Source organism: Topomyia yanbarensis, chromosome 2, assembly GCF_030247195.1.
Source record: "Topomyia yanbarensis strain Yona2022 chromosome 2, ASM3024719v1, whole genome shotgun sequence".
Lineage (NCBI taxonomy): Eukaryota > Metazoa > Arthropoda > Insecta > Diptera > Culicidae > Topomyia > Topomyia yanbarensis.
In genome coordinates this window covers 404,043,574-404,187,752 of record NC_080671.1, presented here as the reverse complement: position 1 = coordinate 404,187,752, position 144,179 = coordinate 404,043,574, and the positions used below count along the sequence as shown (strand labels likewise).

The 144,179-nt window shown below is 39.1% G+C and overlaps 4 protein-coding genes across 5 annotated transcripts; 3 read left to right on the top strand and 1 right to left on the bottom strand.

The window, feature by feature from the left end:
- Positions 1-30,826: 30,826 nt before the first annotated feature.
- LOC131684987 (myosin heavy chain, non-muscle) lies at positions 30,827-33,394 on the bottom strand. 2 transcript variants are annotated; one of them, XM_058968299.1, is made up of 3 exons: positions 32,436-33,394; positions 30,988-32,351; positions 30,827-30,925 (listed from the first exon to the last, which is right to left on the bottom strand). In XM_058968299.1, exons 1-2 carry the CDS (start codon positions 33,269-33,271, stop codon positions 31,001-31,003), a joined length of 2,187 nt encoding a protein of 728 aa, XP_058824282.1. In that variant the 5' UTR covers positions 33,272-33,394; the 3' UTR covers positions 30,827-30,925; positions 30,988-31,000. The 2 variants fall into 2 exon arrangements, with proteins under 2 accessions (XP_058824282.1, XP_058824281.1); XM_058968298.1 differs by lacking the exon at positions 30,827-30,925 and having other exon boundaries at positions 30,959-32,351.
- Positions 33,395-33,530: 136 nt separating this feature from the next.
- Positions 33,531-35,168, top strand: LOC131684986 (mitochondrial import inner membrane translocase subunit TIM50-C-like). The gene is made up of 3 exons (XM_058968297.1): positions 33,531-33,808; positions 33,885-34,071; positions 34,126-35,168. Exons 1-3 carry the CDS (start codon positions 33,613-33,615, stop codon positions 34,973-34,975), a joined length of 1,233 nt encoding a protein of 410 aa, XP_058824280.1. The 5' UTR covers positions 33,531-33,612; the 3' UTR covers positions 34,976-35,168.
- Positions 35,169-44,391: 9,223 nt separating this feature from the next.
- LOC131684984 (isopentenyl-diphosphate Delta-isomerase 1) lies at positions 44,392-58,221 on the top strand. Its single transcript, XM_058968296.1, has 5 exons — positions 44,392-44,406; positions 44,675-44,765; positions 44,840-45,169; positions 46,120-46,266; positions 57,650-58,221. The coding sequence occupies exons 3-5, from the start codon at positions 44,879-44,881 to the stop codon at positions 57,956-57,958; spliced, it is 747 nt and encodes a 248-aa protein (XP_058824279.1). The 5' UTR covers positions 44,392-44,406; positions 44,675-44,765; positions 44,840-44,878; the 3' UTR covers positions 57,959-58,221.
- Positions 58,222-77,710: 19,489 nt separating this feature from the next.
- On the top strand, positions 77,711-141,102 carry LOC131684983 (uncharacterized). The gene is made up of 4 exons (XM_058968295.1): positions 77,711-78,304; positions 139,254-139,652; positions 139,926-140,101; positions 140,168-141,102. The coding sequence occupies exons 2-4, from the start codon at positions 139,282-139,284 to the stop codon at positions 140,749-140,751; spliced, it is 1,131 nt and encodes a 376-aa protein (XP_058824278.1). The 5' UTR covers positions 77,711-78,304; positions 139,254-139,281; the 3' UTR covers positions 140,752-141,102.
- The last annotated feature ends 3,077 nt before the right edge of the window (positions 141,103-144,179 follow it).

Here is a 144,179-nt window from a genome sequence, read left to right as displayed (position 1 = left end):
AATTAAAAAATATATGAAAAAGGTTGAACTAAATTCATCTATGCACTTTGTAGGACTTAAATCAAAGTATATAATTCTTTTTACATTTATTATGCAATCACTTTAACAATCTGAAATATCCTGTATTCAACGATGCACAAAAGTCAAATCAAAAGTTGTAAAAACACACACTTTGTCGTATGAGCATCTCAATGTAGACTAATAAAATGCTGTCATACCACCATTATGATTATTTTCGATGCTCTACACGACAACATTGATATTAGTTCGCGTAGTGCTTCTGATTTTTGGTAACAGAGGGGGGTCGGGTTTACCCAACGGTCCGACAAATCATTGTTTTGTTATACAGTGTTTTGGGTCATGATTAAGAATCTCTTGAGGGGTGATAGGGAATCAAATTTGGGGGAAAATTCGTTCTACACGTATCATCAAATCTCAACCGTTACAGAGTTATTGAAATTTTTCTGTAAATAACTAATTCATCTTTAAATACCTCTAATTCAAAAGGTGTACTTCGTATTTTAAATCGTTTAGTTCCATTAGAAAAGTGTGAAAGTTTCCTATCGAATGGTGTCCTCACTGGTTTGAGTAAATGAGGTTAAGTAATACACCCAGGTTTTTTTACGCGGGGGATACGTACCGCGTAAAAAAGCGTAAAAAACTGCGTTAATTGGAAAATCCGCGTTAAAAAATCGCGTTAATTGAAAAATCCGCGTAAAAAACAGCGTTAATTGGAAAATCCGCATAAAAAACCGCGGTAAATCGAAAATCCGCGTAAAAAAACTCAGCAAAAGACCTTTTGGATTTGGAAATTTTTTGGAAGTTTTTTTTTGCACGGATTTCGCAATTAATGCGGTTTTTGCAAAAATATTCTAAGTCCTTTTGAATGCAAAAGACTGACTTTTTTTCTGAAAAAAGTTCTAAGTCCTTTAAAATGTACAGAACTTAGAAGAATTTTGACAGTTTTTATTTGGCGCGGATTTCGCAATTAACACGGTTTTTGCAAAAAATATTCCAAGTCCTTTTAAATGCAAAAGGCTTAGAAGATTTTCGGACAGATAGAAGCGACGGGTCTGCAAGACTCCTTATGGCCCACACCCCAACAATATGGGTATTTTCGGAATGGACTTCAAGAGTAGGTGCCGCCATTTTTAAATCAAAGATGGCGACTTCCGGTTTAGCAAAATTCGCGATAACCCAATCAATATAAGTATTTTGGGAATGGTCTTGACGAGTAGCTGCCAGAAATTGATTTTTGACGTCATTTTGAATTCCGGTTTAGCGAAATTCGCTATAACTCAATCAATATGGATATTTTCGAAATGGTCTTGAAGAGTAGGTGGCCGAAATTGATTGTTGACGCCATTTTGAAATCCAAGATGGCAACATCCGGTTTAGCGAAATTCGTTGTAATCCAATCAATATGGGTATTTTCGGAATGGTCTGCACCTTTCCCGCAAGGTTTTCCATGAAAAATTGATTTTTGGCTTACTATGTTGCGTTTCGGCTTCGCCTCATCAGAAACCGACACTAACACATTGTCGGAATAGATTAGCGCCGGCTTGACGCAAATCCCTTAAAACTAAAACACACTATGTGTTTCAATCAAACGACTGATCAAACGTGATGTCCCGTTTGAGCAGAAGTTCTGTTTATGCCGATGAGATACAAGTGAAGCCGAAACTTGTCTTGGCTTAGCAGGCCTATGCGAAAGCACTATGCTATATTTCACCTTAAGGAGGAAAAATTGGTAAAAACCAAAATTTCTCACTAGGGTGAAAATTTGTTGGTAAAAACCAGTCTTTGTACAGGAGGGCACAAATCCTTATTTCATACTATGTTGCGTTTCGGCTTCGCCTCATCAGAAACCGACACTAACACATTGTCGGAATAGATTAGCGCCGGCTTGACGCAAATCCTCCCCTCCTTAGGGTGAAATATAGCATAGTGCTTTCGCATAGGCCTGCTAAGCCAAGACAAGTTTCGGCTTCACTTGTATCTCATCGGCATAAACAGAACTTCTGCTCGAACGGGACATCACGTTTGATCAGTCGTTTGATTGAAACACATAGTGTGTTTTAGTTTTAAGGGATTTGCGTCAAGCCGGCGCTAATCTATTCCGACAATGTGTTAGTGTCGGTTTCTGATGAGGCGAAGCCGAAACGCAACATAGTATGAAATAAGGATTTGTGCCCTCCTGTACAAAGACTGGTTTTTACCAACAAATTTTCACCCTAGTGAGAAATTTTGGTTTTTACCAATTTTTCCTCCTTAGGGTGAAATATAGCATAGTGATTTTTGGCGCCATTTTCAAATCCCAGTTGGCGACTTCTGGCTTAGCGAGATTCTCTACAATTCAATCAACATGAGTATTTTCGGAATGGTTTTGGCGAGTAGCAGACAAACGTCGATGTTTGGCGTCATTTTAAAATTCTAGATGGAGACTTCCGGTTTACCGAAATTCCCGCATGAAAAATCTGGGCAATCATCTAAATCATCCTCAAATATAAGATCTAATCATAAACCAGCAAAATGCAAAATATTTTTATGTGTTCATCCAGAAGAGTGCGGTGAGAATGGTATAGAGAGAAGAAAGAGACGTATGTGGTGTGAGTTGGGGGTTAGAATTTATTCAAATTAGACATATTCCTTAAATTTTAGTAAATTCAACTGTTTAATTAAAACTATTTGTACTACAATTTCAACTTCCAAAAATACCCATATTGATTGTGTTATAGCGAATTTCGCTAAATCGGAAATCGCCATCTTGGATTTAAAAATGAGGTCAAAAATCAATTTTTGGAACCTACTCGTTAAGAACATTCCAACAACACTAATATTAACTCGGTTATAGTGAATGTGGCTAACCCGGAAGTCGCTATCTTGGAATTCAAAATGGTGTCAAAATCAATTTCTGGCACCTACTCTTCAAGACCATTCCGAAAATACCCAAAAATATTTGATTGGGTTATAGCGAATTTCACTAAACCGGAAGTCGCCATCTTGGATTTCAAAATGGCATCAAAAATCAATTTCTGGCACCTACTCTTCAAGACCATTCCGAAATCCATATTGATTGGGTTATAGCGAATTTCGCTATACCGGAAGTTGCATCTTTGATTTCAAAATGGCGTCAAAAATCAATTTCTGGCACCTACTCTTCAAGACCATTCCGAAATCCATATTGATTGGGTTATAGCGAATTTCGCTATACCGGAAGTTGCATCTTTGATTTCAAAATGGCGTCAAAAATCAATTTCTGGCACCTACTCTTCAAGACCATTCCCAAAATACCCATATTGTCATAAGCCATAAGGAGTCTTCCTGACCCGTCTCTTCCATCTTTCCGAAAATCTGCTATGTCTTTTGCATTCAAAAGGACTTAGAATATTTCTTGCAAAAACCGCGTTAATTGGAAAATCCGCGCAAAAAAAACCCGTAATTGTAAAATCCGCGTAAAAAAAACCGCGTTAATTGGAAAATCCGCGTAAAAAAATCTCGTAAAAAACCGCGCAACAAAAAAAACGCGTAAAAAAATCTGGGAGTAATTTATTTTCTTTAAAAGCTAAGTTTTTTTTTCGATTTTTCGTTCATTTCTCGATAATCTTAATAGTTATCATCACCATTTTAATGATTCAGATTGTTCGTCTGGAAGAGCTGCATAATTTGCTCTTTGACATGATACACTTATCTGTTCTTGTTTCCACGTGTTTGGGTTATTGAACTTGAAAACTTTTATCTTATTTTCTCTAATAAAGCTCTAATTGTGTGTAGCACTTATTACATTTTTTTTGTTTTCATTGGAAAGTGTAACCCGTCAGAGTAACACTTTAGCACTAGGTGGAAATATACCTATTTGTACGTATTCTCTCCGTAGAGTGTATTGTTTATGTATCATAAGGGTCACCACTGTTCCTTATGATCATTCACTTTTTGTTGTAAATTTTGTTTGTTTTGGCTTTTGTGAACGATTCTGTTTGTCCAGATAGGTGTAGAAAATTTTGTTTCATATTTATGTATAAATAACATAAGACTTAAATAGGCCACCGCTCTCCTACTGCTGAAATGTAAGTGTAGTGGCGATGCTTCGCATAGGTACAGCTATGCGGCGGTACGGTTTTTTTTTGGTGTTGGTGTTTTTCGGTCGAGGTGGAAGGCGGCCATCGAGTTGGTGACAAAATGACAGACCACGGACAAATACAGACGTCCTCTTTACGCCAATTCGGGACAGTTTCCAGCCACAATAGCCGTAGCGTGAAGTGCGCGAGTGTGACGGAAAGTTATCCGTCGTAAAGTGCCGGCCCGTAGTTTGGGCGCTCCTTTATTTTGTGGTGCTGGATCGCCTTCGGGGGAAGCTAATCATCAAAGAGTTTTCGCTTCCCCGGCTAACCAGAAAGCATCCAGACGCATCAATCCGCCCTCGCTGGGAAGGATAAGCCGAACGAGTCTTGCTCTCTTTCCCAGCTAATAGCCGAGGAGGGCGAAGCAGGGTGGACAACGGCTCCCCTTGGGAAGAACACTGCTGTGTCTACCGGGATTCTTTGCGGGGAGCAAAGAATCCGGTGATTCGTCACTAGGGAGGTTCCGACAAAGGAGCAAAGCTCACCTCCCTGGCTAATTGTTAAAGACCGCTGCCGGAGCAGCCAACGACCAAAGGAGAACACGACCGTTGTTTTTTTATTTCGATTATAGAGTTTTTAACCTTAAGGTCATTCGCCTCTTTGGATTAGAAAAATCGCTAATGAAAAATTTCTAACCCCATGTGCGGGGTTGGAACTCGAACCCAGGTACGCTGCGTACAAGGCAATGTCTACGCTACGCCTACCCCCGCGGCCGTTATTGTCCCGGCCGGTCGGAAGAAACCGTCCGCTTTCCCACCATAGTCAGCAGCAACGGAAATGACCAGCAGTGGAGAGGGTAAGAGAATAAATGGTAAAGGTAAAATTTATTTGTTTACTTTTTTAATATACAAAAGTCCGAAATTCTGTAGAGGCGCCTCGGCCGCCCTGAAAAGAAGGGTTCGCTGGGCAAATTTACATAAGAACCCGAGTAGTGGGAAAACCCCTACTTACAAAAGCCAAGAAAATTTTGCAGAGAAAAATGTATTAATACCCTTCAGTTAAGTGGATTTAATATTCTTTTAGAAGTAAATTAGTTTAAAGTTAGTGCTATTATTAGCGTTTTCCATAATTTTCTTAAAAAAGTAAATAATAAACATCACAACAAGTTCAACAATTCTTGCCGTGATTCCATACAATTATCTCTATGTTTCGACGCAAAATCATTTTTATCACTTCGTTTCATATGCACAAACAACGAGTTTGAACACACCGTTATGTTTACTATTAAATTACAGCAAAATAAAAAGAAATATGGATAAAGTGTAAAAAACCACTTATAGAGAATGTAATTAAATGAACAATCCCAATTATAAATTTTTGGTAATTATTACCAAATTACCAAAATCTGCGAAAAACACAAATTTTGAACTATTTTACTAGTGAAAAGTGACTTAGTACTCTTAACCCTTTCATGCCCAACTTTTTTCTAGTGCATGCAGTGTTTCAAAACTATTTTTCCTTGAAAACGGTGGGGTCAAGAAACACGGAAAAGCTTTTTTCATAAAGATAGGTGCTTCCCTCGCAGTGCTAGAAGCTGCTCAATTTTTATTTTCTAATGCTCAATACAATTCTCCTAGAATATTTACAATATTCCAATTGCGTGGAAAATGTAGCCAAAAACAATCTAAATTAATAAGTTTTATCGATTTTCAATAATATTGCAACATAACAAAGATATATGAAAAATTCATTTCCCGTCGTCAAAGTAAACTGTTCCTGGCAGCACTGCTCCATTGGAATCCAATCAGACTAATTGCAATAACTTCAGCTCTAGAGCCGGTCCTTGAAACCATCAATACTCAAATGAAAGGCAATAGTCACATTTATTAGCCTTACTTGTTTTTGCGAGCAAATTTTGTCTTAATCAAAAGTTATAGCTGTTTAAAAACGTTGTTGTCCACAAACAACATGGGCATGAATGGGTTAACTAGATGATATTTGTAGCTAATTCGGTAGGAAATTTTCTCAGCTCTGCAAAGAAACTATGGATAAGAATATAAAGCATATTTTTCAGACTAGAGTCTTTTAAGCACTTACATGCCGACTTTAGAAAAAGTTTGATAAGGGAAGATGGGGTAAAACGCACCCCCGAGGCAAAATGCACCCCTTGCTTATAACGAAAATTACTGAAAATTTATAGAAAAGGGTAATACCAGTCAGAAGTCCGCCAAAGTAAACATACTTTGTCAAAGTTTCATAGCCGTACATCAATAGCAGCTCGAGAAATAAAGAAAAGAGAAGAGATAGGAATGTGATGTTCGAGAACAAATTATGGATCGTATTGAACCGCAGCTTTTAGATAGTAGTTATTGTTCTGTTCAAATGTATTATTTTGAGAAAATCAATAAAAACCTCATCAAAAACAATAACTTTTCAATACTTTACCACTAAAACTAAATAACTCATAGGTATGAGGACATCATTCAATAGGAAATTTCCTCACCTTTCCAATGAAACTAAAAGATTTAAAATACATAGTACACTTTTTAAGTTTGAGGTATTTTAAGGCAAATAAGTTATTTACATAAAAAAATCAATAACTTTGTAACAGTTGAGATTTGATGGTATATGTAGAACGATTTTTTCTCTAAATATTATAATCTATCACTCCTCGAGAGGCTCTTAACCATGAATCAAACGCCCTGTATAATTGTGGTTGATGTTGTATTTTTACTGGAGAAACTGTTGGTTGATTCATCAGAAAAGCTCGAAAAGTCCCGCATCCTTGACCTTCCGGAAGTCGCGTATATGGTCTACCGAACGAGCAGCCGCTGGTGCCCTAAAGGCCGATTTCTTCACCCTCGCTTAACTTTTAAACCAGGTACACCAGTACTTTTAAACCTGGCTTAAGCGCTAAGCGAGGGTGAAGAAATCGGCCCTAAGACAATTTCGGTAGATTTTCAGAGCGGTGTGCACTCATTGCACTAGCGCGACTCCCGGAATGTTAAGAAAGGAGAGGAACACTTCTTCTCACACGTGGTTGTTGGCGAGGATCTATTTGATGGAGTGCGGTAGATTATAGTTTTATACCGTTTCTTGACCATTCTTTCATCTTTATGAATCAAAATCAAATGATTCGGTTGAAAATATGCAAAGTTATAGTAATTTTTGTGAAAAAAGTCCAAGCCGCGATATTTTCACGTTTTTTGTTCAAGTCAATTTATGTGTCATAAATTCAATAAATTCCGTACTTTCCCCTACACAGGAGTTTTTGCAGTTAAAAACGACGAAAAGTATACATTATGCATTTCTTTTGCTTGCATTTTTACCTGTGAAAATTGCGATCAAACGCGTGGGGTACTATATATGTTTAAGAAATTGTACTCTGTGCAAGATTACAAATAATAATAATACGTTCGTTCAAAAATAGTGCCACACTTCCTCGTATTCCTCCTCCTTATCTTCCACACAAAAATAACATTGGTATTCATTATTTTGATGTCTGGCAACAAATCGCTTTTTTATTTTAATTTTCAACTAGCTCTTCCCCCGTTACACTATCATTCCCGGCTGAGTTATAGTTTTGCACGATAATTTTTATCTGCTTTAAATATATTAAGCACTTCAAGAGCAACTTACTTTACAGTTATTTTGCTGGTTCCTAAATTTGAACTCCGGACCACAGAGAACAGACGTCCATCTCGCGCTTTTAACCTGTATAGAAAAAAAGACCTATTCAAAAGTAATTGGGATACCACCACCAGGTGCGCTACTGTCGCCATTTCGTTTAGTAAATGAGTGTTGGGATAGGCTGGTATGGCGTCGCTAGTGTTTTTAACAGATATTCCTTCAAATGTTTACAAAAGTATTATAAACTGATTTGCTCCAACATGGATGTCTGTTCTCCGCGTCCGGACCATAAAACTTGTTTCCATCTTACCGGCTTTGAAGTGGACGCTCACTCTCAGTAGGAAAACAAATATGCAGTGCAAGGTTGTCACCGGATCATTATCATAAATAGTTGGTCAATGGGAAACGCGCAAGTAATACTACTAGTTGCACAGGTACGAGATGATCTGGTACCACTTTCTAATGATCTTTTACGATAGATATAGAAATTTGCATGCAAATTGAATTTGTTTTAGATATCATCAAAAATGTTTACCACAATTTCAGTCACTTTGGGGAGCAGCAAAAAATCGTCCACAGATACAGAGTCAAGACTATTCGCCTATAAAGAAAATAAAAATCAAATGCGAACTCTACTCAGATTTTAATCATAAAAATATTAACATAAAACCCATTAACCCGATGGAAAGTGCGAAAGTCGACGCGTAAAGAAGGCGTTTATTGGGATGAAATGAAGCAATTTAATAAACCGAAAACAATATGAAACATGATTAAAGAAAATCCTCCATTTAGCTGGCATGGGAGTTGTTTTTTTGTTGTTGTTCGGGTTTACCCCGGCTGCTGCCGGTTAGGAATTGGAAAATTTCGCTTTCCTCCCGAGGTGGCTTCTTGTCGCTGATTGACGTATGGTGTGTGGGTTCGTTAGCAAATGGTTGCAGTCTCCGTCACTTGGATGATGTAAAACTTTTTGAAAGTGAAAGTGAAACTTTTTTGGCAGACAATCGTTCTCTGCGACATGGATAATAACGGCGAGATGGGATCTAAGCATCGAGCTGAATCTATAAAAAGATCTATAAATTTATGATTTAATTGATTATTGTCGGTAATCGCGTATACTACTATTCGATATAAATTCTAATGTTTCCATGTTTGCGAGTCTGTGCTACTCATTTGTACTAAAACAGGAAGGCTGCTGCAAAGTCGTTTTAAGAGTTCTGTTCAGAATGCTATGAAGCATTATTCACGTTAGCAGAACTTGATCAGAAAAGCACAGCGTATTAATATTTGTTTAGAAGTATCAGAGCCTAGTTATCGTGCCAGGTTTATCGTGCTAAAAATGATTAAGCAATGCAGGAAGCCTCGATTTATCTAAAAATAGTATTCGCATTATTCGAACCCCATAACTAACTAAATAGTTATCTCACAAGGTACAAATCTCCGATCAACATGGGGAACGTGCCGTTTGAGCCAGACCCTACTGATTCCAGAAATAGTTATCTTACAGTTGTGCTAGTAATCGAGAATACCATTCACAACGTAGTTTGTCCGGTAATGAATCGTTAAAAGTTTAATTTTCGAGGGAACGAAATTCCACTTGCGGCGGTATTCCACGAAGTATTGGTAAACATCTCTTGGGTAAACATGTCCATAGCAAATATTCGTCTACTCGCAGAAACTTTGAGAAAATGAATGACAAATACCTATGACAATCGTCACATCATCACCAAAGATGAAACCTACCAATCGAATGCACCGCACGCACTTCTTTCTTGCGTGAAAGGTGCGAAACTCGACCCCATATTCAAATCCGATGATGAGCAATAACACACGGGTCATTTGCATACAAACAGCAGTTTGGGATGCTTCTCTCCTAAGTTGGTCGCGTATTCCGCAAACTGACTGCCCTGCGCCCGATTGATCAGTCTGAATTTATCGTATTGCGCGTGTAAACTTATTTGTTGAACGAACACGTCGCGACGTAGGCGGAGGTAGATTTCATGATTCAACAAAAGTATCGTAAATTTAGAAAGCGAAAATAGGACACACAGAAACCCGAGCTTTGATCTGAAAACACGAATCTACCAGAGAAGAGATAGATCGGGTTTGGTGTTTGATGCAAATATCTTTTCGAGTGATAAAACATCGATTTGCACAACTTCGACAGTTATTACCGAGATTCTCAAATCAATATTGACAACTTCCTTCAACAATTGCACCAAATTCAGGTCAGCTACTTTCAATCTGTTTTCTCAGCTGCTATCAGACATTTCCAATAATCGTAAACAATCTTGCCAATTATGTCCGGATCGATTTCGAAAATTTATTGATTAATGTTTGGCGCTCCTTTTTTGATGCCTTCCCATTGTCCTCTACCAAGTCGTAATTTGTCCGGCTGTCATTTCTGCCTCAAAACGGTGGCACCTTGCAATTATTTTATTTGCAGACCTACCATTTAGCTGAGGGGAGCCTGGGCAAGTTTATGACAAGGTAGTTTCTTTTGTAGTCGAAAAAATGAACATACATAAGGGCGACGTGATCATCTAGAAAGATTGCATTCGAGGTTAGTTTATTTTAAATAATATTTGTTTTTTAATTAAGTTAGTTGATTGAAAAAAATTTAAGGGATGTGTAGAGCACACAAGCTCCTATATATGCCCTACGGAATTTGAACAACATAAAATACTAATGCTTGTAAACCTGGGAAAAAAACTTTATCAGATGACTTTACTTTTAGGATGACTAGCAAAGATCGCTTTAGTTTAATCTTTCTAAATCAAAAATCAATTCTAAAACCGCTGTAACATAAACCCCCGCTCTACAACACACCACCGCATTTCAGTAGATGCAAACACAATTAAGTTTGCCCGTGCATTAAACATATAAAAATATGCCAGATGCCTTAGTGCCAAAAACACAACACATCACCGAAGTATAAAACGTGTGTGCCAATAGGCTCACTACCCTACGTTCATACCAACCACCAAAAGCATTTGGCGTCTGAACAACCGAACGCGCACACAATCATAAAAATAAATTAATTTGTCCCCTTTGTCCCAGCCCAACGCAAACTCACAAGGGACATACCAATACGTTGCACCCTGCAGTGTTCAAACCAAACCCCCCCCCCCTCCCCCCACTTATCGCACCAGTTTCTTTACAGTGCGTAATTGCGCAAAGTGTATCGCGTGCTCTTCACCGTGCTGTGCGATTTAAAACTTTGCATACACAAATGAGTTCGTTCATCTTAAGTTTGCCACACCATCACTGCCGTCTGCCATGTCCCGCTTATCGCATCGTCCGGACATTATTATCCAAGTCCTGCTCGTGCGAAAATCGAGCAACGACTGACACAAACGAATACGCGGTACCTCTATAAATAGCCTCCCGAATCTGATTGAGTTGCTCGGGTGCTCCCTATTGACGACTCTTCCCGGGATAGATTGACTGATATATGGGTGTTTTCACATTATCCGAACTCTATTAATTTTTGCTTGGTTTTCAATAGTGTGCTATTGAAATACAAAAAAAAATATAGCAATAAAACATAATTTTCGTTAATTCCGAATTGTTTGGTAATAAACAGACGGAAATCCGTTCATAAATAACAAAGTTATTAGTGTTCAAAATAGTGACGCAAAAACGTGACACCGTTTGATTTTAGGTTTTGTAATGATACCCTGTCCGCTGAAAGTGTAGTAAGACATTTTCAATGTCTGTCTGGGACATAACCGAAGTGAAGTAGAAAACACTTAGACTGTTAATTCGAATGCTGCAATTTTTTCTATCTTCTGCATGGTTTCATTAAAATTTCGGTGTTTCTAGTATAAAATTTCGGTATTTCTAGTAGAAATCCAAATATAATGGTTCCCGTACATTATTACTGAAAATATATCGCATGTTTGCATTACATTCACATAAATCACTTGCGATGCCTGACAAATTCAAAATGTTGGGCTTGCTCCAAAGTTTCAAATCGTTAGGTTATTTTCGAGTGGGTAGTACTATCTATAATACCGACATCATCCATCGGCCCGGATTATTGAAATGAATGTGGAATTCTCACAATAACGCAAGCATCACGTGTAGATAATAACCAACAACGAATGTAGTATCAGGATCCGTATTCCCAAATGAACATCGTACACAATGTTCGCTCTGGTTCTGTGCTCATATTAAAGCCACATTCTGTGTACGGAATACGCTCTTTCGTACCAAAACACGTGCACATGTTCGCCTGTACAACCAAACTCCATGTACGTGCACCTCGTACGCGTACACCTCTCATACACAAAAGTTCGTGGCACCGGTTTTCTCCTTCTCACTTTCATCATCACTAGCGTCGACTTTTTTTGCCTTGTGTGCACCGTACATCAAGACGAAGCATGTTTGAGCTTGAACGCGTGCACAAAATTTTGTACACTGGCACAAACTAGACAATGTTCATAGGAAGTCTTATCAGGACATTACTTTTAAAAAAGCATTTAACTTTGAGCCGGGAAATTCACAAACAAAATAAGTAAAAGAGCATTGAGTCATTAAATCGAACATAAAATAAACCCGTCTTAATGTGGATGTACGAATCCAGTCATACATGCACCTGTTATACAATTAATCTGGTTCTACGGAACGTTAGAAAACTGTGTTTATAGCAGCATATACGATGATACGTAAGGAAAATTGGTATCATTTCATCAGCAGAAATTATAATATCAGCATCCAATACGCCAACATCATCTCCTTCGCACAACCTAACCACATAGGAAAGGGCGAAGCCGATGCGATCTTCTCGGCCCGATTGTTAACTTGAAAAAATCGATAAAATAGAATTTGCTTTCAAAATTCTGATTGAAAATGAAACTTTTATCATAAATCGATCTTTTTGTCTCGAAAAATCGATTTTTTTCATTCGATCTTTCCCGGTCCGATATTTGATAGCACAGATTTTTATTGTATAAAAAATCGATGCAGCAAAATCGATTTTATTTTTCGAAATGCCCATCACTAACCAGTGCTAATCAAATCGTCAATCGCACTCGCACTACCGCTTGCCAGCGGAAAACGAACCAAAGAGCGCACTCCAATGTATACTCCAGTATATACAACGCAGTGTACTTTGGAGCGCGGGCCGTAGTGAATTTATCTGAACACGCCACGCATAATTTAAAGAGTAAGATAGCGGGGTCTCTCACGCCCAACCACCCCATATCCAGCGCAAAGAAAAGAGCGTTCTGCTTTTTCTGTGGTATGTGATCATTGTATGCATGAAACTAGCGCGTCTGTGCATCATAGGAATGATTGCTGGCGGCAGACATGGAATACGCGTATTGGCCCGAAGAGTTTGATCTGGTATACAACTTTTGCTTACTACGAGGTCAGAAAGCAAACTGACTATTTTTTCATGTTCTGTTTTTATACGTGGGTCGCATTTCATTGGATGACAAAGGGGTAGAGTAGATAATTATTGCTTTCAAACCCATTATTTCTAGTAATTGTACATACTACGGAATTAGACACAAAATTGTTGTACATATTACCAATGATATGGCTCGAAAATCTTATTTTTTCATTCAGTACAACAGCAGATATTACCGTTCAAAAACGAAATTTTTGAAACGGGCCCCTATATTGAAACGTTAGAAGTATTCTGCTTCAAAAAAAAATTATTAATAGTGCTGATGATGAAATGTGTAGTGCTCTGATCGTCAATGGTTGGAATGACATCAATGAATCTTCAGCATGAACGTTCAGCTACTATGAATCTATCTCGCCTTGTTCCAGAAGGAAATGTTTCTATAATTTTGGGTTAAGAACTGTATTTCCGCAATAAAAATCCACCTTCGTAGTTTTCACAACTTGCGATGTATGTACTGTTACAACAAATATTACTGGCATAAACATAAAATAAAATAAAATAACATAAACATGAAATGCGTCTATTGTTCTTTATATTTATTTATATTTACCACACGATAAATCATCATCTTCTGATGATTTCAAAAGAGTTGTATTGACAGTGATGCAAATGTCCGTCGCATAATTTGGGCCAGCTCAGATATCAATTTGAGTCACTGAATTGATGGAATGTTAAAGCTGCACATATCTGCATGTACTCTATATTTGAAATTACCCAACATTTGCACTATCTGGCAGGAAAGCTGTGTTAGACGTAACATTTTGCTCATACAGTATTTGTTTTTATTTCGATTATAGAGGTTTCAACCTTAAGGTCATTTGCCTCTTCGGGTTAGAAAAATCTCTTATGAAAAATTTCTAACCCTATGTGCGGGGTCGGGACTCGAGCCCAGGTGTGCTGCGTATAAGGCAATCGATTTAACAACTACGATACGCTCACCCCTACAGTATTATTTATGAGTATGAGTAAGTAAACTCATTCGTATCCAATGAGCACAAACCATCGTTATCTAATCATTAATACATCAACTTGATAATTTAAACATCTCGCTATAAATCATCACATATCGTAATCCCAAATCTTCGAATTGGCACCTCTTTGAAGACGGTTTGCTTGTTAGTAGGGATTTGCCTACTACTAGGGTTCTGATTGGCCGGCGAACCCTTCTTTTCAGTCAGGCAAAGAATCCCGGAAGACACCGCAGAGATCTTCCCAGGGGGAGCCACTGTCCACCCAGCTTCGCCCTCCTTGGCTATTAGCTGGGAAGGAGAACAAGGCTCGTTCAGCTTATCCTTCCCAGAGAGGGCGAATTGGTGCGTCTGGATCTTTTGCGGTTAACCGGGGAAGCGAAAACTCCTTGTTGAATAGCTTCCCCCGAAGGCGATCCAGCACCAGAATCACTATGAGTGCCCAAACCACGGGCTTTCCGACGAAGATCTCTCCGTCACACACGCGCACTTCACTAAATTGTTGTAGCGGTCAACTGTCTCGAAACTGCGTATCGAGGACGTCTTTTCTTCACCGTGGTCTGTCACTATCTGTCCTTTTCACGATGGCCGTTTTCTGCACTCGACCATAACAAAACACCAACCGTCGCATAGCTGTCATTGATGAGCAGCATAACCAACGCACACTTATTTTCGCAAGAGGTGAGCTGTAGCCTACCTAAGCCCTATGTTAGTAATATACAAACATAAAACAAAATTTTCTACAACGATCTGTATGCACATAACCGTTCACAAACGCGAAAATGAACAAAGATTTAAACTAATTATGAACGGTACAGAACAGCGGTGAGCATAATTTTATGTAAACAAATACACTCTACGGAGTATAGAGTCATAATTTGGTATATTTCCACCCTGTTTTTTATTGGTACCTCAACGGGTTACATGAGCCACGAGAAAACCAACGTGATATGGGGTTACTGAATCGAGTGTTCACCCCGATACCAGGTAGCGACACCACCCAGAATGACTCTCATCTTGGGAAGTCGCACTTGACGGAGGTGAAGGACAAGCACAATGTGTACACCAAGGTGAAGCAGCTACCGACGACTATCAAATCGGCCGTAACAGCTGTTGAACGCGAGCAGGAGGCGCTCTTCATGAGAGCTGAAAAAGGATCCTTCCGTCAAGAATTCGACCTACCGCGAGCTCGTTGGGCAGCGAAGCGAACGTGACAGCCCTGTCGCAGGAAGCCGTAGTCGAGTGCAAGGGTCTAGGCGAGATAACGACCGTAGAAGAACTGAAAGGTGCACTGCAAACTAGATGTAGCGGCGACTATCTGGATTTGGAAATCATATTGATGCACTCAAAAGGCGGCGATTCAACTACAGGTGGTCGTTGCTAACGAGCTGGCGAAGACCGGCAAGGTAAACGTTGGATGGTCGGTGTACTTGTTGAGAGTCGCTCCGCGAGTTACCAACGATGCTTCGGGAGCTTGGACCTCGGACATCAAACGAGGAACTATGGGGGCATTGTGTAGAAAATGCGGAGGAAAGGCGACACGTTGCTAGAGACTTCACGAAGCAACCAAGGTGCATGATCTGCAAACCGGAGGACGGAAATGACCGTACGACGGGCCCTGCTTACAAAAAGGTGAAGGCAGGTTAGCAATGATGGAGATAACACAGACTAATCAAACAGCAACAGCAACTGTTGTGGCAGTCAACAACAGAAACGAAGTGCGACGTTGCAATTATTTCAGAGTCCTCCCTCCCGATAACGGTAACTGGGTGGTAGATAGTGCAGAAATGGCGACAATCCAAGTAATGGACAGGGTTCCCTGTCCAAGAGGTGGTGGATAACACACACGAAGGTTTCGTGATTGCCAGGATCAACAACGTATTCGTCTGTAGCTAGTCTTGTATTCTCCTACAAGATGGACACCAGAGCAATACAATCGGATGGTGGGTGCACTAACCGATTCTTAGTCGGACGAACGCTGGTTGTTATAGGAGTCGACTTTAACACGGAGTTGAAATGGGGTAGCAGGCAGACCAATGCAAGAGGTTACTGATTGGAAGCCCTGGCGAAGCTGGATATAAGACTTTGCAACGAGGATTCCGCAAGAACATTCCGTAAAGACGGTTGAGAATCCATCATCGACATAACATTCTGCAGTTCTTCGCTGTTGGATAACATGAATTGGCGAGTTAGTGAGCAGTACACACATATTGACCACCAACCGATCTACTACACCGTTGATCGGCGGAATTGTACTGTAACGCGGAGAGAAAGGACTCGCGAGCGGAAGTGGAAAATAAAGGACTTCGGTAAGGACCTTTTTTGGATGCTCTTCGTGCTGACAGCATCCCTTCAATTCGATGAGCTGTCGGAAACACTAGCGATTCGTATCAATTTCGAGGAAAATGGAGCCGAGAAACTGCCGGTGTACGGCGTATTAGTGGAACGAAAGGCTCAGCATCTGCCGGGCTGCCTACCTAAATGCCAGAAGACGGGTTCAGAAAGCAAGCTCTGAGGTAGTCAGAGAAGAGTGTGAGGTAACATTCCGGGCGGCTAGGGCTACTTTTAAACGCGAGATTGTGCTTAGTAAGTCCACCTGCTACAAAGGCCTGTGCAGAGAAGTAGACGCTAACACCTGTGGCAATGCTTACCGTGTCGTGTTGGTAAGGGTCGAGGGTCCATCGACGCCAGTCGAAATGTGCGCTGACAGAATGAAGATTATCGTAGAGGGTCTTTTCCCGAAGCAAGACAAACCGCATGCGCGCCTACACCGTACGTCGATGGAAGCGGTGGAAATGCTGGTGACAATCGAGTTTCGAACGACGAGCTTCTTATAGTGGCAAAAGGGCTGAAACGAAGAAAGCTTCCAGTCCGGACGGAATCCCCAACGTGGCACTGAAGACCGCGATCCTGGCATTTCCAGACAAGTTCAGGCTAGTTCTACAGAAATGCCTGGTCGAAGGCTACTGACGAACAGATGGAAGATCCAGAAGCTGGTGTAGCTGCCAAACCCAGGGAAGCCACCAGGAGATCCAGCATCGTGTCGGCCTGCTGGATACTCTTGGTACACTGTTGGAAAGGATCAGCTCCAGCAAGCTACGCTGAAAGTGAGAACGGACTATCGCAAAGGCAGTTCGGATTCTGGAATGGGATCTCGACGGTGGACTCCATCCGCACAGTCATCGCGAGCGCGGAGAAAGTGTTGAGACAAAAGAGAATGGGTGATCGCTATTGCGCCGTGATTAGATCTACGTGAAGAATGCGTTCAACAGCGCCAACTGGGTGGTTATCGCCATAGCGCTGCACATAATGCGGGTCCCGGACTATTGCGAAAGAGGTCGATTTGGGTCACGGATGGAATACCTCAGGGCTCCATACTAGGACCAACGCTGTTGAATATGATGTACAACGGAGTATTAGCACTGGAACTGCCCAGGGGAGTTGAGATCGTCGACTTGCAGATGATGTTGTCCTGATTATAATTGGCGAGACCCTCGAGGAGATGGAGATGTTGGCGACAGAGACAATGGGTATCGTGGAAACCTGGATGGCTGACGTCAAGTTGCAGCTGGGTCACTACAAGACCGAGGTAATACTGGTCTGGAACTGTAAAAAATCCAGCGTGTCGAGATCAGCGTCGGTGGACAATCCCCCCATCGATTCGTGCGCTGAAGTACCTAGGTGTGATAGTCGACGATCCGGTATATTACAACATCCATGTCGACTATGTAAGAATCATGCCGAATCACGGAGGAGCAAGAGGCAGCATAAGACGTGTCCTGGCGGGTGTTTCATCCTCAATACTGAAGTATGGCGTACCAGCATGGGCTGCTGCGCTGAACTCAAAGCGGAACCGGACGAAGTTGACAAGCACGTTTCGCCTAATGGCTGTTCGTGCCGCGAGTGCGTAGATTCGAGGAAGTCCGAAGGGGTATGCCTGGTGTGACAGTGAACAATATCGTCGAAGAGATGTGCCACAACTGTCAACAGATTTACGAGTATACTCTCCGAGCTTCAGAGAAAGTGGCGAAGGGACCAACAAAATAGCGCCATTGGTTAGAGCGCCGCCGGGAACTCTTCGGGTTTCAGAAGAAACGTACAACGGTATCAGGAGCAATCTACCGCCGGGGAATGTACGGTAGGGTAGATTCGCCGCCGTGGACTACCCGACAGAATCGTGACGAAAAAGGGAGCTCCTTGGCTCGCGAAACAAACACCGGTACTGAGAAAAATTTCATTGCCGGGGAACTCTCAGTCGGAGTAGGATAATATCCGAGTTTATCCCGTTAAAGCTGACTAAATGGCTCAAGGAAGCTGGTATTGGTGTCGAGAGAAATACCTGCGTCGGGGAACTATCGGTCGGAGTAGGGTAAGTTCACCGTCGGGGACTATTCGAGTTGGTCGTGATAAAGCGGGGAGCTGAATGAATCACAAAAACAGGAGCTAAATGGCTAATGGACTCAGCATCTAAACGGCTAACGGGGATAAGAGCTAAATTGTGACGTAATAAATGAAGAGAAGAAGCAAGAGAGGAGTCGAGAGTTGAATCAAAGTTCAAAGGTTCCTCGATTAAGTGAGGGTCCGAGATAGAGTAGAAGAAAGAGGTGCAATGAAAGCACAACAAACAATGTTTAGCCATTGTAAAAATATTTAATATTTCTTCAGTTAGAAGTTATTAAGAATAATCCTCATCGTTGTTGACAGCGCCGGTGGTTGAGTGGTAAGCGTGACTGCCACTCATTCCAATGTGCCTGGGTTCAATTCCATCCGAGGTCGTTGAGATTTTTCTGAGGTGAAAAAATCTGTGGTCACGTCTTCCTTCGGAAGGGAAGTAAAGCCGTTAGTCCCCGGTCTATGAGTTATGAGTTTGGTGGATCGATATCTAGTCCAGATAGTGAAGTCACCTCTCTGGGGTCGGTAAAGAAGAAGTGATCCAACTTCTATACTCTTACTAACAAAAATATCCTCCTCCTGTGATACTTGTGGAGTGCGCAGTAGTATATACGGCCTCTAGCAAAAGCAAGTATCGGACTAACCATTCCTTCCCTTTCCTTCCGCGATCTACGTTCGGGCCTGGCCAACGCCGGTATTGATCCAATACTTTAGGATTCCAGGAGTCCCACATTGAAAGATGTTTCGCTATTCCCAAGCATAATTATCTACTTATTCTCTGTGCAACTTCAGCTAGTCCCGATCGATAACGGAGTAGCAGCCAAGGGTGGTCGCACAAGCTCAAGCTCAAGCTCTCAAGAATAATCCTCATCGTTGCCTATAGGACACAAAATAGACCGATCAGGTTGTCCTTAACTTCATTGTCGTAAAACATTTTCGTCAAATTAAAAAAACGCACGAGACAAAAACAGCGGTAATTAGGGAACATCCCGTTCAAAATTGCAAAACGATTTCAACCTAGTCTATTATCCGAAAAATCAAATGAGTTTAAAAACTTGAAGTAATAACCCAATAACGACCGATGGAATACAAAACCCAAAAAAGGAAAAGTTTGCAAAGTGAAAACAAAGCAATTTAATTTTATGATCATTGATAATATGGCGGTGTGGTGCAGTGTGGGCACATGTATTTATAGATATCTTTCTCTCGAATGCGTCCGCCTGGGTTTACCTACCCGGACCGATTGGTGCGGGTTTTCCGCCGCGTGAGCGGTGCAGTGGAATGACATGGCGGCCGGAGTCACTAGATTCACACGCAGCGAGCTCGTAATTTAATTTCGATTCTTTCACTTTCGTACCGGGGTCGTTATACTTTTGGCTTTATTGATCCGCTGAGACGAGCCGAATCGGATGCAATTTTGGTGTTCGTTTATGATAATTGACCATCAGCACAATCCGACTGCGGAAAGGTGCATTTAGGTGTGCATCAGATGACAAAGAAAGCGGGCGAGATAATGCAACGACCCAATAATGCATAACTAAGTTATCCCTAATAGTGACCATCCTGTTATTAATATATGATTTAATTTTCCTCTATTAAACCATAACCATTCAGTATCGGTTCATTTATCCTATTTCCTATTTACATGTTTAAAACAAGGCAATAGATTTCGATTAAACCGAAAAAAGCTCTGTACAGATTTCTATCGAACGTTTTACACTCTTGGACCAATATTTAGGATATCTCTTCATTGCCAAGAGAAGAAAATAACGATGTGCAGTAGATCCTATTCTAATACACTCATGCAGAGTCGCTCTTGGTAGGTATACATACCTATCTCCACTCGTAAATATTTTTCATCAGCTAACTAATCTGCGGCACTCGATAACTAACGAATACCCAGCTTAGCACTAGCTGCAAACCTATCAAAATCACCTTGCTCGTTTCAGGAAAGCTCTCCTCGTTGTGAGCTGCTAGCTGGTTCTAGATAAGTAGATATTGTAAGGCATGGAGCTACAATTCTGCCGCAGATCATCGTCATCAATTCGAAGTCTTACACCGAACATTACGCTATACTATTCTTTGAAACTTGGTGTCATCGTTGTGCACTAGACTGCTTCTTTTGTTAATAACTTTTCTCAACGAATTTTCATAAACTTGCAATGTTTCCCGAATGTGTTCAGTAGAAGAATACCTTTAGAAATATATAGTGTTCTGATTAATTGAATGATAGGGTGATTTTTTAGGAATTTATTTTCAATGTTTACCGATTTTCCATACAAAATTCCATATAAACTTTGAAATTTTTGGAGGGTTCGTAGACACAACCAATCGGTACCAAAATTTGCAAAATTACTAAGGACCATAAAAGGAATCAGAAAAGCCTGGTGGAGCCAAAAGTCAAAAATTGAACCAGTCTATTGTGCACCCTTACCCAGTTAAGCTCAGCCGGAAATGAACTGGAATTCTGGCTGGTTCCAGTTCGCAATCTGGCTCCAGTGACACAATCGATTCTAGTTAGAATCGGTTGTGTCACTGGAGCCCGTGTGCGAGCTGGAACCAGCCAGAATTCCAGTTCATTTCCGGCTGAACTTTACTGGGTACCTGTGACTATATCTTGCAAACATCGCTAGTAAATGCATATCTGTGCAGTCTAAATCGCAGTAGTATTTCAAAGAGCGTCCTACACAGCTGGTCCAATATGAAGTTAAGTGCCTGTAATACAATGAAAACGGTTAGTGTGATATGCCCTTGGAAAAAGTCTTCAGGTTTAAAGAATGAAGAATTTCACAAAGCCGTGAATACAACAATGGTTGTATAACATTTCGCTGACACACACTGGACGAGTAAGTTCTTCACTCCGATAACACAAAATTCATACGTAAATTAGGAATACCAGCGAAAGATACATTACATCAAGGATAATCTGTAACAGATACCTCGAAAGTTCGCCTAAAATTGTAAAATTTGTTACTAACAACAAATCTTCCATGAAGGACTACTGCGTTTACATGCCCACTCATAAGGTTGAGACCGATGGTGTAATCACCGATTCGAGTATGTCATGCGTGGATCTACTGAAACGCGGGGTTGACTGTTTTAAGGACGCCTTGCTCCAATGGGCGTAGTTAATGAATGCCATTAGTACTGAACGGGTCAAAACTGTATCCCCTTCAAACTCATATCGGATTACCTTTGGCGAGACTGCTTTGCGTTTAATCGCGTCGTCTAAAACCAGGATTGTTAGCCTGTTCGGTATGACAGTTGCGCAGAGTATCATGAGAATAACTCTTGCATTGGGAATGCCAAATGTGCGCCTTTCGTGGTAACACTACATAATCTATTATCATGCCTCGTGTACAAACAGTGCCCGAGGAATCTGAAGTGTTGCCAATTGATAGCATTGTTTACTCATAAAAAGGCAGAAGTTTCGTGAAAATAGAAATTATCATTTAAAATGAGTAAAAAAACCCTTAATTGAAATTTTTTCTCAAAAACTAACTCAGCGAAGGGGTTAGGTATTTTTTACATAGAATGTGTATGAAAAGTTTTAAAGAAATCGGTTAAGTAGTTTTTGAATGGCAGGTCCGCACCGCAAATCATCTTTTTCCAGAGACTTGCTTTGTCACCGAGTCTCGTATTTTTGCATATTGCATCAGTATTTTTGCATGAAGAAATTACAGCATGTTATTGAAATAATACACTATAATGCACAACAGTTTTGATCAATTCGCTTCACGCAAAGTTAAAAAAAAAAATTCGCGAAAAAAGTGTATTTTTTCACGCTGAAACCTGAAAGTTACTTTACGCTTGTCCGGACATGCCGAAGACTCATGTGATTCGCATTTCAAATGCCAAAAGATCCTGACTCCTGCGGTAGCAGACGAAGAGTTAAGTCGTCGGTAAACTCCTAGCTTGCTCATATGACCCTTTTCCAAACTTTCTTCCTTCAACTCCTTGCTCTCTCTTGAGTACTATGGCTCTTAATATGCTTCATTTTCCAGTCCCTTGCTAATTGAATGGCGTTAGAAACATAAAAAAAAGGAAAATTGACTCACTCTTAGTCGTTAATAAAAAAGGACTACAAAATGTTTTACAGGTTGCATCGCTTGCTTGGAGCGATGCCTAGACCTGGACCCTTCTAAATCTCCAACTTCGCGACATCTATGGGTCATTCGGGGCGATTGCCCCGGGGCCTATTAGGAGGCCCGCATTTTTACCTCAAAGTAAATGGACGGAAGATAGGGGAAAATTTCCGGTATTCATAGAAGAGTAATAAAAATAGCAATTGCAATTTATTAAATTGTTATGTGACGAAAGCGGGAATAAATTGAAAGACATTTTAATAAAACTTGAAAATTTGAACTCTTATCACAGACTAACACTATACACCGTGTCCAATAAATTCTCATACACTTCTTCAAAGGCATTGTTGTCGTGTACGCACAACACATATATTACCTATGTATTGGTGACATGTTGTACTATGTTTGTACTATTACTGACATGATGACATACATCCTTTCATTCAGTTTACATTTTCTACCGACGATGAAGGAATTCCGTGCCGTGGCGATAAAAAAGTTTTTGGCTGGTGAGCGCCCGGGCGCTATTTTCAAAAGTTTAAAGAGTGTTGGAGTAAAGTGCGAATATGTTTACCGGACCATCCAAAGGTACCGTGACACTTGCTCATTGGATGACAGAAAAAGATCCGGCCGCCCTCGTTCGGTAAGGACTGGACAAGTGGTTAAAGTCGTGAAGGAAAGGATTAGGCGAAAATCTCAGCGCTTTGTTCGTAAAATGGCCGCTGATCTGAATATGTCGAAATCATAGATGCACAATATTTTAAAACTCGACCTGTGACTACAAGCTTTTAAGAAACGTAAAGTACACGGAGTTTCGGAAGCTTCCGAGAAAAAAAGATTGGAAAGAGCAAGTGCTATTTTATCACGGCACGCTGGGGAAGAATTTATATTTTCTGATGAAAAATTGGGCTGTCACTTCCAGGAATGTGTCGGATAGTGACAGGAACATTCCTCGATTCCAAAGCGCCGGTTCAATGATGGTTTGGGGAGCAATTTGCAAGCGTGGCAAATTTCCGCTTGTTTTCATCGACAGAGGCGTTAAAATTAACGCCGTGTATTATAAAACTGAAGTTTTAGAGAAAGTCGTAAAGCCAAGTGTGCAAACAATGTTTGGAAATGACCCTTATATGTTTTAGCAGGACGGAGCGCCTTCCCACAGAGAAAATGTCGTTCAGAGCTGGTGTCGGAACAATTTGAACGACTTTTTGCGAAGGACAAATGGCCTCCCAGCTCCCCGGATCTTAATCCCTTGGATTATTTTGTGTGGTCATACATGTTGTCGAAGATCAACGAACACAGTGTCCAATATAACCCAATTCAAAACAGCAATTCCACGGATTTGAGACGAAATGCCGATGGAAGCCATGTGTGCCGCTTATGATGGTTTTGAGAATCGTCTGAAGCAGGTGAAGAAATTAAAAGGCGGTGTCATTCCAAAACATATGCTTTAAATGATCAGTATTATATAGCATCACAGTATAAAAAAATCAATAAAATTTGACTTACCAACACAGAATAATTTGGGTTTCATTTTGTATGAGAATTTATTGGACACGGTGTAAGTAAATTCCTTCAAAAAATATCGCTCCGCCACTTTTGCTATAAAACATTCTCCACCTTTTATGCATGGTCCACTCATTTGCAAAAGGGCTATCCCTCAGGCTCTGGAACAATTTTTCACTAGCGGTCTATCCCCCGTACAATTACGCATATATCAGTGGCGCCATAACCTCAAATACGGCCACAGTCCCAACTAAAAATATAATTAAAATGACCGTTAAAGCGAGCGAAGAATTGTTTTCGAGTGTTATGTTTGTTAGTCTGTGCTCTTATTTTGCATACAATGACTTAATTTGATATTTGAAGTTTGCTGAATCAAACGTTCTTAAGGCGGTTGCCTATTTTATGTACAAGGCCAAAAAACCCGAGTTTTTATTGCTTGAATCGACGGAATACACTACAAAATATTCAGCCAATGCAAAATATTTTTGAAGAAAGAAGCCAAACGGAATTGCGAGCCTACGGATGAACGTATGCGTCCGCTTCTACGTTCGCTTCTTTGTTAGTGGTACCGTTTGTTACCTTAGAGACACTGGGTGCGAATGTTGTTGAGTGAATATTTGTTCCTGTTAGAGCCGTTTATATTGGTTTTGCAGCCGTTTGTGGTGTGCTGTTTATGGTATAGTGGGCGGATTTTTCTTAGCTGCTTCTGCACAAGATTTTCCGTTACGCAATGCTGCACCTTTTGCATGGTGCAGGTTCACTTGAATGCAGCGAATGCTGCTCATTTTTTCGGTGTTTCTTTACCGTCGATTTTTGGGACCAATGCTTCGTTCTCTTTATTGTACCGACGGCTAGTCAAGCTGTGTGCTGGTAGACATCCCAATGGCCTTTTCTGGTCCAGTATTTGCTTCGGCTCTTGCGGTTTGCGCACCTTTGCCTACAGGGGGTCTTCGTTTTTCGGTTGCGATTCAGTTCGTGAGCCGCATACGGTAGGGGGCTTTTATGTATTGCTCGTGAGACGGGCCGCCACTGATGCACTCGTTACCGTTGCTGCAGGCTATAGCAAGTCCGTTGTGAGGTGGTCCGTGTTGGGTCACCCACAGGAGCTCATGCTTGCCTAGAACTTCCACGTTCGGCGAAGACCGGGGCCTCCTTCGATTGGCGCATTCCAGCCTTTCCGAATACGTAGTTCAGCTGGTTGTGTTGGGATGTTATCAGTTTCACTGAAGCCTCATCTACCGCCAACAGGAGCTGTACCGTTTTGAAGACCGTAGTTCTCTTCACGACCCTTCAGCACTCTGTGCAGAAATTGCCGTTCTGATTTTGCACCAGACGGAGGATGCTCCCATTGGACCTTTCGATGCTGTCGGGGAAATACCCGATGTAAAGCACTTGTTTTGGAATCTGCGACGCTTAAACGGCTACCAATGAAGCGCCTTCCCAGGGCTTGATCGCAGCTGTGGCATCCTTCAGCCACTTAGTTATATCTTTGTCTACACAGGCGATTTCAAGATACTCTTGTTTGTAGGTGCACTTGCTAAACTTGGGTCCCGTATCGTTAGAGCTCTGTTCCATGACTCTATTGATCAGCGCGCATCGAGTATCATTCAGCTATTTATAGCCGAGGGTATTCGAAAGGGTACCCAACCGGGATGATGGCCATCGAGTGCGACTTGGCCATTTCGTTGAAGGTTGAGCGCTGCTCAGTTTTTAGTGTCTGTCTGGGATCCTGACCCTTGATCATTTTCGGTTGCGGTTCCTTCTTCCACCTATTATTGTTCGGCGACTTCGTGTCAGTTGAACGCTGTCTCTTGGATGGTGCCTTCCCTATTTGGATTTTTGCCAACTCTAGCGATTCAGCGGGTTTGTGGCCGTTTCTCAGCAGCTACCCATAGCGTTTCTTTGCCGCTCCACTTAAGTGACGAGTTCTTCCTGTTCCTCTTGTTTTATTCTCGGAGCCCTCCGACCTACCGGTTGCTCCGCTGGACTAGTCTGTGTCCTCCCTGGTCACTGTCCGATCCTCGCCTCTATCTGAAGAGTTGAGAATACAGGAAGTGCAGGACACATCATCCTCCACTGAGCCGCTAATCAGCAGCTCTCCAAGTTTGGTTTCCACGCAATCATTCTCCTCTTCCACCTCCATCGCCGTAATCTCTTCCAAACTCATGTTTACAGTGTCAACCCTGTCAGAGCCCCGCTTGACAAGGTAAGGGCAAAAATACTGATGCCCCCTCCCCTCCCGCCATTCATCCCTTGACACGGGTCGCGTCACACCTTGGATTGGGGCATAAATTTTACGGTTCGGGTTTTGAGGCCCGCCCGTTGGCACCCTTTCATTCCGATGCTACAGCAGAAGGCACCCATCCGACGCCGGTCTATCGACCAAATGTCATCGATAGATTCACGTGAAGGCATGAGATAGGAAACTTGTGAGTACGATGTTATCTCACCATTTGACAGCACAACTGTAGTTAGTCGCCTATTACGACATGGGAACAGAAACCCAGTGGATTAATTCGTTGCTGAAATACTACGAGAGATTTCAGCTACCACCGGATAGCACATGGCTGTGCAGTGTGGTTAGTTTTTGCCGTTTATCTATAGCAGAAAAAGTTTTAGCTTCTATTATAGGCAAGATGAAAAGGTACGCTGGTTATTTTTTATTGGTTCAATTAGTATGTCTGATTTGGTATTACGGATGTGACGTGTTTGAAGAGGTTTCTGTGTAGGGTTACCAAATAGACTGAGAGCAAATTAAGGACATCCCTGCCAAATGTTATGCCAGTGACTAATTTTCCAGCGATTGAACTGGGATGTTGAATTTCAATCGAGATCTACATAATTTAATACAGGGTGATTCGTCATGACGTTTTTTAATCTAGTAAAAAAATTAAAAAATTGAATCGCGAATTGTTTATTTGTCAATCGAAAGAACATGTTTTGCCATTTATTGTTTAAAAACAATTTCTTTTAAATGTTGACCATGTTGGCACTTCAGATAGTCCATTCGACTGGTCCAATTTTTGATGACGGATTCGAGTATTTCAAGTGGTATCTGGCTAATTACTCGAGTAATGTGTGTTTTCAATGCTTGTGGATGTCAGTTGGCCGATGATGTCGACCATACTATGGTCGGAGTTCACTAAACACATTTCCCACAGATCGCTGATTTTCGAAATATAGTTGAATAATTTGAAGATGGTGAGCCAGTGTAAGTCGTTCCATTATGAAATGGACAACAATACTATACTACAATAGCATGACAGTTTGCAGTAAGTACCCGTTAACTACTAGAAAATGCCCTGTTAAAAAACTTCATGTTGAACCACCCTGTATATGCCAAGGGTGGGACTAAAATTAAGGACATTTGAAGTAAAATAAGGACGCTTTCCAAAAACCTTGGAAATAAGGACATGTCCTTTAAAATAAGGACGGTTGGTAACCCTATTTCTGTGTAATGTTTTATCTAAATTATTGTGGAAGGGCCCGAAATGTGAAAAATGCATGCTGGAAAGAGATGTCATTTTCAGGTTTATGTCAATGTATAAAACATCCATTGACAGTTTTCTTTCAAGAACAGTAATTTTAGAGCAGATTCGTACATGTATTGCATTAAAAAACATAGGCAAGCAAATATTATTAACGTTAATTCATTTTTACTCCAAGGCAATCGAGGATTTGACTACGTCAGTGCAGTTGAGGACGGGTATGAACCAACTCCCACGTCGAGGGAAGTTAAGGATGCCATCCAACAGCTCAAGAACAACAAAGCCGCTGGCAAAGATGGTATCGCAGCAGAACTCAACAAGTTGAGCCCGGAAAAGTTGGCCACTTGTCTGCACCGGTTAGTGGTCAGGATCTGGAAAACCGAACAGCTACCGGAGGAGTGGAAAGAAGGGGTGATCTGCCTCATTCATAAGAAAGGCGACCATTTGGAGTGTGAGAACTTCCGAGCGATCACCATTTTGAATGCCGCCTACAAAATGCCATCCCTGATCATCTTCCGTCGTCTACCATCTAAAGTAAATGAGTTCGTGGGAAGTTATCAAGCAGGCTTCATTGATGGCCGGTCGACAACGGACCAAATCTTCAGCGTACGTCAAATCCTCCAGAAATACCGTGAATACCAGGTCCCAACGCATCACCTGTTCATGGACTTCAAGGCGGCATACGACAGTATTGACCGCGTAGAGCTATGGAAAATCATGGACGAAAACAACTTTCCCGGGAAGCTGACTCGACTGATCAAAGCAACGAAGGACAGTGTACAAAACAGCGTAAGGATTTCGGGTGAACTTTCCAGTCCATTCGAATCTCGACGGGGACTGAGACAAGGTGATGGACTCTCGTGTCTACTATTCAACATAGCTTTGGAAAGTGTGATGCGACGAGCCGGGCTCAACGGCCGGGGCACGATCTTCACGAAATCCGGCCAATTTGTATGCTTCGCGGACGACATGGACATTATCGCCCGAACATTTGGGACGGTGGCAGACCTGCACACCAGCCTGAAACGCGAAGCAGAGAAGGTCGGACTGGTGGTAAATGGGTCCCAAACAAAGTATATGCTGGTAGGCGGAACCGAAAACGACGGGATCCGGCTAGTAAAAAGCGTTACGATCGACGGGGATACTTTCGAGATAGTGGAGGATTTTCTCTACCTAGGATCCTTATAAACGGCTGACAACAACGTGGGCCTACTACGGGCCCCAGAAGAAACTGCGGTCAAGAAAGATTCACCCCCGCACCAAATGCATCATGTACAAAACGCTTATAAGACCGGTGGTTCTCTACGGGCACGAGACTTGGACTATGCTCGAGGAGGACCTGCCAGTGCTAGGAGTTTTCGAGCGACGGGTGCTAAGGACGATCTTCGGCGGTGTGCAGGAGAACGGTGTGTGGCGGCGAAGGATGAACCACGAGCTCGCTGCACTCTATGGTGAATCCAGTATCCAAAAGGTGGACAAAGCTGGAAGGATAAGGTGGGCAGGGCATGTTGCAAGAATGCCGGACAACAATCCTGCAAAGATGGTGTTCGCTAATGATCCGGTTGGTACAAGAAGGCGAGGAGCGCAGAGAGCACGATGGGCGGACCAGGTGGAACGTGATTCGGCGAGTGTTGGGCGTAATCGACGTTGGAGAGCTGCAGCTACAAATCGAGTATTGTGGAGGCAAATTGTTGATTCAGTGTTATCATGAAATTGATGTTGAACTAAATAAATGAAATGAATTAATTTTACTTCCTCTAGGGGTCCAAAATTGGTTGGTTACCCTAGTAAAGAGTATGGAATGTCGTGATCAACCAGGAACCAGGCTTCCGTTTTTGATAAATCGAACCAGGATATATCAATCACTAAAAGGCAAATATTTTAACCCTAGAACGTTGCACGGGGGTACAAATGTACGCCACGCCATCTTTGGAGCCGCGTGAAGACGAGAATTCGGCATTTACTGATCATACGTTATACGCATATTTGTCCCATGTTCTTTGGGATTCCCTATATACATCGGACAATTATGCGTATAACGGTAGTGACCTGGGACCCTAACAAAAATTCAATTTAGAGTTCATAGTAAGAGTAGGAAACGGTGGTAAAGCCACTTTGCTTTTGGTCTTCGTGGAAGCAGAGGTCAAAGTTGGCGCGGAGTACATTTGTACCCCAATGTACGGTTGCCGTTGGTGTTTTGTCAGGTTTCGTGCTGTCAGTGGAAATGTGACTCGTGACAATACTAGATTAAATACTGGTTGTTTTACTACGTAAGTAACAATTAGTGTTATGTAATTTTTAATCATTTATTCAATTAATTTAATTTAATTTTGAGGTAGAAAAAAGATTCGATCTCATTTCCACTGATTTTTACTTTTTTATTTTCTATTTTGCATAGTTTTTCAAAATAATGGCTTGCAAGTGAAATTTGCGCACTGTAACTGCTGTAACAGTAGCGTTGCGTGTTACCAATGGCCAGAATTTTTTTTTTCATTTTAATTTCTACCCAATTTCGTGATATTTTCCAAAGCCCGATTTTTAAACTTCCACTCTTCCAAATAAATGCACTTTTTTTAAATCTCGAAATTCCATTTTTACGTTTGTAGACCATTCTTTCAACTTTTAGAATCATTTGATATTTTTAAAATCGGTTGAAAATTTGAAAGGTTTTAGTTATAGAGGTAAAAGAGTAAGCCTAACGTTCCAGGGTTAATCAATAGTTTTTGTAGTTGTTTCGATTCTAACTCACGAGAGAGATTGCCCACATTTACTCCAATACCTCATAGAAGGCATCTGATAATGTTGATGTTTCTGCTGTTCTTCAATGATCTCCATCTATTGCTGACGATTTTACGACTGCCGTTCGCGGATGATCTCACGAATCTTTTCGTTTGAATCGATCAATTGAATATTTCTCCAACATCTGCAACCAGTTTGCGTTTATTGGTATAGAAAGAGCCGCCTGTGTGTAAATCTAAAGTAGTGCACGGTGAGCTTATTCTCACAAAGAAAGACCTGGTTTTAACTATTTGCAGAAATTAAAAGCAATTTTTTTCATTATCGAAAGCTTGGAAAAAAACTGCCAGGTATGTGCGAGCAGCAGGAAGTACCGTCAAATTGACTGTGCATCAACGGGAAAGAGGAGTCCCCTAACAACTGTCCTGTTTTTTTTTAATAAGTCTCATACAGTGACCCTAGTGTTTGTTGTATAAACATCAAAAAGTCGTATCGTATCTGATTAATACGGATAAGAGATTTTTACTATTAGACGGACTAAATCGCTACTATCTCCATATATTCACTGACTGAGCCATGTAGTCCAGCTCTAGCAGATTGAAATATATTTTGTGGGACGTGTTATCGCCTAATCCGGGACGTCTGGTCACTTTAAGAATAGAAAATATCAAATGGCAGGCACAATTTATTAAAATAAACAATACAACTTACACTATACAAAATCTCATCTCCACGGCTTCGGTGTTTTTCCAAGCGTTTTGCTCAGCTGGCTCAAATTAGTATTCAAACATGGCTCTGCTCCATGTTTAACAGCACCAGGTGGAACCGAGGACTTTTCGGCGCACTGCGCTGCGTCCTTTTTGCAGCCCGATAGTAAATTTTCTAAATCTTTCAAATCGTTCGGTGATTTCTCCAGCAACAGTTCGATGTAGTTGTGTAGTAAATCTCGTGGAAGTGTGTTCCTTCCATCGGGATTGCCTGTAAGCCTTTGCTGTCGGCTACTAACCGGAGTCTGAAAAGTTTCGTTCTCGGCAACGCTCTTGAGCGTTCGTACTCCATCCAGTTGATCCTTGTCGATGTGATCAACGCATAGTTTGCTGAAACGAGATTGCACATCTCGTGAGTTCGCTTCCGTCACTGCGACTGGAGAGGGCGATGTTAGTACTTCCAGCGCCTTTTGCCACTGGATTTCCATTATTGAGTGAAGTTGTTCTGCAATGTTCGCTCTTCGATTCTGATAGCAAGCTAGCTTATCCTCTAGGTCATGAATTGTTTTAGAAGAATTTGTTAGCTGCAAACGGTAGAGCGCCTCCTGCTCATTGTATTTCTCGTTGAGAAGTTTTATTTCTTGCTCATTGGTTTGGTTAATCAGTTCAATCTGTTTAATGGCTCGCTCTGCGAGCAAACGTTCTTTTCGCTTTGCTTCCGATCTGAGTTGTTCTTCGACAGCAGTGAGTTGTTTTTGAAATTCTCTTAACTTGTCAGCAACAACATCCTCCAATTGCGATTGATAATATTTTTTCAAAGACAATCGTTGAACGTCCAATTCTTTCAAAAGATTCTTCTTTTCTTCCAAATGAGTATCGTTTTGAGCCTTCAGGTCTTTAATTTGTTCCTTAAATGAATCGTTTTGCGTATTGGCATCTGCTAGCTTCCGATTCAAGTTATCAACTTTGACTTTGAGAGATGCTAAATCTGCTCTCAACTTGTTGGTTTCCTCGGACTTTTTTCGTTCCACTTCGAGCTCATCTTTCATCTGCTCGTTGGATTTCTTCAACCTACTGCACTGTTCCTTTAGGTTGCGTTCACTTTCTCTACTGTTAGATAGCCGAATTTCTAGATCCTTCAGTTGATTTTTGTGAACATCAGTTACATCTTGATTGGCAGTTGTGAGACTTTCCACCTTAGACTCTAGCGTTTCGTTGCGATCCTGAAGTTTACGAGCGACAACGATCGTTTCCCCCAGTTCCTTCTCTAGGTGAAGATTTTTGTTTTTTATGTCAACATTTTCTTGTAAAAGTTTTTCATGCTGTTCGTTGTGCTTGTGCTCCAGATCACGGATGTGCTGATTCAAACTAAAAAAAGATATCAAGTTTTAGTTCATAAACTAAATACCAAAAACCACATAAAAGCGCAGGTCTCAAACATATGCCACTTACTTCACTGATTCCTGTTCTAGCCGCAAAATCATGCCTTCTTTTTCCTTATCCACGTCGATGGCCACAGCAATTTTCTGCTCGTACTCGAGCAGTTTTGCCTGCAACATGTGAATGTTCCGCTCGAGGTGCTGCCTTCGCATACGTTCTTCCTGGACCTTTGAACTTTCCTGATTGATCGCATTATTGTTCCAAATTTCGTGCAAACTTAGCAGCGGTGTTCTGGTGTTCATCGATAATCTGGAACCGATTGAAGCTGGCGCGTCTTTCCGTGGTGGCTTTTGTGGTACCGTTGTTCGATTTAAAGTGTTGAAATCACTAGTCGTGAGCGAGGGAAACTCACTCAGCGAAACATTGTTAATGTCAATAAGCGAATTGACTGGACTGTGATTTGATTCCGACCGGTCTAATCGGACTTGATTTGACGGTTGCTTTTTACTTCCAACCTGAAAGAACTGATCGATTTCACTAAGTAAATAGTGATTATTTCCTCCCGAAGATTTTGATACATTCCCCAAATGTCCTTTGAGTGGCGTTGAATAGAAAACATTGGTACCGTCCGTTTGTGATTGATAGTCATAACTAGTTCCGGAAACGCCTGGATAGAGGCCTCCTTGCTGCGTACTCATTGTCACTAGAGAACTTTTATACGATCCGTTGTTATTAGACACCAATGTAGATCCAAAGCTGCTCAATAGGTCCGAAGAACGAGGGACTTCACTAATGTAACTAACACTTCCCCCGGATCGACGCGGCACTGGTCCAACGGAAGCCGTTTCAATGTTGAAGAAATCCGGCGGAATCAACAGCAGAACATCCGTATCATCGGAATCACTCATCACATAGTTGAGGTTGATTTGGCTAATGTATATATACAACTAAAGTTTATACCTAACTTTATAATAATTATAAAATAATTAGAAACTATGACATCAGCCGTGGAAAGTATAACAACAACGCCTCTGGCATGACCAAAACAAACAATATGATGCGAGAGCGAGATTTCGCGTAACGCCTGTAACGCTTCGGCATTTCCATTTACTGGGCTCTTTTTCGAATCCCGCCTGCTGTCAAATTTATCAATCTGAAAAACGGGAAAAACGTCAAAAATAAATCTGCGAAGCAGATGGCCTGCAAAAGTGAATAACATTCGCGAAATACTATTAAAAGTCAGTGAGAAATGTTTCAAAGAAACCTGCTACAACTGTCCCGTCTAGTCAAAGTTCATAACCCGCAGGTTTGTTCGCTGGCGGCAGCCTTCGTGCGTCGCTATTCCTTCAATCAAAATGGGCAACATTTGTGGCTCCGTCAACAGCGCGAACATGTCAGCAATGCCGGTAGTGGTTCCGCTCGCTTTCTGCATCTGTCCGCCTTAGGTAAGAACGGAACAGTGTTGTGTAATACTCTGCTGCAGCGCAGATATTAATCGGTTTTTTGTTTGCCTACCGAAAGTGACTGCTCAAAGCGGTAGCGATTCGAAGGGTAGTGTTCAAGCAGCTGCCCCGCAGCTATTATCCAAATTGTTCCCCCAAACCGCAGTGGAAGATGAAGCAGCCGAGCGGGTTCAGGAACAAAAACGCAAGGAAGAGGAGGAAGCTAAAAAGGAAAAGGAATCATCCTGGAAACGAATGAAGCTAGGGTACTAATGATCCTTAAAAATACAGAACATCTATTACAAGCTTTTCCGTTACAGTTTCGTCATTTTCGGTGCATCAGTGACAGCTTTCTCGATTTATACAGTGTTCATATTTGGCGCTCCGGATCGAGATCCGGAAGGTAACTACGTAGAAGACGAGTTCAGTCAACTACCAACCGTTCAGCAATACTTTAAACGTCTCTGGAAGTCAATGACATACTACCAGAAGATGATCCAGGAGCCATCCCGTGAAAAGCTGCTTCCTGACCCGCTCAAATACCCCTACATCCAGCCACCATACACACTGGTGCTGGAAATGAAGGACGTTCTTGTACATCCCGACTGGACCTATCAGACTGGTTGGCGTTTCAAAAAGCGCCCGGGAATCGATCAGTTTCTGGAGTCACTGGCAAGACATTTCGAAATTGTTATTTTTACCGCTGACCAGGGAATGACTGTTTTCCCAATCCTGGACGCTCTCGATCCGAACGGTTACATCATGTACCGGTTAGTCCGTGATGCAACACACTTCGTAGACGGACATCACGTTAAAAATCTGGACAACTTGAACCGTGACCTCAACAGGGTAGTCGTAGTCGATTGGGATCCAAACTCAACGAAACTTCATCCGGAAAATACGTTCAATATTCCTCGCTGGAGTGGAAACGATGACGACACGACACTGTTTGATTTAATGTCATTCCTGATGACGATTGCCACCAGCGAAGTTGATGATGTGCGGGAGGTGATGACCTATTACAAACAGTTTCCGAATCCGTTGATGCAGTTCCGCGAAAATCAGCGACGACTGGCCGAACAGCTGGCGGAGAAGGAACAAGAGGATAAGCAGCGAGGAAAACCGGCTGTGCAAAAGTGGAGACCGAGTTTTCTTGGCGGGGGACGTTAGATCGTGCGCCCTAGTGTAGAATTTAGGTTGTTATATACTTTCAGTATAAGATTCCAAAACTTGCGACCATTTGGACCCGATCATCAGTTGTCGGCTATTGTGGCTTTGAAAGGTAGCATTTTTTCATCATTTAGCAAGCTGGCTGATCAGTGACCACAAATGTGCCGAAGTAAATCGATGCAAATGGATTTCAGAGTATTGTTTTGATGTGAAAGAAAGAACCCCAAGGTCGGTGGATCATTATTCTTTGGTTTATTCAAATGACTTATTTAGATTAACGATTATATTACTCTAAATGGAATGAGTTCATCACTTGCAACCGTTGCTATATCGAAAATTGAATGTTTTGCTGCATAACATTAAATATATATTAACAATATAGTGCACTCCTGTAAATCTCATACTAATCTTAAAGGGCACAAACGTAACGCCATCTCTAGATAAATGTTAAATCACTTCAATTGATAGTGAGGCATGATTAGGGTAACCATACGTCCTGGTTTCCCAAAACATGTCCTGGTTTTGCATTGTCTATCCTGGTGTCCTGGGAAGTCGAGGAAAATGCTTGATTTGTCCTGGTTTTTCTCCTTTAATCCTAATATATTTCTATTTATTCAGTCTTCGATTTTCACTATGCTCTAGATCGCAGTAACGACTGACCGCAACCTTAACTGCAACGTATACTCATCCTCAATCGGAATGTGACAAACAAAACTTAATATAGTCGAATCTCCCAATTGTACCTTTCGATGGTTCTTTAAATCTCCCAAGAGTACCTCGTCAATATCGATGAAACAATGGTTACCAGCGCTTCTCCTTGGCTTAAATCGTCATTCAATCCGGGACTCGAAGAATTCCCTTTGGTACCTCTGAAAAGACACATCGGCATTTTGGTGCTTCTGCTTCTACTTACTTTGGTGCTTGCTAGTGGCTTTTTTTCGTCTTACTGGAAATCCATTCCATAAAAAGAAAAATAGCACCTAATCAGTCGCTCTGCTTGTCAACAGTGCAGTGAATCAAACGAACGTTTCTACCTAAAGTCTGCCGTCTATATGTACCGTGCCAGTACTATAAACAAGCAAAGCAATCGAATAATAAATATCGTCCAAAGCCAGTGTGAACAATAAAGCACCGTTAATTTCATCGATACGATATCGATAATTCATTTCCAGATGTTTGAAACTCGAAAGCAAAATGCAACACCCATTTTGCAAATGCAGTTTAGACTATCGGAAGTCGTCATTATACAAGCTCACTACACTCATTACTGATAACATTTAAAACTTTGGCTATAACGGAAAGCTACGCAATGGAAGACAACATGCAATACGTCGTTGAGCATGATAGTGTTAGGACCAAGATACCCATTTATATCGACAATGATAAGATTGATATGCGTCTGCACGATCAACACCTGGGTACTATTAATAAATTTGTTACAACCATCATGTCGGAATACGTAACGGTGGAATCCTTTAAGCTTGAAACCCGGAGAAAATTTAGGTATTTCCAACGGTTTTTGTTTCGTGAGAATGCGAGTGACCTATTCCTTCATATCTGAACTTTCAATTCAAAGCAAAACCAAATCTCAAAGCACGCTGTGCACGTATGAAGGACAGACTCCTGCGTGTCCTACGTTGTTATACAAGAAGACACACTACGAGAAACCATGTACACAAATCTCTAACGAAGCAATATCAACTGCAAGCATACCCATCACATAGCCCTTCATCAACATCAACTAAACCACAAACCATCGGAGTTGCAGCTCAGGCACCAACGAATACTGGGACAACAGAACGTACGCACAGCGTGAACGATCATTGTGATGTGCCTACTACTTCCCAAACAACTGCCAGCACCACCGATATTAAAGTAAATAACAAAGAACACGGATACGCGATCGTGACCCGTAGGCCCCACAAGCAACTCAAACCAGGTAATCGTGAAAGCCCATACAATATTAATGGCGAGAATTGCATGAACGAAAACGATGGAAACGAACCAAACATTTCTTTCATCGCGAAGTGCATGAATTGAATTTTGTTTTCTTTCAAATTCACGCAGGGATGTCAATTTTTTCAAGCTCGGGCTCAAACTGATATTATTTACACCAAGTTATCCGCCAGTTTTCATATAACAATAGATTAAACGGAGAAATTTTTGGTAACAACGGTAGGTTTTGCAGCTCTCAAGTCAAGAGATAATGGTTGTCAATGGAGATTGCCAGGCATAGCGCAGGGAAGCTACTTGGGATCACTGATGTTTCTGATTTACGTCCATGTCGTGTTTTTAGTACTGAAAACTCCCCTGCGGTACTGCACAGACCATCTCAGCATTAAACGTTTGCTTATGGTGGTGTAGCAAGAACTGCCACTGTGAAATTCCGATGAAAGACTTTCTGGCAGAGCTCTTCCTCCCAGACTCCCATAAATTGCAACATACTGTGCAAGCTCTGCCTGCCAGACCCCAGAATTTTTTAACTGCCGAAAACATGCGGAAAAGGCAATGTCGATTGAGAGGTAATGGGGGAATCAGTACCCTTTCGACTGTCCTGGTTTTTTACTCGGCTGATATGGTCACCCTAGGCATGATAAACTTATTCAAGTACAAAAGATTTCGGATTAGACGTAACAATTTTTTACCGTGTACCTTTCGTAGTGTGGTTTTTTAAGAAATGCAAGTGGAATTATTATTTTATATTTGGCGAGAACACCAGTCAGTGAATAAATGAAGACAGCAGCGCTTTAGTCCTTCTAGTAGTAAAAATCTCTTATACATGCACTAATCAGATACGATTTCGCTTTTAGATGTTTGCATAGCGAAAATATGACCAACAAAAAAATAAGTGTTATTTTTTAACACGTTTATGGTAACGTTACCCCATGATGCCATCAAGCAGGGCTGCCAGGTAAAATTTTGTAAAATCTGTGCGAAGCCAATGTAAAAATCTGTGTTATTGTGCTTTTCACCGAAGATTAGCATGCGACGGAATCAATTCAAAATTGCGAAAGAATTGAAAATATACCCTGTTAGCTCCATCTGCCCAGTTTAAAACAAACATCTAGCAATATATAGGCCCTGTTGGTCAGGTATCGGACGGTCATGAATTGACAGTTCATGGATTTATTCACCCGTTCACTACCTGTTGAGCGAAAATCGGAAATTATTTGTTACTATTTTTTGGTACCCATTTAATTTATTGTTTAGTGTGCCTTTTTGATGCCTAACTCGATTCTTTTCCATCCTCCTAAGTTTTTCCATGGTTCAAGAGCAATAGTCGCTCAAACACTTCATATAAAAATCAATTCAAATTACATTTTTGTAGCCTTGCGGAATTGAAAAGGTTAAATCTTAAAAATGGCGGTTTCGCAATCTTGTCGCTATCTTGTTTTTTCGCTATTTTTGCTAATTTCCAGTGATAACCACAATAACCGAGGGTCTGCCCCAAAGGGAAGAAGAGCGTGTCAGGATAAGAATAAGAAGAGTGGCAGATTTTACAAACGCAAAACAGATTCAAGATAATTTGCATAAGGTGTATGCATGTGTGTACAATAATATTATTGGTGGCAAACGCCTTGAGAACCCCATAAAGGCTGTAAGCACGAGATTCTATATTCCAAAAATTGTTTTAATTAATTTCGATTTTAATAACCTCTTATTTATGGGAAGTAAAGCAGTATTTACGCAATGTAGATGTTACCAATTGTAAAAACAAAACTCTCGCTTTACGTATGCCTATACCTTATCTGGTATCATCTTGGGTTTTCACGTCATTTGCAGTTTGACAAGACCAAAATTTGACAAGACCATAATTTGATGTTGGAACGGTCTATCCCTGAGAATCATTATAGGAAGGGCAATTCCTCGGTGTTAACCCTCCGGCACTCGCGCGAATGGTTCCCTGAATGAGCTGCCGCTGGTGCTGAAAGATTTCGCTGTTTAGAGCTTCTGAAGGTGTTGCACAAAATACAACAGCGAGAGTGCCGGAGGATTAAGGAAAACGTACAAATTTGCCTCAAAACATGAAATGGTCACCTTTTTCTTTTGGTTTTTGTATAGGGTTGCCACCTCTGGAGATGCTGAGATTGCTCGGCATGTTAGAGCACTTTAATTGCTTTTTATAACTACGTTAAAGTATAGCTGTAAATTATTATCGTTTGAGAATGGTTTTATCGGTTTAATCTGGTGTAGTATTTCACTTCCCCGCCTAAAGCTACAAGATTACATTAGACAGTTTCTCTACAACAGTTTATCTGTCACGGATTTGTCAATTTTCTACAGTCACAAATTTGACTGCCAGCGTGATTACATTAGGGGCAGACAAAAGACGGTCACGGTCAAGTTTGACTGCCAACGCACTCTTTTTTGACTGTTTTTTTTATTGACCGTGACGGAGTTTTTTTGCATGACTGGATGGTGATTACATTATACTGACGGACAAAATCTGGTGCGGATAAAAAACTACACCGTTGACAGTTTATCTGCCGTTTGTGATTACATTGCAACGGACAGATTATCGCGGACTGTTTATAATGTCATCGAAAATACGAAAAAGGAAATTAGCTGTTATAGATTTTATTCGCCAACAGGATAATGACCAAAAACACTGAAAATGACCACCCGAATATTATATTATCCCCTCTAGTATATGTATAATTTGGCAGTAAAATTTCTTTAGCTTCATTATATAAAAACAAAATAATATTTAAATGTGTATTATGCATTAAATTCAATAAATTAAATTATTGATCGGGAGACAGTAAAATTATTTATTGAATTCAATAAAATTTATTTATTGTTTCAATAAAAAAAAATATCGTTCCGTTTTTCAATAATAATTTTATTGATTTAAAAGAAAATTATTGATACTAAAAATGTATTTATTGAAAGCAAAAATTTGTTGTTGTTCTAATAAAAAAATATTTTCAAACCAATAGGTTTGTTTGTTAAAGTGATAAACAATAAATGATTGGATTCAATAACACATAGGGGAGTGGGCGTAGCGTATTGGTAAATCGATTGCCTTGTACGCAGCGCACCTGGGTTCGAGTCCCGACCCCGCACATAGGGTTAGAAATTTTTCCTAAGAGATTTTTCTAGCCCGAAGAGGCGATTGACCTTAAGGTTAAAACCTCTATAATTAAAATAAAAAAAATAACTCATTTTTGGTTTAAATATGCTATTTTTTTCTGCGTGTTGGTGTGAAAATGGCACAATTTCATATTCACACTCTTTTGAAAAGTTAATTAATTTGTAATTTAAGACCGGTTATTTCATTATTTTTTGATTTACTTGAAAAAATAGAAAAATAGATTTTATTGCGTATCCCGAGAGAAACTAGCGTTTCGTCGATATGTTGCTGTATGTGACACAAACGAGTGCGAACGAATCAAAAATAAACGTCAAACCGTTTTTTTCGCTTGCACTAATGCAAAGTGAACATGCGCGTAATTCGGCGCATGACTTGGTGGTGCATGGCTGAAATGTCACGATGTGGATTTTAGAAAAGATTCTCACAGAAAAGCGTTCATTGGCACAGTTTCCTCTACACCAAGTTCCCTCAAATTAACGTAATGGTTAAAAAGTAATCTAACTGCCATTATGGGACTAATTATTACTCACCAAAATGAAGCAAAATTACTTCATGAAATCTTTAAAATTGTTCAAAGGTTGCGTCCAACTATTTAACATGTCGTTAAAAACTTTGATGTGGCGAAACGTAGAGCAGATATTTCGAAAAACTTGAGCTGTAAAAAATTTACGATGAGGGATCAACGATTTTTAATTAGAAAAATGTTGGAAAATCGAGTTTAATTATATACATGGTAAATACAGTGAATCATAGAACTGATAATTACAATGCTTGTGTTCTGAGCAAGAAGCCGTTCTTCAATGAGAAGAATTGATTTTTTATTTACTAAACAACATTGAAACATTTTATCAGAATATTGGAAAGATTGTAAACTTTGTCTACGAGTCCCAATTCAACATCTTTGACGCAAATGACTGTTGTTTCGAGTGGAGAAAATCGAACTCAGACCTGGACATAAAAGCCTTATAACAGCAGCTAAGCGCAGGCACAGTGGAGTTATTGTATGGGGTATTATATGTCCACTAGAAGTGCTAGAAATCGGGTCTTCATTAATGGAATGATGAATCAGAATGTGTATGTTAATATGAATATCTTAAAATAAATTTTAAAGCAAAGCTTCCGTAAAATGGTACTTTTACTAAGAAATAGTGGATATCGGAAATTCGATCAGGAGAAGAACTTAAAGCATAAGGCGTGCAAAAAACGTATAGAGTAAATTTATAATTGTTTAAATGTTATGGATTCTCCACTGCGGACCCCGTTTATTAACTGATTAGAAAAATAAATGGGAGTATTTGGATAAAAAGTGCGAAACTATCCGGATTATAATGAGAATGATCTTAGAAACTACTATTTAGAAGAATAGGATAAAATTTAAGTTGAATACACACAAAAACTAGTGATCAGCATTCCAATTCGATTGAAAATTGTAATTACAGACAAAAACTACCACATTGAATATTTATTATAGAAATTTCAATTAATTGAAAAATGTGTGCTGTGCGAATATGCGATTGAGTGTATATTTGACTATCTTTAGAATTATGATTATTTTTGAAAAAAAAATTAGCATTTGTAGTATAAAGATAATTATCGTATCTTCCCTATGCTTTCTAGTAAACTATTTTTACATAAATAAAATATCTCGCAATCTCTTATTTTTTACTAGTAAAATGCATATAAGTGTTCCGCATAGCGGTATACGAAAATGAGATTGTGTCACTGTATATCAATGGCGACACGATTAAATTCTTTTTCAATCAACACGGTACAACGCGCGAAAAGATTTAATCGTTCGATCCGTTTGATGTTTTCCTGTGAACGGTCAGCTGTTCTCATGCGTGTGAATTGAGAAGTCCAAAAAACAACAAAATATCCGTGGCAGTCAAGTTCTGTAGTACAGTTGCAGAAACCGTCAAATTTGACTGCACAGTCTCGACAGTTTAGCAGCCAGTCAAAGGCAAAACTGTGCAGAGAAACTGTCTAATGTAATCGTAGCTTAAGTGTCAAGAATACAAAAGCACCAGCTACTCTCACTGTGGAGGATAAGTCGCCCGAGCACAACTAACAGGAAAAGGAGGCAGGGCTGCGGCATCACATGGGAAGCACTATGTGGTGTCGGTTATTCATTACCAGAGGTCTCAACAAAAGGGCAAAACAGGGGGCAACCCCCTACCCAACACACAAGGGTCATTGCAGGAGTAGCAACAACACCAGAAGAACTCGTTTGATGTTGACCTAGTCAGTTGGATTAGAAGAAATCTGCCATACCTTGGTGCAGCTGGTGATAAGCACCACTAACAGTGAAGTGATTAGGTAATTTGCAGCAAATAACTTTTTTACACCATATAGCGAAATATTACTTACCTTAAATTGTAGTAAATTTTATTTGTTTTTCATTTTTATTGCTTTGCGAAACAAATCAGCAATATTTGATAAACTCATCTTCGCCACCTTGAAACGAAGGGTTAGTTGAAAAATAATTCTGAACCAGAGTAATAGTTAACTATGACTTTTTAAATAATTTGTAAAGAATCAATTAATTCCAAAAAATTGATACTATGCTTCTTCTCACCAAACCCGGAGAAATTGATGTAAAACCCGAAGTTCCGGAGATCGCTCCAGAAAACCGGAGTCTCCGGGTCAAAACCGGAGGGGTGACAATCCTATTTTTGTACGAGGCAAAAGTGGAGCGTTAAGTCAAAAATTAATAAATCTGTGGTAGTCTGAGCATTATAATAGAAAACTGTGGAAATCTGCACACTTCATTTTGTGCTACCGAATCTCAGCTTTTTTTGTAACTTGAACCGAGTTTTACACAGCCGAGCACTCATCAAAGGTTTTAGCTAGATCTCAATACAATGACGTTTGTTTTACTGAAACTTGGAAATATATCCTTAAAAGTTAGTAAATTATAACTACTTTGCTGAGCTTTCTGTTGAAAAATTTAACTGGCTGGTCAGCTGTGCGGAAATTACCGAACAGAATTGAATGGGTGCAGTTTAGAAATCTGCGCAGCATTTCGATAATCTGTGAAACATAGATTAATCTGTGCATCTGGCATCCCTGCCATCAAGACAGTAGGGATTAAAAAGGCCAGATTAATGGTAGAAACCCACAAAATGTACCAAAATCGCCTAACATTAGGCAAAAAAGCTGTGTGTTATATAGTGTTACTTTTGGAGTATCAGCTCGACGGAACGAAGCAAAATACAGTAGATGCAGAACACTAAATAAGGATTGTCGCTGGTGTTCCCATTGTTTTCGCCTCAGAACATGTTTGTTTCGCTTCCGGTATATATCTGTCAAAGTATCGAAAGTCTCTCTAGTAAAAGTCTTTGGTCCGCGCTTTTGGTACACGCAGAAAAATATGGCCTGCCTTTAACCACAAACCGTTTAGTTGAACTTCAAATTGAGTTTGCCTATTTTTCATTTCAGTCTCGTTTATTCTGCAGTGATTTTTATGCATTCAAGACCGAAAACGTCCAATGCATAAAATTTGCAACAGAATAAACGAGAGGCAAACAGAAAAATGATGTGATATCTGCTATGTAACAAATTTCTATGTGGCATACTATTACAATTTCATTAATTTTCACATGATATCTATGCGTGACAGCTAATTTTTATCTGCCACTACAAATTGCAAAAAATTATGTGTGAAATCAATATATTCAATATAACGAATTTTCTCGGTGTAAATTTTCGACTGTTATTGTTATGAAATGAAAGTTTGTGTATACCGCACAAGGAAATGAAAATTTATCAAAATTCAGTATAAGTTTAGACAATTTGTGCATTCTAATTAGTGAAAACACATAAGCCAAGAATGGCCATTGTTTTGCTGGCTAAAAGAAACAAAAATGATTAGTCGCTATGAAACGACGATAGAGGATTGTTTTTTTGCCTTTTTTATTTGGCTCATTTGACAGGTATATCCCGGAATCAAAACAATGATGTTCCTACCACTGATGCCAGCGACATTCCCAATCTAGTGTTCTGTATCTACTCAAAATACGCTACATTACATAGCTTTACTTTCCAAACCCCAGCTCGCCCGGAATGACTATTTCTGCGCTTTTTTTCTTTACTTGGCTGATCAGCTGTTCTTTAAAAACCCTGCGAACAGTTGATCAGTATACAAAAAGTGAAAAATTTCTGATTGAGCTGGGACTCGGAAAGTAACGCTAAATAACAGCGTGCTTCGCGCTTAATGTTTCTGTGTTACGAGTGTTACTCTTACATCAACCAGGTCGGTAACGTATGTAATGCTTTTTAGACAGCAAGAAACGTCACTTTTGTAAACAAGCCCTGGCACAAAATTGATTCAGTGCAGGTCAGAGATGCCAGATTTGCAGACAAGTCTGCAAATTCGCAGACTTTTAATTCAAGCTGCAGATTTTTTCGATGACGCAGATATTTGCAGATTTTCTAGTTTGGTTGCAGATATTTGCAGATTTTTTAGTTTTGTTGCAGATATTTGCAGATTTTTGAATATAAAGGCTTCTGGTTACACTAGCTTTCCTAACATTTTTTGTTCTTCCCAGACTTTTAAAATTATTATTGCAGACATTTGAAAAAAGTACCTGGCATCTCTGGTGCAGGTCAGTAATGAAAGAAACCACGAGCAGAGAAGTAGCCATCAAAGTGTAACATCCTACCGTCTGTGCGTGTGGAATGTGGTTTTATCTCGAGGTCAATCACAAGTAAAATTCCGAAAACCTCGGACATTAATTAGCATACACGTTAATACTTCACCTGGCGTACAGTGCTTAACTCGAAGATTATAGAGCATTATTTCATCGATAATGACTTTGATAACTCAATTCTTCCGGAGAATCCCCCATGCACTGAAGCAGCAACCCAGCACAGCTCGGTACTCCAGTGTAGCAGCAGCAACAGCAGCCAAACTACAAGAACTTGCGCTGGAGGAAAACTGTATTCTGGTCAACGAGAACGATCAGCCTCAAGGGAATGCCTCCAAACGAGATTGCCATCGAGTGGATCCCAATGGAGATATCCGGTTGCACCGAGCCTTCAGTGTATTTCTCTTCAACACCAAGGGCGAAATGCTGCTGCAGCGAAGATCTACGCACAAGGTGAGCCAGTTTATTACGCTCATGTTGTCGAATACGCCACTGCAGACTTGGCGGGAAGGAGAGGAGAAATAAACGTGCGTGAAACATTGATACCACATCGTTGGGTGCTAAAAAATGTTTACTTTCTCTTATAGCTGCGAAATAGTTTTCTCTTACGTCAGTGCCCAAAGCACGGGTGGGAGGTAGGACGAGACGGTTTGACATTGAAGTCGTCTCTGCGTCGTGTTGGGGCGCATATGCGTATCTTTTCGTTGGATCGGTTGTTGGGATTTGAATGCGCGTTTAAATATGTTTGAATAATTCAATGCAACTTCCCGGCACGATGTCTGATATGGCACGTGCTTGTACGGCTGGTCTACGTATAATAGTCCTATACATATAGGGGATTGCATAGAACATGGGTTAACATGGGACAAATATGCATATAATGGCGATCCATTGACGCACCTAAAGAGTCAAAAATCAGTGTATTCATGGGTTGCTCTTTTCTATAGGATGCCCATAAGACGACATTCCGATTGATGCATGCATTTAAATGACGCCTAGCTTAGCGTCATCGATGGACGTGTTTCGGTATGTAGTTAGCAACGCGCTAATTTAAACTGCTCTGAAGCTATATTTCTGATCGGAGTGGCAAATAGTTTTTAAGAAACAAAATAGCGTTCTTCCCATTTTTATGCCTTCCAATCCTTTCTATAATTAATTGTGTCATACTTATGATTCTGCTAGTCGTGTTAGATCGAGTTAATTGTGAACCTTCTTATTTGTAATGGAACGAATTACAGCTGAACGAAATACGAGTTCAATTTATTCGTTTTGATTAAAATCGGCAAACATAAAAAATCTGGGTCATATATACTCTGACTTGCATATATTTTTCTATAACCAAAAAACAGAAGAGAAGCAAACGATTATTAAAAATTTCGTAACAAAAATTTGTATGCTTTTAGATTACTTTTCCGGACTGCTACACCAATGCCTGCTGCAGCCATCCTTTGTACGATATCGATGGTGAACGTGAGGAGTTGAATGCGCTTGGAATTCGACGTGCAGCACAGCGAAGATTAAATTATGAGCTGGGAATACCACTTAGTCAGGTGAGTTCGATTGTCTGAGCGCAGAATTTGGCGTGATTGTTCAAATGACGATGTATACTAATGTTGAGTTTTCGGAGACAATGTAACGATATAAGTGGCGACTTGTAATGTGCAAGTTCCCAAACTATTTGGCTCTAACGGTTATATACCATTCCCCAGAATTCCATCTCCCAGAATGTACCATTCCTAGAAAGCGTTTCCTCAGAATGTACAACTCCCCAGAAAACCATACCCGAGAATAACCAATTCTCCAGACAGTCATTTTCCAGAACGCTCGATTTTCCAGAAATGTTCATTTATTAGCTCATTAATTAAAATCAACCTAGAAATCTTAGAGTTTTGTATAGTGATCTTCATGATTCTGGTGGTCCCTAGAACCTAGTAGCGGATAGAAGCAAAGGGATACCCTGACGACTGGCGTATTGAATTATTTTTGCTTTCAATATTCAACTAGATCCAGACCGATGCAATGTCATTGCGCATAATTTAAATTAATTCAAATAGATAATTGAGACCGCATAAATTCAAATATTCAAAATTTGCCTAGTTATTTTGAAGAAGCATCATCCACGGCGGACCATACCGTCAAAGTTACTACGTTCCCAATAATAAATATTTTTTGTTGTGACGTACTCTCGGTGGATGAGAATGGGAGATCCGAGCAAGTGCTGGTTCTTTGATCTTCGAACTTCATGGATGTTTCTACTTCCACACTGTCAATTTAGAGTGCCCCATACTAGCTCCCCCCCCCAAAGATCATAAAAAGCACCGACACGAATCCACACGCAGACTAAATAATGATATCACTTTTTCTAGGAAGAGATTACGGACACAGAACACAGTTTGTAACGCAAAAAGTAACAACTTCGAACGATGGAACAAATAAGATACTAAAATGGTGTAGTCTTCGTTGGAAAAATGCAGTCAGATGGACACTATTCTCAGCATTAATCTGTCAAAACAATAATACGTATCCAGGAGAGGAGGAACTTCGAAGTAATGTTGTGAATCATATCAGGAATAATCGAGACAAGTTCGAGACTTTTTTGGAAAACACTCTTTGGAAAAACACTATCTCAAGGGTAGTGTGGATAATCGTATCGGGGGATTCCTCCTGGCACGACTTGAAAGTATTTAAAAATGGAGTGGCAAGGAATAAATTGCTTCAGCAGCAAGCATTTCCAAGCAACCAGAATGTTGGATAATACTTAAAAAGCAAACTTTAAAGTTCACATAAGTTTCTTAGCGAACTTTCAAGCCGCTTAAGTTTTAACAGAACTTGAAAGCTGCTTAAACCGCTATTAGAACATAAAGTGTACTGTAAAATTACTTAAATCGAGGAGCTTATGCAGCTCCCTTATACGAGCTTTTGGTTGCTTGTGTTCTAAGCAGACGAATTGACATTGAAAACGTACCAAAGATCTCATTTAATCGAGGTGGCGTGGCGAGCAGAATCCTAAGACTAGCGCACAGATGAGGAGATAGGCGAATGAGGAATATTACCCGCATACACTACGATAGTGTCGTTGAAAGTCTAATGTACCCAAACCGAACGAACGTGCTGCAAAACATCCAGACCAACACCGATCAACACAGAATCCAATCTCCACTCCACCATGCCAAATCACTGAACAATCGAGTCAACGCATCTCAGCTTAGCAACAGCACCAAACCACTATTTTGTATTCTGCCCGTTCCCACTTCTACGAACAACACCTTCAAACTACTTTCGTGGAATGCACGAGGGTGCTCAAATTAAGAAAAATGACTAAACATAGACTACAAGAAACCAGAGTAACCCATTGCTCGATAGACACCATACTATCTCTGGTTTAACAAAAATAACACCAATCGATGAGAAGACCGCATATGGGGAGGCACAGCCATAATGATCAATAAAAGCATATACAAAGAAAATAACTTCAAACGATTCAGTGTAAATTCATGCTCATACATAAGCGAAATATTCAACAACAAGGTTATAATAATCTCCACATATATACGATCGGAAACATGCATAGTAAACGAGTAATTCGGAACACTATAGCAGTATATAAATATCCCATAAAGCGTCAGGAATAATGAAATATTAATTGGTGACATGAATGCACAAATTGGAATCAAAGATCTAGCGAAGAATGACAATGAATGCATAGGCAAAAACTTATTACATGATTTTTGCAACATAAATAGAAAAGGCCAGGGATGGTCTGAAAATGAAAAACTTTCCAACATTTAGCCAATCACAATTGGCACAAATAACACGGTTTAATGGAAATACCTTCCCTCAAATTGTTCATATACTAATGACTTGAATATATAAAAAATACTTAGCCATGAGCTCATCATCCAACATAAAATAATTGAATGTTCCCTAAAAAGGGAACCGGGATCCAATACGGCAAAGAAAGAGCATACGAACTCGCAAGTAGCCCATAGCTACTGAAAATGATGAAATATGATCTAGAGAAACTATGACAAGACGATGAGCAAGGACAACGTTTTAAAGATTGAATCGATTAGTACCTAAAGAAAATACCGCGTTCACAGAGAATATTAACAATGAATGGGAAAGAATATACTCTTCTATCAAAGAAGCAGTAAAAGCAATTCTCGATGTACCATCTCCAATTATCTCAAATAGGTAACTTTCCAGTGACAACTCCACAGGGATGAACTGGCTGAGAGATACAACCCAATCCTAAAGCGATTAGCGAAGACGGTCCGAAAAAAGCATTACGAATAAATTCCTCGAGGCCATAAAGAACGAAAACGCTCTATCGCAAATAACCAAAACGTTCAGATTCCTGAATCAGCGCAAAAGACAAAGAAGCAAGCAAACGAAAATACATCAGCATAGCAAAGTGGAAATAAAATACTATGTTATGGGAATCACACAGATCTTCACTGCAAAACATAGATGTCAACGATGACAGAGATGCAGGGTTTGAGCTAATAATAGACCAAATACGCTCAATACGAAAAAACAGTACCCCGGTAACGGACAACCTACCTAACGAAATGATCAAACATTGATCAGCAAATCTTATCAAAGAAATCACGGAAGTTGTGATTAAAAGCATTCAGATTAAACGTAGTACCCAAAAGCTGGGTAGAAACAGTACAGATCCTGATTCCCAATAGGACGAACCATCATGATATACCCAAGTAACCAATAAGCATTATAACGTAGCCTAATATCTGCTTTAGATCCACATATAAAGCTGTCTTAAAAAGCCGTGAAGCCCTAAATACTGATATAATATTGGTATTATGCCAGAAAAGGCAAAATATGGTGCTATTACTGTGCAGAGATTGACAGCTCGTTTCTGCAGTACTAATGCTATTATATAGCACCAGCGTACAAATGTCAAATTTGAAAGCCTTATATTGGCACTACTCATGCTATTAAAATGCTTCAGTTGGCTGTCATTGTCGGTCATGATTTTAAAACCATTTCTTATGTTTTCTTTCGGTATGTTGAGCAAAAAGGAAAAATGTTCTGTTTAAAACCGTAATTGACTCTGTTCTAATGCATTGTAATGAATATACCCAATGGGTTTTCGTTCTCACATGATATGTTCACGAAAATTACCTTTAGTAAGTCTCGAACTGAGGTATCTTGCCTCGTCCTTCACGGTAAGTGCGCTACGTTTGCCCGCTGGACTATATTGCATATGTTCGATTGAAATGAAATATGCCGAATATAATCTTCAAGAAGAGTTGCATAACAAACAAAACTCACAGCATTACAATAGCATTATATCAGCTTTTTATTTGCTCTATAATGGCATTAAATGCACTTGTAAAGATTACATGCTTTTAAGATCTTTGAAGCATGTACGCGTTATATCAGCTTTATATACGCATATAGAGCAAGCGATAATGCTGTTTGTCGGCTTTTCAGTTATGTATTATTGATGCTAATATAGAGCTTTATTGCGTTGTTAATGCTGTAATGGAGTTTTTAGAGCAACATTAGCGCAAATTTATAGCCAATATAGAGCAATGGCTTAATGCTTATGGTTACTTGGGTAGAGTACGACTTAGTTGATCGTGCTAATATAGTGAAGAAATGGAAACCCGCAAGGTGGTATACTTAGGTCTCAGTGTCGCCAGAGTGGAAAAGTGCCGAAGTGGGCAAATACGTTAGAAATCGACTATTAGTGCAAGTGCCCGATGAACGCATTAACGGCTTCCACCTCGCCAACCAAAACCACATTTAAAAGTTCACGTGTGGAGAAAAAAGCTAGTGTCGCGTGTCGTAGAAGTGAAGACTGTCCGCCAACTTATGGTGCCCGTTTCGACCACTACGAAAAAGCTGAACACTACTGTGAGAAGAGTAATCGATGGAAACCCCCTGGACGGGTGAAATTATCATCGACGGAAACAGCATCTGTAAACTAGCCTAAACTTGCACTGATAATCTGATACATACAGTGCCACCTTGCGGAGAAATAGCGAGCTAGTGTATTTACTCTATGTAAATTGTGGAAAAATCTAATGCAAACTTTAGGCGCGTTGGTCCGGTAGCTAGACTTGCCCGATTTGCTCCAAATTTGAAACCAGCACTCCTGGTGGGATTAGGCATCGACTCAAGAATGGGCGGATGGCGGCATATTTTTCTTGTTACTGTAGCCCTAATTTAACTTCGAAATTGATGCTGGATCCAACCTCGGCATCACTTGCGAGCAATATCGAGACGTGGTTGAGGACTGGTTGCTTCCTAATGTTATTTGGAAGACTTTTGGTCTAAATTAGATGTGGCAACAACTCATACGGCCATTGCAACCATAGATTAATTGAAGACGATGTTCGATAGACGAATGCTATCAGAAAACAGTAACGGCGATTTGACGTCGCTAGACGTAGGTTAAGTCTCACGTCTACTACGATAAACCGCAAGCAACTGGTGAGATAGAGACGAGTTTTGAATGGGTTATTCAAGAAATTTCTCCTGTTTTCGAAAAAATGACCAAAATTCGATCGAACGGATGGGATTTTTGAACCGTAGTCCAATGAATATGCATTAGAAATTATTTCAACACATTAGGCCATCGTTTGCTACCAAATCCAACAAACAGCAAGCCACCGATTTTTTGTGCATTTTATTTCAATTTAAAAATACTATGAAAAACACCCCTTATACATAGCTGCTCAAAGAGTATATAGTAAGATGCTTTAAACTTTTACCTCAATATCGAAGAAATATTCTGAGACAGATCCTAAATCATCATATTATTTCTATATTTATAAATTTCAGCAAACTTCAAACATCATTCATTCAAAGTATTCAGTCAGCATCTCAAGCAAGCCGCATTTTGGCAGCTAGAATAGAAACGAGACAGAGAACCATTATCAAAGAAAGTGATAACCGAAAAGCATCATCGGAACATGAATGGGATGGCATCCGGACGCTGGTCGCGTTGCTTTGAAAATTAATTAAATAAAGTGTGAATGCGCAATACGAAAATGATTCACATGAAGATTAACTAAGTTAAGTAATAGAAAAAAATCTTAGAAAGAAACTGGAATGAAGTGATTAACAGTACCTCTTGGGAAAATGTTAAATGTATTCGACCATATCGAATCGTAGATTTGTTTTGTTTTTGCTAATCTTTGTGTAATATAGTCAGAATCAGTCAAATGTTTCATTGCTGTGACTGTGAATGTCTTTGATGCAATCCTTTCGCTATAAACTTTTTCAAAGCTTTATTCGAAGTAATGCAGTGACAGACAAAAGAAAATCTAGCAGTTGTGTTGAAATCTATAGCAGAGGACTTCGGAATCGCGTGCAATGAACTAGGTACTAACAATAACCAGTGATAATGGAGCGAATATGGTGGCTGCAATTTCACAATTGAAGCGTTTAATGGCTGATGGAGAGCAAATTCCTCTGAATATATTGATATCCAAAGAATATAATTTTATTGAATCGCCCATTGAGCCATCCCAGTAGGAGTTTGACAGTAGCGATGATGAACAAAAAGAAACGTCAATAAATTATTCAGAGCTTTTGGATGGTTTAGACACTGAACCAAATAGAAACACAGAATGCCTTTTTAGCCTCAAGATGGCGGAAAGTAATTGAAAAAAATCGGTTTACCGGTCTTGTGAGCACAAAATGTGCTGCCCACACTGTTAGTTGTTTGGGATGTCATAAAAATCGAATGACTGTAAATAGTCAGGTTTGCATCCGATAGCGAAACAACGCAAGGGTGTGCACTAACTATTAAGTCTTCATTGCACAGAAATTTCCGTTGCCTCCAAAAACCAACGAAATCGGATAGAATATGTGGTACATATTCTAATCAACTTGAAAAGTAGATCGTATTTTGCGGCATTGGAAATTCAAGAGAAAGAGCTTGATAAGTTTAATCAATTTCTTATAATCAGTTTGAAACAGTATTATAATTAAATTTCTTAAATTTATTATATTGGAACTTAATCGAATAATTCTTTGCAGCCTTTTAGTCTACCTTTGAATTAATGCTTAAGCTATAAAACAACGTGTTCACCTAAATCAGTTTTGTGCGAATTGGTTCGGTCAAGCCAAACTAAGTTTGATGAAACATAGTACTTTAGCAGTACGACTTCTTAAGACAATGGATGCGAGGGTAAAACTGCTAACCCCATACACCGATGCGCAAAACGAACCTCTACTTGGACCCTCGATTTAATTTCATTGGCTCTAGTACATTGCTCGCTGATGTTAAGAATACCGCGTAGATAAATAATTATTATGTACTTTTCACTTTTTCATCATATACAATAAATTTCAAAATTCTTGTTTAAAAGAATAAAATTTCAATCATTTTCAACATCGAATGTAACTCATGAAAACAGCCCGTTAAATTATTCTTGTATCAAAATGATGTTTTCAGAAATCTCTCCATCTTGAACAATTAACTAGATAATGTGACGGATTCCAAAATCGATGTAGATTTAAAAGAAGATATAGTACAATCCGAGGATTTTGTACGAATTTATTTAAGTTGTTACTTCTACTAAGAAGCCGGCGCAAACAATACCTACTCTGAAATCAAAAAGACAAGAAAATTTGAGCGACATAATTAAATTGGACACGCGTGAAAAGATCGTCATTGTCTTCTGCTGCTCCATCATAATCGAAAACCCAGTGTACCAACACGAACACGTATATTTCTGATATTATTTTGTGCTGACGAAAATGTACTTCAATGTACTGTTGACAGTCTTTTCAGACATACGAGGCAAATTTTAATCGATTAGCTAATGAATCTGAGTGATCAAACTTTAGGAAATATTATAATGATAAAAATGAATTATGACATCCTTCCAACTATTGCCAAAGATTTCGAGAATAATCCTGATAAGTAACATTAACTATTCCTTAAAACACAGGTTCGTCACATGCTCATCGGCTACACAAAATTCGAGACAATCCTAAGTTATTTTCTGCTTCGATTTCAACTTGCTTACAATTTTTTAGATATGATCGTCTTAGCCAAAACGAAAGGGATATTATCTGTCTGAATGTCATCTTAAATGGGTAATATTTGCAATCCCACCTAGATTCGACGAGCAATTTATTTTTATCGAATAATGTTTATGTTAATGTTTATCAGAGAAGCAAAATAATAATGTTTGCATTGTCCACATTATCCACACGAAAAGCTGTTTGTTTTACCACTAAAGAACGCCCAAAGCAACAGGCTAGTCCCGAGTGATGTCTCGGGTAGCCAAGTACAGGAGTTCTGGTTTTCTGATGAGAAGAGTTAATACGAACTCTTGTCTTTTGGCTAGTTGGTGTTAGTTACTAACGAGTGGAATATAAAACGAAAATCTAACATTTCTAATATGTAAATTTACAACTATAGCCGGTGGTGATTAGCTTTATCTTCGCTGAACGAATACTCTCCAAGAAATATATTTATAGGTACTCTGATGCATTATACTGTTGACAGAAAGCCAACGTAAGGGAACTGAGGGTAAAATGTACAGGTAGCTAAATCAAATCAATATTTGTTAAATTTAGAGAAAACTTCACAGAAACATAACCTGCCAAGTACTAAAAGGGTATTGGTAAAAACTATCGAATCTGATATAAATATGATAAAAACCAAAATCGGCATTCATGTCTACCACTGATATTGAATTCGGCATGATTTTTTTTTCTTTTGAGATGTAATTCTCGACAAACATATGATTACGGCCTAAAAGCCAACTGTCAAAATCCACTTTGAATGGAAATTGCAGACAAACCGTTATTAGTCAAACACAGTTCACAACAGTTTATGAAAGAGAAAACTTTTCTCTTTCGTTTACTACCAACATCTGTGATTGGCGTGTAACGGTTTGTCCGGAATTTCCATTCAAAGTGGATTTTGACAGTTGGCTTTTAGGCCGTAATCATATGTTTGTCGAGAATTGTAACTTTCTTCTTTAAATCGGGTTACATTATAGTAATTCAACCTATTACAGATATTTCACCGCAATAATTAGGCATCATGACAGAATGGCTCAATCGGCACGGCTGTTTAAAAATAAAATGTCTTAGGGGGTACATTGAACAGGTTGTGGTGGGGCAGTATGAATAATCTTAACACTCCAAGCCTCAAAATTAGTCGGAATGCTAACTTCAAGTTGCCATATTTTTGCTGTTCTCCAACAGATTCTGAAAATTTTGACAGCCATGGATAATCCTAAGTTTGTAGATGTGTTTAGATACTATTAGATTGAAAATAGGTTAATCATACAAGAAAATTTAATTTTCACTTGACAAGTTTTTTTACCCACAAAATATCCTGTGTGTATGCAATACTCATGTCCCGCTGGGACATCAGCACTGATCGAAAAATGCAAATGAACATTGCGCATTGCATACATAGAGGACATTCTGTACGTAAAAAAACATTGTCACTAGGTGTTCATTTTACCACCACAACATGTTCATTTTACTCACATGTTATATATAACACTATTATTTTCAGTTGGTTTTAGCCTAAAGTTATACAAATGGCTGTGCTCAGCAACGTTTGTTATAATATTGCCTTACTTAACACAGTCATCATCACTGGAAAGAGATATTGCTGGATATATAATTAAAATGATTAAAAAAACCCTTTAAAATATTATCATTTTGTATCCATGCAAAAAATCTTGGACAATTATTGACATACTATTAATTTTGCCACGATACTCAGCACGTAGGTTATGTTAGGTATGTAAAATAAATGTAACGAAATATAAAATCGAAAAAAAAATTTGGTTATTGGCCAGGAAATTGTTCTAGTTACTCCTTTGTGCGGCATGTAAGTTTCGGTTAATGTCCCTATAATTAAATTTGGTATATATCGTGTTTAAATATATGTATGTGAGCAACATATAGGAGAGATCGAGGATAGCCAGCACATCTCAGACTAGAACAAGGCCGCAGGGATTCGTTTAACGGAGATCTGGCGCTAGAATATTAGGCGCACGACCAGACAACATGTTTAATGTTGCGATAACCGTCACCACAAGCGCAGAGATTCCTTTTCTTAACCCCAGTGTGCAGGATAAGCGTATTCAACGTACAATGATTCGGCATGACTCGAGATTACCCGAAGGAAGTCACGACCTTCATCCATCCCCTTTAAATCAACCTTTGGTTTTCCTAAACTTCCCTACGAAATTTGCCAAGTCTCGAGCGTCCTCTATCAAGAAATACTGAAAAGCTCGCGATCTTTCACGTATATCACCTTCTAATGCTTAAGTGTCCGCCTTCGAATTACCATTCTAATCTAAATGACGCCTTTCTCATTACCCGGAATGCGTAAGAACTCAAACTAATATTTTTATCTGGTAATCTGGACCTATTGTTTAGAAAAAAAGCACTCAGGAACTCCCCATTTCCCCAGGGAAAACAAGAAATACTTTCCATGCTCCATCACACAGAGAGCCTCCTTCGAACTGTAATGATGTGGGCATGGTCGCTGATAGGTTAATGTAAAACCATAAGTTTTGTGGGCCCTGGCGAATAATGTTAAAATTGTGGAAGATCTACGTCGGTACTTTACAAGGTTTTACACAATGCGTAAAACCTAGGAAAATAATAGGACTGGCGTCCTCAATGGGATTATCATAATCTCGCTCTTAGTCGTGGTTGGTGGCGTAGCCATCTTTAGCATTTCTTCTAGGAGCGTTCCTCAGAAATATGCTTCAGTTTTTCCCGTATAATTTATATGTGGGATATGTCGACAGCTCATTTGGAGTCTTTCCGCAGAAGCAAAGTTTTTCATTATTCTGCCTTGTTTCCACAATGGGTATTTTTATGGCCCCATTGTTCGCAACGCCGGAAGTTCATGATCCGCGGCATAAAAAAGCGAACAGGTAGACTAGCCTTGTTAAAAAAAATAAGTTTGAAAGAAAAGATCTGGCGAAAGACTGAAGGCAATCGCTTGCATACCAGAATTTTCACTGACTAAAGTGGAGGCTTCTGGAAGGAGCCAGCACCATATTTCGCAATTAAGGCCTTCCCTGTTGGAGACTACATCATCAATCTCTACTTCCCGGGCGGGTACGTAGACGGTATACTTCTTACAACGTGTGTTGTTTAGTTAGATCACGCGATATATGGATGCTAAATGGCTTATTTTTGGCCCAGAAGTAGACCATTCAGGAGCCTGTTGTATTAAATGAATATGGTTTGTATTGAAAAGGATTCTTTTTGTCATCGGTATTTAAAGCCCATTAAGCCTGAAAGGATGTTGATCGTCGGGGCTACTTTCGCATTAGTCCACACTATCATGCGGGCTTCAGAACCCACCAAAGAAATCTAATGCAGGGAATGGAAAATTAATGCAACGAAATTTGAAAGTAAGGAGTAGTTGGAACTTAACTGAACAAATGATCCATATAGTATCAGTAATAAACAAACACGTTTTCGCTGAGCCGTCGGCCATACAGCCCCTTAACAAATGGTTTTTTCAAATGGCCATCAGCTATTATCAGGGAATGTTCATTTTCACGGGTGCGGGTAGATATAATTTCGAATCTTACTACCCACTCGGGAAAAAAGCGTTCCGCCGGCCCTGTGTAGAATTAAATTCCAAACGCGGACGATATTTGAAACGATAGAAAAATGAGTATGATAATTTAATAGTTAATTTATAACGATTGAAGTATACCACCAGTAGTATTTCTGATATTACTATCGCAACGATCCACAATAAACAAAACTTATCAGTATACGAACAAATGATGGGACGTAAGGAGTGACTAGTATTTTAATTTTTTCCACAATTACCATTATTTATACATTCACTAAAAATTAGAAAAAAAAAGTTTATTAAACGCCTAGTTATTATACAATTATCAATAAAATCTTATTTGTCCTAACCGACTATATTCCATTCGACAGGTCCGGCCGGAGAACTTCCACTTCCTGACCCGGATCCACTACGCCGACCGAGGTGACGGTGTGTGGGGCGAGCACGAGATCGACTATATTCTGTTCCTTCAGAAGGACATAGATCTGAAGCCGAACGAGAGCGAAGTCAGCGAGATTCGGTACATTCGACGGGACGATTTGGACCGGCAAATTTCCGGTTTGCAGGCTCCGTTGACGCCCTGGTTCCGACTGATTCTGGCCAACCGGCTGAAGCTCTGGTGGGACAATCTTCATCGGCTGAAAAAATACGAGAATCTTGTTGAAATTGAGCGGTTTTAGGTCGCCCAGCACAACGATCCGATTAATGGTGGCCAGTACATAACACAAAGAGCAATAACAGCAAATCTGATTGACTTACTTTATTATTTTTAATTGATTTCACATTTTTTGAACCTTTATCACATTGTCTCGTTTGAATCTACAGGGATTTATTTTGGTAAAGTTTTATGTAGATTTCCAATCGTGTACTTTAGAATTAAACTGAATTAGATAAAAACTGGTATAACCAGAAGCAAATAAAAGTGTTCTCGGGATACGGTGTATGCACCGATTTTTCGTGTTTCTCTTTTTATTTGGATGACCGTTACTGAACTAAGCGATGGCCAACACATATATCACATCAATAGATGTTCAATGTGGATTTAGTTTCGATCTTAATTATCTAACATATCAGATACGTTGGTGTCTAGCTGTCAGTTGGCACACAAGTTAAGTAGGTTAAATACCTGTCCGACCAACGTAATGCGGCATACTGACTCAGCGATACTTGTACTTGTCTGGAATGAGCTCGTTGAGTATAGTGCTTTGTCTGATCCACATTTTAGAGTTTCGTGTACTTCCGTGACTGTACCAATTTCCTGTTACGTACCGCTCGAACAAAGCCAAAACCAAACTACGCGGACGAAATTCGCTAAGGCATCGGAGACGCGCAGGCAGTTATTTGCTTGCCCTGCCTTCCTACGCACGAGTTACGCATTCGAAGTATTTGCCGTTATCAGAAATAACCAGAGCTGGTCCGTTGTGAGTTATATCAAGCAAATGACCGAATGCTTGGCCTGCGTGGCACCTCGAATGCCGCCGGTGGGCGAGCAAAAACACGTGCAATGTAACGAAAAGGAAAATTTCTTCGTCATTCATAACCATCATCGAACCGCATACATACCGCCGCACCTCACTTCCGCTGGGAACGGGTCCGGCAAACGTACAGTAACTATGTGAGTCAGTCAGTAAAACGTTGCACTGTCCGAACTGAGCAATCTGCATGTCTATCAACTTGATCAATGTATATGTCTTTGGCGGGTGTTGTTTGGTTTCAATTGAACTAGGTGATTTATATCCTGCTTTGTTTCGATTGCATCTTCGCGATACGAGCAGGACGGTGCGAAAAGAAAATGAGTGCATTGCTCAAATATTTGCCAGCTTCACGCAATCTGTGGCTTTACTGTGTTGCGAATTATCACGATAGCGGTTGTTCGTTTAATATAGTTTGTCAGGCTCCCTGATGTCTGATGTATTTCAAGCGAAACCGATGCGAATATAGAGACAAATCGAGCTGGATCAGAAACTCAGAAAGAAAGGATTATTTATAACTTATTACCTGATAAACAATAAATCACCACGAGAATCTAAGGATAAGTTGAAAAATGGGACCTCAGATTACGGACGTATAATCGAGAATGAAATTTAGCGGTTTGCTCCCAAGACAAGACCAAGTCCTAGCTAATGATTATGGCAGATCTGCATAAGAATTATGTATGACTTCAGAGATATCTGCTGGCTTTTTGGCTTCAATGTGTACTTGATGCTAGGATAGTTGTCTGGTTTGTTGTTGTCACAAGATAGCACAACTCGTTCAATAGAGAAATTGGCGCTTTTCATAATCATGTTTCGCTAGATCTCAGTATCCTAGCAGAATTTCAAAATTCGAAAAACCACTTTGTAGAGATTTGTAAATTCAGCAACATGGCATATCTAATTCAGTTTACCCCAAAATGGCGTTTGTAATAAGATAGCATAACAGCGACGATATGTCTTTGACTTTCCGTGCGTTTAGGTTATTGAACTTAATAAAGTCGTGGGTGTTTTTCGATTTCGTCTCAGTAAACGACACAAACTTATTGCCGGAATAGATTAGTGCCGGCTAAACGGCTAAATCCCAAAATGGAAACACCATTTATGTTTGCAATCAAACGACTGGTTAAACGTGATGTCCCGTTAGACCAGAAAGCCAAAGCTGAAACTTGGTTGATTTAGCAGGCCAATGCGAAAGCACTATGCCATATTCGTCCCTAAGGAGGAAAAATTGGGTAAACACAAATCTTTCTCCCAATGCCGAGAATGATTAGAATAATTACTCTGCAACAAATTCTCGATAAATTTCGGGTTCGTAAATTGTACGAATTCTCCATATGTTTGGTGTTTTTAAAGGGGGCATACAATTTAGTAAAACGATACGAACTGTGGCAGATAATGCTTGAACATGGTTTCCCGACAAAACTCATTAATCTGATTCGTTTGACGCTGGATGGGTTAAAATCAAGCGTTACGAAGGTTTGATGTACAAAGAATCGGAACCATCATCACTAGATCTCATATGCTTCTTGGCTTCGCGGACGACATTGGTATCACTGGCGTTGATCGCAGAGCAGTGAAAGAGGCATTATTGTCTTTTAAAACGGCAGCTGCGAGAACACCGGACTGCAAACTCTGCCAAGACAAAGTGCCGGTAGAGAACGTGGCCGTCGTGTTGGTTTCCAGGTGGAAATAGATGGGGGTACAATCCAACGAATCTAAGAACACTAGTGACATATAATAACGATGTTAGCCGCGAAGGAAAAAGGCATGCTGCGGCAGAAAATATGGTTTACCTTGTCAACTAAAGTCCCATAGCCTAAGAACGCGAACAAAACTTACTCTTTACAAATCGCTGATACTCCCTCTGTACGGCCATGAGACATGGATGTTGAAGGACTAGTAGACTATTGAGTGCTCGGTGAGTTAGAGAAAAGAATTCTGCGTTCAATACTCGGCGGCACAGTAGAAAATGGAGAATGGCGCAGACGCATGAACCACAAACTGTACCAAGTATACATTGATCCAGCCTTCTGGCTCTGAAATATGCAACGTGTAGCGTACCGAGCGACTCATTTACCCAGTAAGCTGGACGCCGTTTACTGCGTGACTACAGTTTTCGCGGCATTGTAACGTCACAATCCTTCATATTCGCATCAACTTTCTTGATCCCGTTGTCCGGCCAAAATGCCCCAAGAAAGAAGTCTTTGTTGAAGGCTTTCGTCTTCCACTTTGGCTTGCCGGTCGCCTGAGATGGTCGCTATGGGGATGCGTCTCACACACTCTCCAGTCCATGTTCGCCGTCAATGAAGGACTACAGAATGTGGCGGAATTTCTCTCGGACCCTGATGTCCGTTTCGTGAACCAATAAACTCCCAGTTTTGACACTATAGCAGGAACTTCAATCACTGATAACTCGAAAACGATTCGATATATGGAAAAAAAGCTAAAAGAAGTTGAATTTTAAAATGAGCTTTCCAAAAAAATACAATTTTTTTTTGTTATGTAACTTATGAAATCTGAATTTATTAGGAATAAATTGAATTTTTTTAAAGTTTGACCAATTTTTTTTATTATTTTCTTCAAATATGTCATGTTATCAAAATATTTTGCGAGATATTATAATTATAATCTTGAAACAAGGAAATTTTACACTAAACGCCCAGTGATAATTGTTATAATTGAAATACATTCAGGTTTTTTACGCGGATTTTCCAATTAACGCGGTTTTTTTACGTGGATTTTCCAATTAACGCGGTTTTGCAAAAAATATAAATAAGTCCTTTTGAATGCAAAAGACATAAATTACGTAGCATAATATGGGAGAGGGGGAGTTGTGTATTTTGTGATGATGTTTGAGGATAGGGGGGTAGGGGGTCATGTCATGCTACGTAGCTTTTTTAACTGTTATGTGTCTAAAAAAACACCTTTAACAGGCCAACGTGGGTACCCGGGTACCCACAAACTGAAATGCTCATAACTATGGCTTCCTTTATCCGATTTGGACACTTTTAGATGTTTTGGATTCAGGAACTCGTCCACTTTTTGATTTGTAAAATTGAACCGGGTGAATGGATCTGGTGCTTGGTAATCCGGATTTTTCGGGGTAATATTCATTTACTAGGGTATGATTTGTAAATTTTAATAATGTCCTAGCAATATGAGTATCAAAACTCTTCAAATTGTCTCGGAAATCAGTTATTTATTGTTACGGGACCCTATGGCAATTTAAAAGATGAAATTGGAATGAAGTGGCCACTCACGGGAACCTGCTCCGGAATGTCCGTTCCGGGGTCAAATCACCAAATGGTTCCAAAATCATGAGATACAGCCTACTGCTGCAATTCCAAGAATTTTGATACCCATATTGCTAGTATTCCATTGAAGTTCACAAATAGTATCCCAGTACTGGAACCTGCTTCCGGAAATCCGGATTCCCGGGAACCAAATGAAGTAACCCGATTCATTTTTACCAAGTCCAAAAGCGGATGAGTTCCTGAATCCAAAACACCCAAAAGCATCAAAATCGGTTGGAAATTACATTAGTTACTGGCATTTCAGTTTTGTGGGTACCCGGGTACCCACGTCGGCCTGTTACGTAGTAAAAAAATCAGGAGCCCATCCTATCTCCCCCCTTACTATATCAACAATATTATTAGCCCAAAAGCTTGACTTAGTGAAGTTCTAAGATGTCACAAAGTTTCAATTTCCAGCTATGGATAAAACAGGAATTTCATTAATTGAAACCTAAAAAAGTACCCGGGTACCGCGTCGGATACATAACATTTAAAGGGGAATAGGGGTGGACCTGATATCACGACAACCTTACCCGTTTCATCTAACTAACATTGCTTTTTATTTTTTTTTACGGGGACAAGGAGGGAGGAGAGTTACCGTCAAGCTACGCAATTACCAGGGGTGGTATTTAGAGGTTTGTGACGAAATGCTGCGATGGAGGAGGCGAGTGTTAAAAATCACTCAAAAAATGCTACGTCATATATGGATGATCCCAAAGATGGAAGAGACAGGTCTGAAAGACTCCTTATGGCGTGCACCTCAACAATATGGGTATTTTTGGGATGGTCTTGACGAGTAGGTGTCAGAAATTCATATTTGACGCCATTTTGAATTCTAGGATGGCGACTTCCGGTTTAGCGCCATTTTTAATTTCAAAATTACGTCAAAAATCAATTTCTGGCACCTACTTTTCAAGGCCATTCCGAAAATACCCATATTGTTGAGGTTCGGGCCATAAGGAGACTTCCAGACCCGTCTCTTCCATCTTTCCGAAAATCTTTTGCATTCAAAAGGACTTAGAATATTTTTTTTCAGAAACCGTGTTAATTGTGAAATTCGCGCAAAAAACTTCCAAAATTCTTCTAAGTTCTTTGCATTGAAAAGGACTTGGATTTTTTTCAGAAAAAAGTCTAAGTCTTGTGCATTCAAAAAGACTTGCAAAAACCGCGTTAATTATTATTATTATTATTATTATTTATTGGGCTTTAACCACACAGGGTCATTCGCCGTCAGAAAGGAGATAGTTGTAATACATATCACTGATTTAGTTTTTCTTCTTTGAGATCAATTGGCTATTGAATTGATGAGGTGTTGAGCTCCGGAATGGAGGCAGCTTGCCAGGGCCGAGGGAGAGCCTCCCCAGCTGCAGCGCCCGGTTTTGGCATGTCAGTGGACCCACTGAACGATGGTGGTGGGTGACTTGCTTATTTGCGGTTAGACGAGAGACCTCCCCAGCATCCGGTTTGGATGTGGCGGGAGGCCCGTTGAGCGTTCCTGATTGATGAGTTGGCAGATTGTCGCTGTCGAAGGGCCGCTGGAGAACCTCCTCAGCACCCGGTCCGGGTGTGGCGAAGGGCCCCACTGGGCGTTAATAGCAATTGGGCTGATGAATTGCGGTTGTAGAAGGGCCGCGGGAGAACCTCCCCAGCACCCGGTCCGGGCGGTGGCTGAGGGCCCACTGGGCGGTGGTGGTAGTTGGGTTGACGGGTTGCCATTGTAGAAGGGCCGCGAGAGAACCTCCCCAGCACCCGGTCCAAGTGTGGCGGAGGGCCCGCAGGGCGGTGGTAGTAATAGTGCTGACGGATTGCAGTTGTAGAAGGGCCGCGGGAGAACCTCCCCAGCACCCGGTCCTGGCGGTGGCGGAGGGCCCGCTGGGCGGTGGTGGTAGTTGGGCTGACGGGTTGCCATTGTAGAAGGGCCGCGGGAGAACCTCCCCAGCACCCGGTCCGAGTGTGGCGGAGGGCCCGCAGGGCGGTGGTAGTAATAGTGCTGACGGATTGCAGTTGTAGAAGGGCCGCGGGAGAACCTCCCCAGCACCCGGTCCGAGTGTGGCGGAGGGCCCGCTGGACGGTGGTAGTAATTGGGCTGGCAGATTGCGGTTGTAGGAGAGCCGCGGGAAGACCTCCCCAGCACCCGGTCCGGGCGGTGGCGGAGGGCCCGCTGGGCGGTGGTAGTAGTTGGGCTGACGGGTTGCCATTGTAGAAGGGCCGCGGGAGAACCTCCCCAGCACCCGGTCCGGGTGTGGCGGAGGGCCCGCTGGGCGGTGGTAGTAGTTGGTCTGACGGATTGCGGTTGTAGAAGGGCCGCGGGAGAACCTCCCCGGCACCCGGTCCGGGTGTGGCGGAGGGCCCGCTGAGCAGTAGTGGTAGTGGTTGCAGTAGAGGATGGTGTGGAGTTGGCCGGTTCGCGGTCTGTCTCAGATGGATTCGAAAAGATTGGCATCTTTCAGGAAGGCAAGTAGTGCCTCTTCGTGCACTGGGTCGTTTGCCAGTGTTTCTCGAATCGAGGAGGGCAAGTTGTGATGTCGTCGTAGGTTGTCGAACTCCCTGCAGTTTATTAGTAGATGCTCCACCGTGAGTCTAGTGCTGCAAGATGTACATATTGGAGGATCGACGCGGGTAATGGTGTGGGCATGGGTGAGCCTCGTATGACCCACGCGGAGGCGGGATAGCGCTCTTTGTTCGACTCGGTTTTCGCGGTCTGTCCACTTTTCGAGGTCTCCCTTTACCTTTTGAGGGTAGCCTCGGAGAGTCCTCCAGTGAGTGATGAAGTGCTCAGAGGTCTTCGCCTTGAATTCCCTGATGATGTCGGATGACGGTACCTCATTAGAGAACAGGGCGCGAGAGCGCCGGCCGAGCGCGGCCAAGTGGTCAGCATCCTCGTTACCGCGGATTCCGCTGTGTCCGGGTACCCAGCATATGGTAGTTAATGAGTCACAGGATTGTTCTATGGCTTGGACATAGGGGTGCTTGGACTCCCCTGATTCCAGCGCTTTGATGACTGAGAGGGAATCGGAGAAGATCACTGTGGGTGTGTCTTCAGGTTTGTTGGTCACCGCAATGACGATGGCGGCGGCTTCCGCGGAGAACACGGAACACACGGAGAGTAGACGACGGGCAAGGCCCGCTCCGATTCCGCTCACACCCGCGCCCACCTCCTCGCCAAGTTTCGAGCCGTCGGTGTAGATGTGCAGATGGTTTGAGTATTTTTGATCGACCATCTGTAGGAATTTGGCTCTGGCAGCCCGGGGAGGATCTCCTGCTCTGGTGGATACAGCCAGACTGATGTCTATGTTTGGGCCGCGCTCGTGCCATGCGCGGTTGTTGACCCGATGTAGCTGGGCGACTGTGGGAAGAGGGGCATTGGCAAACATGGTGTGTATGCTCTTAGCTGTCTGTAGTAGATGGCATTCATCGCCCGATGTTTTTTCTAGGAACCCCATGGCTCGTCTTAGAACGGCTACTGCCACTGCCCACCGCCAGGGAAGGACGCCGGTTTCCACGCAGGCAGCTTCGGCGGGGGTGCTTGGCAGCAGGTTTGAGGCTGATCTGATTGCTCCGTGATACAGCGGTGCGAGGGTATCGATTAAACCCTCCCAGTTACGACTGGTTATTTCAAGGCCATAGAACAGACGACTGTGGATGAGGGCCTGGCTGATGTTAAGTGCGCTTTGCCTGTTCCACCTTGGGTGTCTCGAGCTGATGGTGCGGACAAGACGTTTCCTGCTTTCGCAATCCTTTTTCACCCGTCGAAAGTGTGGAAGGAAAGTCATCTTACGGTCGATTATCACGCCAAGGATTTTTGGCTCTTTACGGAATGGTATTACTGTTCCGGCGAGTTTGACCGGCCGGTCGGTGGCTAAGTGGTAAGAGTTGCAACAGTGTGAAATAGCGCATTTTGGGGCGGAGATGCTGAAACCGACCGAGTTGGCCCACCGACCAACGGCGTTTACGGCAGCCTGCAGCTTCAGTCTGGTGCGGCCGGTCGTTTTCCCGATCGCTACAAGAATCACGTCGTCTGCGTAGATGAATACGAATATGCCTTTCGGGAGCGTGGCAAAGAGGGAGTTCATGCTGACTAGGAATAGTGTAACTGCCAGCGCCGATCCTTGGGGTACCCCGTTTGCCTCCCAAAATAGGTCCGATTGGTTTCCACCGATACCCACCCTGAAGCTTCGATCACTAAGGTATTGTTTTATGAAGCAGCCGAGGTTTCCGCGGATGCCCCATTGATGTAGCTGGCGAAGCACTCCTTCGCGCCATACCGTGTTGTATGCTTTGGCGAGATCAAGGATGGCAATGTCCGCATGAAGGTCGTTGGCTATGGCGTCGCTTAAAGTTTCGCCGAGGCAGCCTAAATGAACGCTTGTACCGAGTCCCTTTCGGAAAGCGAACTGCCGACGATCAAGAAGATCTTGTTCCTCGAGGAGGGTTAACAGGCGTCTGTTCACCATTTTTTCCATCGTTTTCCCAATGCAGGGGAGGAGACTGATGGGTCGGAAGTCATTCGGGCTTCTGGTTCCTTCGCATTTCTTCGGGATGGGGATCATGAGGGCGGTTCTCCAGTTGTCTGGTAGAGGCTCGCCTCCCCAGATCCTGTTGAATCCGTCTAGTAGCGCTCGCTTGGCAACTGGAGGTAGATGTCTTAACAGGGGATAACCGACGTCGTCGAGTCCGGCAGAGTTGCCTTTTGCTGTGCTTAGTGCAGTGGCAAGTTCCACCCCGGAGAAAGGTATGTTGTAATTTTGACTCGCATCTGGCGTGAAGATTGTAGGAGTAGCTTCTGTGGCCGTCTTCGTTTTGAGAAAGGAGGGTGGGAGGGAAGAGTCCCCCGAGATCAATGCGAAGTGCTTCCCGATTTCGTTTGCAATTTCGGAAGGTTCAACTGTCGTGGTACCATTGAGCGATAGTGCAAAACCGTTTTGTCTTCTTTTGCCACTAAGGGCATTTACCCTTCTCCACAGTTCCGCGGTCGACGATTCGGAACTTATCCCGCCCAGGAAGGCTGTCCAGCTGGCCTCCTTGGCTTTCGCGATGGCTTGCCTGGCCTGATTCCTAAAATGTCGAAAAACCGCCGATCGCTCATCCCATTGATGATGGTCAGGGGGAGTATTTTTAAGAGCTCGAAGAGCTTTTCGTCGTTCTTTAATTGCCTTAGCTACTTCTGGGTTCCACCAGTGAACCGACCGGTTTGGTGGTGCTCCGCTAGTTCGCGGGATGCATGATTTTGCGGCCTGAGTGATAACTTCTACGAGTTCCTCTGGGGAGTAATTGCGGTCTCGATCGAGGGCGTCCGAAATGTTGTCTTCGTAGGTGGGCCAATCCGCTCGATCGTAGATCCAACGGCGGCGTCGCGACGTTAATGGGGGCAATCGACCATGAGAGATTGTGATAGGAAGATGATCACTGTTCCCGATGTCGGCTAGGACCGACCATCCGCAGGCTCCGGCGATGGAGCTAGAGCATATAGTTAAGTCTATGGCGGATGTGGCTCGGCCCCGGAGAAAGGTTATACTGCCATCGTTTAGCGTCACGGCATCGCTATCTTCAACTGCGTCGATAATGGCGTTGCCACGATGGCAACACCTTTTTGATCCCCACACTGTGTGATGCGCGTTGAAGTCACCCATTAGTATGAACGGGGTCTGCAGTTGCTTGAACAGATTCCGCAATTTGTTTCCGACGTCTTTTACTTCTTGGGGGATATATATGGATGCCACCGTGCATTTTATGGGAAAGTTGATCTTTCTGGCGACGACGATCAGGTCGGTGTCCAGTTTTACCAGCTCGGACGGAAGGTCAGCTCTGGTTCCTAGGCCGACCGTCTGGTAGATGTTCGATCCTTTAGCTGAATCCCAGGTGTAACGGTGCCCGAACCACGGTGATGGATCCGTGTCACCTTTTATGTGTGTCTCTTGGATAGCGAGACAGATGGGCGCTGAGCGAGCAATCATGTGTTGGAGGTCACCTAGGTTTGTTCTCAGGCCGTTGGTGTTCCACTGGATGGCCAAGGTGTAGTTTGTTCGTACGGGTAGAGGGTCAGAGCTATGGTTGGGACCACGATTCCTCGCCGGTCGACTACTGGGTCTTGTCGAAGTTGGTAGAACGGGCGGTGGGGGGACCGCCGGTGTTTTGCTTATCGGGAGCGTTTGGCCTGTTTGTGCTTTTGTGGAAAGGGTAGAGGCGACAGCAATTGGGATCTGGTGAGTTATAGTATGGTGGGAACTTACCCGGGAGGGACCCGGGTTCCCCGCGCCGGCAACCGTCGGGGACTCTTCGGATGTCTCCGGCACTTCCCGAGTCGGGGGCGGCGCGGGGAGGTGGGCTTTTTTGATGCACGATGAGCAAGTTGTGTTGTAGGTGGATTGAAGTCTGTTGCTTTCTTTGGTAACGCTGGCGTTCTGCAATGATGCGGCTGATTTTGTACCGTGGGACTCTGTAGAGGAGAAGAGTGCGACAGATGGATCCGTTCGGGTTATGGGGTTGGTAGAGCTTACCCGAGGAAGCCCCGGGTTCCCCGCGCCGGCAACCGTCGGGGACTCATCGGATGTTTCCGGCACCTCCCGAGTCGGGGGCGGCGCGAGGAGGGGGGCTTTTTTGATGTATGCGTTTTTGTTGTTATTGCTGATCTGGTGTGAATCCAAACAAACGGATTCTGCTGACGAACTAGTGGAACAGGTGTTGATGTTCCGTTGCGGCTCGTTCGAATCGCTGTTCCCGTAGTGAAACCGTACTGGGTGCCACGAGCATCCGGCTATAGGGCTTGGGTGGCGGGGATAACGGTTGATGTTGCTGTGGTCTAGGGTTTTGGGGGTGGAGTCCAAGTTGTTGAGTTCTTTGTGTGCTATTGATCGTGTTGGCGTGTCGGGCGAGTGATTGTAGTTCAGGGTATCGATGGTTGACGGCTGGGTGCCGTCTGGTAGGTGTTGGCTGGAAGGGTTTAGGGGCAGTCGGTTGTTTGCTGTTGCATTTAGTCTAAAAGTACTTGCCTGGGTAAAACCCGGGCCCGCGTCAACAGCCGCCGGGGGTGCATCGGGAGGACCCGGAACGTCCCCGGTCGGGGTCGACGCGGGAGGGTTGTTTGTTTTGTTTCGGCTGTTGAATTTAATTGCTTTTGTTGTTTGCTGACTGCCGGGTTAGGCGTTTGCGAGCTGTTGTGTTTATTCCGAGATGGTGAATGGGTTGTCAGGGTCCGATGAGGGTACCTGATTTAGGTTATTCAGTGATGCTGTTGAGCTGGAGCGGGACCAAGACATTGCGGAGTCATTGTTGGGTGTTAGCAGAGTCATGTCGGGAGTTGCTTTGGAGTTGGGGCTTCTGGATTTATCAGTGCCACTTTTTCGGGAGTCTTTTTCTTTTTGGCGATTGGATCTTCTAGGTTCGGACAGGCTGAATGGGCCGATAGAAGTACCCGCTACGGAGGTTGGTTCAATAAACTTGCCCTTTTTGGCTTTCGTTCCCGTAAAAGCGTTTTCGTTGGTGTTCTCCGAGAAGTGAGCGGACTGATGTTTGTAGAGCTCGGTTACAGCTTGTCGGAGTTTGGCTATTTCGGCGGAGGCTACTTGCAGCTGTTTGGCCTGCTTGGCACAGTGTTCCTTAAGAATATTGATTACCTGGTCTTTATTGTCTTCCGCGCTTTGAGCTTTGCTTTCCTTCAGGGTTGCTAGTTCTTTTTGTAGCTGGGCTATGATTGTGTCCTTTTCGTCGTCCTTGGTGTTTCCTTTGATGGTACTGGCATAGGTTGGGATTTGCGATCGTTTGGTTATTAGGGCTCTGGCTTCGGGATAAGTGATGTTGTTGTCGATTTTTGCTTTGGTGATCATTTCCTCCTCAATGAATTTGGGACACTCCCGGCTACGTGTCGGGTGTCCTTGTCCGCAGTTGATACAGAGGCTTGGGTTGACACAGGGGTTTTCCTTTGATGTTTCGTGTTGTTGGCTGCAGTTCAGGCAGGCGGCGGGGTTGGGGCAGAAACGACTGCCGTGCCCGAAGTGCCCGCACTTGAAGCACATCATCGGCAGTGGGTAGTACGGGCGAATACTGGTGCGCAGTAGACCAATATACACGTGCTCCGGAAGGATGGAACCAGAGAATGATAGGATAACCAGTGGTGTGTTGGTCGGTTTTTTGTCGACCATTTTTGTAATTCTCCGAACGTTCGTGACCCCCTGAGTCTTCAGCTCTTCCAGAAGTCTAGCTTCTTCTACGTCTTTTGTGTCGGGATCGTAGATAACGCCTTGTACTATGTTGAGTGTTGGGTGGGGGATGATCTCCACCTTTTGGCCGCCTATTAGCTGGTTCATTTTCTGTAGTGCTATATAGGTTTTCTTGGATCGGGTTCTCAATACGTATCTGTATCCCTTTGCCTCTTTTGTTGCGCTCACCAGGTTTCTGGGGTCAGTCTCCAGCACTGCCTGTACCGATTTCAGGATAAGAAAGGGATCGGCGGGGAGACGTTGTTCCGTGTTTCCTGGCTCGTCGATTGCCCTTAATAGTAGGGTCTGTTGGTCGATTATGTCCCCGGAGTTCATGTAGCCGGGGAGAGATCGACTAAGGGGTGGTTCCCCGCCCCAATCGGGGGGAGGAGGGCGCGGCATTTTGTTATTGTTGGTGGGGTTCGTCACAAAACTCTCGTACAAGTCACTACACACGCGAGTACCGGTTCGACTCGAGGGTTCGCAGCTTCACACTCATACAAATCGCCGACGGTCGGCAATTTAATGGGGGCGCAAGTTTTTAACTAAGTTTGAAAATTCGATTTGGTGGAGACGCAAGTTTTTCACTTAGTTTGAATATTTGGTTTGGTGGAGGCGCGGTCGCGTTTATCGATTTGTAGTTGAAGTTTCGGTGGAGGCGCGAGTTGTTTACCTACTTGTGAGTCTGCGCTCCTGTTACCTGGTACAACTTTCGATGTCCAATTTTCTCGCGGAAATGCCGTAGTAGGCTTGGAATTTTGCTAAATTGGGTCGGGAGTGACCCTTTGGCGGCTCCGCGGCCCCTTGGGGTGGGACGGACCCGTAGGGAAGCGACTTTCGCTGCACTTGATATTCGCACTACTGATCGGGAGAATTAACACTGCACTCGCGAGAACTATCGCTGGGAGAGCGAAATACGATTGGAGCCGGATGGCTGAGGCCGAGATTGAAAGAAAGATCCGGGTGGCGTAGGCCGAGCACTTATTTTCCAGGCAATCACGGGCCAGAACGAGAAAAAGGTAAACTCAACCGATCACTCCGAGTGATTGGTACGATCGGATGAAGTTGTAATATTGACCGCGTTAATTGCGAAATCGGCGTAAAAAAACTTCCAAAAATATTCTAAGTCTTTTGCTGAGGGTTTTTTTACGCGGATTTTCGAATTAGTGTATTTTTTACGCGGATTTTCGAATCAACGCGGTTTTTTTACGCGGATTTTCCAATTACCGCGGTTTTTTACGCGGTACGTATCCCCGGCGTAAAAAAACCTGGGCGCATCTCGTAAAATACTTCGAGTTCACACACAATCTTCTCGATAAAATCAAAATTTTAAAAACAAAAAGAATTTGGTTCTAGCAACTGAACTTATTTGCTTGTAACGTTTGCAGAATATATAAGTTTGATATGTAGTTTAATAGGGTAATTTCGAGATTCGCACATTTCTAAAAATGAATCCTGCATCAAAGTGAACCATACAATATATGATGAAATCATTTTTATCAATTACGACAGGTATCTAAAATACACTGAATGGTTTTTGTCATGAAAAAAAAATTCATCAAATTTCCACGAACATTTTAAAAACAAAGGTCAATTAGGGAGAGATGCCGCATGTGCGGGTGAGACACCGCACCTTGCTCCTAAACTGAAAAATAATGAGCAAAACTATTTTTAGCTCTCGTTGATGTTTTCGTGATTAGGTATCTTCAACTAAGTTTCATGAGGCTTGATTACATCTTTAAATCGGCTAGCACCTTCACTTTTCTTAAGGGGGTACTCCCACATTGTTTTTATACAACAATCTAAAAATATTTTTCTTTCGCAACCTTGCGTATTGGTTGAGGTAGAGTAACTTTATTAAGGATACTATTTATCTATATATTTGTATGAGTGATATATATCTATGTTTTGGTATGGGTTCCTTAATATTAGTTTTTTAAGGTTTCTTCGTAAAACGAATTTATATCACTTAGGTTTATTCTGATTCACTTTCATTTTGAAAAAAGGAGCATTATTTCGTTGAAATTTTCGTTTTTATCCCAAAGTTGCCATCAATACAAATTAATGCGTTCACGGAAATTAGTGCCTGAAACTTTAAAGAATAAACCGAAGTAATCATACTTATATACATATGTACCGTATACATATTTAGATAAATGGATTCATAATTCTATATGTCACGGTGTTAGGTCCGTTAGTTTGTGGATATACCTTATTAAAAACTTCTAGCCAAGTTAAATGTTCATTTAATGACATTTTGATGTGAAAAAAGTACTTTTTAGCAACGGATCCTCCGCCATCGAGTGTGGCATCTCACCCGCAATTTTGATGCAGCATTTCTCCCAATTGTAGGGGAGAGGTGCCGCATGTCGACGTTTCCTTCTAAAATTATAGATGACCGTATTCATGCAAGATCGGAGAGTGAGAGGGGACCGCAAGGCGACGTTTCTGAAAGCTGTAAAACGGGAGATCAAGATTAGTAAGCCAGTTTGCCATAAGGAGCTGTGCTGAGAAGTAGACGCCAATCCCTGGGGTTCGCGTACCGAGTCGTGAAAGCGAAGATGACAGCCCGTCGACGCCAGCTGAAATGTGCCCTGGTAAGCTAAAGGTAATCGTTGAGGGTCTCTTCCCGAAGCACGATCCAACTACCTGGACACCGACACCGTACTGCTAAGAGGAAGGAGACGAGTGGTAAGAGACTAACGACGAGCTTAAAGAAGCCTCGATGTGACTAAAATCAAAGAAAACCTCCAGTCCAGATGAAATACCAAACGTGGCGCTGAAAGCTGCGCTCGTGGCATATCTGGACATGTTCAGGGTGATTTCAGCTTCCCCGAAATGAAGAAGGTACAGAAACTGTGTTGCTGCCACAGCCAGGGACACACTTGGAAAATTCCCGGAAACAATTATTCTTAACAGGCTGAGGAAATGCACGGGGTGAGCGTGGACTGTCCAAGATAAAGTTAGGATTTCGCAAAGAAGTATCGACATCGAAGGTAATTCGGGCAATGCTCGTGAGTACTGAGAAGGCTTCTAAACAGAATCTAAGAAGAGATCGATACTGCGCTGTAGTTACGATAGATGTGAAGAATCCGTTCAACAGCGGCAGCTGGAAAGCCATCGTCGCAGCGCTGAATTGAATAACCATGCCAGATCCTGAAGAGCTACTGGAAGAGGTTTTGGTGCCCCACTTGGATAATCACTCTGATGAAAAGATAATCTACCAACAGAACAACGCGTCGATTCGCATATCACGTCAAACCAAAGCATGGTTTGATGAGAAGGAAATCATCGTCCTTGAGTGGCCAGCATGCAGTCCGAATTGCAATCCAATTGAGAACCTGTGGGGAATATTAGTTTAAAAGGTTTATCAAAACGGGCGCCAGTTCAACTCTACAAAGGACCTCAAAAACTGTATTCTGGAATACTGGGAACAAATCGATCCGCAAACTATCCGAAACCTCGTTATTTCAATATCTAACAGAGTTTTCGAAATCATTAAGAGTAAAGGAGGATTAATATTAAATTTCCGGTGGAAATATAACAAATTTTTTAATTCCGATCCGATCCGATGTTCGGCTAAACGAATGCAGCTGTGAATTCACGGATTTTAACATTATAATTTTTCTGCTTGAACTATTTTTGAAGAAATTTGAAGTTTTGTTTTTGTTAGTAATGGGAAATAAAATTAATTGGCATTCTATAACATTTTAGTTGTTTCTGATTGAAATAATTTCGAAAGACGAGTGCAGTTGAACGAACGCGTCGCACTGAAGCCTTCTATAGGAGAAAGGTAAAAATGAGAGCAGAGTAAAGCCATGTCAAGTGATACTCGAATTTTTCGCAAAATCACCGATTTTCACGAGATATATTTTATTGCATAGGGATTATGGTAAATAGCTTTTGGTATAAATATTTCGTTAAAACTCCTTCTTTCCTTTGAGATATTAACCCTTAAACTTTATTGCATGATAAAATTGTAAATTTCATATCTCAAAAAATACTAAAGATAATTGAAAAAAATTTTGTACATTTGTGGAATGATATTTATACTATCTCATAAAAATATTTCTTCTGTATAATTGTGTGAATAACGGTACTTTGCATCTATTTAAAAATTTCAATTGCATTTGTTCTTGTGTTCTTCACGCTGAAAAATTTCAAACAGTATGTCAAATTACGCGTCAATCTTTCACCTTCAATAATCTGTATTGATAATTTTTCATTTTTGTTTCTGTCGAGAGTTATGGATAATTTTGTAACGGTGCGTTCCTTCAACGCACGGCCCATTTTGATGCAGCCCGCGAGAACTTACATAATGGCAACGCCGCACGTCTCAATGTCAGAATGCGCATCGCGTAAGAAGTGTGCATCGCATGACTAAATGAAACCACATCTCTAGATTGGTGCAAAAGAACAAACTTTTCAATGCGGATTATCAAAGGTTAATGTTTTCCGTTATTTTGAGATACTTTTAGATTGTTTTTGATCGTAGTGCACAACAAAAACAATAGTTTAATGAATACTTTTTTTTATTATAACTAAACGTTACTAGAAATTAAACTGTATCGCAAAGAACCGAAACATAACTTATACAATATGTTTATGTTATTTTCATCTTCAAAGACACTTTTGTTATGGCATTTTCGTTTTTGACAGTGCACTACACCAGTGTAGTCGTGGCTATACTCATTCAAACTTGGGTGTAATCAATCTGTCTCATTTTTTGCACTACACTAAACTCATATTTTTTGGTGTGCAGGTACAAAGGAAAACATTATTAGTCAATGTTATGAAACATTCATTGTTATTCTACAACATTATACAGGAAAATTTATGAAAACAGCATTTTACTTCGCATATTTATGTCCACTGAGTGATCTTACATATAAACAACGAAGTGTCTTGCGAAAAAAGTTTACTTTGAATCTGTTTTTCAATCGCATTGGCGTGTTTTATTTATCGCTATTGCTTCTGTTAATTAGTGGTTCTCTAAGTTCTCGTAAGATATTATTCACTTCATCAAATTTCAGTGAATCATCAACGATTTATAATTCAAAATCATCGTTACTGTTTTAACGCAATACAGTATTCGTTTGGTCGAACCAAATTTATAACATAAAAACAAACGAATGTTTTTTCGAACAAATATACCGTGCTAACATTTAGATAGAACCAACTGACGATAAATCGTGGTGAAATATGTCAATTTGCAAAAAAGTCATATCCATGCAGATTCAAACATGCCCACTGTTCAAGTTTGCACAGAAACTGCCATCATCCGAGCGCGCCGGTTTGAGAGATTGAATGACAGAAACTTAAATAACTCCTGAAAAATATAACGCTAAAACCATGCAACTTACTCGGAATACGTTCACCTTTAATAATACGTACAGAAAAGCTAATCTTTTTGCTCTAATATCAGAGATGGCAATTTCGGACATAAGGTACGCTCTTCCAAAGCGATGCGCAGTAGGACGTTGCGACATGCGGCGTTGCCAATATGTAAGTTCTCGCGGGCTGCATCAAAATGGGCCGTGCGTTGAAGGAACGCACCGTTACAAAATCATCCATAACTCTCGATGGAAACAAAAATGAAATATTATCAATACAGATTATTGAAGGTGAAAGATTGACGCGTAATTTGACATGCTCTTTGAAATTTTTTAGCGTGAAGAACACAAGAAAAAATACAATTGAAATTTTTAAATAGATGCAAAGTACCGTTATTCACACAATTATACAGAAGAAATATTTTTATGAGATAGTATAAATGTCATTCCACAAGTGTACAAAAATTCATTCAACTATCTTCAGTAGTTTTTGAAATATGAAATTCACGATTTTGTCATGCAATAAAGTTTAAGGGTTAATATCTCAAAGGAAAGAAGGAGTTTTAATGAAATATTTATACCAAAAGCTATTTACCATAATCCCTATGCAATAAAATATATCTCATGAAAATCGGTGATTTTGCGAAAAAATCGAGGATCACTTGACATGGCTTTACTCAGCAATTTTTCTACATTTGGCGAAAAGTAGGTCCGTATATTTCTTGCTAGAATTATAATATCGCAACTTTGAAATACCTGGAATTGGCAGCATTCTGCATTCCTCTAAACATAACTTGCATGAGTGGGACTTCAAGGATTCGTCTGGTTGTAGAGCAGTAAAAAACAGACGCGACACTGTCGGTTACCCTATAATCAGCTGAGAACAGCACAAAACGAATTACGCGGACACATGAGTATGGCAAAATATGTTCACGAAGTTTTGATTCGGTTAAGACTCGTAACATCACCTGACCTGAAAGGCCACGAACGATTTGTTCCCCAAATTCGGCTTATCTTTAAATAATAAGAAACTAACGGAATAGGATCAAAGTCACTGTTGGCGGGCTACACAGAGGCGTTTATTTCCGCACTTCTTGTAGAGAGAACAGTGAAACCGGACGCTATTAACCCTTCCTTTTTAGGGTAGTCCACTGGATGACTACCAACCACTTTTTCGTTATAGTTCTTGAGCTGCTACAGCCAATCCAGTCCAACATTATCCAAGAACGTCGAGTGACACTGGTTGTTCAACCCGACAGCTCACGTTCTGCCTTCGTTGTAGCACATATTGCAGAACTGATTATGCTTTTTGCTTGGCAAAAGCTACCCAGCTGTACCGGCCTAAACATTGTTTCACACACAATCATCTTGCCCCGGAGACGCTCGTGGCTCTCTTGTGATCCAGATGCAGAAAAAAAACAACTATCGGTGTAGTAAAGCATAGAAAAAGAGGTGAAAAACTTGTAGGATCAAGTCATGGTATAGTGCAAAAGATGCGGTTTTATAACAAATTTGCAATTAAGAAAAAATTATCGCACTATCATTGTAACTGCAAGCTTGGTTGCCAAGAATATTTATTTGATAAGTGTTGGTACAGAGAAGAGACATACATATGTTATGGAGTGCAATATTCCTATCAAAACGGTAAAAAATAATGCATGATTCAATTTTTAACAAGTTATATTATTTATCACTTGAATAACTCTAATTTCCGAATCTCTCAAAACTGCTGCTTGTAGCGTTTTAAAGTGTTTATTTTGCCTCGTGTACAAATCACCTACCTGATTAGAGATTCGTAAACAATTTTGGACACTCCTGAACCATATGCTCCAGAACGACAAAGCTCGCAGTTTGTTAGTCTTCATTCGGAATGACCCATAATATCTCAATACTATTTCCCAACATCTCCAATAACCGTAACAGCATCGGAACCATTCACCTTTACTTCTGCACACGTTCGTGGCTTCATCGGCTAACTGGCTGCCTGGGTTTTTGCTATCGCCATCGTTTCGTGCTCCACCACCGCGACGGCATTTTACTTAGCGCGACTTTCCGAGTGGAGTTTGGGTCTTTTTTTTTGCTGCCCTGCTTGCCGGTGGGCTTCGAGTGCGTTTATTTCTGCAGTTACACCTGGGACGCTGGCGAAATACGACGTGTTCGCGGTGAATGTTGCTGGTGCGTGGGTTGTTTTGCCGGGTTTGAAATTGTGGCGCTTACATTTCTCAACCAAAGCAACTAATGGTGTGAAAAAAAAGCAGAAAGTGTTCGAACAGTAATCGGGCTGGTGGCTTTCCAAGGATTAATCAGTGTTGATAGGAAACAAGGCGTGCACCTCGATTTGACCAGCACTGACCGATATTGGTCAGCGCGGCATCATCGGCAATCGGTAGCAGCAGTGCGCGGTTTTTTTTTGCGGTGTGAATGCGCATGATTTGTGCAGCGCAGGATATCGAAACAAATAAACGAGCCGCAATTTGGAGCTTTCATCACCGCAAAGACACGGAGAAGAGGTTAGCTGAGAGGGTATTGAGCGGAGTGCTTATTTGAATAATAGTGTAAAGTGTCCATTGGTCTCAATTCGTTGAGCTGTTGAATTCACAATCAGTCACACACAGTAGTGGACCACCGTTTGGCAGTGCGTATCACTCATCTCAATTTCGGGTGCGCGTTTTGAAAAGCTATTCGATAGCGAAGAACAAGCAACTTCAACGGTGGTAGCAAAACAAGCCCGTAAGTAGAACATGGTGCTCTCGTTTGACTCTATTTGCGTTGCATACATTGCCCAGCCGGACCCCGAACCTCGCTTAACATTTTCTAATTGAAAGTGAAAGAGATCCCCTCTGTCCTCTTTATGCCTGACCAAGAGACTCGGAAAGCTGTGGTTGGTGCGGGCGGGTGTACCCATCTACGATGGTCAAAGCAAAGCGCCGATAAGGAGGTTATTTACATTTTCTTCACTCTCCGCACTCCATACTGTAGGTATCTGTTACTCCTCTTGGCAGCTCTTCCGCCGATCGACTGCAAGTTTGTTTTTACCAGAGAGAAAAGAAAGTGATCGGCGTTGTTGACGCGGCAATCGGCATGGGATTGAACGCTTCTGCAATAGTAAAATTGGAATTAGTTAGGCATACCCTGCCATGCGCGGCCAGTGCTGACAGATTTCATGTTAAGTTGTTCGAGTGTTATTTATAAACTATAGATACAAAACTCCGCACTAAAATTGTTGCGGCTCGGAACATTCGATAATTACCGATCTGTGAAAGAAACGTGGCTCTTTAACACCAAAAGATGAATTAAGATGTATTGAAATACATACCACTTTAACGTTCTGTATCTATTGTTCAAGCACATAAAACGACTTGTAAATTGCTTTTTATAGTTGCACAGACAAGCAGTTATAACATCTAGAACAAATTTTCAGCTTCTTATCGCTCATATCTACATACGAACTTGAGCCCTATTTTGTGGTTCGTGCTCAGCTTCCTACGTCAACTTTGATCTGAATCGACGATAGTGCTGTGCAAAGGTATATCACTCACCTGATGGTGTGGCGCTGGTATCTCAAGCTAGTTGTCGTATGTCTGTTTGCCTGTGCGAACTACCTGTTAGTTGCACCTTTCGCTAGTTAAAAACTACTTTTCAAAGGTCAGATTGATCGGTTGAAAGCTCTTTGCCTTCAGATAGGTAAAGCGATCTCCTTTCTGAATACTCAACGTAGGGGTTAGGTATTTTTTATATAGAATGTGTATGCAAAGTTTGAAATAAATCAGATAAGTAAGACGTTCTACAAAAAGCTTCGTCTCAGAGTCGCTTGTCGATATTTTTGCATAGAAAATTACAGAATGTTATTGAAATAATACATTACAATGCACAAAGGTTTTGATCAATTCGCTTCACTTAAACTTCTAAAAAAATTCGCAAAAAAGTGTAATTTTTCATGCTGAAACCCTTAACCCCCCCCCCCCCCCCTTTTATATTTTGAAATATATGCTTGTCTCATTCACGACTCGCATTTTCTCTCTGTTGCTTTCTGTTTAAGGGACTTGAAACAACATGTGACCTGATTTCAGTTTACTATTTCCGATTACGCGTTAAAGTTTTGAACCTGAAAATTCTATAGAGTGCAGATTTTTTTTTCGGGAATCTGTGACCAAAAGGATATCATTAAATTCCAATACAAGTGGAACCTCCAGTTTCCTGATAAATAATACCAAGTTGAGGAGAAAAACGGAGCTAAGTTCGTGACTTTTTTAAAGGGCAAATTTTGTTTGAAATAGCGAAGGACACTTTGTTGGTAGCACTATCGAAGAAAATAAAAACAAGTTGTATTTAAAAATATATTGAAAATTGTTGGAGTTATGGCCCCTCCCCCGAACCACATTTTTATCGCAGAGGCTTACGGTGAACACTTTCCCAGGTTTGGTTTCCAAATTTTTGTTTTGCAATAAAATAAAACTATGTTGACAAAAAACCGTGTTTGAGGGCTACAAAATTTTAAACAAAAATTCAACGGTCCTTTCAAGAAACTCCCTTCCGAAATAATCGTGTTCAAAGTTTTGTGTTGACTTTCTTTGCAGATAGAACCATCGCGCTTCAAACGGTTGTAGTTTGAAATCTAGCGCTCCGATCTGGATGATAATTTATACAGATATGTTCGAAAATATGTACTTCGGAATATGCAATATTTTTTTCTCGATCTTTTGAGCCTCAACTTTTAATTAAACACCTTAACTTAACTAGAAAGTGCATTGTATATTATTTAGCCATTTTTCAAATAACAGGATTTATACAAACATTTCAGAACTTGCTGAAACAATAGTTCTCAAATTCTTACAATTCGTTTTATTTATAAACCTCATTAAAAAAAATTCTTTTTCATTCTATATAGGGGAATTCAGATCTACCTAAGTAAATCGCCCTTTTAGGTGGATAGACGGGAGAAAAATTATCGGTCAAAGCTCCTAATTGAAAGTTTGAAACCTCAACTACATTTCAGTGCCATAAAAGTTCATTTGCATCACTCCATGGCAGCGTTAGGTGGCGATTTCCAAAATTCTACGTTTTTCCATTCTTTTACAATGGAGGGGTAATTCGGACCTTCCTACGGGGCAATTCAGACCGTCATTTTTTAATTTTTTTTACAATGGAATATTTATTGGAGAAACTTCTTAAAAAGCAAAAATAATAAATTGCGGAACAAAAACTTGATCTAGGTAGGTACAGCTATCGACTGACGCATCATGCATTTTCTTTGCTGTGGTGTGTGCAATCTTGTGCGTAGCCGCAAGCCGCTAAACAGTGGTTGATTGAATTGGAGGTCCGAATAGCACCGTATGATCAAGATGCACAAAAGTGGTGAGCGTCTTGAAAACATCTGTGCTATCACTGAAACAAAAATCATTCCAAAAAATAGGAACCTCAAGCTTTCCAAAACACTTACTTGTTATTTTTTTGCTTTTATTTGATGCTTTAATCACAGTTTTTTCATTATAATGATTTTTGCTTTGAGGATGGCAAAAAAAACACGTTTTATCCTCTTTCTAAAAAACAATGAATAAGATTCATCTGTCAAAATTAATGTTTTAGAATAGCGGTTCCACGAATACAAAAGTGGTGAGCGTCTTGAAAACATCTGTGCTATCACTGAAACAAAAATCATTCCAAAAAATAGGAACCTCAAGCTTTCCAAAACACTTACTTGTTATTTTTTTTGCTTTTATTTGATGCTTTAATCACAGTTTTTTCATTATAATGATTTTTGCTTTGAGGATGGCAAAAAAAACACGTTTTATCCTCTTTCTAAAAAACAATGAATAAGATTCATCTGTCAAAATTAATGTTTTAGAATAGCGGTTCCACGAATATATACGACAGTCAGAAAGTCTTACGATTTTCCGAGAAATCGAAAGGGGGTCCGAATTACCCCCACGGTCTTAATAACCCCAGGTTCCCCTACCCATTTTTTCAGTTTATTAATTTCATGTATCTAATTCGTTTTGTTCATTTTATTAATTTAGAGTGTTTAACTAATTGAAAATATACGTTCATTTTGTTTGGACATTTATTTTATTCCCCATTCATTTTATTTATTTTGTTCATTTGAGTACATTTTATATATTTTATTCTTTAAATTCTTTGGATTCCGTCTGATCATTTTATTTTTTCATTGCATTTTATTCACATCATTTATTAGACTTACTTTATTCGCTGTGTTAGTTTTACGCATAATTTCCAGTTCATACATTTAATTCAGTTTCTTCATTTAAATAATCTGATTAATTTTTTTTCAGTCATTTCTTCCAAATAAATAATTAATTGAAAACAATTTAATTCATTCCATGAACTCTGTAATATTTTAAATACGGTTTAATGCTTAATTGTAATCTTTAAAGTAATTTAACTCTGCTTATATTTTTCTTCTTTTACTTATTTTAGCAATTCTTTTCATTTTGTATTTGTTTCTTTCTGTCCTTTGATTGGGTTTTAAAAATTCGATTCTTATTGTTCATTTCGTTTGAAATACTTATGTTATTAATTTTATTATTTTTTTCGCATTATTAATTTTATTTATTTATGATTTTGTTCATTTCTTTATTTCATTCATTGTATTCGTTTTATTCATTTTATTTATTTTATTCATTAATTTTATTGATTTAATTCATTTTTTATTATTTTGTAAATTTTCTTAATTTTATTCATTTTATTAATTTCACTAAATTTATTCTTTTTATGCATTTCCTTCAATTTATTCACTTTATTATTTTTTTTTCGGTATATACATTTCATTTATTTTATTCATTCATTATTTGGCTATTGTTTTTAATCTTATTCATTTGACTAGCTGTAACCCGGTGCGCTTCGCTACACCCATCAGGACTAAACGAAATATTTTAAAAATACTAAAAATACCAAATATTTTTGCTCGCGGATAAACAATGTTCTTAGTTTGACCACCTGGAGCACAATTAACTTAATTGCTCTGTTTTCCTACACACAATCGTTTGAAATCCCTTGATATCATTCGAATTCGACGTACATCTGCTCCTTTATATTTTCTAGCTACAATGGTCGCTTAAATGAAATTTTTCAACCAAAGCACAGTTGTGGTGGGTCGATGTTGCGCAGTAACTAATATAATAGGCACACAAAGTTTCAATTGCAACACATGCGGTGCACAGTGTTGCAAAACGACGTTTTCGCGATCAAAATTTAATAACTCCTGATCCATTGGTTTTGGAGAATGGATTTTTTCGAAGAATTTTCTGGATATAAATAGATGCATGTTTTGATATAATAAATTGAGTGATTAATCCCCTAAAAGTGAGATAGAAAATTTATTTCCCCAAATAATATAGCTAGAAGCTCACTGTCTTCAGTAAAGTTCTAGAAAATATTATTGTGAAAATCTTTACTGAAGATACTAAAGCTTTATATAGTAACAGTAGCGAGATATGTAGGTTTGCTTAAGATAGACCCTTTCAAAACAGTTTTCGAATATAACTTTTTACGATTACTTTTTATTATTAAAAGTGTCTTCTACAAAGTTGTTAAAAGCGATAAAATACACATTTTTATAACAACGATGAATCTGTAGCTCTCGAAACAACAAAGTTATTGTCAATTTTCGAATATTTTTTATCAATTTACACCTTAAGCAACTTCCTTAATCGCAAAAATTCGTAGAAAGAACTTTATTTTTTCGATTAAATATAAAAACCTTCGTCTGACGGAGACTGCTGGGTTGGTAACGTATAAAACCACTACTCCGGAAAGCATGGTGGATCGACTGAATTAAATAATTCAATACGATAATCCATAGATTTATATGCGTAACAGAATTACCATCGATTTTATTTTGGATGGAGTAGTGTTTGAAATTGAAGTCAATTTACGCAATCGATTAATTCTTCAACAGATTGTATTATGTTACAAAATCATGTGAAAATGTGGTGCAAGTTATTGTTGCATCGATTAACATTTTCCCAACCCATATATCTAACTTTTTTGGCGAATTAACCTGCGAAGGTGACTATAAGAATCATTCAATAAAAGTATGCACATATAGTGAAAAGTTCTGTTTTCGAAACATATTTCCAATGATACGAAGACATAACGGAGTGTTGGTGGACGTGGGTAAAGTTAATTCATAAAAATGGTGCATTTAAAAAAATATTTTGGCGATACAGAGAGTGTTAGTATATTCATTCACTTTTCATATATTTACTGCACAATTGAACAGTATTTCTTCAAATATCATAGCAGAATACTAAAAATTGAGCCAGTGACAGAAAATCTCTGGAGGTATCTCGTTTTAAACTTGCTTTGTGGTGTAAATCATAAATCAAGATATATTGAACCAATCGTTTTCAAGGTTTGTACAGTTCTTCTACATATCTCCAGGTACTGATCGAAGCTTTTATTTTTTCCTAATATTTGAATTTTTTTATAGCATTCTGCAGCTAAAAATGCAATTTTCACTAAAAAAATCATGAAACTTATTTTTGTGAACAAAGTTATGATCTTTAATGATGTTATGATATGAAGGAGAACTGTGCAAAATTTCAAACAATTTGGTTCAGTAGATTTAAAGTTATTCTGTACATCGCATTTATTCGTGGTGTCTCCAGAAGATTTTCAATATTTTGCGGTGAACATTAAGGAAAATATTGCTTAAATGTTGCATTATTGTCTGAATAGACTAACACTCTCGGTATCGCCATTTTTTTAAGCACGATATTTTTTCAACAATAATCCTACCCCCTTAAGCAAGAACTGATTTCATCAGTAGGTGTCGACTAACGGATAAAATTTGACGAAGATCGCGGACCACGCTACCAAATATTCGATTAGTTGCTTTTATGGGTCATCGTGAATTCGTCCTATATAACAGTGTTGCATTCTTTCAGCATTTTGCTTACATCCGAATTTTGATTGATATTGTAAGTAACGTTTTCCGCAAGCGCAGGATTTAGTGGCTGTTTTAGGGCAGAGCTGTTCGTCCATAATCCAGCAATGTTGATTTAACTCCAGATGAAGCGATCGCAGGTGCAATTTTCAATTTAATTTTCGACAAATTCATGCAATTCATCAGTATTATATTGTCATTCGCGTAATAGATCTCTATCAAATAAATTCTTGCCATTTCATTTATGTGCTGGTAAACATACATGCAACAAAATTTTAGATTTTTGTAGTAATTGATAGATATTGCATCAGAAACCCTCCCTCTCCTTCAGATTCCGAAACCAACAATCATGTCCACCGTTTTGGTGCCAAATCATATATAATATATATAGCTAAAAAAGTTCTTCAGTACACCCCCCCCTCCCTCTCCCTTTCCTCGGATTAGGAACTTCTCACCCTTCGCATTGTTCACAAAAACCACCCCATGACCATCTCCTTAGTGGAAGGAATACTTATGTCAAAATTGAATTCATCGCTAATAATCACATTGAATTAATAGATAAGAATTATTTCAGAACCCTCCCCCCCTTTCTTGGTCCACTCCCATCATCCATCGGCTCAGTGGAAGAAATACATATGTCAAATACTAATAAATATGGAGATATAAATAATTCTTTGCCTAAAAAACAACCCCCTCCCCCTAAAGCTAAGTGTACCCCCCCCCCCCAAAAAAAACATACCATGAACATCTTTTTGGGGGAAAGAATACGTATGCCAAATTTCATCAAGATCGGACTTGTAGTTTAGTTTAGGTTGTAGTTAGCGGACATACATAAAAACATACACTGATTTTTATATATATAGATTTATTTTATTCAAAATTATTCAATTGATTCATGTGATTCAGTTTATTGACATTAGTTTTTTATTTTATTTAATTTATTAATTTGGAAATTTTTATTAATTTTATAAGTTTTATTTTTTTAATATTTTTATTTATTTTGTTAATCTTATTCAATTTACTTATTTTATTTGTTTTATTAATTTTATCCCTTTTATTTATTTTTTTTCATTTTATTAATTGTATTCATAATTTTAATATTTTGAAAATTTTATGAATATAAAAAGTTTCATAAATTTTATTTAGTTCGTTCACTTTGTTCGTTTGATTTTTTTATCCTTTTTATAAATTTCGTTCATTTCACTTATTTTATTCAAATGATTCATTCCACTCATTTTATTATTTTTATATTTTATTCATTTGATCAATTTTAATAATTTTATTTGATTTGTTCACTTCTTTTGAAGCATTTTACTTATTTTACTCCTTTTACTCATGTTATTCATTAATTTCATTATTTTAATCAATTTTACGAATTTTGTTAAATTTATGCATTTTATTCATTTGGTTTATTTTACTTCTTTCCTTCATTTTATTCATTTCATTAATTTTATTCATTTTATTTATTTTATTCGTAGTATTCCTTTTGTTAATTAATTTTATTACTTTCAATTCAAAATTTCATTGTTTTTATTATTTTCTACATTTCATTCATTTTGTTCATTTTATTAAATTTATTAGTTTGAATAATTATATTCATTGAATTCAAAATAGTCATTATTTTGTTAATATTATACATTCTGTTCATTTCATGCATTGTATACAATTTGTTAATTTATTCATTTTATTCTTTCTATTATTTCATTCCTTGTATTCTTTTTATTAATTTAGTTTATCTCTATTCGTTTTTAAAATTGTATTCATTTTATTGATTTCATTAGTTTCAATAGTTTTATTATTATTACTAATATTATTAATTTAGAGGTAGGCGGTTTACGTCATTTTCTGATGCAGATTAGTACTGGAGTTAATATCTTAATCTTTTTTCTATTTCTAAACCCAAGACCATTGAAAAAAAAATTTAGTTTGTTTCCGATTATGACAATAATACATACTGACACATGTTTTACCAAATTGAAAATCATGTTTCTATTAAGTTTTTAAATTTTATTAATTTTATTCATTATACAATGAAGATCCGATTTTATCAGCCCCCGATTTTATCAGCCCACAATTTTATTAGCCCCCGATTTTGTCAGTTTTTTTACCCGATTTTATCAGCCTCATATGAAAATTGATAGTTGGTAGTTTGATGGTCTCTAGCAGACGAACCAAGTTGCATTCGAGTAGGGGAACATGGACTTGACCATGTTTTCAGCTAAACCTGCATAAATCTCTAAAAAAAAGCCTTCAAACCCTTAAAAGTCATTGAGATATAATGTGCAAAGTTATTGTGCGTGTTCATGATGTTTTGCAGTATTTTTAATTTAATTTTTCAAAAGTTATAAAAGTTTTCTGTGATCGTTTTTTTTGGTCATATCTCCCCACTGCGGGGAGACTTGACCAAGACAATTTTGAAAAACTCGTAACAAAAAATAATGACATAAAACATACTATATTTTTCATATTTTTGAGATCCTTAGGTGGCAGTAAAAATATAGAAGGGTTTGCATTTCTTTTTAAGGAGTAACTGTGCTGCTTACATTGCATGTTCACACGTTATTAAATCAGTCATATTACTGCTAACTTTGCTTACTAATACTAAAATATTTAGACTGATGTTTGAGGTGGGATTTTTTATGGCGTGATTAACATTAACAGTAGCATAGTTAATATCAAAAATTTTGCATCTTTCTTCAGCTTAATGCCACTTGGTCAAGTCTCTCCAACATTAGTTATTGCGTTCAATGTCGTGCAAATTTTAGTAATGTCTTTTCCAATGTTCCGATTTGTGTGAATTCATTTCACTGCTTCATATGGAATAAGATGATATATGAGTACTTTAATAGTAATTAGTAGTCGAGTGGATATGTGCATACAAAGTTTGATGAAAAATTACATAATTTAATGCAAATTTATTAATTACGGAATATAAAAATATTTTTGAAAAATAAAATAAGAACCGAATATTAGACGTCATTGCTAAAAATGGAATCTTGCGCTTGAACATGTCTCCCCATGCTCCATTAAATCCTTTCTTGAGATCCGAGACAAGCAAAAATATTTTTTTAACATTTTTTTTTAATTTTGCGCTGCCAGACTCCCTTAAGGGTAATTTAACCCTTTAGTGCCCAAATTTTTATTTGGCTTGAAAAAACTTTTGTAGCTGGGTTTCGTGATGAGAAAAAAGAAAATAATGTTGATATTTCATGTAAGCAATGGATTTTTCATTGAAGCCTTAAAATAAGTAGACCGCCTAGAGGCGGTGTTGGGCACCTGGGCGAATAAAAAACAAAAACTTATTTCTTCTAGTTACTTCAACATAAGCGAATTCAGATGGTTTATATTTTGGACTCCATCAGAACGCAAATTTAAGTAGTATTTCTCTAGTGCTTTGGTTGTTTAATGATTGACTTCTAATTTATAGTAGGGGAGACCAGTGTCTGCTGGCGACGGTTTTACTTATCATGCTTTATTTTTTAATTTAAGAAGATCGTGAAAAAGAGAATTTTTGAGATTCTTCAGGTGGAATTCCGAAGTAAACAAACAAAAAAGAACGAATTTTCTTTGTGGTTACGTATATTGTATATACTTAACCACAAATGTATGTATCTTTTCGCGCGCTATCGAAAAATCTAACCATTCGTGGAATAGCTTTGAACTAGCTCTACATAACAAAAATGCTGAAATTTAAAAACTTCACCTAGGATAATGAGCCTATTTTCGCCCTAACCATGTGAAGCCGGTGGTAAAAGCAGCGTTAGCCATCTTTGTTCAACGCATTGGAAAGCAAAGATACTGGTGCCAATTCATACGCATTGCATCAATTATATTCCTAGTAATTAATAAAATGGGCTCTTCACTCTAATATGCTCGAAAACTTATCGCTTAACGTGAACCAAACAGAATGTAATGCAGCATAAGTACATGGGAGAATGTATTGCACAGCACTTGAAGTGCAGGACCATAAACAACGCCATATGTCTAATACAAAAGGAGAAAAATAGATTACGCCAACTTACCTCAGACTCCCCTAAATATAATTAAATGATAAAGACATCCATATTCTAACAGCAACATTCACCCAAAGATTTTAAAACATGCTTCTTTTCAGCTAAAACTGCACATAAAGCTAGTTTCGGTACGATTAGTAATCACAAAAGACTATTTTTTTTCGCCCAAATGCCCAATACCGCCTTTAGGCGGGCAAAGTGTTTTACCAAAAAAGCTAAACTTCCGAATTATTCCACTAAACCAATTCACTTCTACAGTAAAATGCTACTAACATGCTACTCAAAAATATTTTTTTAGTTATTAAAATTTCTAAAAATAGTTAAAATTTGTTTAATGAAGATTACCACTAATCACAAAATTGTTTTTTCCACGTTTTCATCGAATTTTCAACTTTGAGCTTCAATTGCCTTTAACAGAAAGCTACGATTATTCAAACAATGTGTGCGTATGAAAGGTATGAGCGTTGGGAAGAAATACTAGTGCGGATGACAACATACAATCATGTTTTAGTATTTTTATTTAGATTTTTAAAGAGATCACTTAGAGGCGGTGTTAGGAACTAGAGGGTAAATAATCAGGAAGGGTTATGAGGCTATATCTAGGCCTAAAGAAGAATATTTTAAGGGCTGCGGTTTACTAACAAAAAGCAAATTATATGCCCCGATTTTGTAAATGTTCCCGTTTTATCTACCTATAATTCACCAAGGGGCTGATAAAAACGGGTTTTCACTGTATTAATTCTAGCGATTTAATTAATTTTATTTATTTTATTCATTTTAATATTTTTTTCAGTTAATACATTTTATTCAATTTTCGTTTTATGAATTTTGTTAATTCTGTTCAACCTGGTTTCGATCCTCAACCTTGCACATAGCAAGCGAATGACCCCTAGATTAAAACTCCTTTAATTGAAATAAAAAATCATTTTTGCCTTTCTCATATAAAGAAAGGCTATGCAATCACTGTAAAAATCGACTTTTTAACCGAGGCCCGGAGGGCCGAGTGTCATACACCATTCGATTCAGTTCGTCGAGATCGGCAAATGTCTGTGTGTGTATGTATGTGTGTGTGTATGTGTGTGTGTATGTGTGTGTATGTGTGTGTGTCATTTAAACTCACACAATTTTCTCAGAGATGGCTGAACCGATTTTCGCAAACTTAGTTTCATCTGAAAGGTATAACGCTCCCATAAGCTGCTATTGAATTTTTAGTTGATCCGGAGTTACGGGTTGAAGAGTGCGGTCACACAGCAAATTCCCATATAAACTGGTACCACCATGATGTTCAAATGATGTAAAACATATTAAAATTGATGTAACATTACTCTAGTTTGCGGGTCTGGATCACTAATGATCAATCAAAGTAGCTTTGACCACATTGGCCACCTATGACGGTTCATGACGCCCCTGGGGAACCCGCCAAGTTCCTAAGCTAATATCACACCCATTCCCCAACGAATTCTCTACCGATTTTTACAAAATTGATTTCAAATGAAAGATACAGTAATGCCATTAACTGCTGCTGAATTTCATTCGGTTCTGACTCTTGCTTCCGGAGTTACAGGGGTGTTAGTAAGGATACACTGGAATTTCCCATATAAATCGGTACAATCGTAATACCTCAGAGGCTAAAAACTATTGAAATGGTCACCAAATAACTTCTAATCGCAGATCTAGATCACTGATTGCCAATCAAACATTCTTTGAATATATTGTCCACTATCGACGATTCCGGAATTCCGGGCATATTCCACAAATAAAGTCACATCGGTTCTTCGGTGATGACTGAACCGATTTTCTCAAACCAAGTCTCAAATGGAAGGCAAAATATGCAGTTGAGTATTGCGTCGCCGCCTCCCTCCCCCCCGTCTTGCCCTTACACCTCCCTCCTTCATCACTCCCCTCCCCTTGGACCATTCTCTCGCCCGCATTTCCTTCATCCATCCCGTATACCGAAATAAGATGAAGGATTTCTGACGCATCCTCCACTCCCACTCTACTAACCCCCCATTCCCTACATGTTCAAACCCATTCCTCCAACCTTTCCAAATTATAATCACATGAAGATAACATTGAACTCATGCTTATTAAGCTAATTAAATATTATTCTTTTGCCTTTCTCATATAGAAAGGTTATGCAATTGCTTCAAAAACCGATTTTTAACCGAGGCCCGGAGGGCCGAGTCTCATATAACATTCGACTCAGTTCGCCGAGATCGCAAAATATCTGTGTGTATGTATGTGTGTATGTATATGTGTATGTATGTATGTATATGTGTATGTATGTATGTATGTATGTATATGTGTATGTATGTATGTATGTATGTATATGTGTATGTATGTATGTATGTATGTATGTATGTATGTATGTATGTATGTATGTATGTATGTATGTATGTATGTATGTATGTATGTATGTATGTATGTATGTATGTATGTATGTATGTATGTATGTATGTATGTATGTATGTATGTATGTATGTGTGTATGTATGTATGTATGTATGTATGTATGTATGTATGTATGTATGTATGTATGTATGTATGTATGTATGTATGTATGTATGTATGTATGTATGTATGTATGTATGTATGTATGTTTGTATGTATGTATGTATGTATGTATGTATGTATGTTTGTGTGTATGTGCGGATTTGTTAACAAAATGTCCACATCGGTTTCTTGGAGATGGCTGAACCGATTTTTACAAACTAAGATTCAAATGAAAGGTATAATATTCCCATAGGTTGCTATTGAATTTCATTTTCAACCGACATCTTGTTCCGGATTTCGAGTTGAAGAGTATGGTTACAAAACAAAATTTGTTGATTTGTCCACATCGGTTTCTCGGAATTTTCTGAACCGATTTTGACAAACTTGATTTTAAATGAAAGGTCCATCAGCTGCTGTTGAATTTTGTGTGGATCCGAGTTCTGGTTCCTGAATTACAGGGTGATACGTACGATCACGCAGCAAATCCCGATTTTAACGAATTCTGCGATGAATTGGTGAGGTGATTTTTTTTCCAAAATATAAACACAACTGTTGAATTTGTAGATCTAGGTCACCAACAGTCATTCAAAGTCTCTTCGGCCACACTGGCCACCATCGACGGATCCGGAAGCATCCAAATTCAGAATAACGGTTATATTAGTTTTTCGAAAATGGCTAGAACGATTTGATCAACTTAGTCTCAAATGAAAGGTGTTGCGTCCCCGGAAACTGATATTAAATTCCATCTCCATCCGACTTCCAGCTCCGGAGTTACGGGTTGTGGAGTGCGATCACATAGAAAACTCCGATTCAAATCGATACCTCGATGAATGCAAAAAGGTGCTCTTATATATACTTACCAAGTGTAATAAGAATGAAAGACATTTCCATTATGTTATATTGTACGAACCAGTTATTAAATCATAGTTTGGAGAAATGAGAAAGGCACAATTGCACCTATAGGTGGATTAAAACAGGTTTTTATTCAGTTTATACTATTTGTTAGTTTAATTTATTCTGATAGTTATATTACTTTTTTAAAAGTTGTCATGCAATGAGCTGAACTTATTTGACTTACTTATTTTATTTATTTTATATTATTTGTATTAATCATTCTACTCATTGTATTAATTTGACAGTTTTTTTTTTCATTTGCTCGCTTTATTAATTTTCTTATTTCATTTGCTTTATTGATTTTCTATTATTTATTCAGTTGATCCGAGGCTTCATTGGTGCAGGGCTCGAAACTGTTCATCCCGCTTCTATTTGGGTACCTATTTTTCATGAGTTCTGCAAACTAATTAATGATCCAACGTATGATATTGCCACGCTACTCAGAGTAAAAAATCCAATGGTAATCTTAAGAATAAAACATCATGTTACTGCAAAAGAACATTTATGAGAACCATGACAAAGCTGGTGATATCAATACTCCGCGGTTTTAATTCGAAAGTATATTAAACAATAAAATATCACAATGACGCTTAAAGAAATTATGAAAATCGTGACAAAGCTCTTGAAATTATGAACATGAATCAGAGAGCTAGCTCAGGAACAAAATATCACGACAATTTAGAAAAAAATCACGAGAAGCATTAGTCATCTCCTCCTGAAATCGTTAACATGGTTTGGCTTTTAGTCGAACTTTTTATTACAAATCAGTGTATCCCCAAAGTATAAACTATAATCATAAAAAAATTAAACAAGTTCAGGAAAAAAATTGCCGTAAGCCAACCAGTGTTACGCCGTGTTTCTAGTTGCGTGAACTAATGGCGGGAAACACAAATAGTTTTATTAATACGAGTACTATTATCCATGATTACCGTAGCTTAGTCGCAATTTTCTTAAACTTGACAAAATCGTGACGATTTTTAGTGATTTCATGAATAATTTTTCACTGCATGACAAGAGAGACAGTAGTTGCCCCATTTCATCTACATATAATCTGCCCATGATCGCAAACCAGTCCCATAAAGATAGGAAATCGCATAGAAAATGGAACAAATATGCGAGTAGTAATGACGCGGTCCACAAATTTCACCAAATTCTACCTGGAGAATATAGAAAATAAACAAAAATGGATTCCGAGGATCCACAGCTCTGTGGGGACCGTGACAGTGCGGGAAGACGACACCTATCGTCAAGGAATACTACAAACCCCTTACGAAATTGCCCATTTTGGAAATATCATAAATATTAAGTTCAGGTTAAAGACAAGGTTTTGACAATAATCCCCCAGTATTCCAAAGTTAGTTTCACAACAGTTCAAATACCATCACTGCATCACGAACCTGCGTCATCGAGCAGGCCGGACTCACCGTTGCGAAAGTTTTTTTTTGTGGGTGGTAGCAACTGAATCTCAATTATATACAGTGCACTGATAAAAACAATTTTACGGTCAGCATTTTTTTACTGCCTCTCATCAACTTTCATTTGATACGACGAGAGCATATTTAAACGAACAACGCACAGTGATTCGAAGATAGTACAATTGCGAAGAGTTACCGCCTTGAGAGATCAAATGGCATGAACTGTTATGCTATATGTATCTTTTTGCGTACGGCAATCAACGACATAGTGAGCCAATTACTTTCTACGCAAAGACACTCTGCAAAGTAGCAGATTGGGGAGGCAGCTTTCAATATGCTGGATTTAAGCCGAAGGATGTCGAAGTAGAGAGTGTTCATAACAAACTAGTTCTTTCTGTTTTTCAATATATAGATTATGAATTGAGTTCAATCGTTTTCTGTCAAGCCACGGTAACACGTTAGTGACATGCTATATAGTGTACACATGAACGCGGAAACTGGTTGGACTAGAATCGATGAAAGCGGTACCTACATGCACTATTATGTAGGCCATACGTCGATGATCGTGTTTCAAACGGCTTCACGGCTACATACTTAGAAACTACCTCTGTGTGCATTATTGCAAAAGTACCAAAATTTACAAAAAGTTTATTACACAATTATACCAAAAGCTATTTACGATACTTGCTGAAGTCTCGATCACACTCGTTCCATTCTAACAGTCTGAATGTGAAACAAAGCAAATGAAATGAAAGGGCCCATATGCCGTGCAATTGTACGCATAGCTAGGGGAACAATGCGTATGGCGCTGATTTCCGTGAGTTGGCGGGCACGCATTAGGCCCTTGATCTGAGCAACCTTGACATTTGCATACAAAACCGATCTGAGAAATAGAATAATTGGATATCCTAGAGCTGGTAGTGATCGGTTAGGTGGATTGTTTTGTTAACCTGCCTAGGTGCAGTATGTTGTATAACCAAGGCATGAACATCAGAAGGATTTGGAGCATATTAAACATATTTTGCTCATATAAATATTCTACATATTCTTGAGTTTGGAATAATATTGGAAGCCATATATTCTGCTTGGTATAACAAAGAACCAGTCCTGGCACTAGATTTGACAAGTTGGGTTTAATTTCGAAACAGACATCCGTTAGAAATAACAATCAATTGTGGTGGGATTTTCAGAAGAGCATTTTTTAATTCTCGGTTAACAGACAAATAATTTTTTCTCGATTTCATCTTAGATTTCGTCAGCTGTTGAACCCAAAACGAATATTAACGGCGTAAAGGCGCTTGTTTTATGCTTTGAAAATTTCTTTGAGTCGCAATTAATTAATTCATTCGTTCGGTTCACAACGTCCGATGTGTTTACTTCATAACACCTCTCGCAGACACTGTCGCTGCTGCCCGAAAATAGTAAACTGCGTTCAATGACTGCTCGTGCTAAGATCACAGACAGAAAAACAAACTTATTGTCGTTGCCATACAAGTCGGCCCCGTCGTCAGGTGGGCGTCCGGAATGAATTATTAATAATACATCAGTCACGCTCGGATGCGAGCGGTATGCTTTCCAATTTGTCAAGTAAACGAAACATTTCGCCCACTTCATCTTCCGATAGCAAGTTTTGGCCATCCGAGGGTGACAACCATTTCGTTAGTCGAGATCTCCTTATCCTTTGGTAGCCGGGAGAAAGTGGGGAATTTCAATGTCTTTGAAGGTGCCTTGATGACAAAAAGTCTATGATAAAACGACATAGAACGCATAAGAAGCACAACATTTGACTGGACACCGGTATGATCAACGAGAAAACGGCGGGATTACACCGCTCTATTCCACCTAAATAAGAAAGCTACAGTTAACTAGCTTGGTTCGAGATTTGAACGATAAACACATGCCATATAAAACACGTTCCAAATAAACTACGGTTCCTGACAGTAGATAAGTGAACTTCGTACAACTGTTAATTATAACAGTAATGTATAATAGCCGTCCATTGCAAGACAGTCAACAAGATTTGTATCTTACAATCCCCGCATTAACCCCAATCTAACATCTGAAGACAGAGACTACCGACAAGCAGCCCACAACTAGCACAAATTGCAGGCCAGTTCGTGGGATGCAATTTTCTTCCTGACCGCGTGCCAGCCCCATTCCATTCGGATACATGGGGAAAGTTGACTATTTTCCGCATAATTCATAGCCTGTACGGCATCGACTGTCCACATGCGACCACATTTCAGCTAACCGCATGCATACGGTATAAACTGGAAACGGAATGGCAAAAAGAAGTGCTTTCAAGGCCAACAGATGATGGTTATTTTGCTGGAAATCCGGGTCGGTTATGGTCTATCGCACATCAACGGCTACTACTTATCGTTGACAAGTTGACAATCTTCTTTGTTGGGAGAATTTCTCTTTCGGACTGGTTGGAATAGTAGGGTATAAGGGTTAATTACAAGCCGATCACGATGTAACTGTACAATGCAATTCAAATGTTATGTTTTTGTGAGAAAGCCCGTTAAGGTTAGATTCGCCAAATGTGTTTGTTTTTGTTTCACCCAAAGTATTATATTATTAAGTAGATATCATATCTCCGCAATAGCTAGATTTTTTAATCGTTCCTATGACATATTTTGAAGAATTAACAGAATGAATTTTGCTTAAGAAATTGTTCTATGCAAAACATTGTTACTCCAATAATTAAAAAATTGGAAGGACCGATGTGTGCTTAAGGGTATTACACCTAATTTCTTAAAAGTCTGTAACTGACATCAACTTGGGGACAGTTCTCGCGTGTTTTTTGAAAAGGGCCAATAAGCATGCTGTCAAAATTCACTTTGAGGGGAAATTCCGGACAAACCATTAGCCGCAGACTATAAATCTTAGCAGTAGACGAAAGAGAAAACTTTTTTCTTCCATACAATATTAACATCCGTTCTCGGAGAGTTACGATTTGGCCGCAATTTTCTCTCAAAGTGACAGCATGCTTATTGGCCGTTTACAAAAAACACGCGTGAGTTAATCGATAAATCCAAACAGCTCCAACAATATGTGAACACCTAAAGCAACAGGTCCGAGTAATGTCTCGGGTTGCAAATATTGTATATTAAATATTGTATATTAACAATATAGTCCACTCCTGCAAATCCCATACGAATCACAAAGGACATAAATGTAACGCCATCTGTGGACGAAAAAGGAGTTTAATTTCAATAAATAATCATTCTGCGATTAGCGTGCGCCGTAGAATGAAATGTCAAACGCGCCCAAGAGGTAGAAGAGAAAGGTGGGCAAATTGTTCATTTCCTACATGCTCATTCATAACAACTCAAATTTGAGTGGCTGGCCACTCTATGTCATAAAAAGTGTTCGTAGTCAAAAAATGAGTTTGTCTCGTTTGCTTAGATTTGCGTTTGGGATGCAAATGTCAAATTTCAGTATATTGTACTCAAAAAGCAAATGTTAAAATTAATCATTCAGTATTTTTACTATTATTGTAAAGAATGTCATAGATACTTCAATTATCATTTACCTGTACCTCCAGGCACTAGCGATGTCCGACGACGTTTTTGGACATCTCTTTCATGCCAGTTGGCACTTCGTAGTAATGGCTGAAACTGTAAAAACAAGAAAGAAAGTTAGATTTGATTAGAAACAAAAGTCAGAGAAACCTACTTTTGAGCTTTCTGAATGTTCCGCGTCGACTCTACAGTTGCTAGGTCCGAGACATTATCTAATCGGCGTCAAACTCCACGCTCTTTTACTTGAAAATAACTATTTTTTTCATCCGCAACTTTAAAAATTTAATGGTTACTCATCAGTTGAGTTAATTCTACTCACTACTATTTTTGAAATTGAGTGCCCTGAACTTAAATTTTGAGTAGTTTTGAATAAGCGTGTAATGTGTTGGAACCGAAAGTCACAAGTCGGGATGAAATTCAATAGCAGCCAATTGAAGCATTGCATCAATCATTTCGAATTTGGAAGATGGTGGAAATCGGTTGAGAATTTTCTGAGGAATAGGTGTGAAATTAACTCTGAACATTGGCAAGTTCTTCGGAGCATAAAGATCATCCTAAGCGACTAATGTGATCAAAGCGATTACGGGTCTACACATCTAAGTAATTTAACATCCATTTTAATAAGTTTTGCATCATCTAGATATCATGGAGGTACCAATTTATATGAGGATTTACTGTATGACCGCACTTCTCAACCAGTAACTCCGGAACCGGATGTCGGATCAGAATTAAATTCAATATCAACCTGTGCCTTTCATTTGAGACTAAGTTTGAGGAAATCAGTTCGGTCATCTTCGAATAGCAGATGTGCGAGTGTTAGTCACATACATACACACACATACATACACATACGCACACACACATTTCTCGAACTCGACGAAGTGAGTCGAATGGTAAATAATTCCGACCTTCCAGGCCTATATTGAACATTAGACTTTCAGAGTGATTGCATGACCTTTTTATAGGATAAAGGTAAAATATATGGGAAATTCACGTGTGATCGGATTCTGTCTCCAATACTTCGTTCAAATGAAATTCGGTAGTTATCAATGTGAATACTATAGCCTTCATTTAAGACTAAGATTATGAGAGTCCAGTTAGCAATATATGAGAAACAGGTGTGAATCTAATTTCGGATTTTTTTTTATTTTTTTTATTTCGATTAACCTTAAGGTCATTCGCCTCTTCGGGTTAGAAAAATCTCTTATTAAAAATTTCTAACCCTATGTGCGGGGTCGGGACTCGAATCCAGGTGCGCTGCGTACAAGGAAATCGATTTACCAACTACGCTACGCCCACCCCCTAATTTTGGAACTTGACCATTTCCTCGGATCTTCCGGAGTCCTCAATGGTGATCAATGTGGTCAAAGAGACTTTGATTTGCAATTAATGATCAGGACCAACAATTTCAAGCAATTTAGAACTAATTTCAATTCATTTCGCATTATTTAGATATAATGATTATACCGGTTTGTATGTGAATTTCGCATGTGACTGCATGCTTCAACCAGTAACACAGTAATCAGAGCCCCGGTTCCAATGAAATTTAATAGCAGTCAATAGGGATGCTGTAGCTTTCATTTGAGACTATAAATCCAAGTGATTTATTTTATTTATTTATTTGCACACCGTATAACATAAGGCACCTGCCTTTTTAAATGTTACACTTTGCTTTGATCAGAATTCATGATAGTTATGAAACTTTAAAACTAATGCTAATCTATTATTCTAATTTTTGCTCTCAACTGCTAATATTTTTATTCATGTTATTGAGTTCGCGCAATAACTCTCGCTTAAAGGCTATTTTTGTATTACAAGTTGTGATCATGAAACCTATGTGGGAAATTCCTATTTCTAAATCCTGCATGATTTAGAACACATATTATGAAATTTTACATCTTTTAGATAACATCCTGATACCGATTTATATGGGTATTTCATGCGTGACTACATTCTTCAACGCGTAACTCCGGAACCGGTAGTTGGAATTAAATGAAATTTAATAACAGCCTAAGGGAACGTTGTACCTTGAATTTAAGACTAAGTTTGATAAAATTGGCTCGGCTATCTCCGAGAAACCAATGTGCAATTGTAGGTCACATACATACACACACATGCGCACACACATATATATTTGCCAAACTCGACGAACTGAGTATTCGTCTCAGTATTCGGTGCAAGAGACTCAGCCCTTCCGTTGAAAAATTTTCAGATTTTCAGAGTGATTGCTTAACCTTTCTATACTGCCCATTAAAACATAAGGGTCCCATATTGAAAAACAGCAAGCCGAGGAAAACGCTGTTCAAGATTCGCGTTTTCATTGAGCCTTAAGGATGGGACAACCATGTTTTGGTACGTTGTTGATATTTTCTAAAAAAATCTTATTTGTGCATTGTGTTTCAGTGGTGATACTGAATACAATCCAACAGACAACTCATTGTCGACAAAAATCCATATGGGACTCTTATGCTTTTATGGGCAGTATAAGGGAAAGGTAAAAAGGTGCAACATCAACTAAGTCACAAAAAGTCGGTTTTTGTACGAAACTTTTTTTCGAGATAACAGCAAATCTCGAGGTTTTGTGCATGTTAGAGACATTTGGTATCAAATATACGAATTCGATTTCTGAAATTTCATGTAGTCCCCTCTTGAAAACATTTCTTTTGTACCGGCTTATATGAAAATTTCTTATGTGACCGGATGATGCAGTCTATATTTCCGGAGCCATATAACCAAGGGACCATTCATAAATTACGTAACGCAAAAATTGCCCAAAAATGACTCCCCCCTCCCCCCATGTAACAAATTGTCACAAATTTCTTCATCCCCCCCTCCCCTGTTACGTAACAAATTCCTAGAAAAAAAAATTTTTTCTTCGGTGAAAACATGTTACGTAACGATCTAGCTAACTCCCCCTCCCCCCTATGTCACAACATGTCACAACTTGTTGTACCCCCTCCCCCCCCCCCCCTAAAAGCGTTACGTAATTTATGAATGGTCCCCAATTCGTGCGAAATTTTTGTAGCAGTTTTTGGGGATGATATCCCTTTTATTTAAAACAAATTTTGTGAAAATCGTTCCAACCATCTTCGAAAAATTGATGTGAGTTTGGTAATTTTGAAAGATGGTAATTTTTCCGGGACTGCCGGAACATTTTATGGTGGTCAATGTGACCAATAAGACTTCGGAAGGGAAACGGGGAAGAAGGGTTTGATGAGCGGTGCTACCAACGGTATGTTTTGATATTTGGTTTGTGAAAATCGGTTCAGTCAACATCGAATAACCGATGTGACTTTAATTCTGGCATATTCCCGGGCCCCGGAACTTCCGGAATTGTCGTTAGTGGACAATATCTTCAAAGAATCTTTTGTTGGTCATCAGTGATCTAGATCTGCGAAGCGAAGTAATTTGATTTCTATTTCAGTAGCTTTTTAACCTCTGAGGTATTACGATTGTAACGGTTTTTATGGGAAATTCTTGTGTGACCGTACTAACCAACTTATAACTCAGGAACCAAAAGTCAGATCTGAATAAAATTCAATATCAGTTAATGGGAGTGTCATATTTTTTATTTGAAATCAAGTTTGTCGAAACCGATAAAGACTTCGTTGAGAATTAAATGGAACATTAACTTAGGAGCTTGGCATGTTCTCCAGGGGAATTCAGGAACCGGCGTAGGCGGCCAATGTGGTCAAAGCCACTTCGATTGGTCATTAGTGATCTAGACCCGCAACCTAAGAAATGTTGCCTACATTTTAATATGAATTGCATCATTTGGCCATCATGGCGGTACCAGTTTATATGGAAATTTGCTGTGTGACCTCACTCTTCAAACTATAACTCCGGAACCAGAACTCCAATTCAAATGAAATTCAATAGCGACCTATGGCAATGCTACACCTTAAATTTGTATATAATACTGTTGAAGTCGCCTCTGTCATCTCTGAAAAAATGAGTGAGTTTATTTGACACATACAAACATACATGCATACACACACCCACGCACACACATACAGACATTTTACGGTCTCGACGAACTGTTTTTATTGATATTAGAGACTCGGCCCTCCGGGCTTCGGTTACAAAAAACGAATTCTCGAGTGATTGCATAACCATTCTATATGAGAAAGACAAAAAGGTATCGTCACAAGCGTAGTTGCCAGCTGGATATTTGGATATAATTGAATTCGTAATACATCTAATCATATCTTAAATGAAGAAATGATCCAGCTGATGCACGGAAAAAATAGAAAAATACTCTACACTTGTAAGGACGAAATATCTCGTGAAAGTTATACGAAGGCATGGTATAGAAAAAGGTAGTTTTTTTCTAACCCGAAAAAACGAGCGTGAGGTTGAAATCTCTACAATAAAGAAAGCCTTGCGATTACTGTTATATTTTTGTGAATTTTTCCAATCGTCCATTATGCCTAACGTACCGTATGCCAATCGTCCATTATAGGCAACGTCCATAATGCCTAATGTACTTATACCTTAAGTGTGTATGCCTAACGTATTTATGCCAAACGTCGCGCCCCCGCTTCCACTAAAATTAGGCTTTTAAGGTTCAACTGAGTTTTTCAAGCTTGGAAAAGCGGCCATCTTGAAAAACGAAATCTTCATGAAAATGAATCAATGTATTCGGGGCATTGATAGAGTAGGAGTGCCCGGGGCTAGTTGGCGGTTGGGGTAAGTTGGCGGAATCCCTTTTTCGCCGTTTCTATTAGACATATAGCGCTGCCTCTCGTTGTATACCTCAAGTCATGTGAATCCTATTATCCAGTGTGTTTTTGTTGCAAAACATTTTTTTTGCAGAAGTTATGGGCGATATTGTGTCTTCGAACATACCCAGTAAATTTTCAAAATTTTGAACGCTTTATGTTAGGGTGATTGTTAATCTATTTCTTGAATGATTATATTTTTCGATGGTGCGAGAAAAGAGCTTTCAGTATTCGTATAGATATTACATCTATCCGCGAACAAAAGTGATTTTTTAAACAATTTTTTTTAACATAAGCGGTTGGGGTGAGTTGGCGGTGATACACGCGGGTCAAGTTGGCGGTACTGTTTACAGTGCAAAAATATTCAGCAAAAAAAATTTATTTCTGGTATTCACTCCAAAGTAGGAAAATATTTTTCTTGTATGTCTCGTCAATGCGGATATTTACTTTGACCGATTGCCTGAAGAATTTCGAAAATTTGCTTTTTAACATGGAGTATGCGTCGAAGTCAAAATGCCGGGGTACTAAGACTGAAATATAATAGCAAGGGGTAAGTTGGCGGGTTTCCCTCGTCACATATTATTGTCTATAAAAACGAAGACAATACAACAAACACTTTGAAAATATTCAGAGATATTGCCAATTCTACTTTTTTATGCAACGCGTTCCATTTTGCACGATCTTCCTGGATCAAAGCGATAAAATATGAAAACCGAAAACACCGCCAACTAGCCCCTACTATTGATTGATTTTCATGAATATTTTTCAAACTTTTTTTTTTTCGTTTCCCGGGATGGCCGCTTTCCAAACTTTCTCAGTTGAACCTTAATGCTATTTTCGATGTTTCAAACTAAGACCTGTCTTAACCACAGTTCAAGATAAAATGGAGGCTAAACCGAACTACGATATCCCATACTACCGCAAGGTAGAATATCAGTCTATACGGATGGTTCTAAAAAATGGCTTTGGAGTCTACGGACCAAGAATTAAAGAAGCGATGTAAATGGGAAAGTGACCTATAGTTTTCCAGGCAGAGGTATACGCAACACACACCTGCTCGAAGGTCTGCAGGAAACGAGACTACAAACATGCAAAAATCGTAATCTTCTCAGACAGCCAAGCAGCACTGTTGGCAATAAGGTCCTCGACATGTGTGTCCAAACTTGTTTGGGAGTGCACTACATCTTTACAACAACTGGCAACTCGAAATAAAGTAATGATAGTCTGGGTAACAGGCTATCAACGAATCTTTGGTAACGAAGTGGCAGACGAGTTAGCCAAACATTTTTGTTGGACCAGAACCATTTCTAGGCATAACTACGAGTTTGAGAGCTCGGAACATATTCTCTGCCATTGTGCAGTACTACGATGCCTCACGAGGTCTGGCATACCCGTCCCAGACGGATTCTCAGCTACATTAATAATGTACTACCCGGTTGGGACGACAAATGTGGACAAACAAACAACTCGCTTCCAATTGGATTCGGGAAATTATTAACGTGTAGAGTAAACAGAGGCAGCCAAAAAAGATAACCCGAATAGTGGTCGCAGTGGCAAGTTTCCCCTAACAAAAATTTTAATATTCCTATAAACAACGATCGAGTTCAGAAGAAGCTGTTAAATTTATTATGACATCCATAGGAAAGTCGTATACCACCTGTGGAAGAGCAAAAAGCAAAAAGACAAGAGCATACCCTGCTAGAACCAAAGTTCTCAACAGGGGGCTAATGTTCTTCAACAGTCGTTAATTACCTAATAAAAATTGGTGTTAATTGAACATTTTATTTAGTGCCAATATCAGTCGTGCGCTATTGTGGTGCATTAACCTCAGAGCAAAAGTGGCTATACATTGAAGTCACATGTTTCATCACATATCTACATAGGGTAAGAAGCCTATTTGATGGAATTCCAATAAGTTGGTATCAATATCTTTGTTTCGCTCCTAAGAATCAGTATAACTACAAAAATGGCTTAAAAAGGTGTGAAAAGCTCGTATTTGATCACAACGGGAACTTGTATCGAGTGCCCCAGTTTCTGCCCCGCAATTTTAGCCAATGTGTTTAAAAAATTAGCACTGTTCAAACCAAGGCTTCAATGTGATAATTGAAATAGGGTATGACAGTATTGTTTACAATTGACATATGTATTTCGATGGAAACATTGTGAGATATTTAGGTTTGGTTTTTTGGGGTTATTACTACATTTGCAGTTTTGACAGAAACAATATACTTTTTTTAACCCTGGTATCTTGAAATTGTAGTGATAATTTTATAAAAAAAATTCTGGCAAGATACTGTCTTCCGCCAAATTGTTAACTACAATCAGGACTAATCTCTTACTATTTTATTATTTTTTTCAATTTGATTTAAATAGTGATTATCGGTGATGCTTTTCCCATATTAATTTTCATGCAAACTTTCAACGCGATACGGAAAACCGGAGAGTAACCAACCGTCTCTTAGCATTCCACAATTTATTTGTAAAAAGGAACTCAAATAGTGCTGTGCTCGTTAATCAGGATAATTTTCTTTTCATGCAACATAGAGCCAGTCTAGTGCACAGCTTATAAAAATACGATCAACGCTAGTGAACCAGCCAACACCTGATACAACTCAATGGGCACATGCCTTTTATCGTGGTAACACCTCGCATCGTAATTCGGATCACGTCATCGGACCGACCGTGTGGTGGGACCGAAAATTGTAATTTGATATGCAGATCGGAAGTAGCCGGCCATTACGCGCCCATCAAAAGAAGCACGGTGCGGGGCAAACGCCGAACCGAATCGAGCCGGGCCGAGCCTCGCAATCAAAATGCAACGAATCGTAACCATGTCTGTGTGTGATCTATCGTCGCCTTCTTCGCGTGAGCTGGTAATTGGTGATTTACCTAAATGCTCGCGAACTAGTGAGAAAAAGATAGATTTCAATGGTATAGATACCTACAACTGATTTGTCACATTTATTAATTGCAAATCGTTTTTATATTGAATCACAGTTTCAAAGTGTAATCTATTTATGTTTAAGGGCACTATACTGCCCATGATCGCATATTTTTCCCGTTTTCTATGGGTTTTCCTATCTTTATGGAACTGATTTGCGATCATAGGCAGTATACATTTCCTACGCTGATAAAATTAGCTGTCTTGAACCTCTTAAATCTACACATTAATTACTGCAGTTTCTAACAGTACGTAAAGAAGTTAGTTGCATATAAAATGTGAAACTATTGAAATCAAAATTAAACTTAGGAAAATAAAATCTCAGTTTACAGCAGTTTTCACATTAAATTAATGTGCATAACTAATAGTTTATACATTTGTGGCACTTATTTATTTATGGAGTGTGTACATAAAATAATCGTTTGTATTTTAAGCAGTGTATTTTTAAGCTATTTTCTTGCAGCTCGTTTAACTAACGCCACCTGGCTAGCCAGGCAATTTAATTATTTATTTATCCTTGATATTATATTATAAAAGAATCACTGGTAACTTATAATCGTTTATTTGCTCTTATCATTCGTCAAACATTCTACTTATTACCCAGTGCACAGTGGCGGATTGCCCTACAAATTAAACTGAATGAATAACTCAAAAATGTGGAGAAAATTTCGACTATTTTTGCCTGAGTAAGAACCACAATAAAAGTATTAGATGCTATTTTAACGAATCAATTACGTTGTCAGAGAGTCATGTATCGAGCTTGTAATAACTAAATAAGGAACCTTTACCCAACTTGTAGTGCACACAAAACGCGACGCGTTTTCTTTTAAATCAAAAATACAGTAAGTGAAATGGGTAAACTTGAGTTGAGCTCTGTGTATCTCTCAGCATTTGAATCTCTACCAGCTCGCAAACCGTTCCATCCGGTTTAACTTCGAAAGCTGAATTAACAGTTTCCTGATGAATTTTTGATTAGACGTTGTGTCATCGAGAGAGCTCTGGCCGCATTGCTGTATACTTCGCTTGAATTTTCTATAGTAAAAAGACTCAACAAACCGGCTACGTAAAAACGAAGGAATCACAAGCTTTTCTTTAGTAGGACATTTTAAACAATAATCTAGTAAAACAATCTTGTGATAAACGAAAAATGACATTATCGATTACCACCCGTGTCTTACCAGATGATTCCGGATGAATTGATATTGATGAAAACCTGTTTTGCAGCATTCAAATGTCAAATGTCGTAATACCAGCTGAAACACGTTGAGCGACCTGGTAAACCTTTGTTTGTTCGGAGCACACCGAATATTATCGATTTTGCGGAAATATTGAGGAATAGGATGTTATGAAATCAAACTTTAAAATTAATCACAGTCTATCATCTAATAGTATCGGAATTAAAAAAAATCTGCTGCATTATACTTCAAATAAATATGACGGATGCAATTTCAGTCTACAGACTCGTTTCCATCATTATCGTCATCATCATTGTAAATCCAAAAACCGCGTCGAACTGCTTAATCCGCTCCAGCAAGCATCACATCACATCAGTGCGAACTCGATTTTTGCGATTTGTATCTGGCTTTAAGGTGCTGTGATGTTTGGATAACGACTTATACCAATTACAGTTACGATGAAAACGTAAGCATATTCCTTCTACACTAACCTAACGGTTGGTGCCAGCGAACACCACGGTCATGAGCTGGATTTAATAGCCGTATAGGCAAGGTCAACTTCCTCACGCAGCCAGGCTGCTTGTGTAAGGGGAATGGGGCTAGATCTAAAGGCGTTTTCCCTTAACTCATATACTAGTACAGTGCGTTTTAATGCTTGAGCAGCACAGCGTTTAATTGTTGTTTTTTGTCATATTGTTGTTGTAATTGTTTAGAACCTCTCTAAACAATCGATTGGAAGCAAATCTGTTCCGTTATGTTAGAAGTATGTGTAAAAGCTCATAGTGAGTGGGAATATTTTTTTTGCTATATGAATAATTCTATAGAAAATTTATAATAGGACGTAAGTAACAATGAGAGATTCTATTGGGGGTCTTTCACTTCTGCCCATTACTCGGTCGTTTAAAAATTGACTACTCTACTCATTGCATAATATTCTAGTAAAAACCGTGCAAAAAATGCAAGAAGCTTCCTTGCATGTACTGCAAGAAACAGAAAAAAAAACTAATTTTATCTACACTACCCGTCAAAAGCTTGTAATCGGTTCAATAAGTATTAAAGTACGTGTACTCAATATTGGGGACCATTCATGAATTACTTAACGCTTTTAGGGGGGGGAGGTTGTGACATAGGGGGGAGGGCGAGTAAGCTAGTTCGTTACGTAACATGTTTTTACTCAACCAAATTTTTTTCGATGAATTTGTTACGTAATAGGGGAGGGGGGATAGAAAAATTTGTGACAATTGTTACATGGGAAAAGGGGGAGTCAATTTTGGGCAATTTTTGTGTTACGTAATTTATACTTGGTTCCTTGCTTCCAACAGAGAGAATAGGGAGAGAGACGAATCGTTTGAAGCCAAAAATACCTTTTGGAGCAGACCAATCGAGCAAAGTAATTAAACATAACTCATGTCTGATTTGGAAGAGATAAGTATTGTACATTCATCAATTAAGAAACTTTATATTTCGTCAGATGCATTCTAGGGTATATGTATAATTGAAAACAATCTCGTTTTCAAAATATAATTGGAGTCATTTAAAGTGCTGCCCGTTGAAGCTGTTGCCAAAATGCTGATGTTGAAATCATCATTAAGGGATTGTTGCCGTTTTGACTGATTTTCACGATTCGTCCCTCTCCCTATTCTCTCTTGATTGCAACACTTCAAAAAAATTTGCAATACCTTAAAAGGGTAAATTCAAAATGTTATATCTCGAAAGCTTATCTGCAAAGCTACAGACGTCAAAAAAATTGTTCGGAAAGCCAGGGGGTTCGGTAGATAAAAAGTTTGGATCAGAATTCCATCTCTACGTGGCGCTAGTGTGTATGTGAAGTTGTGCATTTTAACTTGTTTTATCCCGTTTCCCTACATGCCTACATAATTCGTGTCTTCAGCAAAGTTGTTCAAAAGGAAATGTCCTTGTAGATGACAGTCATTTTAGTTCGCTACACTGTTGTTCCGTGGTGCTAGTGTAAATGAAATAATGCATTTGGAACTTTTTCAATCAAGTTATATCATGGACTATGTAAATGACCTTGAGCAGCAGAGAGCGCTTGTTGATATGACCTGTCCAGCTCAATTACCCGATCTAATTCCCCTCGAACTTCTTTGAGATGTATTGGATCGTAAAGTGAAAGAAATGCAATAGAGTAGTTAAGCGTTTTTGGCGGTGATTAAACGAAAGCCTGAGTAATATGAATGAGGAAACGCTTGAAAAGCTTATCAATCGAATGTCAAGGGTATGCAGAGCAGCGATCAATGCTGACGTACACTAAGGTTTTTTTACACGGTTTTTTGCACGGTTTTCGCTATTAGCACAGTTTTTTTGCACGGTTTTCGCAATTAATACGGTTTTTCACAAAAAAATCTAAGTCCTTTTAAAAGCAAAAGACAGTCAATTTCTCAACAATTTTTTCTTGCACGGATCTCGCAAAATGTTTTAAGTCCTCTTGAAGGCAAAAGACGATTTTTGATCAAGTTTTCCATGTCCATGTCTGAAACCATTTGGAAAATCAATATAAAGACTTCTGGTTCAGTGGAATTTTCTAAAACGCCATCAATATGGGGATTTTTGGAACTGGGTTGATGAGTGGACGTTTGATATCGATGTTTAATACCATGTTCACACTACAGAGTTAAAACATGTTATAACAATTAGCAACAAGAAAAATGTCATCAAGATAGCGTTAAAACACGTTTTAACTCGTAGTGTGAACGTAGTATAATACTATATTCACACTACAGAGTTAAAACATGTTATAATAATTAGCAACAAGAAAAATGTCATCAAGATAGCGTTAAAACACGTTTTAACTCGTAGTGTGAACGTAGTATAAAGCCATTTTGAAAATCAAGATGGTGATTTCTGGTTCAGCGAAATTCTTTTATACCCCATCAATATGGGTATTTTTGGAACAGGATTGATAAGTGGACGTCATATATCGATGTTTAGAGCCATTTTGAAAACCAAGATGGCGACTTCCGGTTCAGTGGGATTCTCTAAAACCCCATCAATATCAATATCAATAGTTTTGGAACGGGATTGATGAGTGGACGTTAAATATCGATTTTTAGGGTTATTTTGATAACCAGGATAACGACTTCCAGTTTAGCGAACTTCTCTAAAACCCGATCAATATGGGCATTTTTAGAACGGGATTGATGAGTGGACGTCAGATATCGATGTTTAGGGCCATTTTGAAAATCAAGATGGCGACTTCCGGTTCAGTGGAATTCTCTAAAACCCCATCAATATGGGTATTTTTGGAACGGGATTGATGAGTGGAGTCCGATATTGATGTTTAAGGCCATTTTGAAAATCAAGATGGCAACTTCCTGTTCAATGGAATTCTCTAAAACCCCATCAGTATGGGATCAATCATAAATTACGTAACGCAAAAATTGTCTCCCCTCCCCCCATGTAACAAAATGTCACACATTTCTCTGTACCCCCTCCCTTATTACGTAACAAATTCCGGGAAAAATATGAGTTGGTAATCGGTTGAGATGCATTCTCCTCTGCATCTTCTGCGCAATGTTGCCCAAGATGTGCTGTTTGAATATAGTACTTGCACGTAGGAGTTTGCCTCTCCTTGGTGTACTTTGCTTAATTGAAGTTCCGTGAGTTTTGAGTTTTATAGTCAAGTAGAACGGAACAGGTTTTTCGAAGCTCACTTCAAAAAGCCGTTAGGAAAACCCGCGAAGAAGTTTCAGGCTTAACGAATTCTACTTCTATTTATTGCGACATGCAATTGGCTCAGGAGTGGTATGAGGAGATAAGTCATTTAACCTTACATCTATATAGTCATTATCTGTATAGACGGGAATCCTAAACCCAATATTGTCTCTTTTAACCACGTGTTTTAAGTTATTCTACAAAACGAAACGCTTGGCTTTGGCTAACATGTTGAATGATATTAATACTGCATTGCGAAAATGATGATACTGAAGGTACGCGACTTCCGTAAGCCGAGAGGCATGTTGTTGACTTGGCTTGATTAAAGGTCTGACTGCGGCAGAAGTAGAAAATAGACTGAGTCATTTTACGTTTTATATGTTTCACTAACACACGAGCACCAAGCAGTAACAGTCAGCTCTCATAGCCTGAATTGTCATAAATAATTTTACCTGAACAATATTGTGGCGTCACGTGGTGGCAGAGTTCCGAATTGAAATGATTGTCATACACATGGGAATGACCTTAATTTGAACGATGTTTCTGAAGACATTTGCCGATGCGACACGCAAATGTAAAAGGAAGAAAGGCGCTCCAACATCGGATATCATTGACCGGGGCATTTTTTTGTTGATATATCGCACATGACTAAATAACAAGTAGAAACAGCCTTTTGCGTCGTTATTGTACGAACAATCGAATAGAGAAGACACAGTTAGTTTTTTTATTCATTTATTTCATATTATTTCGTTTATTTGATAGGCACAAATGCGTTAGCTTGGCAAGGCCAAATTCTTTTGTTTTTACATTTTCGATATCTTAAGACTAGGAGGTTACAATGTTGAAATTTTTTTTTACAAAAGAAAAGAAGGTTTACATCTATCTTAACTAGACTAGAAATAAGATTCAATATACAAGAGAAGGCCAAAAGATTTTTTATGAAAAATTTTAAAGCAATGGATTCAGTTTGATAACACAGCTAGTTGAATGATTAATGATTATCTGATAATGTGAAGTCACTCATGGTAGAGAAAGTATAAAAGGCAAATTGAAGAAATTGTAATGCAAACATGTAAAATTAAAATAAAATCAGTTCATATAGTTTTAAAATGGTTGAACCTATAGTAAAGCATTGCTTTTGTAAAATCCAGAGTGGAAATAGGTGCCAGTAACTTTATTTGCAGCTAGGCATCCAAAAGTGACGAACGGAGCATATGTTCAGGAGACTGTACATTAACACCGGTAAACTGAGAAGACAATTATAATTAATTATTGCAATATAGATGCTGGATTTTTGCTGGAATTGGTTTTTTCCGTACGAATATCAGCCAATGATTTGGGGAATGCAACAGTTTTTCCTGCCGTGGAATCAGCCTTATTAAAATTTTTCAAGATTTTTAATGGAAGATTTTTATGGACTCTAACTTGATAAAAATTTAATTACTTAATGTTGTAAATAGCCCTACAACAATGGTCGATTTATGATAGCCTTCAAACCGTTGACGACAAGCATGATCCGATTTTTCTAGCTACTTCCATTACGGGATATTGCTTCGAAAGGGGTTCAACAAATTTAATGAATAATTTAATTATATACAATCATTCGAGTTGATTGACTAAATAATCACTAGAAATTCAGTTGGCTCCCACCAAAGGCGCCAGTCTCAGGAGGACGCAAAAATCTTGATCTGCTTTATTAAATAAGTGAAGATAAGTTATAAAATAGGTCAGGATAAGTATGCCATTTCAAGGCTCCAACTAAATTAATGTTTGAAAGTCAAACTGGAAAGGAAAACAAAGGTAAAGGGTGGAACGGTGAAAAATTTGTCAAACACGATTAAGTGCCCGCTGATTATACTGCAATATGAGAGGACAAACTATATTTCGTTGTGTCCATTTTATATGAAGCCTATTGTCTGAATTTTATTGAGGCTCCGCCTAACGATTGCCTAATATTGTTCAATCGGATGCAATTTTGCCGAGTCTCTGAATACAACTTGCACGTTGTTGGAGGTATATCATTCCTGACCTATTTTCCCGTGATGAAAGGATGCTAAGTTTCGCAAAACAACTTTTTTTAAAAAAAAAATAGCTAATAGGCGTTTTTGCAAACACTCTTTGACATAAATATCTTTATTTGCAGTTTCTGTTGCCAAGAAAATTGCGCTTTTCAGCACACGGGTGTAAATAGCCTGCTGAGCCCCAGTATTTTTCGTAAACTTTGACAACTTTTCCTGCTTAAACTCAACTTGAACTTATCCTTTTCCGATGCCTCTGAACCTCAGAGTTGCTTAAAATCCGTCATTGACGGATTATGACGTAAAAAAACTACAAAATGCACAATTTATTCAAATATACGATTAAATAATGTACGTTAACTTAAGTTGGCCTTTACATACCAAGGGGGCGCAAAAGAAAAACTCTGCCAAAGACGCCAGAAGAGCACGCTACAGCCTGAAATTTAGCTCTGTTGGGATTGATCCTAGAAGTTAAAGGGGTCTAGATACAATATGAAATCTCGGACCGGGTTTTGAGTTTTTTAATTTAAAATCATCGAGGATTTCGGTTTGGTTTTTCAAATTTTAATTTCATTATTTGAGTCGGGTTGGGTTTTTAATTTTAAACTTCACAGATCGGGTTCATGCATTCAAAAATTTAAAAATTTAGGATCGGGTATAGTGCGGTTGTTTCAGTTTAAAATTTCCCTATTGCGGGTCGGGCTCTGGTTTTCCCTTAAATTTGTCTATTACAAATGTTCATCGAACTCGTTTCAAAACTTTAGAATCGAACGGGTTTCAGGATGGCAACCCAGCCCATCTTCTTGCAGGCAGGCTGCCATGATGCTATCCACTCGTTCCTTTGTTGTTCTATGCAGTTTATTACGATTTAACATTTTAAATACTGCATTGTGTAAAAAAGTGCAAAAAACCTTTACCACATATGACGTGTACATTTTTTAGGAATTTGCTTCATTCATACTTGTTTAATGATTTTGACCTTCCCCCGTTCTATGCAGTTAAAACTTGAAGAAAAAATAATAAAACTTGCCCCGACACCCAACCTGTCTTATTTAATTGTTGTGGAGTCAATGAATGAACACTTGGAGCGCTATAGAGCTAAAAAGTTCCCGGTCTCTTTCGCTTGACTTGACTCGGGACCGTTATTAAACATTTATCTTTTCCGTGGAACCATGAATAGTTCAAGAGGAATGATTCTGACAGGAAATAAAATAGAACGGAGATTTAATATCGTTATCGAACGAGGTGAGTCACTAGGAGGTAGAATTGAAACTGATTATGCGAAAAGGAAAAAAAATAGTTCGACGCTTATTCAAAACAAGCAAATAAATATAGTTTCAGAGAATGCGTCACATTTCCGTTGTATGATAAAGCGTTGAATCACTGAAACCCACTCAGGGCATGACCTTGGTATACTTCTAATTCTATAAATTGATTTATGATAGATTATGGATTATGTATTGTAATTATGATACAAAACTATCTCTTACCAAAAAATACCCTTGAAATTTCCACTCGGTACAATAGGACAACAATGCATGTTTACTCTTATCAAATTTAAATATTCAAGTTATAGTATAACTTGAGGAATCTATTTTGGAATTATAATAGAGTCGCACAGTACTCCCCACGTTGGGGTATCAACCAGCTCCAACCATGACCGGGGTTCGGAAGCAAGCATATTTTCCAGTTCGCTGCCGGTGGCCGTGGGAAGATTTCAGACCCGATTATTTCACGCGCTCCGCCTGAGAGGATAATCGCGAAACCGGCGGATTTGACATGTACACGCGACTCAAAAGTTTCCCAGCCGCGGGAGAAAAGTAGCGCGTTGCTCCGGCTTGGTAGCGAAACAATTCGCCTCGGAAATAAGGCGAATGACTAATGAAGCTGCAGCAAGTATTACCATAACAATAAAACCTTATTTTATCTCCACAACAATGTGCGAACGCGAATGAAGATGATGAAGCTTTATTCAGATCGGTCATATGCCCTTTGGCATAGGCATCTTAGCTTAGGTAATTATGCAGCATCGGAAACCGTTAGCTGTTTACTTGTCTAGTCGCCGGATTGGCGCTTGTGAAAACATGAATTTTAAAACCGGTTACGTGTGATGGGCATTAGCTCTACATAAATTGACTTTCGCTTTCCGAACTTGAACCAAAGTGCGACTGTTATTTTCAATGCTAAACAGCTATACTCATATGTCGAACGAGGGAGTGTGTTACCATTTGGACTCGATGTTTGCTGGTGGCTACTCAAGGAGATGCTGCACGTGATCTGTTTAGTTTCCGCAGCGGTATGTTTGCCGTATTGCCGACTCGAGACGGTGTCAAAAGATGAGTGGAAGTTGCAATGCATTGAGATGCTTTCAAGCCTTCGAGACGCAGCAAAGGTTATGAAATGGTTGATGGCCTTTTGAGCGTTGACGGCATGTAGCACTTTGTTGGCGGAGAAAGGATTCGCTTTTCCGATTTAGGGTAATGTGTCTATTGTAGCAATAGAGGGCATTATTACCGTTTTTCGTAGGTTTCGAATCAACCATATGAGATAAAGACATTATCAATTAGGCTAAACAAGGTGTGCAAGGATAAGTTCAAGTTATATATTTGTTAAGAAAATCCAACCTTGAGTTGGATTAAAAATCCCTTCTGGAAATACAATTCACAGTTAAATTGTTTGGTAAACGCTAGGACATTCCTAGTGTCATATGTCATAATACGTGATTCAGAAATACGATCGTTCAAATTATGCAAATAATGGTTCAGATACACTATTACAATGAAAACAGACATTCTGCATCCATAGCATAGAAAAGAATCGTGAGTGCCGCCAAACTTTAACATAGATTAGAAAATTTATTGTAATGCCGGTAATTTATTACTTTAAGTTATTGATCTGATTGCTGATTGTGAAACTAGTCATTACCAGTTGGTGGCCATCGCATGTTAATTTCCTGCGGGTACAAATCTGGAAGCTCTACTTCTGACAGCTGATGTGACCGATTTGTTTTACAAACCCGTATAGTATATCAAGCTGAAAATGGAGCTCAAGCTTACGGAAGTATTACACATCCAACTCCACCATACTCGCAATGTGGTACTGATAATGTTAAACAATGTAGCCGAGACAGAAAGCTTCTTGGTAAAGAACAACGACCGTGCGATAAAGCTAAAAAAGCAATTCTCGTCTTTTTGGGGACGCTACGGGAGTCCCTGCGTACGTTATCTGTAAAAACTTACCAGGATACCTTCCCATTTCAACATCCCGGGTAATGGGAAGGTCGACTCTTTAGCAAAGGATGGCGCATTAGAAGGTGATATCTATGAAATACCAATTTTCTTCAATGAATTTTTCTGTATCTGTCGTCAGTGGCTTGAACGATGGCTACATTCTATAATCCCGAAAGTATCGACGAAGCCTTGGTTCAGGGGGATGGCTGTGAGTAGAGATTGCCTTCGTGTAACGTTCCGGCTTATGTGCAACCACTATAAGTTAAATGCACATTTGCGCCGAATTGGACTTGCGGAGAGTAGTCGCTGCGCTTGTGACGAAGGTTATCACGACATCGATCACGTTGTGTGGGTGTACGCCAGGTATTATGGCGTCAGATCACAGTTTAAGGATTCCTTTCGCACCCGAGGTAGACCGCCCAATGTTTCAGTTCGGGATATCCTAATCTAGCCCTTCTCTTCTATCTATCGTTCTCTGAAGCCCGCTTTTGTGGAGCCGAGCTGTACCATCATGTCACCACTTTTGTCCTCACTACGACACCGGTACTGCCTGAATTCTAAACCAGTGCGACCTGATGGTCTGGCCACGTTTGGAGGAATCCCTGCGGGTCCGAAGAGTACCACCCGTCGACCCGGTTCATGATGTTAAGGTAACTCGAAGCTGTAATTAAGGTCATTGATATTCCGTTTGCCCTAATGTTGCAAGTTTGAGCCCCCCCTCTCCCTGTCGTCACAGTCCGCCTTTTCCCTTAGATCTAACCAAACAACTTTTTCAAAATTGTAATTTCCTAGTTTTAAGGTATTTCCAAAGAAAAAAATGAAATTGGCACTGTCAACCTAATGCAAATGTGCCTATTGCTTCTTACTTGGTTTTCGAAGGCAAACCATCACACTAACAGACAGCCTTCGACATACGCTGTTAAAACACAATCAAGTTGCCAACCAGTAACTAGCACAGTTTGTACCTTTAGACCAACTACTGTAGCACCACCGAGAGACAATTGTCGTCGATATCTCCAAACCGTCAGCCAGCACAGCTAGTGAAGTACTAAACCTAAAAGAAGACGGCTATACCAAAGTCACTCAGATACACAAAGAGCATCAAACAGCCAACAGTGAAAACCAAAACTGCTTTATCTAAGACGACATGGACATACATAAGAACGAGGGAGAGAGCTCAACGATTAACAACCAGCAAATAATTCTCCCCCAAAAAAAAGAAGATTCTGAAAATCATTGGCAAACAGTGCACCTACAAAATACGACAGCAATAATTTTCGATTTTATTATTATTTTTTTAAATTGACCTAACCGGTTCGACATGAAAAACCAGTCTGATTGTGCTGTAACCAGATATTGTTTTCCGGCACGCAGACGGAAAATAATGAAAACTGAAGTTTTACGTTTGTTTCTAGTAAATCAGCAATTGATTTTATGAGTGAAAAGTGGCTATTTATGGCTATGAAGCAAAATGCGAATTGAATGAGATTTTATATACAAGATCACGGCCCCAAGTTATGACGTTTAATGTCAAGAATACTGAAATAAATGATCAACAACAACTTTTATGAGCAAGATGAAAAGATATATTTGAACATTTTCTACATACTTTTATGAAATCCAAATTTCTTCAATATAACTATTTTATTGACAGTTACCTTGGACAAAAATGTGTATTCTATAGTTCTAAACGGTGTCAGTTCATTTGGACGGATGCTGTTTAGCCAAACGCTATTTGACTGTGTGCCACTTGGCCGAAAGCGTCAATTGACCGAATGAGTCATTTGGCCGCATGTATATTGGGCGGAAGGGTAATTTGGCCGAATACCGATTGACCAAAGACAATTTTTCCAAATGTCATTGGGAAATGCATAGATGCGATGTAATTAGCAACGAATGTGAATAATTTGTCATACATTTAATTTACTATATTCGTTATTCTTGGTCTAAGCTTTCTGTGAATATTTTTCTTCTTTTAAACATGAGCTATTCTTTCTATATATTTCTTTTATATTTATCTACAGGAAAATTTAGCAATATTTATTATATCCTTCTTCATAGAATTGGATAAGGTCTTCAGCTTCCAGAAACAGAGAGAGAGTGAGGGAGGCATTCGTAGACGACATGTATTCGTTTCGGGATTATAAGCATAATATTTTAAGAAATGTTTATCCAATGTAATAAAAAAATTTAAGATCTTCATTTTTCGAGATTATGAACTCCCTTAAGTTGTTTGCAGACACAAAAAATGACAAAGGTTTGAAATTTATTTTGTTTGTTGGACTTTTTGACTCAAAAAGTGTTTCGAAAGAAATTTAAAGCTTGAACTGTTCCATATCATGTCTGTTTCCGCATTGCTACAAAATACAATTCATTTTTAGTTTTCGAAGCATTTGTCCGTGAGATGTTTGGTAATCTCCAAAGGAATATCAGACTTAAGTCATTCATTTTATTCCGTCGAAGATTTCCGAAATATCTGAGTTTACAAATAATTTGTATCTTGCAAATAATCGTTAAATGGGTCTAGCTGCGCTAAGGTATGATGTTGCTCTCATAAACCTAAGGTGAACTCTTATCTCAGATGAATGAATCGACTTCAACAATACCTACGCAAAAGGTTGGGACTGATCTGAACAAAACGCGGTACGATCCAACCACATTCCCCTTGCATTAGCTTGTCATAATAATACGCTGAAGCTCACCTGAGAATCATTAGTGGAAGCATTATGCTGGGCCTGAGTTTTTCTCATATATGCTAATAATTGGTTGCGAAACTTATTTACTGTGATTTTTCATTTATTTTCGACAGCTTAGTCAGTCTTTAAAGAATTAGTAGGCCAAACAGCACCGAAACGTCGGACAAAAATTAAAATACGTTCCACTAATTCTTTAAAGGCTGACTAAGCCGTCAAAAATAAATAAAAAATCACAGTAAACCGTCACAGTTGAACTCTACATACAAGAAACTTATTTAAATAAGAGGTCATTCTGCCAAACGGCATTCGGTCAAATTGCTTACGGTATTCGTTCATGCGGTATGCGGCCAAATAACATTCGGCTAAACGACATTCGGCCTAACAGCTTTCTACCAAACGTCCCTTTCGGCCAAAACAGCATTCGGGCTAACAGCATTCGGCTATATGACCCATTCGGCCAACGACATTCAACCAAACTGCATTCGGTCAAATGGCTTTCGACCAATTGACCTAGAAACGTTCTAAACATCTTTACAGAAAGTTCAATAAATAAGGAATTCCACGAAGATCCGTCCGAAAATCTTTAAAAGCGTGACGGACCATCTTAGATTCCGATGAGGAGTAAATATTTTCCACAGTTTGTAAGATTATTTTGATTCAAGAGCCAAATTTTTAAAAGGGCGTGAAGGTTTCTACATGTAGCATTTTCCAAAAAAAAAATTCCATTTCCGTATTTTATACCACAAAACTATCTGAGAAGGAATTACAAAGAATAAGTACTTCTGCTCGAAAAATATATACACTGAGAAAAATGTTGTCATTTTCCACAAAAACAAATTTATGTTAAAAGTTTAAATTGAAAAAAACCATTGAAATGTTTTATATTTTTTTTACAAAAACCTAAAGAGAAAAGCAATATTTTTAATATGGTTACATGATGGAAAACTTATCTGTTTTTCTAACGATAACTTTATACAAGTTTTTAAGTTTTATATTAATTGGATACAAAATTGTAATTTTATAACAGAACATGATTCAAAGTATCATTTCAAATCAAATAGCATTTAACAAAAATCTTCCAAAATGCGAGAATGATCGTGTAACTACGCACTTTTTAAAAGTTATTCGTATTTCTTCATTACAAAATATAAACAATCTAATGTTTATCCTTTTAAAGGGTTAGACATGTCGTGCGAATGCCGGGTTGTATACTCAGCAGAGGTCGTAGACTTCGGGAGAGTCCCGATTCAAGAGGTAACCAAACAATAAATGTGTTGATTTTTTGTGTGCTGTCGCTACTGCACTTATTTACAGCCTCTTATTTAATAAAAAAAACCTGTTTTAATCCACCTAGCGGTGCAATTGTGCCTTTCTCATTTCTCTAAACTATGGCACGGAGGCTTTTTATGTTCAACATAATTGTGGAAATGTCCATTACATTCTTAGTACACTTTGCACTTATACACAATGGCATGCCAGCCACGAACTTGATGAGCTACGTGTCGACGGTGAAACACTTAAAACAAAAAAATATCATACTCCATTAGCCTAATCAGCATTAGATCAATGTTATCTGCTTGCTAACTCATTTTGTCATGCGGGGATGGGTATGTGAGGAGGGCGAAAGTCCCATGAACGAACGACTCCCCAGCTTAAATTGGTATGCTTTGTAATATAGTGGTGGTTTAAAGATGATGGGGTTGAAAGGGAGGGGTATGAGGTGGTGGTCTGAGGGGTGATTTAAGGAGATTTTTAAAGGAGGGGAGTGAACAGTAGAGGGGGGGGTGTAACCCCTCTCCGTAAACCATCAACTACGCCCCTGTTGAAATCCAGAAACCTTATGCGAGTCGAAAAAAAAATTTGGCCGGGATTAGGTTGACGTTTTTCAGAGTGATTGCATAACCTTTCTATATGAGAAAGGCAAAAATGTGCAAAATCCAAAAAAGTGAATCTTCGTCAAATTTTTTTCGTGTTTGCATCAAATCTCGACGTTTTATGCACCTTGAATACATTTAGCATCAAAAATAAAAATTCTATTTTTTTATTTTTCCTATAGTTTTTATGAGAAATTTCTGTGTGGCCGCACTCTGAAACCCGTAATTCCGGAACCAGAATTCCGATCGATCCAAAATTCAATAGCAGCCGATGGGAAGGTTGCACCTTTCATTTGAGACTAAGTTTGGGCCAATCGGTCCAGCCATCTCTGAGAAAAATGAGTGACATTATTTGACACATACGCACATACATACACACACATACACACACATACACACACACATACACACACATACATACACACATACACACACATACAGACTTTTTCCGATCTCGACGAACTGAGTCGAATGGGATATGACACTCGGCCCTCCGGGCCGGGATTAGGTTGACGTTTTTCAGAGTGATTGCATAACCTTTCTATATGAGAAAGGCAAAACTGGAAAAAGAAATATGTTAATATTCGTTGCATTAAAAAATGACAGAAGTTTGGAGTCCAAGGAAATCCCTGGTGAAGAAATTTTTGAAAAAAATTGGAACGGGGCTTCACAGTTTAAAACCAAAGTTTGTATGGAGAACTAGGGGTGTTCAAGAAGGAAGCCATCAATGAAAATAGTCATCTTAAATTTTCGCATAATGCCTTATTACATAGAAAAAACAAATTTAAGCAATTTTTTAGCTCAACCGGACATCATTAAGGGGGTTCGCCGCTTGAATATTGATTTCATAATATTCGAAAAAATCCAAAGGGGGAATGAACATGAAATATTGAAAATCGATTTTTTTATGTCGAAATATGTCTAAAAAATAGCATGAAACATCAGGATCTAGTGTTATAATAAACGAAAACAGCTAAAAACAAATTTAATTATTTTTTTTTTCAATGACATGAAATGACATGAAAAAGTCCTTTTAAACTTTTTCCAAAAATCCTTTGCAATGATTTAGTTGGAACCCCCTTTTTTCTGCCCTCATTTGAGTTTGTTTTGCTCTCAAGCCCAGCTTGTAGGGGAAATTAGATCAAATTTCCCAAATTTCCCAATTTCACAAAACTCCAATTTTAATCTGTGAAGTCCATTTTTATTTTTATCAAAAACTTCTTCTCGACGATTTAGTTGGAACCCCAAATCCCTGTCATTTTTTTATTTGTTCTGCTCCCAAGCCCAGTTCCTTGGGAAAATTCGATCATTTTCACCAAAACTGTGAAACCCCGTTCCAGTTTTTTTTTTTAAATTTCTTCACAGTGATTTAGTTGGAACTCGAAATCCCTACCATATTTTTATTTGTTCTGTTCTTAAACCCGTTTTTTTGGATTTTTTTTGAAATGATAAGGCATTACATTGAAATTTTCGATTTTCAATTTTTTTTTCAAAAATTTCTTCCTTGTCCTTGGAACTAAAAAATAATTACATATGTTTTTAGCTGCTTTCGTTTGTTTTGACACTAGTGCTATTTTTAGACATATTTCGACCAAAATATTTTGATTTTCAACACTTCATATATTCCCCCCCTTTGCATTTTTTCGAATATTATGAACTCAATATTCAAGCAGCCGCACCCCCTTGATGATGTCTGATTGATCTAAAAAATTGCATAGATTCCATTTTGTAATAAGCATTTTATGTATGACTTTATGCGAAAATTTAATTTGACTATTTTCATTGTTATCTTTCCTCTTGAACACCCCTAGATCTCCATACAAACATTGGTTTTAAGCTATGAAGCCCCGCTCCATTTTTTTCAAAAATTTCTTCACCAGAAGTTTCTTGGGACCCCAAACTTTTCCATTTTTTTCGTTCTGCTCAACAAACGTGTGTTGGACAGTTTTATCTGAGGAATCTAAAAATTATAGCTTTTTGAATGAAACATTGGTTGAAAAGAAACCCCGAACAGAAATAAAATTTGAAAATATGAAGTTCCTGATAAATGTACTGTGTTACACTTTAAAAACACCCCAAAAAGTTATTATTACAAGCTTATAGACCTAAGTTTACTATAAATTCATCAATATAAAACTACCCTCAATTAGATTGTCGCAATGAGGTTTAACGTTTTATGAAATTATCATTCTTCCAAGATGTGGATGCTATTCAATGTATCGATTATAAACCGAAAAGGTATATTCTATTTTCAACCCCTCTCAAAACTCTTTCAGAAAAAGTAAACAGAAATAGATTTCATCAAGTCAAGCAAGAGTTTTAAATTTCGACCTATTTTGTCGTATCTGTTTTCAATACCATTTTACCCCATTTCCCCTCAAAAGAGGATTTCAATAATTGACCGAAGTCCTACGCACATATGCACAAACAAATGCTGAAATTTTCATCAAAACATCAATACAACACGTGACAATATTTTGAAAAACTGGCTCAACCCAATTGAAGCGTACAAATGCGCGATTGCGCACCATGCAAGTTTAGATTTATATCATTGATGAATTTGGTGTAACAATCCTGTTGCAAAAATTTGACAACACCAATGAAAGAGTAAATGCTACGCTCTTGCACTTTCACTTGTAACGTATGCTGCTATTTTAGATCGTGTAATTTTTCAATGTGCCGAACTGGTCTCAACTGATGGCTCAACCACAAAACGCTGTGGTTTCCTTTCTGTGAACTGCGGAACACACAACAGGGCAACCACAATTGCCAGCTTACTTAACCCTTCAAAAGCTCTAGCTCTTCTCCTTCACTTTTTGTCGAGTGGAAGCTGCGGTTGAAATTGTTCAACCGCAAACATAGCGGTTAGCCTGGAAACGTCTAGCGAAGTAGTCGTGACTCAGCAATACACACACCATTCTCACAAGCCAAAGGTTAACTATTTACGTATCTGGCTGTAAAAACCATTGTGCATAACAGCGATATTTCCTGTTCCCATAAACAACAGTGTTGTCCATGTAAATCGGCTGGGGAATAGAGGTTTTCGGCTGACTTTCATGCTTTTCGAAGACATTTTAAACAATATTCAAAATATCAACATTTGAATAACGTGATTTTGTTCATTTTGACAAGTTTTTCCGATTTATTTTCTATGTACAATTTATTCAGCATATCAGCCGTAAGTAAGGCTCTTGCGGACAATGGCCGATAAGCTGATAGTCTGGCAAAGAATGTGTTGATGTAGCCGGAAGATTCCAATTTTTATCACTACTAGCAATATGAACAAACAGTTAGTTCTCATCGAGCCCCGCCAAATTGTTCCCAGATTTTGCGAATTGCAATAAAAGTCTTCTTATTAGCAATAGTGGCAATTCAAGTCCCATCGTAACTCCATACCGTTTTGATCCATGCGTTAATCTGTTCGCGTGATCGCTGACTATGCTGACGAAGTTCCGAGCCGCAAGATGAAACATTTAGATGAAGTAAAAAACATACAAATAATGTGAGAAAGGCAAAAATGATGAAAGGAAAAGACTGCACGTCAAAGTTCATTTGAGATAATAACGTTGAGGCAATGTCCATCCACAAAACAAACAAGCAAATCATCTCACATGAAAGCTGGCATTTTCAACTTTTCCCATACGGCATTCGGCTTCATTATTTGCTGTGATTTGTTTTGTTTTTTTTTAGCCATAATTCATCGGATTCACTTTCAGATTGCGGATGTTGGAAAACTCATCACCACGTAGATACCTACATACGTAAGTATGAAGTCTGATTCTTGCAACGAATTAGAAAAATATCAATGATCTATCTCATGCCATTGCAGGCGATTTTCACAAAATGGCCCGAAATCATTTTTTTTATTAAATTGTGATTGAGTTCCGCTAAACATCTGCCGCTACCAACATTCGTAACTATCCGTTCGAATGTGACGAAGCTGTAGCAGGATTGAACACAGAAAACCGTGAGCAAAAAATATTTAAAGGTCTAACCAGGGTGGATTGTTTGCAGGTATGATTGTTGATTGATTTGTGCCTATAGCATATTCCATTTGTAGGGTCAAAAGAATGCGTTTTTTTCTGTTGTGGAAACTCTTTTCCTGATATCAAAAGCTCTTTCTAGAACTAGAATACGAGATTCTAAAGAAAATGTTCCATTTTTTTAATTACCTACAATGTTTTTCCTTGAAAATATAGCATATATACTGCCATGAAGCTGATTAAAAAAAATCTGATAAAAGCGAAGCTCTGATGCACACCTAACAAGAAAGATGAAATGCCATGATGGCAGCGTCCTAAGCGATTGACTATTTTCATTTCAGCCAAAGTATTTTTGGTACTGATTTTCGAACAATATTGATGGTTTAGAGGGCTTCAGGCTTGGTCGGTTGAATTTTTTGGTCGCACAAACCACACCCATTATCGATTCATTGCTAACATGAAGCGTTCATTACTTCGTAATTTTCTTTACATCGCCAAAACATACCTCTAATATGATTGTATATTTACTGGTGCAGAGATCCCAAAATCCCTGGGCCTCCCCTCTGAGTCAGAATGGATATTAGTAGGGGAGACCGGGGCTAGTTGGCTGTGTTATCAGTCTCCATTTTTTACCATCTTGATGTAGGTAGATCTTGCAAAATAGAACATGTGGCAGGAAAGCGCAGACTGTTGGAAACATCCCTGAATTTTATCAAAGTGTTTGTTGTATTGTCTTTGTTTTTAAAGTAAGTTGGCGGAATATATGGATACGCCAGAAAATAATCAATTGGAAATTCAATTATATAAAGATTTATATGGAACGGACTGAATGTCTTTTCAATGAAATTGTACATTAACTGACAATTGCTAATATATTTTAGTCCCAATACCTCGTCATTTTGACTTTGACGCGTATTCTATATTCAAAAGCATATTTTCGAAATTCTTCAGACGATAGTAAATAGTACCGCCAACTTGCCCCGCGTTCGTTACTACCAACATACCTCAGCCGCATATTTTATTAATAATATTTAAAAAATATATTTAATTCATGGAGAGGTGTAATATCTATACGGATACTGAAAGGTCTTTTCAAGCACAACCGAAAATCATAATCATTCAGGAAATAGATTGAAAATCACCCTAAATAACACAAAGTGTTTAAAATTTAGAAAATTTACTGCTCGAAAACACAATATAGCCCACAACTTCTACAAAACTAAATGTTTTCCAACAAAAACACATTGGATAATGAGAGTGACATAACTTGAGGTACACAACGAGAGACAGCGCTATATGTCTAATATAAACGAAGAAAAAGGGATTCCGCCAACTTACCCCAACCGCCAACTAACCCAGGGTTTCCCTGTCTAAATAAATAACTTCGTTCAAACCCATTTAATGACACTAATAAAATAATATAATGTTCCAAGAGGTAAGACAAAGAAAATTTGTTGGAAGTTTTGCTAACCGTTCATACTGAAAAGCAATAAATTTGAGAGAAGTTATTAAACAGTGTGATTCATACCGAGCAATACACATAAGGGACCGTTCATAAATTACATATCGCGAAAATATCTCAAAATTGAATCCATCTCCCCCATGTGACAAATTGTCTCAAATTTCTTTATCCCTCATCCTCTAATATGTGACGGATTCGTTTAAAAAATATGTTCTCTTTAGTAAAAAATTTAAATGAAACGTTCTAGCTTACTTCCTCTCCTTTATATGTCAAAATATGTAACATTTTGTCAAATATCCTCTCCCCCTACCTCTAAACGTGTTACATAATTTATGAATGGTCCCTATGAGACTAATAAAAACATCTAGCACACCGCTGTATAAAATGGAATGTCAGTGGCGTAGCCAAAGGGGGGTTTTGGGGGTTAAAACCCCCTCCAAACCAAAATATTTGAATTGAAGAAAAAAGTTTGATGCTGACTAGTTTATTAAATATTTAAATAATAATTTTGGAAGTTTATTACCTGTTCATTACATTGAGAACCTAATGTTTTAAACGTTATGGGGACTTTTTGTAAATTGTGAGAATGGGATGTTGTAACTAATATTTTAGTGAGGATCCTATAGTTGATAAATCATGTAAATATCAAGCAAAATAGCTCAATGAAAACGCCTGCATAGAACCTGATGAAAAATGGCGTTTTACGTTTGTCTCTAACAAGTCAGAATCGGTTTTTATATGCATTTGATTTTTTTGGGTTATCATTTATATAAAGTGCCACTAGCTAAGATTGGCAATAAAATAAATTGAAAATTTTTCACGTTTTTCGCTATTTATGGTGTGCATTTGGGTATCGAATTGAATGGCCAAGATTCCATAATTTGGAAACCATCGGCCTTTGGAGGTTTAGTATTTAGCAGCATAATTTTGTTGATTAATTTTTCCAGTTGGATGCATTACTAATTCCAATCAAATTTAGTTCAAGACTTAGTGTCTTCTGCAAAGTTTTCAAGAATGTTATTGCAAATAGCTTGGTTGAAGATAGGCGGCAACAAAAAAATTGGGAGAACACCTTGTAGATGACGTTTACTATTCTAGTATGCAAAAGTGACTTCAACGCCACTTTAGTAAAATTTAACATTTTCGTATTTTTAAGTTCACTACGAAAATTCGCATCTTTCAGTGCAAATGACTTCAAATAAAAATAAAAAATAACACGAAAAGCAAAGTTGCGAAAGCATGCATTTACCCGCATCATGCAAGATTTGAAAATTGATTTCCTGAAAAATATACTCGATGGCATTTACGTCACCTTTGCATACAAGGGCAGTTCAGTAATGTGATTAATCGGTAATTAGTTGCAAAAATCCCACTTAACACCATTTTTATCGATGGGACATACTACTCCCTACATCCTATACTTCGGTAAAATCTCCTCCTTTCAGATCTTCAAAAGCACCCAGTGGAGTGCTCTAGACAATTCGTCTACTCTGTTGTTGAGTAGCTCACATGACAGTTGATCATTGCCAGCGGTTCGAATGTCCTATTTTTTCATGAATCTTAGGTAGATCTGGAATCTGTCGTCGACTGCGCGCGTCTCCAAGCTGATTTTTGCAATACTCTTGTCGTCTACTGCTTCGCTATTTAGGTGTTCGTCATAATATACTTATCAATCATGGGCATTTATGCACATTATTTATAAGGTTTACAGACTATCCTGTGCAATAACCGGTTTATACAATGCCCCGGCCTATCAGGATGTTTATGTCACCGATGACGAGCTTAACATTCCACCATAGGCAGCTATCATAGACATGCTCCAGCTGCGCATAAAATGCATCTTTCTCGGCTTCGTGAGGTCAGTGAACATAGACATCCTTTCGCTGATCGCCTGCCACTTGATCACGCGTTGGCGCATTTTTCCCAGCTCTTGTGCCGTCGCTCGATCCCCGCATTTCCACACATTCTGCCCCGTCTATCAAAGCTCTTCCAATGCTACGGTTTTGAAGTTGCGAATTTTCAGCTCATCCTTTTCTGCTTGATTGTTAGTAAAGTGGTTTTTTGGGCCACTCGTTGAACTTGACCTAACCTATTTCGTAGTTCGCCACTCAACATAACTGACACCTGCGATAGGTATTTAGTTCTACCCACAGTAGAGTTATAGCGCCCATGCCCGCTCACACCATCCCATTTCGCTATTACTGCAGAACACGGTAGTACCCAGTCGATCGCGGCCTACAGATTGGATGTCATCAATAGACCCGCCAACATTTTTGAAAAATCTAAGATTTTCGTCAAAACCCCCTCCAAACCAAATTTCTGGCTACGCCACTGTGGAATGTAATAAGCACGGAAAGTTCCCCAGTCACAAAATAACTGCCTTTTTATACGATGTAGCTTACAAGTCGAAATGAAAAAGTATTCTAAAAAGTAATTAGTATTACTAGAAATCCGTTAGCTGGAGAAGTTGTCAGTACGAAGTTTTTTCTTTGGGATCAATGTTAAGGGGTTATATACAAAGTTGGAACTCAAAAAACTGGAAAAAAAATTATTGAATATTCTGAAAGTACTTACTTTTGAAAATATCTGTGCGAAATTTCAACCAGGTCGGAGCATCAGATTTCAAACTACAGCCGTTCGCAGCGCACAGGTTCTTCCACGAGTGAAGTTAACGCAAAACTTTAAACGCAATTATCTCGGAACTATGATTTTTGAAATGTACCGTTGCGGTGAACGTGATATCTCAAAAACTATTCATTCGATCTTCATAATTTTTTTTTTTTTTGAATTGTTTGTATTAATATTTTCGTGTACTTGAATGGTTCCTTTTTGATCCAATAATTTTTGATTCTTCGCGATAAATTTTTGTTTAAAATTTTTAACACCACAAAACACATTTTTTTGGTCAACATGTTTTTTTTCTCGGAAAATAATTTTTTATTGGGAAAACGATCCATTCAAGTACACCACAATCCATTTTTCTTCAATAATCTTTTTACTTTTTTGATTTCTGTTGAGCGGTTCGGCTTGAAGAGCGTCCACTGCAAACCTCTGCCCAAAACATGTTTCGGGGGTAGGCCATAACTTCACCAGCCTTGCATACTTGCATAGAATACTTCTAACGTTTCAATATAGGGGTCTCGTTTCAAAATTTTCTGCCGAAATTTTACCCGATTTTTTAAACGTGAATATCTGCCGTTGTACTGAATGGAAAAATAAGATTATTACGCTAACTGATTGGAAATATGTACAACAATTTTGTATCCAATTCGGTAATATATGCAATTACTAAAAATAGCGGAAATAATGGATTTTTTTGAAAGTAATAACTATCTGATCCATGATTGGTCGGTACAATTCGATCAAAGAGCAAGCGTTGCTGGGACTGCCTCTTTTTCATAGAATGAACTGCGACGCGTATAAAAAGGGAACACAAGAAAATTCGTTAGTTTGTTTTCTGACGTTGTAGGCGTAGCAGCTGCTGCGTTTCATGTCAGCTCACATTCTTTGATGGTAGGTAATAGATACCATGACTGCCGCCAGGCGCTGATAGCATTTCATTCTAATCATGTTTCAAGCATACACGGAAGATACAATGATGACACACCACAGAAAAAGCAGAAAGCTTTTTTTAAAAGTTGAATAAATGGATTGGCGATGGGGTGGTTTAGTGCGAGAACCGCGCTCTCTTGTTCTTTAAATTATATGTGGCATCAGGTGCGTGTACAGATAAATTCACCACGGCGCGCGTTCCAGAGTGCACAGTGGTGAATTTATCTGTGTGTTTCCTCTGGCAAGCCGTAGTGCGAACTGGTTATTTCGTTGTGTAAAGGAGATGGTGTTGGCTTATTGGATGCTGATATTATGATTTTTTGTTGATGATTTGATACGAGTTACTTCGAAAAGTTTATTTTCGAGTCTATAGAGTATTTTTAGACTACAAGGGGGAACTTAAAATACCCGGTCCTCGGAGCAAACGGAGAAAAAATTTTATGTATCATCATGCTATAAACACATTTTCCATAAAACAGATTAATTGTGTCCACATTAAGCCCGGCTTATTTTATGTGCGGCTAAATGACGCAATGTGCATTTTACTTATTTTGTTTGTGAATATCGCGGCTGCACAAGTGAAAAGCATTATTGTGAAAACTCCACTCTAAGATACCTGCTTGGTTAAAGTTCGAGCATATTATTATTTATGAAAACATTGGGTAAAACGCGCCTCCTAGGGAAATATGATCATAGTTTAGGTATAGAACAATATTTGGGAGAATTTAATAAATATTCAACCAACATTTCCCCCTGTAATCGCAATCATAACACTTTGAAAAATTTTCAAAATTTTAATAATTCACAACAACGGGACAAAAAGCTCGTGGACTAACACGTAATTTTGTTTTTTGTCGAGATTTCACAAAAATGTAGCTTTACATCGTCTTACACGCAGAAAAAAGATTTATAGGTTCAATAAAAATATGGATTAAATTCAATAAATAAAATTATTGGTCGGGAGACAATAAATTTATTTATTGAATCCAATAAAATGTATTTATTGTTTCAATAAACAAAGTTATTGTTCCATTTTTTTAATAAATATTTTATTGAAATTAAAACAAAATAACTGAAATTAAAATTGTTTTTATTGAAAGCACAAATTTATTGTAATTGCATTAAAGAAATATTTTCAGACCAATAAGTTTATTGTTCGAAGTAATCAACAATAAATGGTAGGATTCAATAACACATATTTTAGGTTTAAATATGCTTAATTTTTCTGCGTGTAGGTTATGCAATTATTAGGTTTTCAAAACAATTGTTCTATTTTAGATTAGAAAGATGGGTAGGTAATGTCAACGACATTACCGAAATGAATAGCATACATTTAAAGTTGTTAATACGAATGCTGCAATTTTTACTAATTTCTGAAAGGTTTAATTAAAATAAATTATTTCGATATTTCTAATGGAAATAGCGAAATAACGGTACAAGTATATACGATTCCCTACTGTTGCCAAATGAATTGTTTCACTCTCATTAAATGCTATTTTCAGGGTTACCATATGAGGATAAATATGTTGGAATATTTTAGGTTTCGATGTTCGTGTACCGATATTTCGGTATTTCCATTAGAAATAACGAAATAGCTGGTTTTAATATAACCTATCAGAAGATAGTCAAAATTGTAGCATTCGCATTAACAACCTAAAGTGTATTCTACTTCACTCCGGTTATGTCTCTGACATTACCCATCCGTCTTTTTTAATTGTGGTTTAAACTCTCAAGTAACAATTTCCGCTAATTTGGTATTCTGAAACACTATTTAATGTTTTGGGCAATGAGTCGCATTGAGTACATTGAATTGCTAGGAACAATGAATTTGCGAATAAAAATATAAGCTCAGACACTGTGTATTTATGATCACGCTCTAATGTTTTGCACCCCTATGGAAAACAAATGGATACTTATACCTTAGGTTAAACTGCGTCGAACATTTCGTTGTGTCACATTCGAATATTTATTGTGTTAGATCGTACTGAAACGCCCCCACATATGTTGTGGCGCATATCAATTTTTCCACAGGTTTCAGCACATTTGTTGGCTACTTACTTTATGTGCGAAGCAATCGTATAAATGCATATATGCTACGCCGAAGTTTTGACTTGGTCAAGGTTCTCAGCTGGTGCGTTTGATAGTCGTTCGTCGGTCAAAAGGGCGTATACTTGTTCGTATGACGGCAGGTTTTGCTTCACCGGTCGCTTTACGCCAGTGGAAACAATAAAGTTTATTACGCAATTAATCGATTGAGGACGGATCGTTACAGTTCAATTACATATTTTGACATGTTTTGCATTGAAGAATGTTTTCATAATTCAAGCACTGGGAGCATTATTATTTTGTGGCATGATATCGATTCTACGACAATTCAATATAGTAAAGCAGCAGTTGTTTGTATTGATTGGCTCAACATCTCACTAAATACTATTTAGTTTTTGTATACATATCTCTATTAAATATGGCTCCTATCAACCATTTCCACGCAATTCTTTTCGTTTACGAACTTGACATTTCATGTAGACATAACTAATTTAGCCATTCAAAGTCCAAGAGAAGTATACGCCAATGTCCCACTTTTCCCACCTTACTAATAGTGATAATGACCAGCGGCCTTTGAAGCCAATGTTTCACGACTGTTCTCAGCCAGTACCACCGTGAGCAAAAATTTATTAATCTTCGATGTCCATCAATCAGCGACCCCCCAGGCAACCGGGCAATTGTCTGGTCATTGCTATTACAGCTCTTCCGAAAAGAGGAAAAAATTCGAAAGAAACCATTTTCCTTTCCCATCGTTGACCGTGGCTAGATCGAGCTGCACTTGAAGCTATTCACAGTTATAGCCGCAATGGTTTGCAGCCGATGCAGTTTTCTGCTGGGAATCGGGTCATTCCTATTCGACTAGGTTTCACTTTAACGCGACTCGAAGCATCAATGCGGCTCTCGAGCGGACTAACGCGGTCCAGCAAATAAACTGCGAGTGACAGCTAATGAAATGAACCAAATTGAGCGGCTTCTTCTCAGTCAGGCAGACAGACAGACAGACAGGTAGACATAATTGTACAGTTGGCGGTAGTAGCGTATTTGGATGGATTATTAACGGTCCGAATCCAGTCATTTAGACCAAAGCGGGGCATCGAACAAGAGTGGCGGTTTCGTGACGCTACATACTATAATCAGGTTTTTGTTATGTTCGATTTTTGATTTTGCGTAACATGCATTTGCCTTTCTCCGTCCTAATGGTAATTTGTATACCTACTTGTAGACTCATACGTGAGGGTGCAGACAAGGAGCCTTGACATGGACTTATGCAAATGTGTAGCGATTGTACCGGTGTGTTACAACGCGACAAGTGCATCTAATAAAATAACAATATACCACTGGCAGAAGAGATAGTAGCATTAAGAAACGCGCGGCGGACAACAATGGCTTTTGCACATGCGAATGGTAAAAGTTGTGTGATGGATCTTTAATCGTGATTTTATCGCCCCAAATTACACAACCAACCACATGATTACGCGTGACATATGTATATGTCTACATTGCATTAGATTCTCTTCCTGGTTTGGTTTCCCCCATTATCGCGCGGGCATAACGGCAGTGACATAGTCATTTGGAGATCTGCCGGTAGGTAGCTCGGGGAACATTTTCCGCAGATTGTCTTTCCAGTCTAATCTTTTTAGAGCCATGAGAATGTGTGTCAGATTATTATTCTTTGCAAATTTACATGAGTATGCGCAATGAGCTCCCGTGTCCGAATAATTCTGTGATGGATCAAAACAAGCGAAGTTGCACAGAGAACTTAGAGTAGCTATCAGACCTTAATGTGCATCTTTCGAGAGTTCTATACTTTGAGATGCCAATATAAGCGCCGGCTAAGTCTTTACAATCATCTGGGATAGAAAGGAATGTTAGTGTGACAACCACCCCTGAGTCGATTCCTAGTCCCACCAGCTCAAATGGGATTTTTCGTCAACTTACATGGAGAAAGCTCCCTATCTCGCATTATCACAACATGCAACAGTTTATCACTGGAAGTAAAAATAAGAAAGATCATGTTGATGCCTAGACATCTAATTTTTAATGTTCGTTTGATTTGCATCAGTGTAAAGTACTTCAAGTGCGTTGGTCCGGTAACTAGAATTGTCGAATTTGGTTCAAGTTCGTATTAAACACTCCTGGTGGGACTAGGAATCAACTCTGGGCTACGGGTACTACTGTCGCCAATGCGATAATCATGTATTCTTTCTGGACTTGTTGCAGGTTCGAATCCGGCCGCTTGGGCGATTTTTCTACATTCAAATTCAAATCAAATGTTTATCCATTGGACATTACCAAAAATCTTAACTATCCTTAGGCATTTCGTCTACATACATACTGAAAAAAACCCGCTCATAAATTCGAGAAAAAAGATCACGATTTCGTGAACTGAACAATTTACAAACACCGTGACCAAGTTCCAGAAATTATGAATAATAAACTTCGTATTCAAGAAACTATTTTTGTTTCCAAAAAACTAGTTTGCCCCGAATATATACATAGCGTTACATTCGAAATTTGGATGGGTTATTATGGTTGCTCCCTGGACATGTTTAGTTTTTGTTACGATTCTTGTTTATAATTTAAGAGTAAACAGCCGACAGTTGAACGATGTTCATGATTTCAGAAGCTTATCCGGCGATTTTTGTGATTTGACCAGTGCGGTACTGATGGCAAATCTACTAGACAAAAGAGAATGAAACGGTTAGCAGTCAAAGCAGTAAGCAATGCTTATTGAGTTACTGTTCTCACTTCAATGAATTGACAACAGTAAGACGGTGGGAGTCTACTTTCTACTTCTGCCCAAGTCAGACGTACAATCGAACCAAGTGAACAACAACTAGCAACCTCTTGATCTAGTGTGCATTGTCTCAAGAACAAAGGAAACATTTAATTTATTCGTGCCATCATGAGTAAAGTTGACAAAAAAATCTACTCCGACCCAACACAGCGGTCGTCGACTTTGAATTCTGTTCAATATGATTGAGTTTTCGTGAAATGGAATACCTGCTGAAGGTGAAGATTCAGCTTTGGCTTAAGGAGGTTATGTATCTTCAGTACCATCATCTTTGAAATGTAGTACTCGTATCATTCAACACGTTGGCCCAAGCCGAACGTTTCGTTTTGCAGAACAACTATTAACCAAACTACGTTATTCACCCATGAGGGGCAAACTCCTACGTGCAAGTAATGTAATCGGGTTGCGCACCACGGAAAACCTTGCGCGGAAGATACAGAGGAGAATGCATCTCTGACGATTGGCAACGCATCCACGGCAAACCAACTCAAAAAAGAGTTTTCAATACCATTACCTGAACCACAAATGGTTGTCAAATTTGTGGCAGCTGTTCAGTCCATATTGACAACAGCAAAAGCAGCATCCAGCACCCCAAAAACCAGTGTAAGCAACATCTGTGAATAAGATAATAACAAGGACGACAGATTTAAATTGGTCACCCGTAAGTATAAGATCTGATCTGTTCGCGAGCACCAAGACACTTTTAACGATGATGACCTTGATGGGAAGGACAGAAGAGAATTAAATGATCCCCATCACGCAGCAGGCGAGCCGCGAAAGACGGTCTCCGCTCGCAATAAAAAGTTGCGCGCACGAGATCCAACGAATAATCAATAATATTTGTTTTTATTTTTATTTTTACATATTGTAAACACATATAAGATCCACGGTTCCGTTAAGCTACCGCTATGAGCCGTGTCAAATAAACGAAATAAAAAAACTAATCTGGTTCTGAATTTCTCACACATTGGAATCATTACTGAGAAAAATTGTAACTGACCATCATTTTATTTACAATATAAATACGGTTATGACGATCATTTTATTACAAAAAACGAGTTAGTATTAATAAACAGGCGGTTTCACACAGATAGCTTTGCATAAAAGAAACAGAGAGGAGGAGAAAAAATAATAGTATAATACACTGATAATATTTCGTTTACCATACCAATACAAAATAAGTGGTACTCAATTTGTCTATCACTTCAATGAATTCTCTCTCGCACGGCTTCTGCGAGAGATAGTTAACTGAAACACTACGCGAGGAAAATGAAAATGAAAAAACGGTCATTTTCCTGGTGATACGGTTATTTTAAATTTACCGTAACAATTCAAAGACCATCGTGAGATTGCACAGCAGTAGATTTGACATCACGTTACCGTGATATTTTATTCTAGAGTTTGTTAGCGGGTTTTTCTGTCAGAGTAGCATGGCTCATGTTCATGATTTCAGGATCTCAGTAGAACGATTTTCGTAATTTCTATTCACGTTATCGTGATATTGTAGTCACGAGTGGAGTGATTCATATTCATGATTTCAGGATCTTGGTCACGATTTTTGATACTTTAATCGCGAGTAATATCTGTAATATGTTCATGATTTCAGGAACTTAGTCCCGATTTCTATAATTTTTGTTCACGTTTTCGTGATATTTTGGTCACGAGTAGATATTTATGTTTATGTTCATAATTTGAGAATCTTGTCACGTTATTGTGATATTTTATTTTTAGAACGTACTTTCGAACTTAACACATGCAGAAATGTGGTTCATACGCATGATATCAGCAGTTTTATCATGGCATTCGTTTTTTCTCTTTGCTTATCGTAATTTGTTATTTTTTGGTTACTCTCGGATTTTTTACTCGGAGAAACGTGAACTAAATCATAAAAGTGTGACGGATTCACGGTATATTGTTCTATAAATTATATCACGAACATGTGATGCTCAGCACAGTTTTCTTTTTCTGTCCAGACATTATACTGAACCTTATCAAAGGAATAACGATGTTCGAGATCCTAATAGTATTCTTATATCTACTGCTCAAAGAACACTGTGGGCCAAGTAGGTCAGTTTTTTTGGCGAACTCCTGCGATGCTATTTTTGCACAGATTTTAACAAACAAGCACACGTTGGAAAGGTTATACATCTGGCAACATTTTGGCATTAATGATTTTATGCCTGACTAAATATGTTTAAGCCAAATATAATAAGGCAAAGGGACTTTTTTCGGTGCTTTTAAGCTTTTGGGGTACGACAGATCACTATATTCAAGATTAAATAAATCAATTTAATCGCCTAGAAAATCAATGATCCAACATTATTTATTTAAAGAGCATGAATACCGTAGATTATTTAAAAATTTATAACACAAATAATAAATAAAATTTAATAACGTAAAGTCGGAAAATGAGGAAGTGGCAAATAATTTGAAAAAAAAGGAAACCGCAGAAGCAAGTGTTACAAAAAGTATTTTTTCAGCAGCTGTTTTTGGGCTTGCGAATAACTTCTTCGGTGTCCTCGTCATCACCAGAGTGTGGAACGGAAGTTGTGCATTCCAGCTTACGTGATTGCTTAGTTGTAGGACGACCACGTTTATGCTTCGGAGCATTTTTTGGATCCCTTTTCTTCATTTTTTGATCATGTTTTTTCGATTATCTACTTCAACACCACCATTTATTATATCGTTAATTCACGCGCAATATCTCACGCGTATTTAATGCTAACTAGGACTTTCCTTTCACACGAGCACGTAATATTTCGAACAGAACCTTGAATTGGTTAGAGGCTGATCGGATACTAGCGCCATCTTTCTTCACGCTTCATAACGCTGAAATTGACTCCCCGAAGATCCTGTCCCTTCTTGATTTTCGTGCCTCGCAACGTTCTCTACGTTCATCTGGCTTACTACAACCTAGATTCCAACGTACGACGTTTGGATTCAACAAACCGATAACCGCATGTATTCGAACTTTCTCTACGGTCGTGGATTTGTTCGAGTTTGGTGAACCATCGCACAAGTTCGCACAAAAAGTTTCGCGGTCTGCTATTTTCATGACTTGACTCCTGCTATTCATTAAGACTATTTTTTGTCAGATGAATTATTTTAATAAATAAATAAATCTTGAACAGATGCAATTGCGTTCTTTATGTCCTCTTATATTCTTTTAAGCTGTTTTTGTACAAAATGAGTACCTACTATTTTCCTGTAAAATAATTCAAATGTACATGTACCATCATGACATATCAAGTAGTCCATAATACGAAGAGCACCCATACACAAGTGTGTGTGAGTGAACGAAGCTGAGAGACAGAGCTTACGTGGAGACGGTTCATGGAAGGCCATTGAGTTAGTTGATATACAGACGCGAAAGTGATCTGAAATGATAGTGACGTTATAGTACATTATAGAAATGACCTATAGCGCCCCAAACACAGTACCGTCTTTACGCATGGACACTATGGGCCTGAGCCAGGGGCTCCGGGATTTTAAGGACCCCGCACTAACGGTGGGTATAAATCCATACTATCACCTGAGTTCGAAAAAGGTACACGCTAATATTTGTTACTCATCAGTATAATTTTTTTTTTCAATTCTTATTATAGAGGTTTTAACTTTAGGGTCATTCGCCTCTTTCTGGTTAGAGAAATCTCATTTGGAAAAATCTCTAACCATATGTGTGGGGTTGGGACTGGAACCCAAGTGAGCTGCGTACAAGGCAATGGATTTACCAACTACGCTATGCCCGTCCCCTCATCATCATCATGTCGAATACAAGGATAAATTCAAGTAGTCATGATCATATTGAAATTATTGCGAATATCATGTAGTAAGATAGATCGGTCATTAACGTGAAGACAACCCTATGGCATACCGTGGGAGTTGAAGTCGTCTTGAACCTAATGAGGTGCTATGTATAGGATAACAATATCTGCCTGTGGTTAAGACTTGACAACCGACAACTTCAATATCTGGTACCGAGGATTAACTCGGCCCTGGCGAATAATGGTAAAATTGTGGAAGATCTACGTCGGAAGACGGAAGTTAACCAAATGTTTCGTGTTAAACCTAGGAAAACCATAGGAATGAAATATAATTGGAAAATTGAGGTTTTTGATGTCCCATGAAGAAATTCCTGTTAGTTTCTAAGATTTTTGAGACGAGGAGCCACTTACTTCGGTACTAGCACCCATCAAAGAGCACTCTCATGCATGTACGAGGCAGCTTAGCAGAGCAAATGATTTTTCTTTTTTTTAAATTTATAGGCGCATTAGAACATGTTCCCTCAATGGGATTGTCAGACTCTCGCTCTTTAACGGAGAAGGGAGCGGAGAAATTAGTTGTGGTTTTTATGTTTCTACATTGGTAACTGTTTGGACCAATTGTTCGTAATGACGGCATACCCTGAGACACAAAAAGGCGAACAGGTACACGAGCCCCGTTCAAAAGAACAAAGTTTAAAAGAGTAGATCCGGCGAATATCTTGACATGAGACTGATTGAAAATAAGTTCTTATACTCCTCGATTTATGCTGAACGCGTTTACTTGCAAACCAGCATTTTCACTGACTGAAGCAAAGGGTTCTGGAAAGTACCAACGCCATATCTCGCAATTAAGACCCCTGTCGGAGACAAACCATCAATCTCTACTTCCCAGGCGGGTACGTAGACAATATACTTCTTTGTACACGGCCGAGTGTCGCTTAGCTAGTTTTCGCGATATATCGATGATTTTAAATGGGTTATATTCGTTTCGGAAGTAGAACTTCCAGAGGCCTGTTGTATTAGATGAATATAATTTATATCATAGAGGAGATTTATTCGCATTATTTTGCCATCGGATAAATATTCAAAATGACCTCCATTGAGCCAGAGAAGCTGTCTCTTGTCGGAGATACCTTCCCATTAGTCAACAATATCATGCGGGCTTCAGTACCCGCGCAAAGGTTTTAAAATTTAAAAGAATAGAGTAATTGGTACTTAGCTGTGGAACATTTGTAGTATCAGTAATCAACAAACACATTTTCGCTCAGTGTCGGTCACACAGCCCGTTAACAAAGGGAATTTACAAATAGCCACCAGGTATTATCCGTAAATTTTAACTTTTACTAACATACACCATGTCTGAACTTTCGTCACTACGAGTAGAAATTACTCCGCATCTTACTACCCACTCGGGAAAGAAGTGTTTCGCCGGAACTGAAGCCACTATTTGAACATAAAACGTATTGAAAAATTACTTGAAACAAGAAGCTAATGCAGCTCCCTTATACGAAGATGGTCGGTGTCAAATTTTAACATAATTAGAAGAAACGTAGTAGAATCGCTCAATTATGTTCAAATATTTTTTATTTTAGTACAATATTGTAAACCTGCCGGATTTAGCATATAATTAAGGCAAATTATATTGAAATTAAGGTAAATGGCGATCCAATAATTGCCATTTACCTTAATTTCACTTCGTAGGCCATCAAATATTGTTTTCCTTTGTCATACGAATTTCTATTGAAACAAATCTTCGGCAGCACCATGTCATGCATTCCAAACGTATTACATTGAGTAATAAAGAAAATGTTTTTTTGGTGTCCGTCGAGACCTGCATATTGCCACACGCATTCAATATGGTGAAGCGATTGGCCTATTTTGATGCTATTAGGCAGGATACCAAACTATTTATTTTATTAGCCGGTTGCCTATGACTAAAGAATTCTACAATTACTATTATCAGTTTCCTTGTTTTACTCCCAAAATATCGTTTAATATTAAAACTTTTAAATAAGATACAATACTTGTATTTGACCTCGAAGCGAGTTCACTCATTTAAAACCTTGACCGAATATAGACTGCATACGTAAAAAACAGAAACTGCTCTACCAGTTTTAAATGTTCAAGTTAGCAAAAGAAATAAAACAAAAATGAGCTTAACACCCTAGTAGTTTCTCAGTAGTTGCACCTAATATCAATGCCACTTTCTTGCTGCGAGGCATTGTTTCGGTTTTGCGCCGCGTGCATCTTCCGTATCACACTCTCTGTGCGCCTGCGGCATTCCCACAGTTACTCTTACCAGTTATATTACTCTATCATACCCATCTATGTTGGAATCCGTGGCATGCTGCACACTAAGAGGCCAATCATCGAATTATTACCTTACCTCTAACAACTTGCTAACGAGGGTTCAGCTAGTTCAGTTCATGTGTTATGCTTTGCTTCCCATAACAATAATAATATTAATAAGCATAATGATACAAATTATGTTCTCTTTCATTGCAGAAACTGATTTGCCCAATCAACACCAACAATGACTAGGCGGCGAAATGCGAACGCCTGGTTGTTGGAGAAAGGTGCGATAGGAGTACTGGTAGCGCTGTCCTTAGTGACCCTATGCAGCGGCCATGGCAGATTAATAGAACCCCCCAGTCGTGCATCGGCCTGGAGGTATGGGTTTTCCACCCCACCAAACTACAATGACCACGAGCTGTACTGTGGTGGGTTCAACCGGCAGTGGCAGAAAAATAATGGAAAATGTGGTGAATGCGGTGATGCATTCGACGTCCCGAAACCCAGACCGCACGAGTACGGCGGTAAATGGGGTCAGGGTGTGATTGTGAGACGCTATAGACCAGGATCGGTTATAACTCTGAGGGTCGAACTGACAGCCAGTCATATGGGGTAAGTGATTTAGACTGTGTGCCCCTATTGTTCCACCCTTGTTCTGCGCGGTGTATGACAAATTTCACTTCACTGTACATGATTTCAGAATCGGGTGAGAGAAGTCATGTGCAGTGAAATGAGATTGGTCAGCTTACGACACGTGCCGCATAGCATAAAGGTTTGTTTCTTATCCAGCATGAACCAAGAAAAACGCATTACATAAAGCTTGTGACTCAAAAGACTACGATTGAGAATAGCTATGATAATTAACATTAACATTTAACATTTCAGCTATTTCGAGTTCCGAATCTGCGACAGTGTAAAAGCGCAACAGGATTGCTTGGACAAACATTTGATGAAAATTCTCAGTGGCACCCCGAGTGTACCAAATCCGAATGATCTGAAAACTCGGTTCTATCCTCGCAATGGTAGTAGAATTTATGACATGAAAGCAGAGCTTCCTCAAGGTAGTTTTAAACGTTCAATATACATCATTCTGGAATTCCATTAACTCACCGAGTTCTTACTTGTAGACCTCCAGTGTACGAGTTGCGTCATTCAGTGGAAGTACATTGCCGGAAACAACTGGGGCGTCTGTCCGGATGGAAATGGAGCAGTCGGCTGTGGGCCCCAGGAAGAATTTCGAGCTTGTGCAGACGTTCTAGTTGGCGACACCAGCGACAACGGCAATCGAACTCCGCTGCGGCCAGGACAACGACCTCTGCCGACACGAATTCCTGCCATCAATCCGGAACAAGCCGGTGGCAGCGGTACGGACGAACAGGACACCGACGACGAAATGCAACCGGGAGTCAAATACATGGGACCATTGGTCGCCATTCTGTCGCTTTTTCTGGTCCTATGTGGATTTGCTGCACTCTATATTTATCACTATCATGGGGGCAAGATAAAGGCGCTGATGCGTTGGAATCGGGACAAGAACCAGAAATTTCCTCAGCACATAGAAGTAAGTGCACCGACCATGGAAAAACCACCAGTGCCACCGCCCCGAACCAAACGGATTTCGCAGCAAATGCGCGACATCGAAGCAGAGGAATCGAGTGTACTAACCGGGAGCAGCAAAGTGTCAATTCTAACGTCCCATATGACCCTTTAAGCCGCCACAGTCAAATACGTACGGAAATGAGGCATCGAGCCAATTGTTTTTATTGCGCGGTTGGACGGAAGCGATGTTTTTTTTATTTATTTTTACAGTAGTTTAGTGAAATGTTGAAGAAAAACGGCGATTAGCGCCAACACTGACTGATCAAATCACAAAACAAATCACGTTAGAATTAGGCATGTGCGTGATATAGACGAGAGCTTCCGTAGTGAGCCCAATAGTAAGTAGGAGGCGTATGTAACGATGTTCGATGATTTACTAACAGTTCACAAACATGTAAGAAGGTGTGAAGCATCGTTCCATTATGAATCTAGACGATAAATAATTCGAAATAAACGAAACCAGTACTCCGAAACTGAATGCGCCTTTAGTTATGCCATAAAGCAATCGTCTACATTTGCATGTTTTTTTCCACCTCGACTGACTGCGGTATCATCGACAAACGAACACAACACTTATTTCTTCAGCAGGAACATGAACGTCACTTTGATTTTAAATTGTGAGTTGCTCAAATTCATTATATCTGTTGATTACACTTATGACGTTTCGGTTTTGCCACAATGCAACACCAGTGTAGCGTAAAAAGAAATAGACTGATTACACCCAAGTTTGAATGAGTGTGTAACATCGACTGAACCGGTGTAGTCAATAACGAAAATGTAATTTTATTTGCACAACGCAGCACTCAGTAGGAAAAAATTGGCTAATATGGGCACGGTGGGTAAGACGGACACTGCGTTACTCACAAACTACAAAATGAAATAAAAATGTAATGATATGGTAACATTGCTAAAAGACTTCAAATGCTTCTGAAAAATACTGCAATACTCGAACTCGAGTATGAAAAATATAACATATACGAGCAAAACAATTTGTTTTTTCGACAGCGCATTACCACATCATTTTTTGATAGTAGAAAATAACGATTAAAACCTGAAAATCGTTGATCTCGGGAAATATTTCTAAGTGGGCATGAGGTACTGGGCATTTAACACTTGATTTGCGAAAAAACAGATACTTTACATAATCATTCCGATTATAAAAACATTTTTAAAAATTTGTTTCATGTTGGGTATTAGAGATGGTCGGGTTCGGGTTTTTGGACCCGAAACCCGGACCTGACCCGAACCCGACGGGTTTCGGGTTTTGTAAATTTAAACTTCTCGGGTTCTGGTCGGATTCCGGGTTTTCAAATTTCAATTTCTCTGGTTCGGGTCGGGTCCGGGTTATTGAAATTTTAAACTTTCGGGTTCGGGTCAGGTTCGGGTTTTTCGAATTTGGAATTTTCGAATTCGGGTCGGGTTCGGGTTTTTGAACAGATCACACCCAACCATTTCTTGACGCTGTTTGCGTCTACACACAACACCCAGTCTCTTTTTGTAGTATTAACTTTATTACTTCGCGATACGAATGGATGACACATATAACCGTATTAAATTTTCCCACCTTTAAATCGCTAGAATTCGTTATATTTCTTGATGCTCAACTATTGTATTTTTTATTCATGTATAAAATTTCTTCTCTTCAGATTAGCAAACTGTCCGAATTATTTTCTTTTTTAAACGAGTACTCAGTTGAGAGCATTGAACAATAAGTGTTTCGCGTCTAAAATCTCTATGCGATTTACGTTCCATGATAGTCATCAATAAACTAAATAATTTTTCGGAAAATATATTGGTTCAAGCAAGAAGAATCTAGGGGAAATAGAGACAATCTATCAACGATGGCACTCATATGGTAATGGTATGCTAGTGCCACTATCAAATCAGTGGTTCATAGATGAAACAAGCACTTTCTGTCAATTGTCCTCGGGCTAGGCCGTTGCATGATTCGAATTCCTTCATAAAAATACATGAATTTCCTCTATTTTAAGGAATTAATCTTAAAAATATTGTGTGTTCTGTTCAAGCCATAAGTGGATTTGTAGTTTGAAGTCGTTCCGAGAACTCCATTGGAGATGTCGAGGCATCTCTACTGGCACGCATACTGTACTAGCTAATGATGTGACATCAAGAATCTTGATTAACACCCTTCGACACAAGTTTAAGTTTGACCGTACCAACCAGTAACGCGGGTGACGTCATGTTAACTGTCGATGACGACTTTGACAGTGCTTAATTTAATACATGTAATAAATTATACAAAACTACTCTTGTGGGAATGGTTTTCGATAGAAAAACTAGAAATTTTGGTTAAATGCAACGGGCAAGGTTATTTGAATCTGTCATCATTATGCGTCTTGTTTCCCCATGCGTTAGCCGTTAGCTGATTTATCCTACTTTCCGATGAAGATATCGACGATTGATTCTTCGTATTAACAAGTCCGGTTCAGATCGGGTTTCTCGTATTATAAATTTTCTGGTTCGGGTCAGGTTCGGGTTTTTAAATTTTAAAAAAATTGGGTTCGGGTCGGGCTCGGTTTTTGCAAAAAAAATATTTTTGGGTTCGGGTCGGGTTCGGGTTTTGCAATTTTAAAATGTTCGGGCTCGGGTCGGGTTCAGGTTTTTAAAATTTTAATATTCCGGGCTCGGGTCGGGTTCGGGTTTTTCAATTTTCAATCTTTCGGGTTCGGGTCGGGTTCGGGTTCCAAAAAATTGAAACCCGACCATCTTTATTGCGTTTGACGGATACAGTAAGGTAGGGAAAGATTGACATAATTCTTCCGCCAATATGCCGTCAAACTGCATACTTTTGGCGTTTGGGATATTTTTTTAATTGCTACATTGTGATGTACTGACAGAAAGCAAAATTTATTGGCCGTGAAGCATCTCACTCCGCCCTTATCTTATGTTCATCTTTACCAACGCTGCATGTTCATCTTACCCACCCCAGGTGTCCATCTTTTCCATTCCATTTTTGAAATGATGATTTTGGGCATCTTTTCCAAAACTATTTAAATATATTTTTGTTTGAAATTTTACTAGTATAAGTTCTTATATTGATGCAACATAATCTCGAATCACAGTTTACGTGCAATTTGCGAGCAAAGCATCCATACATGAGTTGAATTTGATATTTAACCTTAATGTGTCCGTCTTAGGCGCCGTTCCACTAATTACAATTCAGAGTTAGATATCAGTGAGGTTCGTTTGTTGAGAATTGGGAAATAATTGTCGCCGTCACGACAAAATTTTGTAAAAATTTTTGATCTTGCATCCAAAATTATCTTTCGATTTTCCACGATAAAGGTTTTGAAATCATACCAAAATTTTATCTTCACATTGTTTGAAAACCCACGGGAAATAACTTTCTTTTGAGCTCTTTGTATTTGAAATCTGACCAAGAAATGCTAATGTTACACTAGTATTTCATAAATGATTTACGATGAAATCTTCTTTATGTCTGTGCAGCATGTTTTCTTATAGTTTAAAACTGTAGTGATTATTAAAAAAAAACTGTAAACGCATCTTCATGCTGTCCAG

Excerpts from the sequence above, each read along its gene's own strand:
- LOC131684987 (XM_058968299.1), bottom strand. The coding sequence starts at position 33,271 with ATGAGTGATTCCGATGATACGGATGTTCTGCTGTTGATTCCGCCGGAT. Across the intron at positions 32,352-32,435 it reads CTAGAACAGGAATCAGTGAA|TTTGAATCAGCACATCCGTG; the intron begins GTAAGTGGCATA and ends ATCTTTTTTTAG.
- LOC131684986 (XM_058968297.1), top strand. The coding sequence starts at position 33,613 with ATGTTTCAAAGAAACCTGCTACAACTGTCCCGTCTAGTCAAAGTTCAT. Across the intron at positions 33,809-33,884 it reads TCTGCATCTGTCCGCCTTAG|TGACTGCTCAAAGCGGTAGC; the intron begins GTAAGAACGGAA and ends GCCTACCGAAAG. Across the intron at positions 34,072-34,125 it reads TGGAAACGAATGAAGCTAGG|TTTCGTCATTTTCGGTGCAT; the intron begins GTACTAATGATC and ends TTTCCGTTACAG.
- LOC131684984 (XM_058968296.1), top strand. The coding sequence starts at position 44,879 with ATGACTTTGATAACTCAATTCTTCCGGAGAATCCCCCATGCACTGAAG. Across the intron at positions 45,170-46,119 it reads AGCGAAGATCTACGCACAAG|ATTACTTTTCCGGACTGCTA; the intron begins GTGAGCCAGTTT and ends GTATGCTTTTAG. Across the intron at positions 46,267-57,649 it reads TGGGAATACCACTTAGTCAG|GTCCGGCCGGAGAACTTCCA; the intron begins GTGAGTTCGATT and ends TCCATTCGACAG.
- LOC131684983 (XM_058968295.1), top strand. The coding sequence starts at position 139,282 with ATGACTAGGCGGCGAAATGCGAACGCCTGGTTGTTGGAGAAAGGTGCG. Across the intron at positions 139,653-139,925 it reads CTGACAGCCAGTCATATGGG|CTATTTCGAGTTCCGAATCT; the intron begins GTAAGTGATTTA and ends TTAACATTTCAG. Across the intron at positions 140,102-140,167 it reads GAAAGCAGAGCTTCCTCAAG|ACCTCCAGTGTACGAGTTGC; the intron begins GTAGTTTTAAAC and ends TCTTACTTGTAG.